Raw genomic sequence first — 144179 nt, forward strand, 5'->3', positions numbered from 1 at the left:
TTCAAAACTCTGCTTAAATCGCACAACCCAAATTTCAGATGCCATTAATTTGCCACCTAAAAATAGTTCTGACATGATAAATTGTGCGAAGCTTGCTGCTCAAAAGCACCTGATCCTATTTTGGTTGAAAAGCTTAATGCAATGCACTTGCAGTGCAATTTATCGCGCCAGAACCGCACTGGTTTTAGGTGCCATTAAAATGAATGACATCCAAATTTGGCGTTGTGCGATTTGTTGTTTTTAGGATGATTTTGATATTGCCTGGGGGTGAGTGCAGCATCAGTCATTGGATTGATTCTTTTATAATTTACTGCTCCTCAAAGGTAGCCAAATAAACTGGTCGGTATCTTTTAAATTGCAAGTCTAGGTCATGGGGAATCTTATTTTGCCAAATTTAGATTGTCTTAATTCTGGACTTACTTTGGCATACCATACAATAAATCCAGATATGCTTAATTAAGGCTCATTCACACCAGCCTCTGTTATACTGTGGCTATTGGTGTGTGCTCTAAAGGGAGCAGTGGCAATGGAAAGCGCATCCATCCCACTGTTCACCCATATTCAACTTTATCGGATGTCAAAGTGACATTTCAATTTGTTTTTATTCACTGCAGCGATTTACACTGCAGTGTCCTAGTTCACAAAGTGCTCTGCTAAGTGCTAAAAGTGCAGTATGTCCTGCACTTTTTTCAGCACACACCACTGCTTTTATGAATGCTATTTTGTGATCAGAGCTCTCTACCTCTTGCAGCCTGCTGATCGCCAAAGTGTTTAGAAAACTTTAGTCTGACACTAGAGAAAGTTGGCAGAATGACAGATAAAGAAGCCTATGTGGACACAGGAAGAAGCTGACAGGATGGCAAATCCAGCATTATTAACAGGTGTTGTGAAGGGGAGGAGTGGAGAGTGGTACACTGGAGGGGGATACTACAGAAGTAGTTACAGGATAAAAGCTGGTAATAGGTAGGAGCAGAGAAAGGGACGTTGTAGATGTGGATCTGATCACCAACTATATGGGTGTATCGCGTAAAGCTGCACTGGAGCCACCAAGTTTGCATACTGTTTGGACAAGCTGTTCATCACACCTTTTCAGTTAGGACAAGATATTAGATGCTAAAGTGCAAGTTTGTGGTTGATGAGGTGACTGAGCTTGCAGGCTTTGATAACTGCAAGCAACACAGGTATGATGTAACTTCACACCTGTGTTTGAGCTGAGTTTGTTTGGGAAAGGCAGCCCCAATCATTTGCATGGGCTGCTGTGACTGCATTTACTGCAGAAAAAGTTGCATGCATGTTTAATGCGTGGCCCACAAGGAAATCACATGGTCAGGTTGACTATGCTCTCTCCCTGAGGTTCCTGCAAGTGCACTGCGCTTTTACATGCTGAGGGTGCCATTCAGAACAAATGGCCGCTCTGCACATTTTCACTGCAGGTAGATGTGAACTGAATTTTGGGCACAATTTGAAACTTACGCTTTCAGGAGATGCGCATTTCTTGCAGTGCCTTTATTTCCTAATGGAACCCCAAACGCAGCTAAAAGACTGCCTAAAGCGGTCATGCAAAAAAGTGTGCCAAATAGAGAAGTGTGAATTGATTCTTATGTCCATGTCAGTAAAGTGTTTAAAGCCTAACTCCACTTTTGCTCACTTGGTACCGAGGAAGGAGGGGGCAGAAAGGTATCTTCTAGCACAGGGGTGGGGAACCTACGGCCCGGGGGCCGTATGTGGCCTTTAAAGTCATTTGGTCCGGCCCCCCGTGCAGCTGAGTCTGTCTCTCAGCTGATCTGTCATAACGGAGCCAATGCTTCCTGTATAGTTTTGGCTCCGTTCTGACAATCTGAGTGAATCACAGGCGGAGTAATATCAAATGCACTCTAGAAAATTCAAGAATGAGAACTGCGCTAAGCTTCTAAATATTAAGCAGCAACTTAAAATGTGACAAACACGTGAACAAAAAATATTAAAAGTAAGCTGCGACTGTTATATCACTGATACTCAATCAGTGAAAAAAACATTAATGATGTGAATAATATTGCAACGGTTGATAGTGAGTCCCAACACAACAAGAAAATGTGTTCTCAGACAAATTTAGGTATTTTAGTCCTTATACGTGACAAAAATGAAAAATTGTATATAAAAACTCTTTGAGATTTGTGATGTTAGCTGGTATTGAAGATGTTGCTACTCGCAAATGGTTTTCCAGGTTTGCATCGGTCAGTCTGGAGCGCAGTCGACTCTTTGTGGTGGTAAGTTTTGAAAGAACTGCTGGCTGGTACTGCTGTGTTTGCTGCTGGCAGGAAATGTTGGCTAGCACCAGCGTCGCACTGGAGGAAGAGGCAATGTTTCCTGTATTGGTCACAGGCAGAGTGCATTTGATATTAAAAGTAAGCTGCGCTAAGCTGTGACTGTTATATCACTGATACTCTGTGAAAAAAACATCATGTGAATAATATTACAACAGTTGATAGGATAGTGAGTCCCAACACAACAAGAAAATGTGTTCAGAAAAATTGAGGTATTTTAGTCCTTATACGTGACAAAAATGAAATTTTATTTATATATATATATATATATATATATATATATATATATATATATATATATATATATATATATATATATATATATATATATATATATATATATATATATCTTCACGGCAGTAATAGAAAGTCAATAAAAGTCCTTGTAAGATCCAGGACGATAACCACTCTTGACTTGAAAAAGGCCAGCCACTAGGTGTATAAACTGCTTACCAGATTCCCACAAATTTGAGGCCAAATTCCAGAATAGATCTCTCGAATCCGGAACAGGACAACCCTCTCAATAGGATGCTCCTCAAACGATAAGGAAATCAAGAACCATGTGCATGTAAAAAATAATACATCTCATAGCGTGATACTGCCTAAATATGCTCAAATAGTCAATGCTATAATACACCTTGAGTGCAATCCACTGAAAAAATAAATGAAGGTGCTCTAAAGAGAGAAGCCTCCACCAACAATCCAAGCTGCTTACCAGATGCAAAATAAATTAAGCCAAAAAGGTATAAAGGAATGACCGTCACCCTTAAGCCTGGTCTGTTTACCAGATGCACAGAGATTGGATGCAGATATAGATATCCCCAAGTATGGTCAGGAAAGGAACAACCTCCCATGTCCCACTAAACCAGCACTCAGAGGAGAAAACATTAGGGGTGAGTTAATTAAAAATGTGCATGTTCTATTTGGTCAAACATTTAAGTTGATGATTTTATAAATGGCCCTTGGCAGAAAAAATGTTCCCCACCCCTGTTCTAGCATGAGAAGCAAGTCTTCTGTAGCATGCCTCAATTTCTTTCCACCACTGAAGAGGATCACCACTACTGTCAATTACTAGTTCCTTCAAATAGAGATGGAAGTTCATCATCCAGGGTCATTATTGCAGATTCAGAAGAATCCTCTGCATGAGGCCCCAATAAAACTGAACATGGCATCTATTTGACCACAATGAAGTTTATCTTCTGTCCGTTGTCTTTTAGGACATTTTTTTTTTTTTTTTTCTTTGCTGCACCCTGTGGTGGGTGGCTGGCTGGCACCCGGCTGTGTGTGGGTGTATGGCTGTGTTACACTCCTGACTCCAGATGAGGTTGTCCAAGGTGAGGGAGGTGGCCTAAGAGGCAGAGGGTTAGGCCCAGTGCGTGTAGGCGTGACAAATGCAATGACTTCACGACCATATTGGTAATATCTACAAGTTCCGGGGGCGGATACCGATATATGGGGAAAAGTGAAAATCTGCCCTCCATTGGTTGATCCCTAGTACAGAGATCATCCAAACTGTTGCAGATTCCTGCCTTTTTGTTCTAAAGAAATCCTTTTTTTATTTTATTTATTTTTTTTTTCTCCTTGAGGAACAAGATCTATAGGCACTAAAAGCGCAACTCGTCTGTCCTGTCCAGGTTCAATCGCCCTATGCCGTGGCGGTGGCCTATTGTGATCACAAAAGGGCACCAACTATCTTGGCGGTCCGGGGGTTGTTTCTCTCACCTGGAGGTTTTTTTCATCTCCTGTGTGTCCAGTGGGGGACACCCAAAGTCAAATTGTTTGCTTCTTGCCTCGCCTAGATGGTTCAGAGGTTTTGTAGCCAGGTCTCGGGATCCTCAGGCTGACGCCACAGATGCACTGGTGGCACCTTGTGGTCAGTACTGACTGATTTATGCCTTCCATACTTTGAATCTCCTGCCGAGACTTTTATGCAGGCTAGGGGGGGGGGGGGGGGAAGGAATTCTGGTGGCCCCAGACTGGCCTCGCCTGTCTTGGTATGCAGATCTGGTAAGGTTGGTCGCCTGTGCTCCTTGGGAGACTTCCTCTCAGGGAAGATCTGCTGTCTCAATGCCTAATCTTTCATCCTGTTAGTCGCTGGCTTTAACGGTATGGCTGTTGAGAGATGGTGGTCTTTCTGCCTCTGTGATTCCTACGCTATTGAAGGCCAGGAAGTTGTCTTCCAGGAAAAATCTATCATTGTACGTGGAAATTGTACATTTCACATAGAAATAAGGTGGTACTTCGACATAATCAGTTGTTCGTTTCTGATTTTCATGTGAATGAAGACTTTGTATTGCCTTCACTTTGTCCTAAACCTCAGCATCCGAAGGAGCATGCTTGGCATTCTTTGGCTATGGTTCGGGCTAACAGGGTCTAGTTACAGACCACTGAGTCCTTTCAAAAATCGGACGCTCTTTTTGTCCTTTCTGATGGACCTTGTAAGGGTATGGCTGCGTCTGCTACGACCATTTCCAGATGCATCAGGCAGATAATGGTACAAACCCATTCACTAAAGGGTTAGGTTTTTCCTTTCCCAGTGAAGACTGACTCTACGAGAGCTCTGAGTGCCTCTTGGGCTTGTCGCCATCAGGCATCAGTGTTTTAAGTTTGCAAGGCAGCAACTTGGTCATCTGTGCATACGTTCACTAAATTCTACAAGGTAGATGTGTTGGTATCTGCTAATGCTTCTTTTGGCTGCAAAGTTTTTTTCAGGCTGCTGTTCCTTTTTGTTTCTCTTTGAAGGTTCCATTGTTTCCGGGTGAGCTCCAGTTGTTCCTGGTTGAGCTCGATTTTACCCTGTTGGCTACTTTGGCCATTGGGAAATTCAGTCTTTTTGTTTTGTCTTCTTCCCAACCCTCATATTTTTTGTTGCAGGGGATGCCAGAAATCTGATTTCTTAGGCAGACTTCTGGGAAAATGAGTGAGCCAATCACACAAGCAGGAAATATTTCTGGGGTGTGGGTCAGTAAACATTCTGTGTACAGAACTCCAGGTAGCCATATTGCATTGCATTTTCAGAAAATTACAGTGGCTGCAGATTAAAAAGGAAAGTTGATTTATTTTATTTTTTCCTTAACCACTTTACCACCGGAGGATTTTGCTGTCTTCCGTCCAGGCCACTTTTCGGCGCTGTGCGACTTCAACTGACAATTGCGCGGTCGAGCAACGCCATACCCAAACGAAATTTACGTCCTTTTTTTCCCACAAACAGAGCTTTCTTTTGGTGGTATTTGATCACCTGTGCGATTTTTACTTTTTGCGCTATAAACAAAAAGAGCGTTTATTTTGAAAAAATAACAATATTTAACATTTTTTTTATATGAAATTCCCCCCAAAAAAGATGTAAAAACCAATTTTTTAAAAAATTTTTGGCCAATTTGTTTTCTGCTACCTATGTTTGGTTAAAAAAAAAAAAAAATCGCAATAAGCGTATTTTGATTGGTTTGCGCAAAAGTTATTGCGTTTACTAACAATCAAAATACGCTTATTGCGATTTTTTTTTTTTTTTTTTTTTTTTTTTTTTTTTAACCAAACATAGGTAGCAGAAAACAAATTGGCCAAAAATTTTTTTAAAAAATTGGTTTTTACATCTTTTTTGGGGGGAATTTCATATAAAAAAAAAATGTTAAAAATATTGTTGTTTTTTCAAAATAAACGCATTTTTTTTGTTTATAGCGCAAAAAGTAAAAATCGCACAGGTGATCAAATACCACCAAAAGAAAGCTGTTTGTGGGAAAAGGACGTAAATTTAGTTTGGGTACGGCGTCGCACGACCGCGCAATTGTCAGTTAAAGTCGCACAGCGCCGAATCGCAAAAAGTGGCCTGGACGGAAGACGGCAAAATCCTCTGGTGGTTAACAAAGACCAATTTTTTGACAATTTATCCATTTTTTTTTTTTACAGCAGCTGCATATATAGTTCATTTTTAACCATTAATTTAAAACACACATTGCTTAATACACCCTTTATACCCACCGGTACCCTTTTTAACCTTGGCGCAGGGAATATACTTAGTATATATCCTTTCCACCTCTCAGAATATGCATTCAAGGCCTGAACTTGATTTCCACCTTCAAAGCAGTTCTGTTTGCTCAGTTTCATACCAGGCCTCTGCAAAAAATTATTGCCAAATGGGACAAGAATCCTCTCTCGACCAATCTGATCCTGTTGAGCCAGGGTGCGATGGGATCTTTGGTTTGGTTCCCCGGCGCTTCGACAAGTGAAGGACTTTCTCCCCCTATACTGGAGAGTGGTTACCACGGACACCAGCCTGTCTTGAGTGGGGAGTTGTTTTGCGCATGGATTTCGCTCAAGGTGTTTAGACTTGGGAGGAATCCAGTCTGTCGATCAATATCCTGGAGATTTGGATGATCGGGCTTCGCTTGTCTTAGTGGAAGGATCGTCTGCAGGGGGTCCGGTAAGGATTCAGTCGGCCAATGCACAGCTGTGGCGTATGTTAATCATGGGGGCACAAAGTGCCCTGGCAGAGAGAAGTTGCCAGCATTTTAAGGTAGGCAGAACATTATGTTCCAGTCCTCTCTGCTGTGCACATTCCAGGAGTGGTAAATTGGCAGGCGGACTACCTCAGTTGGCAGGCCCCAAGTCCTGGCGAATGGTCTCTTCATCCAGAAGTGTTTCAACAACGGTCTCCGGGTTGGGGACTCTCGATGTGGACCTGTTGGCCTCAACGTCTCAAACGGAAGGTTCAGAGGTTTGTGGCAAGATCTCCAGGGACCCTTGGCCACAGCCAACACTGGTGGCCCCTTGGTCAGTATTGTCTGATTTTACGCTTTGCTTCTGTGCAGAAGGGAGGCAGAAGGTATTCCAGTCATTCTGGTGGCCCTAGACTGGCCTCGTCAGTCTTGGTACACAGGCCTCGTAAGGCTGGTAGCTAATGTTCCTTGGCGACTCCCTCTCGGAGAACTTTGTCTGAAGGACCGATCTTCCATCCTGCTTTAGTCGCTGGCTTTAACAATCTGGCTATTGAAAGCCAGGTACTGAAGGATAGACGGTTGTTCGATTTGGTTTCTTGGAAGATTTATCATAGTCTGGAAGGCGTACATTTCTTGGTGCGAGTCTGGGGGGTGTTTCTCTGTCCGCTGAAGTTGTAGATAAATGTTTTGGCTCTGGGCACCATTGAGGGCCAGATTTCTGCTTTGGCAATTTTTTTTTTTTTTTCCAATGGTAAGGTCTCCCGATACCTCAGTGGGATCTCAATTTTGGTTTTGTTGGTTCTTCAAAGACCGCCTTTTGAAAATATCTGTACTTCCTCTGCTTACTCCACGGATGGTAGCTTTTTTGTTTGGTTATTTTACACGGAGTGTCGGAACTGGCTGCGTTGTCCTGTCGGGTCACCTTGCCTGGTGGTCCACAGGGACAAAGTGGTGCTACGTCCCTGTCAGCCTTTCCTTCCTAAGGTCGCCTTGAGTTTCCATGTGACGGAAGACATTGTGTTGCCTGCCTTGTGCCCCAAGCTGAAACATCCTAAAGAAGTTGCTTTACATTTCCTTGGATGTGGTTCAGGCAATAGGGGTGTACTTGGCGCCGACCTGAGGCGATTCGGAAATCGTGAGTCCTTGCGGAGGGATCTCTTAAGGAGCAGGCCACAATCTGCTGCGACCATTTCCAGATGGATCAGGCAGCCAGTGGTGCAGGCCTATTTCATTAAGGGTTGGGATCCTCTTTTCCTTAAGGTGCGTTCTACAAGTGTAGTATGCGTCAGTGGTTCAGGTGTGCAAGGCGGCCACATGGTTGTCTGTGCATACATTCACCAATTTTACAAGGTGGCTGTCCTAGCCTCTGAAGATGCTGCGTTCGGCCACAAGGTTCGTTCTTCGTTCTTCTATTGGCATGAGTTAATTGCTGACAGTGGAAAGTTTTTTTTTTTTTTTTTTTTTTTTTTTCTAGCTGATTGACAGCCTCACCTCTGTTCCTGTGTGAAGAGGATGTCCCTTCAATTGGCTGAGTTCTCCCTGAGCTCTGCAGAGGATAACTTCAGCTCTCCGCCCCCTCCTTCTTCCCCCCCCCCCCCCCCAAACATTAAGACCGCTTTATAAATTCTGTACTTTAAATGAATGTAGAGGAGACTACAGATGAATGGGTTGAACTTGTGTGGGAGGATTTGTTTAATCTGTATCACCTAAAGCCTGTCACTTCACTGGGTATATGCAAAGGTTGTTTACAACCACTTCAGTTATTAAACCCCGATTAAAAGGGGGAGTCTGTTCTTGCCTCAATTGCTACTAAGCAAAATTTAACGAATTTGGGATTCATGGATCTTTTGGTGCTCTTGGTGGACTGAATGAACAAAGTGGGATTCTAGCCATCCGCTCCTTAGAAGTAATGTTAATTTAACACAGTAACCTGTTCCCAGTATCCTTTAATTGGCTCCTGTCTAAATTGGCCCTAGTATTGGGAATTGGGGATCTTGGGTTGAAAACTCCTTGAAGGCAAGAACTGATGTGAAATTGTGAATGTATAATGTAAAGCGCTGTGTAAATTGACGCTGCTGAAGTAGCATCTGTAAATTAAAAAAAAATGCAGTTGTGTAAAAGTGTTCATCTTAGATTCCTAACTTGTAGATACAAACAATAGGTGTTGCATGCAAACAGTTGGTAGGTATTTGCAGTGGCGTAGCATGGGGGGTGCAGGGGGGGGCGGGCCGGCCGGCCGCACCGGGCGCAACATCTGGGGGGGCGCATCTGCAGTGTCTGTCTGTCTGACTCTGACATACACAGTTCACACACTCAGTTCACACACTGTCTGCGGCTGCCTCCATCTTTAGGCTGGGAGATGTCCAGTGCGCTATGGCTGAAAATGGTGGGGTGGGGATGGACTGTGCCTCACCCGTCCATTGGTGTAGGGTGGGGTGGCGTTGCAAGCCAAGCCCTGCCTATGCCGCCTCTCCTCACTGCTCAGTCAGTTTAGCAGCGAGTGAGTCAGCAGCCTGGCGCTGTCACAGTGGGTTTTTTTTTTAATCACCTGATTAGAGCCAGAGGCTCTAATAGGCTTCAAAAAAGGGTGGACCCGGGGCGCAGAGCAGTGCACCCCGAGCCCACCCATTGTGTGACAATAGCGAATAAAAAATTTGCTATTGTCACACGGATCCTCCTCCTGATTGGCCGAAAGGCAAACGCATGCCATTGGAGGAGGTGGGAGGACTCGAGACGTGGGAAACTGAGGAGAAGCCGCCGCTGCAGGTAAGTCTCTCTGCTTTGATGGGGGCACGATGATCTCTCTGCATTGATGGGGGCACGATGATCTCTCTGCATTGATGGGGGCACGATGATCTCTCTGCATTGAATGGGGGCACGCTGATCTCTCTGCATTGAATGGGGGCACGCTGATCTCTCTGCATTGAATGGGGGCACGCTGATCTCTCCATTGAATGGGGGCACGCTGGTCACTCTGCATTGATGGGGCACGATGATCTCTCTGCATTGAAGGGGGGTACGCTGGTCACTCTGCATTGAAAGGGTGCACGCTGGTCACTCTGCATTGATGGGGGGCACACTATACCTTGATTACTGAAGGCCCCTTTCACACTTTTGTGACCTCAAAGTCGGGTTAGGGGGCGCAAATTACTTGCCTTGCCCCAGGTGCTGACAACCCACGCTACGCCACTGGGTATTTGGTCTTGCTGTAATTGGGAGTCTTTGCCAACTTTTGTAATCATGGTAGTTATCGCTCAGCAAAATGTGGAAGTTGGCAATTTTAAATGGTAAGTGCCACCTGTCATGAATTTGGCTGTAAGATTTATTTTATCTTTTTATTAGTCCCCATTTTTCATGAGCTGAACTCAAAGATCTAAGACTTGTGTTCACAAATCTGGCTAAAACTGTTAGTGTGCACTTCTCCCTTTTCCGAGATGATCCATCCACCTTGCAGGTGTGGCATATCAAGATGTTAGACAGCATGATTATTTCACAGATGTGCCATAGGCTGGCCACAATAAAAGACCACTCTAAAATGTCCAGTTTGGCACACAGCACAATGTCAAATGTCGCAAGTTTTGAGGGAGTGCAATTGGCATGCTGACTGAAGGGGATTTCCTCCAGAGCTGTTGCCCGTGAGTTGAATGTTTTTCTACCATAAGCCATCTCCAAAGGCGTTTCAGAGAGTTTTGCAATACATCCAACTGGCCTCACAACCACAGACCATGTGTAACCACGCCAGCCCAGGACTTCAACATCCAGCATCGTCCCCTCCAAGATGTCTGAGACCAGCCACCTGGAATTTCTGCACAAACTGTCAGTAACCGTCTCGGAAGCTCATCTGCATGCACGTCCTCTAGGGCTGAAACAACTAATCGACAAAATCGATAATTACAATCGTTGTCACGATTGTCATTATCGATTAGTTGATCCTCAGATTAGTTGGGCTGCATTCCTGACTTTAGCTGCCTTTCGCCTCTGTGAAGCCGTCGGCTGCACTTGCTGTCTCTCACTGCTCGGGACATCCGTGACCTCCCCCTCCCTCCTCCTTTCCTCTCCGCCCATTTCCTGACCTCAGTGAGTCAGATCGAGGGAGAGAACTCAGAAGCAGCAGCACTTGAGTGCCGAGATTACAGTCCTACAGTCAGTGTCCTGTGACTCCTGTCCATGCAATGCAGCCCTGCCAAACAATAAAAAGCTTATCCAGATAAGAGTTAATATTCCTTATAATGTGCAATATTATAATAGAAAAATAAGTGATTAAAAACGTCCATATAGCACATATAGGGGGTCTTTCTATGCTCCCTTTTTCATATCTATGGCTGACATGGATGTTTTTATTCACTTATTTTTCTATTATAATATTGCACCTTATAAGGAATATTAACTCTTTTATCTAGATAAGTGTTTATTATATTTACAGTATATAGGAGCTTAATTAAAAAAAAAAAAAAAAAGTTTTGGTATAAGGCTCGGTTCACACTTCTGCGATGCGGGAATGCTGCGAATATGCAGCATGTTCCTGAATCGCATCCGCACATCTGGCAGTTCACACTGCCATATGCGATACGCAGGGAGTGTCAATTAAGAGTTAGACACCCCCAGTTTGATTGCATATCGCAGTGTGATCTGCAAGTATGCACAGAATCGGATCGCACAAGTGTGATCCGATTTTGATGCAGCCTCAAAAAATGCCTCATGTGCGTCTTTGGTGCGGATGCAGTGCGAATTCAGCCATACAAAGTGTATGGCTGAAATTCGCACCGCACATGAGATGGCATGTAATGAAGGAGCAGTGCGCTCCGAATTGCATGCGATCTCAGCAGCCGCACAAGTGTGAACCGGCACTCAAAGTACTGGGAGCATTATGTGCCCTGCAAATGTTACTTGATTTTATTCCCACACAATGCCCCATCACTGGTGTTGCCCGGGGGGGGGGTAAACAGCGCCCCATCACTGGTGTTGCCCGGTGGGGGTAAACAGCGCCCCATCACTGGTGTTGCCGGGGGGGGGGGGGGGGGGGGGGTAAACAGTGCCCCATCACTGGTGTTGCACGGGGGGGGGAGGTAAACGGTGCCCCATCACTGGTGTTGAAGAAAAAGGCACATTCAATAGCGTCTGGCACTTTGAAGAGGTGTTCTCTTCACAGATGAATCCTGGTTTTCACTGTACAGGGCAGATGGCAGACATGGCGTTGTGTGGGTGAGCGGTTTGCTGATGTCAACATTGTGGATCAAGTGGCCCATGGTGGCGGTGGGGTTATGGTACGGGCAGGCATATGTTATGGACAACGAACACGGGTGCATTTTATTGATGGCATTTTGAAAGCAGATAACCTGATGAGATCCTGAGGCTCATTGTTGTGCCATTCATCCATGACCATCGCCTCATGCTGCAAGGATCTGTACACAACTCCTGGAAGCTGAAAACCTCTCAGTTCTTGCATGGCCAGCATGCTCCAACGGATATGTCACCCATTGAGCATGTTTGGAATGCTCTGGATCGGCATATACAACAGCGTGTTCCAGGTCCTGCCAATATCCAGCAACTTCGCACAGCCATTGAAGAGGAGTGGACTAAAATTTAACAGGCCACAATCAACAACCTGATCCACTCTATGCGAAGGAGAAGCGTTGCACCGTGTGAGGCAAATGTTGGTCACACCAGATGCTAAATTGTTTTTGGACCCCCCCCCATACAGTAAAACTGCACATTTTAGAGTGGCCTTTATTGTGGCCAGCCTAAGGCACACCTGTGCAATAATCTTTGCTGTCTAATCAGCATCTTGAAATGCCACACCTGTGAGGTGGATGGATTATTTCAGGAAAAGTGCTCACTAATGCAGATTCGGTCCTCTTTCACATGGCGGCTCCGTGTTTTTTTTTTTTTTTTTTTTTTTGTCCTCCGCTCCGGCACTTTTCTTTTTATTTCACGGACACGGATGACACTTGTGTCATCCGCTCCGTATGTCCGCATATCATCCCATCCGTTTGCTATGATATACGGACATAATTATGTCTATGGGGATTGCGGATGACACCACTGACATCCAATTTTGCATCCGTTCTGTTTTTGGAACAGAACCCTATTTTTTTTTTTTTTTTTTTTTTTTTTTTTTTTTTTTTTTCTTCGGTTTAAAAAACGGAACGGATGCAAAATCGGATGTCAGCGGATGGTCATCCGCAATCCCATTGACATGCATTATGTCCGTATATCACCCACAAACGGATGGGGTGATATACAGACATAAGGAGCGGCTGTGTGAAAGAGGCCTTAGCTAGGTTTGTGAACAGTATTTGAGAAATGGGCCTTTTGTGTACGTAAAGTCTTTAGTGAGTTTAGTTCATGAAAAATGGGGGCAAAAACAAGTGCTGCTCCCCCCCCCCCCCCCATTCTCACTTTTCTTGCTCCTCTTTGCCCTTTTTACTCTTCCCATGTGGTTCATGTATCAACATTTTTTTACCTATGCTTTCTATACTTGTAACATTATATTGTGCTTATAATAAGCTTCACATCTTAGTCCGTTATGATATACAGTACTAGATTTTGATCCTTTCTAGATGTTTTCAAGGACGAATTTTATTTGCTATACCTATTTTTGAACTACATGGTATTCTATTACATTGTATCTGTAATTATCTTTACCATACTTTTTGTTACATTCTTATTGTTGCATCTAAACCTCCTTGTATAAGCGCCGGTTCACATTGCAGCGACGCTACTTCGCACCGCAACCTCCGAGGTCGCGGTGCGCGCAGCGCGCCGCGACCTCGGAGCGGCCGCCACGTACTTCATAACATTTAAGTCTATGGCGGTCGCCCCAAAGAAGCTCCGGACCTTTTTTCTAGGTCGGAGCGACTTGTGTCGCTCCTATTAGAACGGGTCCGCAGCTTCCCTATGAGAGGTGACCTGTGAGGCGACCAGGTCGCCTCACAGGTCGCCCTAGTGTGAACCGGCACGAACATGTTAAAACTCAAAACAAATTTTGACAAGGAAATATTCACAAACTGTCTTGTGTACAGAATTGCAGCCCTGGACAGGCACAAACCGCTTCTGGCAATCAGTTGTGTGACGTCACATATAGGCGGAACATACATGTGACATCAAGCACCTTATTTCCAGAAGTGGTTTATATGAAACCATGTTGGCTTTCCTGATGGGTGGCAAAACAGCTGAAGCCATTTTTGTTTTGTAATTCACTGTATTGGTGTGCAGTCCTATGGAACTTTTATGACTATATGCTCAGACTATACATAGTTAAATCTATACTGTAAATATTCTTAAAACTGTTAGTGAAACAGAAGTCTGTTTTTAACCTAAACCTTTTAATGTTATCTTTAAAGATGTCTGTACTAAATCTATTCCTCAAAATTGGACCCCCCGCCCTGCAAAAAGACCATTTATGTGTTGCGTACAAGCACACCTACCGATGTCCATTCTGTCTTGTGGCTCTGTGCAGCCGGTATCCCTGCTCCCATACCGCCATTTTGAGTTAGTCTGTCTCATGTGTTCGCAAGACTTTACAAATTTTAAAGAAAATTATAAATTCAGATATTCGTATACAAGCAGAAGATCCCCACTGTGTGATCCGGCTGATCACTTTTGGCAGAAGCGGTGCAGCCTTTTTTTTTTTTTTTTTTTACAGGACAGAGTGCCCTAGGGTGCAAGAAGCCCCTCCTCCAGGCAGCTGTGGTGGCCACACTGCTTTTGCCAGAAGCGATCAGCCAATCCGCCCCTGCTCCCCCCCCCCCCCCCCCCCACTCGCCCTCCACTAATTACAACTCTCTAAATGCCAGCAGTTGAGTAGAAATTTTAGGGCTGGCTGATTTATAGGTTTGATAAATATTGGATATTCTACTTTTACACTTTTACAAGTGTTTTTTCTCTAAAAAGGGAGATGTGGTGACGCCAAGATTTCTGACTTTTTTTTTTTTTTTTTCTCTTCCCTGTAGGGGCTTTATGAAGATGGAAACAGCAAGGTCTGCGGTTACAAACTTTGTAAGTTGCCTTACTTGCTTTCTGTGTAACAGAATATAAATGAAACCATTTTGTCAGGAAAACCTCCACCCTATGTATATTAGAAAATCTAATCACACAGGCCAGGATTCAGACTATTGAGCAAGGTCGCCTCAATTTTGCCGTAAGTGTGACCATTTGGAGGACGTGGGTATATTCCGCTGCTGTCAAAGTAAGCCAATGAGAAGAGTGGGTGAGGCCAAACCTCGACTCCGTGTTTGCGTACACGGAGCTTCCGTTGGGGGCACTGAACAGGTGGGAGGGGCCAGGAGCTTAAGAGGGACCTAAGTAGAATGATCCATGCTTCCCTTCTCAAAACCACTGCAGAGTAGGTAAGTCTAACATGTTATAGAGCAAAAAAATGCGACTTTACAATCTAGCTTCACTCATCTAAGGCTGTGGCCATCCCAAATATGTGCAACTGACCACCTGCGTCCTTTGTCCCAATTCCTACTTTACCCATACTTTCTCTTCATTCCTTAGCATATATTACTTGGCTCTGAGTGCTAATCATGCACCCTTCCTACTTTGGAATGGCTGGTTCAGGACCTATTTGTGATAACGCCCTCTGGTCTTATTCTAAAGGGCGTGATGCCCTTTTTGCTATTCTAACTTAACTGCCATTTTTTTGAAAAATTCATAAGGTCATAGTAACATTTTGAATTAACTGACTTGTGTAGTACAAACACTGAGGGTGATGCCCACTTCAACCTGTAAAAAGGTCACCTTTACCAATGTCTGCACTATGCTTTTGTTCCAAAATAGATTGTTCATGGCTGCCCAAACAATTATTTTCTGTCTCAATCTGTAGCTTTATGTGCAGAATAAATGCAAATGGGCATTGCTGTCATTTCTTAGGCTAAGTTAAGTGTGCAGTTGGGCAGTAAGTGTGTGGTTGGGCACCTTCCAAAAACCCAAGCCCTGTGTGTCCCTAGTTTTCTTTCACAATCGGTGTGTCTGACCCTAGCTAAGTGCAAAAACTACTGTTCCTGGTTCCATGCTGATCAGTTTTCTTTTAAAAGTGTAAAAATGTACAAGAGGGCATAAACGCCTAGCACATTACCAAAATACCCTTTATTGAAAGCGCATACCAGTTTTACTCCCAAAAGTAGGAATAAAATCAAGCTTGTCATGTACAATGCTCCAACTGGTGAGGCGGATGACTCTATGGCCACACGGAAAAGCTTGTGTTTCGGGTGACCCCCCCCCCCCCCCAAACAGCCACTATTTGAGTTCACACACTGAGGACACACCCCACCCAGCAAGCAGCTGGGCAGGCAGGGACCATCTTAACTCATCAGTGCCCCTTAACACCATCCACAAAAAAGCTGCTCGGTGTGTCAACTCTTAAATAGTGGCTCATGGTTTGGAGGGATTTAGCTCTGAAGGGGATCTGCACCCCCCCCCCCCCCAAAACGTCTAAGCTTTTTCAGTGTACCCATAGTCTCCTGCCTCCCCTGTTGGAGCGTTGTATGACGAGCTTGTATTCATTCCTACTTTTGTGAACACTGTTATGTGCTTTCAATAAATGGTGTTTTTGGTAATGTGCTAGGCGTTTACGCCCACTTGTGTATTTTTGCAGTGTTTGGAGGGACTGCCCAGTCTGAGCAGGGCCGCATCGCTGAAACCATTGCCTACCATTGTTCTGTTTGAGGAAGTGCTGCATGGTGGTGTTGGTTTTTTTTGGTGTCTATATAGACCAATCCCTCTTGCTTTGGGAGATATACATTTTTATTTTTTTTTTTTTTCCCCCCTTAACATTGTTGTTACATCTCAGGGACAATATGCAATTTCCTTCCTGAAGGGAAGAAATTATTTTTTCATCTCATTAGTGCTCACATTTTTGATGCAACGCAGGAAATTTGTTATTGATTGGACTGTGCGTTGCCTGTTTTTGTTGGCAAATGGGGACAAGCTAGGTAATACATGGGTGTAGAGTAACGGATCAGCCCTGACACTATAAACTGCAGCCACAAGGCAAGCAAATTACACTGAATATAAACCATTTTGTTTTTGCCCCTTTTTTTTTTTTTTTTTTTACACACAAGGCCTATTTTTCTCAAACATTCACTAATCTGTCAATCTGTTAAGCACTTCTCCTTTATCCGAGATAATCCATCCACCTTGCAGGTGTGGCATATCAAGATGCTGATTAGACAGCATGATTATTGCACAGGTGTGCCTTAGGCTGGCCACAATAAAAGGGCATTCTAAAATGTGCAGTTTATCACACACAGCACAATGCACCAGATGTTGCATGTTTTGGGGGAGCGTGCAATTGGCATGCTGACTGCAGGAATGTCCATGAATTGAATGTTTCTCTACCATAAGCCATCTCCAAAGACATTTCAGAAAGTTTGGCAGTACATCCAGCCGGCCTCACAACGGCAGACCATGTGTAACCACACCAGCCCAGGACCTCCACATCCATCATCTTCCCCTCCAAGATCGTCTGAGACCAGCAACCTGGACAGCTGCTGCAACAATCCATTTTGTATAACCACATTTCTGCACAAACTGTCAGGAACTGTCTCAGGGAAGCTCATCTGCATGCTCGTCCTCATCAGGGTCTCGACCTGACTGCAGTTCTGTCGTCGTAACCGACTTGAGTGGCTAAATGGCCACATTCGATGGCATGTATGGTGTTGTGTGGGTGAGCGGTTTGCTGAGGTCAACGTTTTTTAGGTAAGTGGCCCGCAGAGGTGGGGGTTATGGTACGGGCAGGCGTATGTTATGGACAACAAACATGGGTGCATTTTATTGATGGCATTTTGAATGATCCGAGATATCGTGATGAGATCCTGAGGCCCAATGTTGTGAAGTAATGGCACAACATCACCTCATGTTGCATCATAATGCAAAACCTCTTGTTGTAAATCTATACACAATTCCTGGAAGCTGAAAACATCCCAGTAATTGCATGGCCAGCATACTCGCTGGACATGTCCCCAATTGAGCATGTTTTGGATGCTCTGGATAGGTGTATTCCAGGTCCTGCCAATATCCAGCAACTTTGTACAGCCATTGAAGAGGCGTGTACCAACATTCCATAGGCCACAATCCACAACCTAAATCAACTCTATGCGAAGTAGATGTGCTGCACTGCGTGAGGCAAATGTTGGTCACACCAGATACTGACTGGTTTTCGGACCCCCCTATTCAATTCACTGGCAACAGCTCTGGAGGACATTCCTGCAGTCAACATGTTAATTGCACACTCCCTTAAAACTTGCGACATCTGTGGCATTGTGCTGTGTGATAAAACTGCAAAATTTAGAGTGGCCTTTTATTGTGGCCAGCCTAAGGGCTCTTTCACACGGGCGTTCCTTTTTTTTTTTTTGCCCGATCAGGTCTTTTTTTTTTTTTTTTTTTTTTTTTTGTAACGGACACGGATGACACTTGTGTCATCCGGTCCGTATGTCCGTTTTTTCATCCCATCCGTTTGCGGATGAAAAAATGACATAATGCATGTCTATGTAAATACGGATGTCTGCGGATGACACCACTGACATCCGTTTTTGCTTCAGTTCCGTTTTTTTGAAAGGAAGAAAAAATAGGGTTCTCCTCCGTTCAAAAAAACTGAACTGACAAAAAACGGATGTCAGAGGATGATCATCCGATGACATCCGTATTTACATAGAGATACATTATGTCCGTTTTTTCATCCGCAAACGGATGGGATGAAAAACGGACATACGGAACGCCCGTGTGAAAGAGCCCTTAGGCACACGTGCAATAATCATGCGGTCTAACCAGCATTTTGATATGCCACACCTGTGAGGTGGATGGATTATCTCGGTAAAGAAGTGATCACTAACACAGATTTAAACAGATTTGTGAACCATAGTTGAGAAATGGGCCTTTTGTTCATTGACAGCTTCATAGCTTCCTTGACCGTTGGGTTATGCTGCTGTTTCCTAGGAGTAGGACACTAGGCGGCAAAGGGTTAACAAGACTTCGACCATGCCCATGGGCAGTCCCAGGAGGTATTCTCCCACTTGCTGCTCTAGGACGCAAGTGTTTTTTTTTTTTTTCTACGATCAAGCTGTTCCTGTGAGAACTGCAATCAACTGCCGACTCACTATATATTCTAGATCCTTACGGTCCCTCCCAGTCTGGCCAGCAAGCACGTGCAGACTGTAGCTCTGCTAAGTCGGCCGAGACCTAGCCCCACTGGATGGGGGCTGGGCGGCGAACACCTCGCAAGGACGCACACGACCGACCGGGTTGTGGCCTGAGTCGCAGCGTACCCCTGGCCTGCAGCTCTCCCCCCCCCCCCCCCCCCCCCCCTCCAATACCAAGAAGGGTAGGTGTGGTGCCCACATGGTCTCCAGTGCTGGTGGTGAGGAGGGTGCATGGGGAGCTTTGACTGGTAGGGGCTGGCAGCAGAGTGTGGCGATTCTCACAGCACATAGCGCACTGTTTTGTCCAGGTGGGGGGTCCGTCCCTAGTAAGCCCACCCCCCCCGCTGACTGTTGTAATGGGCCTTGGTCTAGTGTGCCATGCTCCCGCCCCATGGCGCTGACCTTTTTATTGTAGCCTCGTTCTATTGCACTTGGCAGACATGTTCTAGAGACTTCCATAGAAGTCGAGGGGTGGCTTTTTTCATGTAGTCGTATGCAGCGACGGGGGCCTCTAGTGGTGACACGGCTGTTCTAATTGCTCAGAACTGCATGGAGCGGGCTGACTGACGCTGCTTGCTCTCACTGTGTGGTGAGTCACCGGGGGTGTATGTTGTAGTGGGGGTCTTCCTGCTGTAGCGTTAGCTGGGATCTGTAGTGCCATATTGAAAATGGTGACACGTTTTTTGCAAAAAAATTTTTTTTTTTTTTTTTTCTCCCCAGGTGTTTCAATAGAACCCTCAAGAGCATGTCACCAACGGACCCACTCAGGCTGCGGGACCCTCCCAATCCATGGCCGCCAGGGTAGATGTAGATTGACGGTGGTCCTACAGTCGCTGGTAGCAAAAGTGGTTTTAGCCCTTCCGAAAAGACAGGGAAAGAAGCACCCCCTGCCCTCGTCTGCCCCGTCTGTGCCCTCAGATTCTGAGAATGGAAGTGGCTGTCGCAGACACCAGCAACCCCACAGTTTTGCATCCACACAACTGGAGGGCTCTGATAGGGAGGAGGAGCCCTCTTCCTCTGCACAAGAAAAGGCGCTTGTGGAGGCACTGATATCAGTGCGAGAAACTCAAAAATGGAGGACGCTGCTGGTGCTGCGCCGGTACAGTTTAGTACCTGCAAACTGTTAAAGGCGCTTCAGTTTCTCTTTCCTGCCTATTTTGATGAGATTGTCACCAGTCAGTGGACTAACCCCCCTGCCCCTCCTGCGGGAACCGATGTACTTATACACCAGTCACGCACTGCCGGTGGGGCACTCCCGCCCCCACTCGGCAGCGGGGACTCTGTTGCACGGGGCAGGTGGCTCTGATTGCCGCCTTTGCTTCTTTCTGGATCTTTGGACCTCCCTCATTCAAGACAAATTGGGTTCACGAATTGATCCGCTCCGGCTACAAGATGGATTTTCAGACATCCGATCCAACTCGTCCCAACGGGTTGATTATCTGGGTCTGACTCTGTATTCGGTCTCTGCTTGGGTGTTTCTCCCGGAGGAGAAACTGAAAAAGCTGCAGCATGCGATTCAGCTTCTGTTGTCCAACCGCTGGTCACCTCTCAGGACTTTCACTCAAGTACTGAGGTTGGTTTCCACTTTCGAGGCGGTTCTGTTTGCTCAGTTTCACACAAGACCTCTGCAGAGGGAGATCCTGGCAAAAGGGGACAGGAATCCTGGATACCTGGACAATTTGATCATGTTGACCCGGGGCACGAGGGTTGCCTTGATGTGGTGGCTCTGCGCTTTGCTAGGGAAAATCTTTACTTTTTTTATACTGGACGGTGATCTCCACGGACACCAGTTTACCTGGGTGGGGAGGTATCCTGATCAGACATTTGGCCCAGGGGTTTTGAACTTGCGAGCAATCGGCACTGCCAATCAATATTCAGAAAATCCGGGCAATCAGACTTTGTCCCAGTGGACAGATCGTTTGCAAGGGTGTCGGTAAAGATTCAATCGGACAACGCCACGCTGTGGCATGTTAATCAAGAGGGCACAAGGAGCTGCCAAAGAAGTGGCTGGTATTCTGAGATGGGTAGAGCATGTTCCAGCCCTCTCTGCTGTGCACATCCCAGGGGTGGACTACCTCAGCCAGCATACTCTTGAGTTCGGGCAAATGGTCTCCCTTTCCATCCAGAGGCGTTACAACAATTGTGCCTCTGGTGGGGGACTCCCGATATGGAGCTACTGGCTTCTTGTCTCAATAGGAAGGTTCAGAGGTTTGTAGCATCTCGAAACCCCTTGGCAGACACACTAGGGTCAGTATCGTCTAATTTATACCTTCCCTCTGTTACAGCTCCTACGCAAGTTTGAGGCAGAGGGGATTCTGGTGATCCTGGTGGCTCTGGACTGGCCTCACCGATCTTTGTAGGTGGGGTTGGTAAGACTGCTCGCCGATGCTCCTTGGGGGCTCCCTCTCAGGGGAAGATCTGTTGTCTCAAGGTCCGCTCTTTCCTGCTTTAGTCGCTGGCTTTAATGGCCTTGCTTTTGAAAGCCAGGTACTTAAAGAGGAAGTAAACCCTCCTCAGGAAGTTGTACCTATAGGTAAGCCTATGATGAGGCTTACCTATAGGTACTGTAAATATCTCCTAAACATGTACCGTTTAGGAGATATTTACCTTTAATGCAGCCAGTGACGTCACTGGCGCATGCGCTCTGAAGGAACGGCTGATCGTGCCGTTCCTTCAGAGCCCCGTGCCGTGACCGTCGGCTCCCGCGCGCGTGTGACGTCACCCCGGCTCCGGCCAATCAGATGACCGGATGCCGCGATCCCGGAAGACGAGCGACATGTCATGTCGCCCGTCATACAGGTAAGAGAGCGGCACGGCGGGGGCTCGTTCTAAGGTAAGTATTTCATAATGAGCTAGTATGCGATGCATACTAGCTCATTATGTCTTTCTCTTGCAGGTTGTAAAAAAAAAAAAAAAATTTTTAAACAAGTTTACAACCTCTTTAAGGATAGACTGTCTGATAAGGTGATTCCTACTCCGTTAACCGCAAGAAAATGTACTTCCTGCAATATCTACCATCGGGTTTGGAAGGTGTATATTACTTGGGGTGATGAGGCTCGGGCGACCCTCCCCACACACCCCCGTGCCTTTCCGAGATCACGTCTGCTGGAATTTCTACAAGGGGGGTGTAGAAAAGCGCCTAGCTCTGGGCAGATTCTGCGGTAGCAGTTTTTTAACGCCAGTTAGCCTCGAATTCCTTGGTTCACACTTTTTTGGAAGGAGTTTGCCATATGGTCCCTCCTGTGAGGCCTCTGGTGCCCCCGTGGGGTCCTAATTTGGTTTTATCTGTTCTTCAAAAAGCTTTTTGAGAATATTCACGAGATTCCTTTGCCTCGCAAGAGGGTAGCTTTCTTGGTGGCCATTGCTTCAGCACGGAGGGTTTCTGAATTGGCTACATTGTCCTGTGGGTAACCTTATTTTGTGGTTCACAAGGACAAGGTGGTTCTTCGCCCTGGTCAGTCACTTCTTCCTGAAGGTTTTCTTGGGCTTCCATTTTAATGAGGGCATTGTGTGTGTTGCCTTTGCTGTGTCCTAAGCCAAAACATCCAAAAGAGATTGCCTTCCACTCCTTGGATGTTGTTCATGCCATCAGGGTGTACCTGGCGGCTACTGAAACACTCGTAAATTTGATTCCTTAGTACTTGCGGATGGACCCCGTAAGGGGCAGGCTGCAACTGATCCACGTGGAAATAGGCAGATGATGGTGAAGGCCTTTTCCATTAAGGGTAAGATCCCGCCTTTCCCTGTCAAGGTGCTTTCTACAAGGGCTCACCGCCCCTGGGACTGCCCATGGGTGTGGTCAGTCTTGTTAACCCCTTTTCCGCCTACTGTCCTACTTCTAGGAAGAGCAGCATAACCCAGCAGTCTATGAAGCTGTCTGTCAATGAACATCGGAGAAAAGGATTTTGTGGTAAGACAAATGTTTAGTGTCCATGGAAAGTAAATCTTTTGAGTTCAGCTCATGAAAAATGGGGGGCCAAAACAAAGTTTTATATAAAAAAAAAAAAAATTGTTCAGCGTAACTGTACAAATACCTAGTTAAAACTACAAAACATTTGAAAGTACAATGCATTTTCACTTCACTTTTGAGATCTGTTTAGCACACAACACTCTTTAAATGTTAAAGGAGATATTCTGATTCTTTGGTTTTGCTTCTGGTTTTGTACAACTGTAATGTTCTCAAGCTTTTTCATTCTTTAAACTGTAATGTTTACTAGTTTGGCAGGGTCCCTCTCGCATATACTCGCTTCAGTTTGACGCCGCAGACAGATGGAGATGCTAGCCAAGTGGAAATGAAACTAGCAGATGATGAAGAGTGTGGAGATACCATGGGAGAACCTGTAATAAAACCCAGAGAGGCAAACAATGGAAGCAGAAGCTTGTGTCTTAAAATTCTGGCAGCGGTTCTGTTGTTCTTCGTTGGTAAATACTAAAGCTTTTTTAAAGTATACCTAAACTCTATCTGGATTCTCCTATCCCTCATATTGATTAGTGGGTTCCAACTTGGTAACTGTATACCTGCACTTTAGCATTGGTTGCACCCCCCCCCCCCCCAATCCATGCTTGACCAGCTTTTTACTGGTACCAGTGGTCCATACTTATCTTATTGTCAGCATAGCTTCTACAAGGGGTGGAAGGTGAGGAAATTTGAGTGGCTGACAGAGCCCACCATCTAAGTTGGATATAGATAGTAAGTTATCAGGTAGCAGTAAACTGCCTGAACTTTTGTGAGTAGTATCTTAAGAGCCGCATATAGGAGAACCAGACTTTTTTTTTTTTTTTTTTTTTTTTTTTTTTTTGTTGTGCATTTGAACTGTTAAGCCTTATGGGATTCTGGTGACTTTGGTTTAAAAACCAGACTATATTGGCACACTGGAGGTGTGATAGAACTAGCATGGGACAGAAAACAGTCCAGTATATAGTCTGAGAAGTGCAGTCCACAAGGCTGGAACTAAAGTTCTTGGATGCGAGTCCTGATGCCAGATGGCTGCTGGTTCTGAAAAGAGCTATAGGAAATCTGCGGAGACATCAGGGGAGAAAGGGCAGCACCATCTAAATGCAGTAGACGAGTTATTGGAGAATATAAAACTGCAACTTGCATTATAAAATCAGCAAGCGCTGATGTCTTTTTATACGGTAAGTTGCTGTCTTGTGTTCTCCAATAGATCTTTTATCTGCTGCACTTGGATGGCGCTGCTCTTCTTACTCCCCTCTGGTGACTTGGGTTTGCCTCTGATTTTATCCATTTTCTTGTACTTTACAAAGCTGCAGAATGTTTAACTTTTTTACTATTGTCCTGCAGGTTTTCTGATTGGATACTTGAGCCATAGAGGACGTGTTTCAGCTGCACAGCAGACTACAGTAGATGGTACCAATGCGGAAGAGGCGGTAGAGGAAAATTATTCACACGACACCCCTACTGTCTTGTACTGGTCTGATCTGAAGCCGATGCTGGATAAAAGAATTGAACTCGTTAACTTTGAAACAAGCCTTGGGTATGTAACGATCAAAGTTGGCTTTAAACTAGTCTGTTTTATAACTTGCCTAGTGTCTCTTAAATGCAAGTGAACCTTTTTTAGGAAAATGCATATTTTTGCAGTTGCTGCATTTTTTTTTTTTTTCCTACAGCAGCCTGCAAAGCATTACACCAGTTATCACTGACTGCAATGCTTTGCAGGCTGCTGTAGGGGGGAAACCATTCTCTCTCTCAAATCCTGTGAATGAATTTATGCAGCTGTGTGGGTGGAGCTGTCGATTTTAAATGTGACAGTGGGAAAGAGGATCCCCCCCCCCCTTCCTACTGTAAACATGGGGAAAGGGGAGCTGGAATATGGTACACCCTAAATACAGGTGTACCACTTCCTGAAAGTGAACTAATTTTTTTAACTACTTGAGCTGCAGATAGTTTTACCCCCTTTATGGCCAGAGCATTTTGTTTTGTTTGCTATTCAGCACTGCACTACTTAACTGGTGGTTGCATGGTCATGCAACACTGTACACCCCACACAGCACCCACCCCCTCTATTGAGTTGGGTTGTTTTTCTTCTGACACTGCTTGCAACTAAATGGAATTGCTATAGCAGGAAGTGGGAGTATACCCCCCTGGGACTAACCACCCTCCCCCCCCCCCCTCCCCCCATTGGTGTGGTAAAGCTTTTTCCTGTCTAGTGTCCTACTGCTGTAGGGAGCAGCATAACCAATGGTCAAGATTCTGGAGCTGTGTCCATCAGTGTACATCCGAGAGATTTTTCAGTAAAAATCAATTTTTATAAACCAATTCTAATTTGTTATAAAAGATATCAAATAAAAAGCCACTGCTCACAGTAGAAATACTGTGGGTGGCACGCAGTTAAAAGTGAACTTCTCATAACCTATTTATAAGGTAACAATAGTGTTTCAGTATAGGTACCCTGTAGTTCTGGTTAAAACCGAAAGAGGCTCTGACATTTTAACGGTACGTGGCAGGGCTTGACTCAAGTGCTTGATCTCAAATTGATCTCTACTTGGGAGAATTCAAGACAATGTGCACAACCTGATCTTAGGATCCAGTGTGCTTTTTAGAGGCACAGTGTGTGGGGGGGGGGGGGGGGGGGATTTTAGGGGATTTTATGAAGAATAACACGGGTATTGCTTTTTTTTTTTTTTTTTAGTATTTTTACTGACTTTATAGGAGCAGCACTGATTTGGGAAATTAAGAGTCAGTACTTTTGTTGAAACATCCCCAATTACATGAAGACAGGGTTCAGAAATTCGAATACCTGTTTACGATCAGGTTAACTTACGGTTTGCCTACAGCTGAAGCAATGTGTCATAATTTTACAGCAGTCTGTATGGTTCAACTCGTGATGCTGGCTCTGTCAATGAAGAATCTTTGGCTGCAGTGATGGACCGCGAATTTACAAAAATTGGTTTGGACAAAGTGTGGAGTGATGAGCATTATGTCACCTTACAAGACAAAGGAGGGTAGGTTGTGTTGTGACTTGCATGGTAAGAGCATTAATGGTCATATACCTGCATGTGGCCAGACTGTCACATAGATAAAGTGCTCCAGTGTCTTTAGAATAAAATGTAATTTTCCGAATATAATTTCGGTGTGTGGTTTTTCAAATTCTTTTGATCTGTCCATAGTTTTGAGTTTTTGTTGTGATTTGAAATGCCTTATGGAAGCCCTGCCTTTGACCCATGCCTAATAAGGTAAACCTAACTTCATGTTTTAATTGGCTCTTTTGGACCATGCTGGTTCAAATTTTTTTCCTTAATGAACACCTAAGCCTGTCAGTGCTGTATGAAATGCATGTAGCCCCCAGATGCATAGAATGTACAGCGATGGGTACTGTTGGGTCTACTAAGTTTAACTTTTAATTAAAAAAAAAATGTCCAATTCACATGGTTTTGCATGTAAATTGTACATTTACTTTTTCCATGGAGCCTACAAAGCATGGTACTTGCAATCTGATTGTGGGTGCAATGTCGGGCTCCTGCAGACACTTCAGACAGCTGTTTGCCCATACCTTCATATGGGCAGACAGTTACTTGGTGACCTACGAGGGCATGGATTGGCACCCTGATAGTTCATTGAGAGCTACAAGATGCAGTCAGGACTTGTAGTTCATTCTGAAATTGCTGTGAATAAATAATACAGCTTTTGGGGGCGAAGTCCTGCTCATCCATGCGGTTTTTAAATTGTGACTGACACTTTAGGGGGTGGATGTGAGGCTGCTACATTAGTTGCACTGCATACTATTGTAACATTTTACTAAAGGTGAACTTATTTTTTAAGCATGCCCCAGCCAATACAGGACACTTGGCACTGTGATCTTCAATAATAAAGTTATTAACTAGTATTTGCTTATACTCGCTTACAAGTGCCCCGCTCACCTAGCTCCTTGCTGTAGTCTCTGGTCCTGGCAAATGTCGTCGTCTTTTTGGATGGAATTTTTTTTTTTTTTTTTTTTTTTTTTTACCCATGAGATCTACCATTAACTGCCAGACTGGACGCCAGGCTGAATAAACTAGATCCAGTGGTCACCCCAGTCTGGCCAGCGAGCCGCCACAACATATCCCACCTGGAAGGGGGCTGGCCTGCGTGTTAAATGCCTTGTAAGGTGGAATGCGACCGGGTCTCGGCCCAAGTCGCAGCGTTCCTCCTGGCTAACAGCACCCCCACCCCATTGGGTATGCAACCATGCACCTGGAATCCATTGATGGTTTGCATGATTCCGCCACATCTTTATCCATGCACAAAAAGGTGCTGGTGGAAGCACGGAGTGTATCTGTTGAGACCTTAAAGTTGGAGGATGCAACTGCGACGGAGGTGCAAGTTCCCTTTGGCAATCACCTTTGCCGCTCTGGATGGCTTGTATTTTCTTTCCCCGCCTTTTGACAGCATTGTCGCTAAAGAGTGGGGAAGACCAAAGCATCCCCTTGGGTACCTAAGTATGAAGAGTCCCTTCCGAAGTGAACTGTTCCGGTGGTGGACCATCCGGTTTCCCGCTTAAAGCCAACCATAATTCTGGTTGAAGAGTCCCCGGCCTTTAAGGATCCCGCTTACCGGAGGGCAGAGGCTGTGGCCTGCAAAATGTACACTCCGGCTGGTTCGGCACTGAGGCTGGTATTCACCATTGCCCTGGTGTCGCAAACGCTGACAGTGGGCTGACCTTTTATGCCGTGACCTGGAGGGAGAACAGCTCCCTGCTGCCTTTGCTGAGCTGGCGGACCAGCTGGTCCAGGAGCTGCATTTTATCTGCGATGCCTATTTGGATGTAGCTCCCCCTAGTGGCTCAGCTCTGTTTCAGTAGTGGTCATTCAGTGTGTCTTTTTTGGCTCAAATGCTGGTCTGCACACCAGACTTCTAAAAAGGTGTTGACTGATCTTCCCTTTTCAAGTAGATCGCCTGTTTGGAGCTGGATGACATTAAAGGTCTCACAGCGGGGAAGAGTACCTTTCTTTCGCGCAGGCTAAGGGCAAGGAACCTTGTAGACGTGGGCCCACCTTCTCAGCTGAAGTGTTTTTTTTTTTTTTTTTTTTTTTTTTTTTTTTTTTTTTTTTGGTCCATCGGTCGACTGACAAGTGCTCAAAGACTTTCAGGGCCTCCAAAAGAACCTGGTCTAGCAAGCTAAGAGCGGGCTTCTTCAGACCCAACAAGGCTCCTTCACCATGAAGGTGCCCCCTCACCCGTATCGGAGACCTTTCCGGATCCATGGACTTCCCTAGTAGGACAAGTGGGTCCACAAAGTCATTCGGTCCGGCTAAAAGACAGTTTCGCTCTTGTCCCCTGGCAAGGTTCTTTCTTTCCAACTTCTGCCCCAACCCGGACTGTGTACAGGGTCTGTTTGTGGCGGTAAAGGACCTGTTGCTTAAAGGGTGATTGTCTGGGCTCTGACTTTGGAATGTTTTCGGGGTTTTTACTCAAACCTGCTTACAGTTCCCAGGAAGGAAGGCAAGGTGTGGCCAATCCTGGACCTCAATGTGCTGAACTGCTTTGTGTGGGGTGCAGAAGTTCAGAATGGAGTCCTTTCGCGTCAGGGGTATTTCTTCACATCCTATCAACATCAAGGATGTCAATGACAAAACTCCATAAATTGCAGGCTGCAATTAATCTACTGCTGTCCAGCAGATGACCATTCTTGACTTTCATGCGGGTTCTGGGCCTGATGTCTACTTTTTTAACCGGATCTGTTGCCTGGGATAGTGGAGGAGGTATTTCAAAATTGCATTGATATTCATTTTTTTTTTTTTTCTGTGCTGCATGATGTAATTCAATATGATGAACTCTTGAGCGCAAAGATTTGACATATTTTTCTTTTTTGCAGTTACTGTTCCCGTGCTTATGTTTGTGCATGTTTTGCACACTGCTGCTTTTCCTGGAGATTGAGACGAGAGTCCCAGACCACTATTACTTTTTCTGTCTTCATCCATCTCCATTGCAATTTGAAAGAGACAAGGTTAAAAATGGCTTTCTGCTAGCACCCTGGCCTGTGGGTGGCTTGCTGGCACCCTGTTGTGGGTCGGTTGATGCCTGGCAGTGTGGGACCCTCTAGCTGACGCCACAGATGCCCTAGTGGCTCCCTAGAGTAGTCCTCGTCTGATATATACGCCTTTTCTCCTCAAGCTTCAGCCACGGCGACTCCTGCGCAGGATCAAGGCAGAAGGGATTCTAGTCATTCTAGTGGCTCCAGACTGGCCTCACTGGTCTTGGAACGCCGATCTGGTACGGCTTTTTCCTTGGAGAGTCCCTCTCAGGGAAGATATGCTTTCCCAAGGACCGATCTTCCATCCTGCTTTACTTTTGCTGGCTTTGACAGCCTGGCTGTTGAAAGCCAGGTGCAGAAAGATGGTGGTCGGATTTGGTGATTTCTAGGCTTTTAAAAGCTAGAAAATGTACCTCCAGGAAGATTTACCATCTTATTTGCCATCTTATTTGGAAGTCGTACATTGCGTGGTTAGTCTCTTGGGGTTCACCCTCGCTCCTTTTCGGTGACTCTGATCTTTCCTTTCCTCCAGCGAGGGGTCACGCATTGTTTGGCCTTGAGTACCAATCAAGGGCCAGGTCTCGGCCTTGGTCATTTTTTATTTTATTCCCCCCCCCCCCCCCCCCAACGTCCATTGGCCTTGCACTCCTTGGTGCATACTTTTCTTCAGGGAGTGAGACACTTGGCTCCCTCGGTGAGGTTTCCATTGCCACCATGGGACTTCCAATTTGATGCCAGTTCTTCAGAAACCTCCCTTTGAAAATATTCGGGAGATTCCACTGCTTACATTGTCCCAGAAGGTGGCCTTTTTGGTGGGTATTACTTTGGCGTGCAGGGTGTCTGAGCTGATGGCGCTGTCTTGCCGTGCACCTTATCTAGTTCACAGGGATAAGGTGGTTCTTCGACCATCTAATCGTTCCTGCCAAAGGTAGTTTCTTTTTCTTCTTTTTTTTTATCTGGATGAAGACATGGTGTTGCCTCCCCTGTGTCCTAAGGAAGTTGCTTTGCATTCCTGGATGTGGTTCGTGCAATCGGGATGTACCTGGCAGCTACGGAGTTTTTCCAAGTTGGACTCACTCAGGGATGGACTTCGCAAGGGGCTGGCTGCTTCTACTGTGCCTGATCATCTGGAAATGGTCAGACTGTGGTTCAGGCTTGTTCTATAAAGGGTTAGGTTGCTCCTTTCCCTGTCAGGGCGCATTCTACTCAGGCGCTTGGTGCCTCCTGGGCCTTCCATCCTAAGGCATCAGTGGTGCAAATGTGCAAAGCGGCCACTTGGTCGTCTGTATGTACACAGTCACAAAGTTTTATAAAAGTGGATGTGATGCTTCTTTTGGCCGCAAAGTTTTGCAGGCAGCTGTTTAAGATTGTCCCTGTGAGTGTTTGTTTTTTTTTTTTTTTTTTTTCCCCTCAGAATATTTTTTATTTTACTTCAATTTACTCGCTGGCTAGTGTCAGGGGATTTCTCCTGGTGATCTACAAGCCATGCCGGCTGTGGCTTTGCACTGGATAATCTAGATCCTTATGGTCCCACACACTGGCTGACATTGGAGTTTTCAGGCAGGAAAAAATAGAAAAGGCACTCTGAAGAGAAGCAGACCACCAAATGTAGGGGTAACGCGTTGCTCTGTGCAATCTAACCATGTTGTTGTGGGGAGGGTGTTTTTTTTTTTTTTTTTGTAAACTGTCTAACTAACTAGCTGAATGTTTTGTCTCTTGTGTTTTTTAAACAGATTGAACAAAGTACAGCTATTGTCGTCTGACAAACTAGAGGCTGACTTTGAGCTAACCTCATACGTGGCATACAGCCCTGCTGATTCTGTTACTGTAAGTTGATGCTCATAATAACTTTTCATTAATCTTTCTGTAGAACACATAAAATCGCAGTTTACAGGTAGAGATGAGGAAGACCTTGTAAAAACGCCCCTTCATGTGGGTGGATGTCGCTCTTAATTCCCAAATGATGCAAAGGTTTTACCTCCACCGCAAACTGTCAAGAGTACTAATAGCATTGCATTAAGGCATTGCAGTAGTTTTAGCAGTGTCTGGGTAATTGACTATAGCTGCCAGATTCTTGACTTCATTCTTCTGTTAAATTGTAAAAATAGAAAAATCTTCTGGGCAACAAATTTATAGTTATTGAAATGCTTACTGGACCAGCTGAAGATAAAGTAGTACTTAACTTTCCCAGCTACTTTCTACCCCCCCCCCCCCCCCCCCAAACACTAACAAAATTTGTTCACATTTTTAGTCTTTTTTGACTGCATTTCCTTGCATATGTGGATGTCATGCCAGTCATTATGATTTTAATGGAAGTTTTTTTTGCACAAGATTCTTGCTGTGGCTTAAGTATAGATCTAGGATCCTTCTGGATTGCTGCTTTTACCGCTGCTGAAGGGGAATGGTTAGTTTACTTGATCCTCACCTTCAGCACAAATTGGACTTTTCCTACAGCAACTTTTTTTTTTTTTTTTTTTTAATCCTTTTCTTGGAGTACATCACTGGACAGAGCAGCCATAATGATTCTTATCTGGGCTATACGCCACCTATAGGTGAATGGACACTTTCAAACACATACAACCTCTCCCATGCAGGAAGTACCTCAGTGTGTAGCAAGCAATAAACATCCCAGACAAGAGGGAGGGACCTCTGTGTCACGTGATGTACTCCAAGAAAATAATTTTAGTTAAGCTGTAGGAAAAATTCAATTTTCTTTATCTTGCATCACGGAACAGAGCAGTCATAATTACTATCTGGGACATCTATGCACTGCAATGCACTTGAGGGGAGGGGGGCACTAAATGCGAAAACCTCCACCAGACCGAAAAATCTACATGGCTGCCTGCAGCACACTGCAGCCAAATGTAGAATCCTCCCAGGTCCTAACATCCACCTGATAGAATCTAGTGAATGTATACTGAACAAAATTATAAACTCAACTCGCCCCATCTTTTCATGAGCTGAATTCTAAGATCAAAGACTTTTTCTAATGTATACAAGGCCTATTTCTCTCAAATATTTTACAAATCTGTCTAAATCTGTGTTGGTGAGCACTTCTCCTTTGTCGAGAATCCATCTACCGCACAGGTGTGGTATATCGCAATGCTGATTAGACAACATGATTATTGCACAGGTGTGCCTTAGGCCACTCAAAAGGCTGTTTATGTGGAACCCATAGGACCAAATTTAAATCCCAAGGACACAACGATGGCCCAACTGGCAAAAGCATATGTAGCACCCCTTGTATAAAGGCTTGTGCCAAGGAATGCGAAGCAATCTGTCTTTGAAAAAAAGACAGGCACTATTACCCTCCCTGGCGGTATGATTGTTACCGATTTTAGGTGCTGAAAGCGGTACAATTATTTTGCTAGTAATTAAGGACGAACAGCCCAGACCGACTATTTACATTTTTTTTTTTTTTTTTCAACTGTGCATTCTTCTTTATAACCTCTCGGGTATGAAAGTTTGAAACCCCAAATCATAAATAATATAACTATGAATAAGTTAGTGTGTGTGTACAGTAAAACTGCAGGAAAGGGCACTGGGGGGGGGGGGGGCAAACTAATGTCAATTTTATTTTGTAATGTAATCCAATAGGATTACAATATATCAGGGTGTTTTACTTTTCAAATTTGCCACTGGTTCTAACTCCCTGCGAGCGTCGCGTCGCAGGAGACTAAGTCGGGGCTCACAGCATTGGGCGGAAGATCCGGCTGCAGTGACACATCGTGGGAACCCGGGGAAAGGTAAGTAACCTACCAGGATCCAGCGATGCTCCCTGGCGGTACCCCAAATGTGGCTCAGGGTTACCGCTAATGGCACTGAAATTCCACCCCGAGCCACACTCGGGAATACCGCCAGGGAGGTTAAGGTCAAATTTCAGCCGTGTCAAAGGCAAGCTTCAGATCCACCCCTACTTGGCAGACGGCTAGAATTCTCCCAATGATATTTATGGCGATGCCACTCCTTGGCCTCAAGCCAAGAAATGTAAGACTTTCAGACTCTGGGGCATTTATTAAAGTGTTTCCTAGCATTTATCATGGTAGACTGTAGGATCAGATGTACCCTGCTCCCTCAAAATCCAGGCTTCAATAGCCAAATCGTCATATTTTAGAGATTGTAAAGCAGGGTGGAATATCAGACCCTGAGAGAGCAGGTCCAGATGCAGTGGGGGAACCCATGGCCTTCCCACCACCAACTTAAGAATTTTCATGCACCAAATCCTCCTGGGCCAAGCTGGAGCCACCAGGATTACTGGTTTCCCTTTTTCCTGAATCCTGCCCAGAAGTCGTGTCAGCAGCTGAACTATATATATATATATATATATATATATATATATATATATATATATATATATATTATTCTCTCAGGGAGTCATCAAGGCATCCACTCTGACTGCAAGCGGATCCCTGGTCCAGAACACAAATTTGTCCAACTCGTTGTTGAACCTGGATGTTAACAGATCTATGTCCAGGACCCCCCCAAGCATTTACAAATGAATGCAAAGATCTCAGAATGTAAGGACCATTCCCCTGGAAACATCTGCTGGGCACTGTCTGTCTGCCTGCCAGCTAGTTCTCTATTCCTGTAATGAAAACCACTGACAGGCCTCAAACAAATTTCTCAGGATAGAATGTGACCCACCTTCAAGGCTGACTGGCTCTTGGTGCCCCTCCCTGATGGTTATGGGCCACAGCCGTGGCATTGACAGATCGTACCCTGACAAGGCAACCCCGAAGTCTGGGAATCCAGTACCTTCATGCCTGACAAACCGCTCGGATTTCCAGGCTATTCATGGGGAAGCTCCTTTCTAACCAGGACCATTTCCCTTGGATAGTGGCTTCCTCCAGAACTGCTACCCAGCTGGAGAGACTGGCATCTGTAGTCACCACCTTCCAGACTATTGGAAGAGAGAATTTCCTGCTCCCCAAATTCCTGGCTTAGAGTAGAAGCCTACCATCTATGTAATCGTCCAGTAATCCTACCGCTGCTATCCCTTGAGACCTTAGAATGGCCAATACTGGAGCTAGGGTTTTTGTGAACACTCGTAAAGCTGTGACTAGCCTGAAGGGCAAGGCCACGAACTGAAAATTACGGTCTTCCACCGCAAAGTGCAAAAACCTTTGCTGGGCCCAAAAAATTGGCATGTGAAGGTATGCATCCTTGAGGTGCTAGAAATTCTCCTCCTTGCAGAGAGGCTATGATTGAGCAAATTGACTTTATTTGGAATGTGTGACGGTTAGGAACTGGTTCAGAGCTTTGAGAACTAGAATAGGTCTCATCTGTTTGGCTTGGACCATGAAAAGGTTTGAGTAAACCCCTGAATTTCTTGTCCGGAACTTCTGAAATCGCTGCTTGAGACCTCAGATGGTCCAGAGCCAGAAGGATCATCTTTTTCGAGGATCTGCAGGTATGTTTGACCTTACAAACCGAGGATGAGGAAATACCCGAAAATTATAGTTTGTACCCCTGTGAAACTGGAGATAACCCAGTTGTCATAAATTTTCACTAGGCCTCTGAGAACTGTAGCATACCGCACCCCCCAACCCGACTGAGTGGGGGCGTTCCTTCACAAGGTAGATTTAGAGCTAGGTTTGGTAGGCCTCTGGGCCCAGGGTTTCTTCTACCCTTGACCTAAAGGCTTTGCTCTAGATCCAGACGGCTGAGCACTGGGAATCGAGTGTTGGGACACTTAAACGTTTACTTCTCTATGTTTTTACTTCTCTAACTTGTAGAAGTGCAGTCCACCCCCCCCCCCCCCCATATCTTTTGGATAGATTTGTACAGATGTCACCAGGGGAATACTCCCCACGAAAGGGCTTGCTAGCAATTTTTTACATGGTAATTCTGCAGACCAACATTGAGCCACAGGATTCTGCACATATGAACTGTTAGAAGAGCAAACCATGACATTTCCTGTATGGAGTCCTTAAGAGCATCTACTACAAAACACAAAGCCCAATGTAAATCTGCTAAAATTTTAGTCCTCTCCCTGAGAAGGGATTCTCCTGGACACCTGTTATTGAATACGGTCTTTCAAAGACTGACAAAACTCCTATAGCTGCCCCTGCTGGTTTATATTGCAGAGCCTGCAATAGCAAAGGAAGCTTTTAAGTAAAACATTCCAGTTTCTTATCAGCTGGATCTTTAAAAACCTGGCCATTATCTACAGGACCAGTTACATTTTTGTTTGCAGAAGAAATGGCAGCATCCACTGTAGGCATACTCCAATTTGCTTGGAAATTTTTCCTCCATAGGTTTTCTTCTCTTTATTGTATCCATCAGGATCCTAATCAGCATGTACTGTGCTCTAAAAGCTGATGTAAGGGAAAAGCCTGCGCATTGAAGAGGGCTAAATGAGGAGACTTCAGAAATCCTAAGGGAGGTAATTTAAATCCAGACTGGACCACTTCAGTGATTTCTGGGATTGAGGCTGAGAATGGCTTCTCAGACCCTGACTCCCCAGAAGTGGAATCCTCTGCTTGGCCTTCTAAGCCATTTACCACTACTTCACATCCTCTGTCCAATCCTGAACTAAAAAGGGGGGGAGATGGAGACTCAGGTGAGGGGGGATCTATCACATTTCCTCCCTCCTTGTGACACTGAAGCAATCATGCCAGCAGTTTTCCACTCGAGGCTGGCTAAAGATTATTCTATATCGTCCTTCGTAATGTAGGCTGAGACCAATGCACTAGATGTGGCTATTATGCCTGACAACCATAATGGTGCAGATTGGCCAGTCTCCTCTGGCCTTTTAGGGAGGTAACTACTTGAGGACCGCCCGCCGCAGTTATACTGCTGCAGTCAGCCCCTCCTGCGCGATCCCACGTAGGTATAAGTCGGTCGCGCGCCTGTAGCTAGTGGGCGAGCACGCACCGCTGGTGGTGCGCTTCTGCCCCCACTCGGTAGCGGGGACTTGGATGCACTGGGCAGGCGGCACCCGCTGAGAGAGAACGGTCAGCTGTTGTAAACACAGCTGACCGTTCTTCTCTCTGGAATGATCAGAGTGCCTGTGATCTTTCTATGTAGGCACACGAATCTCTGTGATTTCACAAGCCATGCCCCCCACAGTTGGAATCGCTCTCCTAGGCTCACATTTAACCCCTTGATAAACCACAGTATTCACCCCTTCCCTGCCAGTGTAATTAAAGTAACAGTGCATATTTGTAGCACTGATTACTGTAGTAATGTCACTGGTCCCCCCCCCCCCCCCCAAAAGTGTCAAATGTCAGGGGTCCGATCTGTCCGCTGCAGTGTCAGTCCCACTAAAAATCGCAGATTGCTGCCATTACTAGTAAACAATAAAAATGACAAACCTTTCCAGTAATTGGTAGAAGTGATAACTTATGCGCAAACCAATCAAAATATGCCTATTGCGTGGTTTTTTTTTTTTCTTTTAACTTGCACCCCCCCACCCCCCCAAAATATGTAGCAGAAAACAACTTGGCCTAAAAAAAAAAAAAAAAAATGTAAACCATTTTAAAAAAAATAAATATTTTTGGAAGAAAATTTTTCTCTTGCGTCCTCCGACAGTCGCCGCCTCTTCATATTCGTCACATATGGGGGAATTAGACTTTGCTCCGAAGGAGTAGCTAGGCAACAGAATATGTTAACATTAAAGCTTTTAACACATCCCACCCTCAAGGGGTGGTCCCCTCAGTCAATACCCTCCTACTTCCTGCAACCATATCTCAGTTTTAATGTCTAGCTTGTCAGGAGTGGCTGGCTCTCTCTGTGCTGGGGCTTTGTGCCCCAGACTCTTTCTTCTTTTTTGATTTTTTGTTTGAGTTTTCTCTCTACCTTTACTTAGCTGTTCTTTTTGTCAGCGTTAGTTAGTTCTTCGGATGAAGAGGATCATGCGGGCTGGGTCTCGGGCTGATCCCCCCCCTGGTCGCAGGTCGTGGGTCAGTGGCTTCCCAGCCTGCCATCGAGCGTTCAGCCAGGTAACGCTCCTGGTACAGTGAACGACCCATCCCTGTTCGGTGCAGGGATGATTGGTGAGGTGGCTACCTCACTGGACGCTGTGCGGTTTCTTAACCCCCATTCTGTGCGTCTTGTATGAGACTCTCCCTGCCTCATGTGCAGCGGCTTGTTCGCCTGTGCGGGTCCCCCACGCCATTGTGAGGTAAGTGTATCTATGTGGGGACCTGTCTGTCTGGGGGGGGTGTCAGTCTGGGACTGTGTAACCTGCCTCTATTCACACTGTTTGTCTCCCTATCTCTCGGCTGCATGCTGTGGGCTGCAAGGGGGGGGGGGGGGGGCTGTGTGACACTGTGTCAGCCTTGTCAGTGTGTGCAGCTGTGAGGCATGTTTTGTGGCATGTTTGGGCACTATACAGCGATCGCTGCGGCGATCTCACATGTTGTTTTTTATACATGGATGACGTGTGTTTTTACTGTACTGTGGAGCGGCGGTTTCGGCGCCATTTTGCCTGCACTCGCTCCGGCCGCATGTTCTACATGCATGGCGGCAATTTTCTTGTAGCCTCTATAGGCTTTCATAGAGCGCCCTGGCAGCATCACTTCCTCTTCTCCAGGAACACCGATCGAGGCAGCAGCAGCGGCGAGGGTCTCCTCAGGTTATATCCTTCCTATCCATTGCCTGTGTCGGTTTTATTGTCCCTGTGGGGGTCTCATTGTGCTTGTGTGTGGTGCGGTGGGCTGCGCTCGCCGCGCTTGTTAAAGGGGCAGTTAACCCTTTTTTATCCGGCATTTGTTATAGGGGCAATGGATTCTCAGGAGGGCAAATTTCCTACCGCCTTGGTGGAAAGCCAGGGGACCGCTGTTTCCCCCCCAGGGGGGGGATTTAGCCTCTATTGTGGCTGGCCTTGCTGCTCAGGTGCAGATGCTGGTGGCTGCTCAATCTACTAAAAGACCCAGAGTTGCTCTTTCCTCTGATTCTGAGGGTGAAGGTGATGGGGATGTTATGGCGGGGGCTTCCTTATCGGGGTCCCGCTCCTACCTGGATCTAGTGGGGTCTGAGGTGGAGGCTGAAGTTGAAGGGGTTGATAATTCTCCCCCTGGCTCGCCTGAAGAGCTTGCAATCATGGATGAATTGATTGCTTCCATAAAGCAGACGCTGCGTTTGCAGGATGAGGTGTGGCCCCCCCGCTGCCTTGGCGGCTTATGGGACGCAAAGGAAACGCAGGACGCCGCAGGTTTTTCCCTGCAATGATTATTTTCAGCGCGCTGTTAAGGAACAATGGCGCAATCTGCGCAAACCTTTTGCTGTACCTAGTAGGTTCAAGCTGCGTTATCCTTTCTCGCCTTCCACTGATGAAAGGTGGTGTGTGCCACCCCCAGTGGATCACACAATTGCGGTTTTAAACAAATCCACTGCGATTCCTGCAGAGGATTCCCCTGTGTTCCGTGATGCCACGGATAGGAGATTGGAGTCTCTTGCCCGTCATACTTATTCTGTTACGGGTTCTATGCTTAAGGCTCGGTTTGCTTCTCTCATGGCGGCCCAGGCGATCGCAAGTTGGACGCAGATGCTTAGGCGCGTCCTTGTGGCCGATTCGGCCTCGCCGGCGACCCTGGACATGGTGGATCAAATCCACCAGGGTGTCATGTATCTGTGTGATGCGGACTTGGACCTACTTCCGTTGGCTGCACGTGTGCACAGCGTGGCGGTGTTGTCTCGCCGCCTGGTTTGGTTGAAATGTTGGTCGGTGGACCAGTCTTCACGTAAGACCTTAGCCAATCTGCCTTATGATGGGTCTCGCCTTTTTGGGGAGTCCTTGGATGTGTTTAAGGGGATCACCGGAGGTAAGAGCACTCTCTTGCCCCATTTCCCCAAGGCTAAGGGGGCTTCTGGGAAGAAGCATGCTAATTTTCGGCCCCCTCAGGGGTCCTTTCGTGCCTTTCGGTCGCACTACAAGGGCAAACCGTTCAAAGGTCAAGGCTCTCAGAAGAAGCCCTGGTCTGGTAAACAGAAGTCCGGTCAATCCGGATCCGCAGCCCATAACAGTGCGGCCTGAAGGGGCGCCCTCACCCAGTTTTGGGGTGGGGGGACGCTTGCTCGGTTTTCTTCGGCCCTGGCTGACCCGCGTGCGGGACAGATGGGTTCAGGAGATCGTTCGATCTGGTTACAAGATCGAGTTTCTCTCTCGGCCGGAGAGCAGATTTTTTCCCTCAATCTTCAACTGTCTCCAGACCGTTTACGGGACCTGCACCTGGCGGTGCGGGACCTGAGGGCTCAGGGAGTGGTAGTTCCGGTGCCTCATCGGGACAGATTTCGGGGGTTTTATTCCAATCTGTTCACCGTGCCCAGAAAGGAGGGCAAGGTTCGTCCAATTCTGGACTTGAAGGCTCTGAACCGCTCTGTGCGGGTTCGCAAGTTCCGCATGGAATCCCTGCGGTCGGTGGTGGCTGCCTTGGTTCCGGGGGAATTCATGGCCTCCATCGATTTGAAGGATGCGTATCTTCACATCCCAATTTTCGAGGGTCACCAGAGGTACCTTCGATTTGCCATTGCGGAGGATCACTACCAGTTCGTGGCGTTGCCTTTTGGTCTCGGCTCCGCGGGTCTTCACCAAGGTGCGTGCACCGGTTCTGGCATTGTTGAGGGCCCAGGGCATTTCTGTCCTGGGGTATCTGGACGACATTCTGGTTCGGTCTGCGACCAGCCAGGGTCTGGAGAAGGACCTGTCTGTCACGATGCAAACTCTGCAGGAGTTTGGTTGGACGATAAATTTTCCAAAGTCGACACTGAGTCCGTCGGTTCGTCTTCCCTACCTGGGAATGATTCTGGACTCGGTGCAGGTGAAGGTCTTCCTGCCGGAAGACAAACTCGGAACTCTTCAGGAGGAAGTCGGGTCCCTCGGACGTTCCGCACTCGTCTCTGCGGATGTGCATGCGATGTCTGGGATTGATGGTCTCGGCCTTCTAGGCGATTCCCTTCGCCCAGTTTCACACGCGGGGTCTCCAAGCGGAGATCCTGTCCATGTGGGACGGGCGACCTCAATCTCTGGATCTTCAAATCTCGTTGAGTCATTGCACCAGAAGAGACCTTCTGTGGTGGCTCCAGTACCCGATGGTGTCCGGGGGCAAGTCGTTTCGTCCTATCTCGTGGACGGTAATCACCACGGATGCCAGCCTGTCGGGCTGGGGTGGTGTTCTGGGCGTTCTGTCCGCCCAGGGGACTTGGTCGGTCGGAGGGGGGGTCCTCCCTTCCGATCAACATTCTGGAATTGCGTGCGATAAATCTGTCTTCATCGCTGGACGGACCGGCTGCAGGGCTGCCCGGTTCGGGTGCAGACGGACAATGCCACGGCGGTGGCCTACATCAACCACCAAGGGGGCACCAGGAGTGCCCGAGCGGCTCGAAGTGGCCGACATTCTGTCTTGGGCCGAGACTCATGTCCCGGTGATAACGGCGGTTCACATTCCGGGGGTGGAGAACTGGCAGGCGGACTATCTGAGTCGCCAGACCCTGGATCAGGGGGAATGGTCTCTCCACCCGGCTGTCTTCCAGACGTTGTGCGCGAAGTGGGGTCTTCCAGATGTGGACCTGTTCGCGTCTCGTCTCAACAACAAGGTTCGTGGCAAGGACGCGCGACCCTCGGGCAGACGCGTCGGACGCGTTAGTGGCCCCGTGGCATCAGTACAGGCTGATGTACGCGTTTCCACCGATTCAGTTGCTGTCCAGGTTCCTTCGCAGGTTACACTTGGAACGCAGCACGGTGATTCTTGTGGCACCGGACTGGCCTCGCCGATCCTGGTACGCAGACCTCGTGAATCTGGCGGTCGACGCCCCGTGGCGTCTGCCTCTTCGAGACGATCTCCTGTCTCAAGGACCGATATTCCATCCTGCTTTCCAGTCGCTGGCTTTGACGGCCTGGCTGTTGAGACCGAGGTCCTGAAGGAGAAGGGTCTCTCCCCGGAGGTCGTTCATACCTTGATCAACGCGAGGAAGTCTTCCTCGGAAGGTTTATTACCGTACTTGGAAGGCCTATTTTGCCTGGTGTGAGTCCAGGGGGTTTTCACCCCGCACGTACTCGGTTTCCCGAGTGCTGTCCTTCCTTCAAATGGGTGTCGATCAGCGTTTGGCGCTGGCTACGATAAAGGGTCAGGTGTCTGCGCTGGCCGTTCTGTTTCAACGTCCCGTGGCTTCCAACTCCTTGGTTGGCACTTTTGTTCAGGGAGTGCGGCATCTGGTTCCTCCTAGGAGGGATCCTCTGCCCCCTTGGGACTTGAATCTCGTTCTATCTGTGTTACAACGTGCTCCTTTTGAACAGATCAGGGAGATCTCGTTGTCTATGTTGTCCAAAAAGGTCGCCTTTTTGGTTGCAATCACTTCGGCTCGCAGAGTGTCGGAGCTGGCGGCTTTGTCCTGCAAGTCTCCGTATCTGGTTGTTCATTTGGATAAGGTGGTCTTGCGACCTAATCCTTTTCTTCCGAAGCGAGTTTCGGAATTCCATCTTAATGAGGATATTGTTTTGCCTTCGCTGTGCGCGAAGCCTAAACATCCAAAGGAGGTGCGATTGCATTCTTTGGATGTTGTTCGGGCGATAAGGGTTTACCTTAAATCGACTGAGTCTTTTAGAAAGACGGACTCCTTGTTTGTTCTTCCAGAGGGTCCTCGGAAGGGCATGGCGGCGTCGGCCTCTACCATCGCCAAATGGATCAGGCAGACCATTGAACAGGCCTATGCCTTGCAGGGGAAAGTTCCCCCTGTGCCTGTGAAGGCGCACTCTACTAGGCGCACTCTACTAGATCTCTGAGTACGTCTTGGGCCTGTCGTCATGGGGCTTCTGTAGCCCAGGTGTGTAAGGCGGCGACTTGGTCGACCGTGCACACTTTCACAAAATTCTACAAAGTAGATGTTCAGGCATCGGCGGATGCTTCCTTTGGCCGCAAGGTTCTTAGTGCGGCGGTTCCCTAGGGTCCCTTGTGGGGACCACTGGCTGTTGGGATAAGTTTTTTTTATCCCTTGGTTATTTGTTTTTTCCTGGGTTGTTGCTCCTGTTGAGCACCTGTTTTTTTTTCCTGTTGCCCAGCTGGGTTCCTTCCTTTGGTAAGGTTCCTTTCTTTGATGCGGAGACTGCGTTGCCTTTCGGCGCGGATGCGTTTCCCACCCCTCATGTTTGCACTGCTTTGGGACGTCCCCATATGTGACGAATATGAAGAGGCGGCGACTGTCGGAGGACGTAAGAGAAAACGGAATTTTTGTAAAATCTTACCTGTAAAATTCCTTTCTCTGAGTCCTCCGACAGTCGCCGCTCCGCCCCTCTTTTGGGGTTTGGTTGTATACTCTACTGCTATTCCACTAAAACTGAGATATGGTTGCAGGAAGTAGGAGGGTATTGACTGAGGGGACCACCCCTTGAGGGTGGGATGTGTTAAAAGCTTTAATGTTAACATATTCTGTTGCCTAGCTACTCCTTCGGAGCAAAGTCTAATACCCCCATATGTGACGAATATGAAGAGGCGGCGACTGTCAGAGGACTCGGAGAAAGGAATTTTACAGGTAAGATTTTACAAAAATTCCGTTTTCTTTTTCCAGAATTGTCGCTTTTTTTTTTTTTTTTTTTTTTTCTTTACAAGCGCAAAAAAAAAATTTGCAGAGGTAATCAAATACCACCAAAAAGCTCTACTTGGGGGGGAAAAAAGGACATAGATTGGGTACAGCTTGGTACGACTGCGCAATTGCCTGTTAACCACTTTAGCCCCAAGGATTTGGCTGCTCAATGACCAGGCCCCTTTTTTTCAACTTGGCGCTGCGTGACTTTAACGGACAATTGCATGGTCATGCAATACTGTACCCAAACTAAAATTTTCGTCCCTTCCCACAAACGGCTTTCTTTTGGTGGTATTTGATCACCTCTGCGTTTTTTTTTTTTTTTTTTTTGCGATATTTATTAATAAAAGAGCGAACGTTTTGAGAAATTTCAACTTTGTCTTTTGAAAAATATCCAATATACTCTTTCTCAATTTAGGTCATATTTTGGCCAAAATGTATTTAGTTACATGTCTTAGACAAAAAAAATCTCGACCGTATTTTTATTGGTTTGCGCAAAAGTTATAGCGTCTACAAACTGATGTAAATACTGGAATTTATGCATCTTTTACTTTCTGACTGCCTATCTCATTTCATGAAGTGCTAAAATGCCAGGGCAGTGCAACCCCCCCCCCCAATTTCCACTATTTGGAAAGTAGACATCCCAAGGAATGTCCTGAGGCATGTTGAGCTCATTGAATATTTTTTATTTTTTTTTTGTCACAGGTTTTTTTGTCATTTTTCAAAGTTGTCACTGAAATGATATATTGCTCACGCATGCCATGGGTATATCTGTAATTACACCCCAAAATATTCTGCTGCTTCTCCTGAGTACAGGGAGCCTAGCTGTATATAGGACCCCAAAAACAAATCACCACCTTTAGAATTTCAAAGGGCTTACGTTTTTCATTGCATTTTAGGAGGCCCAGAAATTTCATAATGGCACAAACCCCCCCCCCCCCCAAATGACCCCTTTTGCAAATTACACTCTAAGCTATTTAATGAGAGGCGTGGTGATTCCATGGAATATTTTATATTTTGCCACAAGTTTCAGGAAAATTATTTTTTTTTTACACAAAGTTGTCACTCAATGATATATATTGCTCACACATGCCATGGGTATATGTGAAATGACACCCCAAAATACATTCTGCTGCTTCTCTTGAGTATGGGGATGCCCCATGCGAGACTTTTTGCAGTCTAGCCGAGTACAGGACCCCGAAAACAATCACCACCTTCAGGCTTTCCAAGGGCGTAAATTGTTTATTTCACTCTTTGCTACCTATCAGTTTCGGAGGCCATGAAGTGCCAAGACAGCACAACCCTCCAATGACCCTTTTTCGGAAAGTACACCCTAAGCTATTTGCAGATCTCACTTTTTGTCACAAAGTTTTGGAAATGGGGAGAATGCGTTTTTTCCTTTCATTCATTTTCCAAAGTAAATGAGCTGCAAAATACTCACCATGCCTCTCAGCAAATGGCTTGGGAGTGTCTACTTTGCAAAATGGGGTCATTTGGGGGAGTTTTGTGCTATCTTGAAGTTTCAGGGCCTCTGTGACAGGTAGTGCGGAGGTAAAATGCACAATTTACGCCATTAGAAAACCTGATGGTGGGGATTGGTTTTCGGGGTCCCGTACACAGCTAGGCTTCCAAAAAGTCTCACGTGGTATCCCTGTACTCAGGAGAAGCAGCAGAATGTATTTTGGGGTGTCATTTCACATATACCCATGGCATGCGTGAGTAAAATATAATTTAGTGACAAAAAACAATTGTCACCTTCCCGAAACGTAGGGCTCTTTCACAGACTGGACCGTTCAGATCCGCCTGTCGTGTGTGTTTTTTGTTTTTTTTTGCGTATCTAACAGTCCCCCCCCCCCCCCCCCCCATTCATCCCTATGGGGCATCGGATGTCAGCAGAGACATGTCCGCTGACATCCGATCCGTCAAATCTGGACGGATAGAAACCCTATTTTCCATCTGACAGCTGGGTCTCCGCACGGAGAACAGCTGTCATCCTCCTGCTCAGCGGGGACTCAGCGGATTGATCTCCCCGCTGAGAAAAACGGAGTCTGTCCAGAAGGGGTGGACGGGCTGTGTGAAAGGGGCTTTAGGGCAAAATTTTACTCCATGGACTCTTATGTGCAAACGTGAGAAAATCTGCACAATTATCAATTCAATAAATAAAGTGACACGATTCAAAGATAGTTGAAAAGTGCTAAATTTAACAACTGTGTAAACCATATATGATGTACAGCTGCTATACAAAAAAACCTCCTCTCTAAAAGGTAAATGGATGTATAAAAAGTAAATAAGAAACAATATGTCCTTAATGGGAGGTGAATCCCAATCACTGGATGCCAATTGCTGGGCTGTAAATGTCTCAGGCTCAGCACCAATGGGGGGACATGAAAACCTTTTCAAGAGATCCAAATGTTCACTGCAATACAAGCCTTTATTCAAATGTAAAAAGTATATCCCTACTGACGAAGTCGTGACGTGCAAGCGCATGACGCCACGCTTATAGGGGGCGGAGATTCCAATGGACGCGCAGCGTTCCTACAGCACTGCTCCTCACCTTGTATTGCCTGTACGGTCTGCACAAGCCTGATTGTGCTATAATATGGGAGTGATATACTTTTTACATTTGAATAAAGGGTTGTATTGCAATGAGCACTTGGATCTCTTGCAGTTTTTTTCATGTCCCCCGTTGGTGCTGAGCCTGAGACCTTTACAGCTCATCAATTGGCATCCAGTGATCCGGATTCACCTCCATTAAGGACATTGTTTCTCATTTACTTATTTGAGGTGAGAGGCCATCTTGTAGCTAAATGGTGGTGGTGTTTTTGAGCACATTGTGAATTGATACACCTATCAAGCACTTTATTCCTAAGTTTACACTTGGGACTTTCCTGGATTAGACTTGAGTGTGTATACAGTACAGACCAAAAGTTTGGACACCTTCTCATTCAAAGAGTTATCTTTATTTTCATGACTATGAAAATTGTAGAGTCACACTTCAAGAGGTAGTCACCTGAAATGGTTTTCACTTCACAGGTGTGCCCTCTCAGGTTTAATAGTGTGATTTCTTGCCTTATAAATGGGGCTGGGACCATCAGTTGTGTTGTGCAGAAGTCAGGTGGATACACAGCTGATAGTCCTACTGAATAGACTGTTAGAATTTGTATTATGGCAAGAAAAAAGCAGCGAAGTACAGGAAAACGAGTGGCCATCATTACTTTAAGAAATGAAGGTCAGTCCGAAAAATTGGGAAAACTTTGAAAGTGTCCCCAAGTGCAGTCACAAAAACCATCAAGCGCTACAAAGAAACTGGCTCACATGCGGACCGCCCCAGGAAAGGAAGACCAAGAGTCACCTCTGCTGCAGAGGATAAGTTCATCCGAGTTACCAGCCTCAGAAATCGCAGGTTAACAGCAGCTCAGATTAGAGACCAGGTCAATGGCACACGGGAGTTCAAGCAGCAGACACATTTCTAGAACCAACTGTTAAGAGGAGACTGTGTGACTCAGGCATTCATGGTAGAATATCTGCTAGGAAACCACTGCTAAAAGGCAACAAGTAGAAAATTGTTCGGCCTAAAGAACGCAAGGAATGGACATTAGACCAGTGGAAATCTGTGCTTTGGTCTGATGAGTCCAAATTTGAAATCTTTGGTTCCAACCACCGTGTCTTTGTGCGATGCAGAAAAGGTGAACAGATGGACTCTACATGCCTGGTTCCCACTGTGAAGCATGGAGGAGGAGGTGTGATGGTGTGGGGGTGCTTTGCTGGTGACACTGTTGGGGATTTATTCAAAATTGAAGGCATACTGAACCAGCATGGCTACCACAGCATCTTGCAGCGGCATGCTATTCCATCCGGTTTGGGTTTTGTTGGACCATCATTTATTTTTCAACAGGACAATGACCCCAAACACACCTCCAGACTTTGTAAGGGCTATTTGATGGATCTGTTGGAAGACCATTTCAGGTGACTACCTCTTGAAGTGACTTGAAGTGAATAGTCATGAAAATAAAGAAAAATCTTTGCATGAGAAGGTGTGTCCAAACTTTTGGTCTTTAGTGTGTGTGTAGTGTGTGTGTATGTATGTATATATAGTATCGAATATTATATTTTACACTTGTGGACTGTGTATGTATATATAATGAAGGGAGCCCTGATAAATAAAGCTGCAACTAAATCCAATTACCCTGTAGGATAAATGTTTACAAATTGATAAATATATAGTGGGCTAAATTATAAAACCGAACATATAAATAGGTGTAAAAACCAAATAACTGAAATAGATTGGGATCTTGAACATAAACAGTCCATAAAAAGGTTCATGAAAGTCCTAAAGTGCAAATAATAGCATCCGTGCTTTAAATGAAGGATCCCACTTCACAACGAGTGAACTCTACTATATAAGGTGCTTGATTTGGAAAGTGCAGGTGTTCCCCTTACCAGACGGGTGAAAATAAGGTGCAATAAACTCTCCACAAAAACATAAGTGCAGTGATGAAGATAGACAAGCTCTGCCCACCTCGTGAACAGTCAAGAGTATATATCCTCTTATCAGATTGAGGTATAGATATAAAATAACCACTGGATATCCTTTCAACTATCAGCTGTGTGTATAAAGGATGTTCCCCCAATTTTGGCCTCCTGTTGTCCCGTGGAGGTAAACCTTCGCCCCGGTATCCACAGGTATTCCCAAAATGAAAAAGGGGGGACTAATAGTGCATTATCCTTTTTTACTTTTATTCCGAAAAGACAAGATTACACTTACATTTGTGATGAAACAAAACGCTTCGCTGGAACCCTGTTGATCCGTGGCCGCCTGCAGTGCGGTCTGCAGATTGGTTAGTGACGGCGCGCCTCCTCTCTGATGCGTTTCCTTCGAGCGGACTTCTACCGAGATGGGAGGGATGCCTGCACCGTCACTTCCGCCTTTAAATACACATTTGTTAGACCCAGTTCTTCCGGTGTCCGCAATGAAAAACCAGAAGTGGTCTCCTCTGTAAATCGCTATAAAACATTTACTTACTTTGGGGAATATTTTCAAAATATAAAACCAGTTAAAATCAATTATTATACGGTGTTTCTGATGTAAACATATTAGTTCAATCTTGCAGCACCATACAAAGGTATATATGTAAAATACAGGGTCACTTCCTGCTGACACCGGAAGAAATGTTTCCCTAGTTTCTTCCCACCATGTCACTAATTAAGAAACGGTGAATGGAACTGCAGTTCTGAATAATAAACTTCAATAATATAATATATATATATATATATATATATATATATATATATATATATATATATATATATATATATATATATATATATAATGCACATCTCATAAAAACACATTAAAAATACTGTATATTAAATCTTGAAATATTATCCAGAACATATTGATAAAAGATTAAAATAACATATGAACTATAAAATTGACATGACTTAACAGAAGTTTAATTAAAATCCCATAGGGGAACCCTTTAGTTAATAAATTAAGAGTTTATATGATAACGTATTAAATAACCGGAAAAATTATAAAACGTATATAGTTAAGAGATGATCAACTATTTATGTGGGCGTTGATATCCAACTCGACATTATGCCCCAACGGATGGTAGCTCTTAAGCTCGTAGATCCAGAAGGTTTCCCTTCTGGAAATTTGTTCTTTTTAAGGTTGCTACCTCTCCAATGTGGTACATATTTTTCTATTATCACTTGGAGATTTTTGTTTTTCTTTGACGGCAAGTGTTGGGACAGGTTGTGTCCTGTAAATCCCTTTGCAATATTTGCAAAATGCTCTCCTATTCTTATACAACCAGTATGTATGGTCCTACCTACGTATTGTTGCCCACAGCTGCACTGTAGGAGGTATACCACACCTTTGGTATGGCATGAAATGTTTAATTTCATAACTTTTGCCTATGACTGCGGAAGAGAATTTGTTTTTAATGGTGTTGGGAGTCCCTACAGTTCCTGCAAGGAATGGAGGGTTTCTCAATGGGATTGGGTGCTACAAGATGTTTTAGATTGGGAGCTTTTTTTATATATCATTTTAGGTCCATTGGGAAGCAATGACCCCAAGACCTTGTCCCCCCTGTAGTCAGTGGCGTATTTAGGTTTTGTGCTGCCCTAGGCCTGACTAAACTTGTGCACCCCCTAATTTAAATATGACCCACCCCTTCCTGTAAAGGCCACACCCATTCATGTTTATGACCCGCCCTGTCATCTGTAAACCACAGACCACAACCACAGTCTAATAGTGCAGCCTCATAAAATTCAGCCTCATCAGTGCCCATCAGTGCAGCCTCCTCAGTGCAGCCTCATTAGTGCCCATCAGTGCAGTTTATCAGTACCCACCATTGCCGCCTCATCAGTGGCCATCAAAGCAGCATATTAGTGCCCATCAGTACAGCCTATTAGCGCCCATCAGTGCAGCATATGAGTGCCTGGTGCCCATCAGGCAGAGGAGAGAAGGTGGAGCATTTGGCTGCAGTGCAACACTTATTAGCATTGGCATTGGCAGCCATCGGGCCAGTTGTATTAAGTGTGGTCGGCGGTCTATCCGAATGTCCTCACCGGCCGGAATTATCGTACTGGTAGGTAGCATTGTGACTGCTTTATGGGGGTACCAGACTGATTTTCCTCCTGGACCCTGCCCTCCGGCCCAATTCACCACATAAGACCGGCACTATACAAAAAGTGTAGCGCAAGTCGGCGGGACCCTTTTCGTGCCGGGAATGGCTGTTTAGTATTAAGCGGGTTCTTTTTCTCTTTGTATGCCACCAGTTTGCCTTGTTTCATTGGCCTTACATCTCCGATGTCTTTATCCAAAGTTTGGGGATTATACCCCTTCTCTACAAACCTTTGTTTTAAAACAAGGGCTTGTTTCTCAAAATCAGAATCCTCTGTGCAGTTTCTTCGGATCCTTCGAAACTGCCCCTTCAGAATGGATCTCAGCCAAGTTGGGTGGTGGCAACTATCTAGGGCAATGAAGCCATTTCTGTCGGTGGGTTTAAAATAGGTCATCGTGGAAAAACCACATCCTTTCCTGGAGATGACCAAATCCAAAAAATTGACAGAAGAGGAGCTGTACACGTATGTAAATCTTATGCCCCATCCATTGCAATTCAAGTCACAGCATCTGGAAGGGGAAGTGGGGCAGGAGCGCCTCCTGGATACAGGTAGCCTCCGATCTCTTCCTGGAATTCTAGAAAGGATCCAGTTCGTCCTGATGCTTTTGTATAGCACAAAGGCGTTCAGCATAGCTAATTGGAATAAACAGACACTTTTATTTGTACCAGCGTCTGGCTTTACAGGCAGCCAAGTACGGTGCCAAAAGCTGGTCGTTGGGTCCACCCCTCCCATATTAAGGCTATAGTCGTGGACACAGGCTTCTCCATAACACCAGTTGCCGTAGTAATTTGGACCGTGTTGTGTGCATGAAGGGAGGACAGAACGAAAACATTCCGTGTATCCCTCCACTTCAATGCAAGCAATCTGTGTTTTTCAAGCAGGCTCACTCCCCCCGACTAAGACAGGAATTTACAAAGCCGTTGGCGGAAGCCCCAGGGATTAGGTCGCACAGTGCCACATGCACCAATTTGAAATTCAAGCAAGTGACCAAGTGTCACACTTGTATAAAAATTGTCCACGTACAAATGGTACCCCTTTCCGAATAAGGGTGACACCAAGTCCCAAACAATCTTGCTGCTGCTCCCTTTGTAGTCTGGGCAGTTGGGGGGGCTCCACAGTGATATCTTTACCCTCGTAAACTAACTGTATAGCCTGTGGCCCTGTCACACAGCTTATACAGCTTGACCCCCGTATCTGGCACGCTTGCGGGGAGATACGGTTTCATAGCAAGGCAGCCAGTAAACTTAATCAGGGACTCGTCAACGCAGACAACTTGTTTGACTGATTTGAAGTGTTAACTAGGGGCCGAATTTTGTGAAGCCAGTCATATTCAGGGTCTCCCCGAGGACGACAGATTTCATTGTCATTAAAGTGCATGAACCGCAGAATTTGCTCGTATCTCGCCCTGGACATGGGCAGAGAACACGCGCATATGGTGAATTGGGTTAGTGGACCAATATAACCAACTCGCTCTTTTTGGTTATGCCCATGTTGAAGGAAAGGCCCAGAAAGGTTTTCAACTCAGAAACCATTATAGGTTTCCAGCCAAATTATCTGGAAAGGGGCAAATTTGCATTGGCAGCGATTAATTGACCAGTGTATAAATTTGATTGGTCCACAATAGATCTGAAAAGATCTGCTGTGAAAAACGGCTCAAACTTCAGAGGAGTAAAATTGGCTGTTTCCATGTGGATTCCAGGTTGGGCAGTGAATTGGGGGGGTACGGGGGGCTTAGTATCAGTAGGCTGCCAATCAGGATATGCCAGCGCATCAGGGAGGGCACTATGGGGTCTACGGGCCTGTCTTCGAATACGCGGTGGCTGCGGGCCACTACTTGTGCTAGCCACCGCACCAACTTCAACTGCACTTATGGGACTCGCCATGTCACCAAGTGATACTGCAGTACTGGTGGTTCTAGGTCCAGGGTGTACTAGGCCGCTGGTGCTTGGCAGATCACCAGAAGGCTGAGCGGCACTAGTACGGACACTGCCCCATACGAGCACGCTGCGATCTCTGCACCTCAGCAACTCCAGAATGGGGTCGGGTATGCCTGGTTATAACGGGAAGCCCATCTCTTGTCAGAGCTGTCTGTCAGGGAGCCACTGCTCTCTTCAGGTTCGTATACTGACCCTGATTCTGCCAGTGAGTCTTCCCCCATCTCTCTCATCTGACATGGTCAGTATACTGTAGGCCTCTTTACTAGTGTACCTCCGTTTGGTTATTTTGGCAACTAAATTAACATGTACACTAGTGTGACTCACAGGTAAAGCACCTGGTTGTCAAGGACTATTTCAACTGCTACCAAAACAAAATGCTAGCAGGGATCAGGCCTGACTGTGTGTTTTTTGGAAGTGACCGTAATCTATTGATTACTACACTTGCCGGGGTGGGTATGGGCGGAGGGGCTAAACGCAGGTGCAGGCAGGATCAGTGCTGATCGTGCAAACACAGTGTTTTAAGAACCCTAAACTATTGGACGCTAGTATAGTTCTGATCAAATAATCTGTTCAAACACTATACTAGTAATGGAGGTGTGTGGTAATCAAGGGGTTAACTAATATTTCTAACTATGCGCCGGGGATCTGCGCTATCCTAGACTGACGCTAAAACTGTCACCTGTGACCCTAATAGTGATCAGAAAAACTGTACACTAGAAGTGACACTGTGACAGGGCAATGATGGGGTTAACTGGGGGGGATCAGGGGTTTTATCTTTATTGGGGGGGGGGGGGGTGGCGGGGACCCTAAACCTACTTGGGACAGAAATTTACTTGCGCTAACCAAAGTCACAATCACAGGATCAGTTATACAGAAAAACACTATTACCTGCATATAGTGTGCAATGTGACTGGGGGGGGATCAGGGGCTGAAATCTTTATTGGGAGGGGGGGGGGGCTGGTGGCGGGTATCCTTGCCCTAAAAGGAACGGCCGCAAGCGCTAAACCAGGTCACAAGTCGCACTAATACAGGTGTATATAGGAAACTGCTATATACTGTATACAGTGTTGTGACAGGGGGGGTTATCAAGGGGTTAAATCTTTATTGGGGGGGTGGCGGGGACCCTAAACCTACTTGGGACAATCGCATTTGCTACTGCTAACTCAAGTCACAATCACACTAATACAAAAATACAGTAAACCACTATATTACCTGTATATTAGCGTGCAATGTGACAGGGAGAAGGGGTTAACTGGGGGGGGATCAGGGGGGTTAAATCTTTATTGGGGGGGTATCCTAAGCCTAAAAGGAATGGCAGCAAGTGCTAAACCGGGTCACAAGTCACACTAACGCAGGTATATAGGAAAATGCTGTATAGTGTTGACAGGGGGTGTAGGGGTTAACTGGGGGGGGGGTGATCGGGGGTTAAATATGCCTATCAATGTGTGTGGGTGCTTGGTGCAGTACTCAGTTTAGATCCTCTCGCTGAAACCAAAAAGGATTTTGGTAGGAGAGTGGGTCTTTTCTGTGCCTGTTTACATTACACAGGCACACCGTATCTGATTGGGCAAGACTGATCCACAGGTCCAGGACAATATGATCGGTTCTGAACCCAATCAGACCATCGGGGGGGCCGGGAGCGCGTCCCCAGAGCGGCGCGAGCGACGTAGGTCTACGTCTCTTTGCCTTAAGCAGCTGAGTGCCGCAGTAAATGTACGGTGGGCGGGGCGGAAGTGTTTAAAGTAACGCAGTGCCGCATCGCAAAAAATGGCCAGAAGTGGTTAACCGAGGATGCACAGCTAGGATCTTCCAATCCTGACTGCAGCATACTTGTTCCCTTCCCACTCCTTATCCAGGAGGGCATTGATCCAGACAAGAAAACTTGAGGTACTTTAGTTTACTCAAAGCTTGTGCCAAGCTGTAACAGCTTATCACACACAGCAGTTATCCCAAAATAACAATGTCCGTGCCTGTTAACATCCACCCACAGTGATTCATGCATGCAGCTGCTTTCCCATCCATCTTCTGACCGAAGCTCACGCCACTGGGAACACTCCTTAAATGCTGTGTCGTCTCTGCCCCTTACTGCGCATGTGCGGCGTGCTACATGCATGCCAACGTGTCTCGTGCACATTTGTACATGTAAATAGGCTGAACTTGTGCACGATCTACCGCCGCGTGGATGGCTACTGAAGCTGCTCCCTGAACCTATAGCCAGAGGGTAAGTGGATGCGTGGGCAGGATGTACAAAGTGCTGCTGCCTGCCAAGCAGCAGGGGGTTGAGAGCAGAAAAATGTAAGGCATCCATGGTACGCATGCCACAGCTGAATACACAACTGCCTCTAGTGGAGACCTAAAACGTGGCAAGGTAAACTAAAAGGTAACAGTGCATCAAAGTGAACTTGCTGTTCCCGCCACAGGGTTCTGCCTATAAATGGAATCCAATGTTCACCCATCACGGTAGGTTCTATCACTTGTCGACCTAGGACCAGGTCCCCCTAATTTTATGGGGCCACTCCCTTGGACCTGTAGGGCACTCTGCCAGAACTCCTTTTGAATCCATCTTACCAAGGGTCTGGATCCCAAGGTCACATTACAGGCTATACCTCTTCCCTTTACCGAGGCTCGAGTACCATCCTTGGCCTTCCACTTTAGATGGATCTGATTACCAATCCCCTTGGATCCAGAGATCTTAACCGGGATTGTAGCATCATTTCTCTTGCGTCCTCCGACAGTCGCCACCACCTCAAAGTCATCACTATTGGGTATTGACTTCCGCTCCACAGGAGTAGATAGGCATAAGACTTGGTCAAAAGAACAAATGCATTTAGCATAGACACACCCATGGGGGCTGTCCCACTGGTCAATACCCCCCTACAGTGATCCCTCCCAACTCAGTTTGTTTCTGCCTAGCGTCAGGAGTAGTTAGGTGTTCCCTGTGCTGGGGCTACAGTCTCAGCCTTTCTAATCTTCTTCTTTTTTTTTTTTTCTTTTGAAAATGTCAGTTTTTTTTCTTTTTATTTACTAGCTGTTTATTTTGTCAGCTTAAGTTTTTAGTCGGATCTTCGGATGAAGACGGATTCTTGCGGAGCTGGGATTCGGACTGACCGCCCTGGTTCTCCAGGGCAGAGGGTCAGAGGGACTCCCAGCCTGCCATCGAGCGTTCAGCCATGTGTTCGTCCTGGCATTATGAACGACCCATCCCTGCTCGCTGCATGGATGCAGCCTGTGAGGTGGCTACCTCACTGGACACATCTGCGGTGCTGCAGTGTCCTGTCCTTGGCTAATGGCATTCCCTGTCAGATGAGGACAGTGGCTTTCCGTTCATGGAGGTACCCCACGCCGTTTGGTACAGGTAAGTACTTTCTGTGTGGGGCCTCTGTCTGGGGTGGCAGTCCTGTGTTGCTGTGTATTCCCCATGTCTGTGCCTGTGTGGGGCTTCCTGATGCGATCCCTGTGGGGGTCTCCTTGTTACATGTGGTTTTTGGGGGCCCCTTCCCCTGGGTCACTGCAGTGTTTTGGGGGTGCAGACTGTGTGTGGCGGCTGCAGCGGGTAAAAACCACGCGGTCCGCCATTTTAGGTATGGGCAAGTATGTCTGGCTTCACTGTGGGCTTAATTACATGCTGTTTTGGCGCCATCTTGCGTGTGGCAGAACGATCGTTCCGAGCACATGTTCGGCCATCTTGCCGAAGCCTTCCATTCAGTTCTATGGGCAGCCATTTTCCCTGGGTCTTGCAGCTTATAGTTCAGCCTCTGATGACCTCACTTCCTTTTCCTCTGAAGCAGCGATCAATGTGGTAACACTCTGTTGGGACTCTGCAGACTGTCTCTTCCATAGCTCCTTGTTTTTGTCCTTCCTGGCTCTCAGTTTTGTCTCCTTTTTGGGGGTCTTTGTTCATTGTGCATATAGTGGTGGGCTGCGCACTCCGCAACAATCTTAAAGGGCCAGTACCTCTTGTACTTTACTGTAACTTGGGCAATGGAATCTCAGGACAGCAAATTCCCTCCAGCTCTGGCGGGGGACCCCAGTCCTGCTGTACCCCCTGTTATACCTGATTTGGCCGCCGTAGTGGCGTCTTTAGTGTCCAAAATGGAGGTGCTGATGGCTGAACGTGCTGCTAGGAAAAGGCCTAGATTATCTTTCTCCTGATTCAGATGGTGATGTGGCTGCTGTTAGCGGGCGTGCCCTTTTCAGGGTCTCGCTCATCCCTGGACCCTCCGGGGGCTGAGGTGGAGGGGGTTGATGATTCTCCCCCGGGGTCGCCTGAATGCGCAACTATGGATGAGTTGATCTCTTCTGTGAAGGAGACTCTACATTTGGAGGATGAGCCCACTCCTCCAGGCATTGTCATCGTTTTGGTACACGTAGGACCCGCAAGTTGGCGCAGGTTTTTCCCTGCCCCGCTGAATTTCATTACACCTGTGAATATACTGTGGCGCACTTTAAAAGGTCCATTCGCGGTACCTAGTGGGTTTAAACTGCTTTATCCCTTTGCGCTGGTGTGTGCCCCCCACAGGTGGATCACACTGTGGCAGTCTTAAACAAGGCTACTCTGATTCCCACTGAGGACACCCCGGTGTTCCGGGATCCCACAGACAGGAGGTTGGAGTCTCTTGCCCTCCATGCCTACATGGTATTTTCTCATCCGTCCTGGTGGCTCAGGCGGTGGCGGATTGGACTAAGGTGCTTAGACGCAACCTCGCGTCTGATTCTGCCACGCTGGCTATGGTGGATCAAATTCACCAAGGAGTCATGTATTTGTGCGATGCGGCCTTGAATGAGGCCTCTCTGGCCGCACGCCTGTTGAGTGTCGCGGTGCTCAACTGTCAACTGATCTGGCTGAAGAGCTGGTCGGCTGACCGGACATCACGGAAGACAGTTGCTGATTTTCCTTATGCAGGTTCTCGCCTTTTTGGCGAGACGGATACCTTAGTAAAGGGCATCACGGGGGGCAAGAGCACGATGCTGCCCCAGAACCCGAAAAACAAGTACTTTCGTGGCAAGCGGGGTTCCGCCTCTCGACCCAATCAAGGGTCCTTTCGTGCCTTTAGGAATCAAACCAAGGGCAAGCCCTTCAAGGGCCAAGGTAGCCAGAGTCCCTGGGCGGGCAAGCAGAAGTCCGGCAATGCCGGTGCGGCGGGTCAATCCGCCTCTGCCTGAAGGGGCGCCCTCACCCATTTCAGATGTGGGGGGACTTTGCGCGGTTTCCTCCAACCTTGGCTGCTACGAATTCCGGACAGGTGGGTTCAGGAAATCATTCGACCAGGGTACAAGATCGAATTCCTTTCCCGGCCGCGGATAGATTTTTATTTTTATTTTCCCTCAAATCTTCATTTAACCCCAGGGCGCCTGCATCAAGCTGTGCAGGACCTCCTTGCTCAGGGGGGTGATTGTCCCGGTGCCTCATCAGGACAGGTTTCGGGGGTTTTATTCCAATCTGTTCACTGTGCCCAGAAAGGAGGGCAAGGTGTGTCCTATTCTGGACCTGAAAGCGCTGAACCACTTCGTGCGCGTTCGGAAGTTCCGTATGGAATCTCTCCGCTCGGTGGTGGCCTCCCTGAGCCTGGGGGAATTCCTGGCCTCTATAGACCTGAAGGATGCGTACCTACACCCCCATTTTTGAGGGTCACCAGAGGTACCTTCGTTTCGCTATTGCGGAGGACCACTATCAGTTTGTGGCGTTACCTTTGGTAAAGACCCTTGGAGCCGAAGTGAGACCAAAGTGCTGGCGCCTGTTCTGGGCCTGCTAAGGGCACAGGGCATTGCGGTCTTGGGGGATCTGGACGATCTCCTCTTAAGATCGATTATCAGCCAGAACCTACTGCGCGATCTGTCCACCAGGGTACAGACGCTCCATGAGTTCGGATGGACCATCAACATACAGAAGTTGTCCTCGTCTCCTTCGGTTCGTCTTCCCTATCTGGGAATGATCCTGGACTCTGCTCAGGCAAAGGTGTTCTTGCCGGAGGACAAGCTCCGGACTTTACAGGATGAGATCAGGTCCCTCAGGGGACAAACCATCCTCGTCACTCAGGACCTGCATGCAGTCCCTAAGGTTGATGGTATTGGCCTTTGAGGCGATACCCTTCGCTCAGTTTCACACAAGGCCTCTTCAAGCGGAGATCCTTGCCAGGTGGGACAGGCTACCTCAGTCCTTGGATCTGAGTGTCTTTGAGTCACCCGACCAGAATGGATCTTCCGTGGTGGCTCCAGTCCCCAGCTGTGTCAGAAGGGAAATCCTTCCATCCGTTACTGTGGACAGTGATTGCCACGGATGCCAGCCTGTCGACCAGGGCACTTGGTCGGGGGAGGAATCCTCCCTTCCGATCAACATTTTGGAATTAAGAGCGATCAAACTCTGTCTCTTCCAGTGGTCGGACCGACTTCGGGGCCGTCCTGTTCGGGTACAGACGGACAATGCTACCGCGGTGGCTTACATCAACCCCCAAGGGGGCACCAGGAGTCTTGGGCCGAGATTCATGTCCCGGCGATTTCAGCAGTTCACATTCCGGGTGTGGAGAATTGGCAGGCCGACTTTCTCAGCCGCCTGGACCAGGGCGAATGGTCCCTGCACACGGAGGTCTTCCAAATGCTGTGTGCGAAGTGGGGATCCCCGGACGTGGATCTGTTCGCGTCCCGGCCAAACCACAAGGTGGGAAGGTTTGTGGCAAGAACGCGCGATCCTCTGGCAGACTCCTCGGATGCGTTGGTGGCCCCTTGGCATCAGTATCGTCTGATGTATGCCTTTCCTCCGATTCAGTTGTTGTCCAGGTTCCTTCGCAGGTTAGCCTCGGAACCGCACTTGGTGATTCTGGTAGCGCCGGACTGGCCGCGCCGGTCCTGGTAGCCGACGTTGTTCACCTGGCATTGGCCCCTCCTTGGCAGCTGCCAATGCGGGAAGATTTACTGTCTCAGGGTCCGATCTTCCATCCTGCTTTAGTCGCTGGCTTTAATGGCCTGGCTGTTGAGACCCAGGTCCAGAGACAGGGGTCTCTCTTGAGAGGTCATTCCTACTCTAATCAAGGCAGGAAATCCTCGTCTGGTAAAATTTATAACTGTACCTGGAAAGCTTATTTCGCCTGGTGTGAGTCCAGGGGGTTCTCCCCTCGCTTGTACTCGGTGTCGAGTGTTGGCTTTTTTCCAGACTGGTGTGGACCAGCGCTTGGCGCTGGCCACGATAAAGGGCCAGGTGTCTGCACTGGCTATTCTTTTCCAACGCCCTGTGGCGTCTCATTCCTGATTCGCAACTTTATTCAAGGTGTGCGACATTTGGCCCCTCCCCGGAGGGAGCCTTTACCTCCATGGGACTTGAACTTAGTTCTGTCCGCGTTACAGCGTTCTCCCTTTGAAAACATCCGGGAGATATCGTTACCTCTGCTGTCTAAGGTTGCCTTTTTAGTGGCGATCACTTCGGCTCACAGGGTGTCGGAGCTGGCAGCGTTGTCTTGCCGCTCTGCTTACTTTGTGATTCACAAGGATAAGGTGGTCTCTGAGTTCCACCTTAATGAGGACATTGTTTTGCCTTCGCTCTGTGCGAAGCCGAAGCATCCTCAGGAGGTTGCATTGCACTCCTTGGATGTTGTCCGGACGATCAGGGTTAACCTGTCGTCCACTGAATCCTTTCGGAAATCGGATTCCCTCTTTGTCCTTCCTGAGGGACTTCAGAAGGGTATGGCTGTGTCGGCAGCGACCATTGCCAAATGGATCAGACCATTGAACAGGCCTATGCTTTGAAGGAACGGGTTCCACCCTTCCCTGTTAGGGCGCACTCTACCAGATCTTTGAGTACGTCCTGGGCTTACTGGCACCGAGCCTCGGTGGCCCAGGTGTGCAAGGCTGCGACTTGGTCGTCGGTGCACACCTTTTCCAAATTCTATAAGGTGGATGTTCTGGCATCAGCTGATAGAAATGCTGATGCGGCAGTGCCATAGGGGACCCTTGTTTTTTTTGTGTCCCTGGCTGTTGGGGTGTTTATCCCCTGGATATTTTCCTGGGTTTTTGCTCCTGTTGAGCCTTTTCTATTGCCCAGAAGGTTCTATTACTGTGCGTGTAAGGTTCCTTTCTCTGATGTGGGTACTGCGTTGCCTTTTCTACGGTGCCTTTTCTACGGTTGCGTCTCCCACCCCTCATGTCTACACTGCTTTGGACATCCCAATAGTGATGACTTATGAGGGGCGGCGACTGTCGGGGGACGTAAGAAAATAGAATTTTTGTAAAGTCTTACCTGTAAAATTCCTTTCTCTGAGTCCTCCGACAGTGGCCGCCCCCGCCCCTCTTTTGGGTTTTTTTCTTGTACGCCTACTGCGATTCTACCAAACTGAGTTGGGAGGGATCACTGTATTGACCAGTGGGACAGCCCCCATGGGTGTGTCTATGCTAAATGCTTTTGTTCTTTTGACTAAGTCTTATGCCTAGCTACTCCTGCGGAGCGGAAGTCAATACCCAATAGTGATGACTTGGAGGTGGCGGCGACTGTCGGAGGACTCAAAGGAATATTACAGGTAAGATTTTACAAAAATTCTGTTTTTTAAAGATGAAAAAAAATATGGAGAGCTTCGACACTGGCCAAAAAACAAAGGTACTTCCTGTATGGGAGGCAGGCCCGGACTGGGACAAAAAATAGGCCCGAACATTTTAGTCTGGTCAGCTTTTTTTTTTTTTTTTTTAAACCAAATGACAGCTACCAGTTTCTCAATGTCTTTTAGTTCTATTTAGCCTGCTACAGTCACTGATTGCTAGAGGTTACTGCACATTTTTATCACTAACCCATTGGTGGCTGGGGAGGGGAGAGGTGTTATCAGTGGCAGTACTGGGGGGGGGGGGTGAATTGAGTGGCAGTTTTGAGGGAGGGGGTATGAATTAAGTGGCAGTGCTGGGGAGGGGGGTGTGAATTGAGGGTGTGTGTGAATTGAGTGGCAGTGCTGGGGGATGGAGTCAGTGGCAGTGCTGGGGGGGTGTAATGAATGTCGGGGGGGATTGGATGTGATCAGTGTGGAGGGAGGATGGAATAAGTGGCAGTGTGTGGGTAATGGGATGAGTGACAGTACGAGAGGAGGGTGAGATGACTGGTATTGCTGGTGGGTTGTTGGGATGAGTGGCAGTGCTGGAGGGATGGAATTAGTGGCAGTGTTGGGGGGGGGGGGGGGGAGTGGAATTAATGGCCATGCTGGGGGGGTTGGATGGGATCAGTGGCAGTGCAGGGGGGGGGGGTTGGATGAGTGACAATACGTGGAAGGTGGAATCAGTGGCTGTGCGGGGGGACGAGATGACTGGCAGTGCTTGGGGGAATTGAATGGGATCAGTGGCAGTGCTTGGGGAGTGGGATGAGTGGCAGCGTGGAGGGAGGGAATGGGAAGAGTGGCAGCATGAAGGGAGGGGATGGTAAAAGTGGCAATGTAGAGGGGCGATATAGGAGAAGTGGCAGGGTGTAGGGAGGGGAGGGGAGGCAGTGTGGACTGGAGGCAGGCAGCATGGAGGGAGGAAAGGGGAGTAGTGTCAGTAGGGAGGGAGGGGAGGAGTGGCAGCATGGAGGGGATGGGATGAGTGGCAGTGCAGGTGGTGGGTGGCATCAGTGGCCATGCTGGATGGAGGGATGGGATAAGTGACAGTGTTGGGGGGGTCAGTGGCAGTGCTGGAGGGATCAGATCAGTGGCAGTGCTGGGGGGGGGGGGTCGGATCAGTGACAGAGCTGGGGGGGGTTAATTGGATCAGGGATAGGGCTGGGGGGGGGATTGGATCAGGGATAGGGCTGGGGGGGGGATTGGATCAGGGATAGGGCTGGGGGGGGGATTGGATCAGGGACAGGGCTGGGGGGGGGGTTTTGGATCAGAGACAGGGCTGGGGGGGGGGGGTGTTTGGATCAGGGACAGGGCTGGGGTAGGGGGGGGGTGTTTGGATCAGGGACAGGGCTGGGGTAGGGGGGATTGGATGAGGGATAGGGCTGGGGGGGGGATTCGATCAGTGACAGGGCTGGGGTAGGGGGATCGGATCAGTGACAGGGCTGGGGGGGGTCGGATCAGTGACAGGGCTGGCGGGGGAGGGATCAGTGGCATTGCTGTGGGGTGGGGGTTAGTGGCAGTGCTGAGGGGGGGTCAGTGGCAGACTGGCAGTGCTGAGGGGGGGGGGGGTCAGTGGCAGTGCTGAGGGGTGGTCAGTAGCAGTGCTGTGGGGAGGGGTCAGTGGCACTTCACTTACCTTGCAGGGCAGGCCTTTAGTGGTGCGGCGCCAGTGCTGCAGAGTGCAGAGACAGTGTTCCTTCCGGCTTCCCGACATCAAACAGAACTCAGTCCCCTCTAGCTCCACCCCCTTCAGTCACGTCACCTGACCCCTTGTTTCTAAAAGCACGGTCCACCCCTCCTGAGCTGCCTAGAGAAGGCTGGATGGCTGCGGAGCCGGCCGCAGTGAGCGACGCTGGGCTCCGCATCAGCCCGGCTGCTCAGTGGGGAGTGGGGACTGCCGGAGACATGGCCGGCCAGAAGAGTATGCGGCCGCGGCCCTCTCCACGGAATCGGCCGCGGAGAGACAAGCGAGCAGCTGCCTCGGGACTCGGAGGGAGTCGGGACGGTCACGGAAGTGACATGCGCTGTTCGGCCCACCGGGCATACCGGTCTGTCCTATGGCCAGTCTGGGCCTGATGGGAGGGGTTTTATAGAGGGGGGACTTCCTGTCTTTTTTTTTTTTTTTTTTTTTTTTTTTTTTTTGGTTGCAAGTGTCCATCTATTGGTGGCATATAACCCAGATAGTAATTATGGCTGATCTGTGTCCCTTGATGTACGATAAAGAAATAACATTTTTCATTCTGGCTGTCTAATGTAGTATCTTGATCACTTCAAATGTTTCCCCTAAGGGCTTATGTGCCTTTTTGCTACCAAGAGAGTTGAGTGTTTGTTACAATGTTTTCAAAGGGTTTCTTTAAAAGTCTTTTAACATCTGTCATTTTTAATTAAATCAGTGTCTTTAAAAAAAAATTTTCTTTTTAGGGTAGCCTGGTATACGGTCATTATGGTCTTCCACAGGACTTTGACAAACTGCGTTCAAATAACATTAACATGACTGGTGTATTGGTTCTTTTGCGCTCAGGAAAAATTAGCTTCCCTGAAAAGGTAATTTCATCTGTAGCCTATTATATCCATTATGTATCTGATACTTTGTCAATCCTTGATGGGTAATCCCCCCCCCCCCCTTTTTTTTTTTCTTTCCCTTTTTTAGGTTAGAAATGCTGAACTTGCTCAAGCTTCTGGTGTCTTGATATATCCTGACCCTTCTGATTTCACCTTTCCTCCTAATGCTAACCAAGAAATTGAGTCTCCTTTTGGGCATGTAAGTTGTTGTTAATAAAGATTATTAAAGAGCTTGTCGCAAAACTAATTTTGGTGTTTCATAAAGGTACTGTAGGGAGTAGCATGCAATGCTGACGGAGAGTTTCTTGGCCTACAAGCCGCCATTCCTTTTCTTATGCCAAACAATAGTATAACTCTTATGTACATTGTCCTGCAGTCCAGTTTCTCAATACCTTCAAGCTATCTACTACCTCCTTCCCCTTTCTTATTTACCTTTTTATATTCCTTATCCAGTGCAAGGCTATCGTCAGTGTCAGCATTTTAAACGTGTGCACACTTTAGCTGTCCATGGGGTTTTTTTTTTTTTTTTGTAGAAGTGATTAAATGAACGTGCTGCCATCCTATCCTCTTCTTGCTGGCATAGATTATCGGTCATTCCCTGTCTTGTTTAGCTAGGTAAGAAGCTGATCAAATATGACTTGATTGGCCTTATTGGTCACAGACCCATGGGTGACATTAGGGGGTCAAAGCAATAATGTTAAGTGGGGAAGAGTCCACCAAATGTGTATGTATATATATGTGTGTGTGTGTGTGTGTGTGTGTGTGTGTGTATATATATATATATATATATATATATATATATATATATATATATATATATATATATATATATATATATATATATATATATATATATATATATATATAATATGTGTGTGTATATATAATATAAAATCTTTATCTATATCTCTCTTAGCGCCTCCACGTACATGCACATAAATGTAAATACAGGGGACTGGTGTACCTCTCATTGTGCCATGTGTATGCATTATGGGTATCATTTTGCATGCTGGAATATTGGCAGTATGTGAAGGCCATAACACCAATAACTAAACGCAAAAAAAAAAAAAAAAAATTGTTACCTTTTTTTTATACAATATTCACCACAACCTCCACTGCCTGTCTCCCTACTTCCCGGTAAGCCTCTGCATTGGCATTACTTTTTACCATGTTCTCATAAAACTTTCAAAAACATCCTCTTAATGCTGTTCTCCTTAGGATGAGCAAAGTCCAACTCAAAGGGCATTTGCTAGTCACTGGTCCAGTACTGTTCATTGTGTATCAAGGATGAAATTCCTGCATTATTTAAAGCTACATTTGCTAGAGCAGGGGTCACTTCGTCCCTGGGCAAAAAATATATGCAGTACAGCACTGCAAAATATGAGGAAACGTGAGTATGGGCAAACTACCTGTTGAACCTACCAAAAATGCACTTTTGTCCCCTGATTGCAATAGAATGTGAGTGCTGCACTGAAAAGAGCACCACCTCATTAGACAATGTCGATGAGTGAAAATGTAGTTGACTATTAACTTTATAAACTTTATTTTCCTTTATCCCAAAGGCTCATTTTGGCACTGGAGATCCTTACACACCTGGCTTTCCATCATTTAACCATACTCAGTTCCCTCCATCAAAATCCTCAGGACTGCCAGGAATTCCAGTTCAGACACTTTCTAGCACGGATGGAAAGAATCTGCTTGGGTATGATTTTTTTTTTTTTTTTTTTTTTTTGGAATGTGCAGTAGGTCGAAATGTGTTTGTTTTAACCACTTTACCACCGGAGGATTTTCCTGCTAAAAGACCAGGGGTTATTTTGCGATTTTTTTACTGCGTGACTTTAACGGACAATCGCGCGGTCGTGCGACGCTGTACCTAAACGAATTTCACGTCCTTTTTTTCCCACAAACAGAGCTTTCTTTTGGTGGTATTTGATCACCTGTGCGATTTTTTGATCACGCGCTATAAACAAAAAAAGAGCGTAATTTTTTGCAAAAACAACAATATTTTTCACTTTTTTTTATATGAAATTCCCCCAAAAAAAAATGTAAAAATCAAAATTTTTCAAAATTTTCGGCCAATTTGTTTTATGCTACCTATGTTTGGTAAAAAAAATCGCAAAAAGCGTATTTTGATTGGTTTGCGCAAAAGTTATCGCGTTTACTAACAAAGGGAAAGATTTTTGTCATTTTTGGTGTTTTTTTTTTTTAACGAGTAATGGCGGCGATCTGCGATTTTTTTTTTTTTTGCGGTACTGCGACATTGCGGCGGACAGATCGGACCCTTGACTGACATTTTTGACACTTTTGGGGGTACCAGTGACATTACTGCAGTAATCAGTGCTATATATGCACTGTTACTGCAAAAATGACACTGGCAGGGAAGGGGTTAACAGTATTGGACAGGGAGGGGTTAAGTGTGTCCTAGGGGCGTGATTCTAACTGTGTAGGGACAGGTCTACTAGTGTAAAAACAAAGATCAACAGTTCTACATAGTAGAACTGTTTGATCTTCACTTTTACACAGGGAGAACTGACAGGTGGCTTGTTTACACAAGCCGCTCTGTCTTTCTCCCGCTGTAGCGGCGATCGTAGTGTGACCGGCGGACATCGGGTCCGCCAGTCACACTCCCGCACTCCTCCGTGAACGAGCCTCGGCGGGCGCGCGCCTCGGCGGGCGCGCGCCCGCCCGCTATTGGCTCTGGAAGGAGTGACAGGCGAGCGACGTAGACCTACGTCACTCTGCCTGGCCGGGGCCGACTGCCGCAGTAAATATACTGTGCGCAGTCGGCAAGCGGTTAAAGCAAATATGCAATGAAGTATACCTGTACAAATCTGTGGTGCTTTCTAGGACCTGTTATGTGAGGTTCATGATGCAATCTGTTTCAGTGTTGTATCCAGCACAGCAACAACTGTCCGTTTTTGTTTTCCACTGGGAAACACTGTTCTGTTGCGATTTGCTTTTCTTAACCTGCCCTAGGAGGCAATAGTCTCCCACTGACACTAACATTGGGGCACTCTTCCTTCCACTGACCAGTCTAGCCCTCTTAGAATCTGAAGTATAGCTAGCTTTGTTTGGATAGCAAGCTAGCTTTGTTTAGAAAGTTTGAAGGACTGTGTGTGTGGGGGGGGGGGCTATATAGAGGGAGATCCCCCTCCAAATAAAGTTTTTTACTTTTTTTTTTTTTTTTTTTTTTTTTCACAATCTCCAGAAAACTGGACACTAAGGGTTGCCCAATAGATTGGAAAGTTGGCTGCAAGCTTAAAGCCCAGTATACTGTTAAACTTAAAGTGGACAATGTTTTGGCTGAAAAGAAAATTCTCAACGTGTTTGGTGTTATCAAAGGCTTTGAAGATCCAGGTAATTTCCCTGTGTTGTATACTTTTCAGTTTTTTTGGTGTAATTGGCTTAAACCAGTCCAAAAAAGCCTTATTATCTCTACAGATCGTTATGTTGTGGTTGGTGCTCAGAGAGATTCCTGGAGCACTGGTGCTGCTAAAGCGGTCGTAGGGTCATCGGTTCTTTTGGAAGTTGCCCGTGTGATAACGCAGATGGTTAAAGAAGGTATGTATATGTGTACATTTTGCCTTTGGTTGCAAGGTCATTCCAAACTAAAAGTAATCTTGGTCACCTGGCTTTTTAACTAAGTAATCTTGCTATTTCTGACCCCTCTGAAGTGTGCCTGGCTTGGTTTCTACTCAATTTGTGTTTTCTGTCTGTCCTATTACATCTTAGAACTATATGTAAATCCCTTGAATTTGAGCATACAGAACTGGGCAACCTAAGGAACCATTGGGTGGCTTAGCGTGTTACCCCATGTTTGTGGTTTGTTTTTTTTGTATTTTGTTTTAGTATTTGATTCTTTTTCACACAGAAGTAATGCCTGATGTGCCAGTCTGTTTTGTTTTTTTTTTCCTCTTCCTTCCTTGGTGTAAACTGAATCGGATCTGCACTTGCGACGGGCTGAATAATCTAGATCCAGGGGGTCACTCCTTAGGATGGTTCCCTCAGGCCACCCTCTTGCCAAGTCCCTAATTCCCCCCCCCCCCCCCCCCCCAATACATGGGGTGGGGTACGCTGCTGGCAACCAGGGGTGGGGCGGCTTTGTACCTGGTGGGGGCTTCTGCTAGGGACCCCCATCCTGAAAATCTGTCCTGAGGCCTGGTCTCCAAATTCTGGGTCCCTGTATGCCTCGTGGTGCTGCCATTTTTGTAGCCCAGGGGTCCTCAAACTATGGCCCTCTAGTTGTTCAGGAGCTACAATTCCCATAATGCTTAGTCATGTTTGTGAATGTCAGTTTTGCAATGCCTCATGGGATGTGTAGTTCTGCAACAGCCATAGTTTGAGGATCCCTGTTGTAGCCTATGTATTCCTATACATGGTGGCCATGTTTGTGTAGTCTGGCCATTTTTTTGTGGTTTGCAATTGCAAATAGCAGCGGCCATGACAGTGGAGCCCTATGGGTGGCTATTTCGGCAGTGGGAGCCTCTTTATCCCCTGGTGCTGACTCCTGGAACATTTAACTTCCTTATCGCCGCACGTGTATTGCAGATTTTCCTGGTTGTTGCAGAGTCTTTCTTCCGCAAGCTACCAAGGGCAAAGAACCTCTTAGACGTGGACCTTCCTTGGCTCATAAGTGTGCAGGGGGTTTCTTTTTTTCTCGTCCCTCAGGGTTGACTGACGAGGGCTGGCGGATCCAAAGGAACCTGGTCTGGCAAGCCAAGAGCGGGCTTCTCCAGACCCGCAGACAAGGCACCTGTATGAAGGTGCGCCCTTACCTGAATCAAGGGGGGGGGGTGTCTTTGCTTGTTTCAGAACCTGTGGACTTCCCTGGTACAAGACAAGTGGGTCCTCAAAGTAATTTGGTCCGGCTACAAGATCGAGTTTCGCTCTTGTCCTCCAGCAAGATTTTTCCTTCCAGCCTGCGCCTGTCCCCAGACCAGTTACAGGTTCTGTTTGGGGTGGTACAAGACCTGATCCTTCAAGGGGTGATTGTCCTGATTCCAACTTCGGAACATTTTCAGGGTTTTTACTCAAACCTGTTCAGTCCCCAGGAAAGAGGCAGAGCATATCCAATCCTGGACCTCAAGACACTACTGCTTTGTGCGGGTACAGAAGTTCAGAATGGAAGTCCATTCACACAGTGGTGGCATCCCTGCATCGGTGGGATTTCCTTGCCTCTAGATATCAAGGATGCTATCTTCACATTCCAATATGTGCCAGTCACCAACGTTTTCTTCGCTTTGCTGTGGGAGAGGAGCATTATCAGTTTGTGGCTTTACCCTTCGGTCTCGTCTCCGCTCCTCAGGTCTTAACAAAAATGTTGGCTTTGGTGCTCGCCTTACTACGCCAACAGGGATTGCAGTACTGGGTTACTTGGATGATCTTCTCCTGCAAGTGAAGTCTCCCTCTGCTATGGTGAACCTGCAGATCCCAAAACCAACTCTGTGGGAGTTTGGCTGGATTCCTGTGTGTGTGTGTGTGTGTGTGTGTGTGTGTGTGTGTGTGTGTGTGAAGTCTGCCCTGGTTCCGTCAGTAATTTGCAAATCCACAATTATGACCCTACCAAATGGAGATACTTTCAAGCCGAAACACTTCACAAATTGCAAGACCAAAGGAATAGTGTACCTGATATGTGAATGTGGTTCTTTTTACGTCGGGAAAACCCGAAAAGAATTTGCCAAAAGGGTTAACAAAGCATGTGGATTGGCAATTACTATGTACCCCTTGGAAGACATATAGCTTATGACCAGAACTACAAAATGCCTAAAGTAACATTTATGGCCCTTAACCGAATCCATATCCTTACGAGAGGGGATTGGAACAAGACCCTATTACAAATTGAAATGCGGTGGATCAGATTACTAAAAGCAACATTACCACCAGGCTTAAATGAAGCCGAAAGCTTCCCCCCTTTTCTTGAAGGTTTTGCCTCAGGTAAAACTGACTGACACAACTACCAAATATAATTGGATCCATTCACCAAAACTGGAATCCATTCACCCAAATCCTTGAATGGGCTACTCTGTAATCCCCAATTCACAAAAAAATCATCTTTCACAAGATCTGATGACCCAATGCCTATCAAATGATAAACGATACATTTAAAACTTCCTCCCCAAAACAATCCTTCTCCTCCCACATCTATAATTGTCTAACAGCGAGACACCCCGAAAAGAATATACGGTTCCATCCAAAATAGATTATCTTATATTCCCAGTTACAAAGAACTAAATATTAAATGTACCATCTATGTCCAACCCAGACTATCCTCTCTCCTTCTACCAGCAAACCTACCCAGACAGTTGTCACCTCCCTCCCTCCTATCCAACTGCTGTTAATACATGAAAATATGTTTTTTGTATACACACACATACATGATTTCTGTATAAAAATGATTAGTATAAAAATGATTAATATTTTTTAAATACTAGTATATTCTTTATGGAATTTATGTAAAGTCTACACTATGTGATGATCACCCCTCTGGTCCCCCTATAATCGCACCCGGCACGTAAAACCCCGATACTTGGAGACCCCTGGAAGGGGAGTCGGAGGATGTAGCGAGTACCATCCTTAAACTCCTTTTTGCCCCGTCTCTTAACTCCACCGTACGTGCCAGTGGCCAGTATGTCACAGCCATACGGCATCCGGGATGCGCACTACGCCCTTTCGGTGCCTGCACACAAGGGATTTGCCGTGTCATGTGGTATCGCGCAGCGCGACACTGCGCATGCGCAAACCACTATATAAGGCCGGGGAATAGCTCAGGAAATCACTTCTCTCTGCATGAGGGACGAGATACATCCTGAGGAACGATTCTAACCGGACACCTACCCTGCTGCATTACCTGGTAAAAGTGAGTGTAAACTACTTGGACCACTCCAACCACCATCACGGGAGCTGTTAATTCCTTCTCACCAATACCTTCCTTTGTCTGTTTTTTTTTTTTTTTTTTTGATTTAATAAATACTATCCACCATGAACATATGCAATGTTCTCTATTCAACTTATCTGACTTTTTATTCAACTTTAGTTCAATCTGTACTTATCCATCTACCTATTTTTTTCTAGTCACAATCTTACCTGCCAGATGAGAATCAAAACATAGGATTCCACTAGCACAGCTAATCTATAAGAATTGGCTTGTAAGTAATAATTGGGCTTTTCTCCATATACTTACCGTATATAACCTAAAAAATCTTCTGAACGAACCTTAAACTTACCCATATACATTTGTAGAAGTGGCAATAATTCCTGATGAGATTCAGGAACCAGAGGGAGCAAGCCGTCGCACATGGATCAGACAAAAGAAAGATGTATGTAATAACACATTGCACCAATTCTGTTTTTTGGATTGCACATGTGTTTTAAACTAACAAACCACTGTTTTAGACATGGTGACCAATCCTTGACCAAGGCACTAATACTATGTAGCTGAAACGCTTAGGATAATTTTTGGATATTTCTTCTGAACAAGTTCCAAGCCCGAATTATGCGCATGGAACAACAGATAAATGTTCCCAAAAGTCACCATTTTCACCTTGTCACTTACCCTCTTAACTTCATCACTTCACTGATGGGCCTTTAACCCATCCACCACAAACTTGTCTATTAAACTTTTCAAAATAAATTGTTGGCATTTTTACATATGATACACTATCTTATTATTATTGCCCTTAAAATCCCATTTCCTTTGGTTTGAGGCACCAAAACCCTAACGGACTAGATGAGCCTGACTCTGCACTTGGACTTGGCCGTAGCCAAAAGTGCTCCTTCCTCTGGACAAATTGCAGAAATTTCAGACTGCAATTTGCCTCCTGTCCAACAAGTAGTCATCCCTCCTGACTTGCATGTGGGTGCTGGGCCTGAGCCTGATGGTATCTTTTTTTTTTTTTTTTTTTTTTTTTTTTTTTTTTTTTGTTTGCATAGTATAGTGGCTTCGCTCTCCGGCGCTTCAGCTGGGAAAATCCTTCCTTTCCCTTGTATAGGACAGTGGTCACCACGGATGCCAGCCTGTCCAGCTGGGGAGGTGTCCTTGGCAAGCATTCTGCTCATTGGATCTGGACGCTGGAAGAGTCCAGACTCCCAATCAATGTCCTGGAACTCTGAGCAATCAGACTGTCTGGTTCATTGAACAGATCATCTTCAGGCATGCCCAGTGCGTATTCAATTGGACAATGCCACAGCTGTGGCTTATGTCAATCACCAAGGGGGCACCAGAAGTGTCCTGGTAGCTCTGGAGGTAACTGGCCTTCTAAGGTGGGCAGAACTGTTCGTTCCAGCCCTCTCCGCCGTGCACATTCCCAGGGTGGAAAATTTGGCATGGGGATTACCTCAGTCGGCAGGTGTTGGACCAAGGGGAGTGGTCCCTTCATACGGAAGGGTTTCATCAGCTGCGTCTCCGGTGGGGCACCCCTGAGTTGGAGCTGTTGGCGTCTTGGCCCAACAGGTGCAGAGGTTTGTGGCTTGGTCAAGGGATCCACTGGCAGACGCCACAGATGCGCTGGTGGCACCGTGGGGGTCAGTATCGTCTGATCTCCTCCTTCGCTCAAGCTTCCTCCCAGACTCTGATGTAGGATAGAGGCAGAAGGGATTCCGTTCATCTTGGTGGCTCTGGACTGGCCTTGATCTAGTGCGGCTTGTCGCCGACGTTACTTGGAAACTTCCTCTCGGGGAGGATCTGCTGTCCCAAGGACCGATCTTCATCCTGCTTTAGTCGCTGGCTTTGATGGCTTGGCTGTTGAAAGCCAGGTGCTAAAAGATAGGTTTGTCTGAGCCGGTGATTCCTACATTGCTTAAAGATGGGAAATCATGTTCTAGGAAGATCTACCATCTTATGTGGAAGACTTACATTGCGTGATGGGAGCCTCCTAAGGTTCCTTCTCGGTGGCTCAGATCCTAACCTTCCTTCAACAGAGGGTTGAAAAGAAATTCGCTTTGAGTACCATCAAGGGCCAGGTATCTGCCATGGCGGTCTTTTTCCAGCGACCTTTGGCCACACACTCCCTGATGCATGCCTTTCTTCAGGGTGACCGACATTTGGTTCCTCCAGTGCGGGCTCCGTTGCTGCCTTGGGATCTTAATTTGGTGCTTTCAGCTCTACAGAAGCCTCCCTTTGAAAATACTGGGGATTCCCCTGCTTACGCTGTCCCAGAAGGTGGCCTTTTTGGTGGCTATTACCTCTGAACAGGGTGTCTAAACTAGCGGTGTTATCCTGTTGTTGTTTTTTTTTTTTTTCGGGATTCTCAAGGATAAGGTGGTGCTTCGCCCTTATCCGTCATTCCTTCCTGAGGTGATCTGACTTTCATTTGAATGAAGACCTTGTGGTACCTTCGCGGTGTGCCAGACTAAACATCTGAAGGAAATTGCCTTGCATGCCTCAGATGTGGTCCGGGCAATTGGTGTACTGACTTTTTCAGAAAGTCAATCTTTGTCCTCGGACCTCACAAAGGGGTTGTCTGCTTCCTCTGCAACCATTTCCAGATGTGGCCTTGTTGGCATCTGCGGATACTGCTTTTGGCCGCAAGGTTTTGCAGGCTGCTGTTGAGGACCTAAACCTCTAGGGTTTTTTTTTTTCTCCCCTTGGACTCCAGTTTTTGTTGAGCCTGTTGCCTGGTTAGCTACTGTTAAACGCCTTCAATGCTTTGTGGTTTCCCACCCTTCAGGACACTAGCAGTGTTCAGGGCTAGACCCAAATACTTCAAGCAAGGTGCTTGAGTGCTGATTTCATGCAAAATGTTTGAGCTCAGAACTATTTTTTTTTTTTTTTGATCTGCTAATCTTTGCATTGACACCGGAAGGTTGAAGGTGAGAAATGGAGGATCGGACTGAGTAAAATAAGGCTGTAACCCCTGTGTAAGTGTCTATAAAGTTTAACTGATGTTCAGTCCCCCACCCTTTTGAGGGTTTACTAACATGCAGAATTCTAATCGTCTGAGTGAATCTGAAGATGTTGCTCCTGAAAGACCATGCGGCACTAGCCCTTTAGAAACCAGTTCTGCAGTCTCCACAGTCCTCTGTGAACTTTTAGGAGACCCCATGATGAGATGAGCTCCAGCAGCAATATAGAGAAGAATGGACAAAAGGCTCTTTAATAGGTTAGCTTTTTCCATGAATTATTGCATTGTGAAGTGTCTGTCGCTGCACAGACCGATACAAAAATGTTTTTTTCTCGATCGTTCATTTATGGACGCAGTGTTTCTGCAGTTGTGCCTTCATTGGGGGTACTCCAGATGTGGACCTGTTGGCGTCACATCTACAGGATAGTACTGTGGTTTGTGGCCCGCTACCGGGACCTTCTGGCGGGTGCAATGGTGGCACCATGGTTTCGGTCATGGGCAAGAACATTCGCTAGGTTCAACTTGAATGATGCTGTGGAGTTTAGCATGGTCACCTGCACACGGCTGCCACCGGCATTGTCGTGTGTGCGTGCTCACGGATGGGCCAAGGTCAGTCTCGGCTGTGGTCTGCCTTTCCTCTTCCCAAAGCGCTGCCAAGAATTTTTCGCAGCATCGAGGCGGAAGGGATTCTGGTCTTTCTCTTGGCTCCGGACGGGTCTCGCTGAGCTTGGTACACCGGCCTGGTCAGGCTGGCCGCAGACGCTCCTTGGAGAATTCCTCTCAGGGAGGAGTTATTGTCTGCAGGGCCCATCTCCCGTCCGACTTCGCGGTTGCTGAATTTGCTGACTTGGCTGTTGAATGCCAGGTGCTGAAGGATGGGGGTTTGGCTGCTTCAGTGATTTCCACCCTGCTTGAAACATGGGAAGCGACTTCTAGGGTGACTTTTTTGTTCATTATTCAAGACAGTCGTATATTGCATGGGCTCCTCCTCGCTCTTACTCGGTGGCCTGGATCTTTGCTTCCTTCAAGTTGGCCTTGAGTACTGTCAAGGGTCGGGTTTCGGTTTTGGCAAATTTCTTCCGAAAGCCGTTGGCCGCCTGTGCCCCGGTGCATGACTTCTTCCAGGGGGTGCGACACTTGGTGCTTCTGGTGCGACCTCCGTCACCAACTGGGGATTTTGATTTGGTGCCTACCTTGATTTGGTGCTTATCTTATTACTGAAGGTGGCCTTCTTGGTTGCTGTCACTCTGCATGCAGTGGTCGGCATTGGCGACATTGTCCTGCCCTCCCTATGTTGATCATGGGGCCAAGTACTTCGTCTGGATCCGTCCTTCCTTCCGAAGGTGGTTTCTGGTTTTCACTTGCATGGGGCCATTGTATTCCCATCTTGTGTCCTGTGCCCTCACATCCTAAGGAATGTGCATTGCTTACTGTTAAGATTAAAAGTGCGGGCCCTCAAGGTGTACTTGGCGACGACGGAGTCCTTCGTGAGTCAGGCTCTCTCTGTACTTACGGATGACCCGTGAACGGGACTGCCTGCGTCTGCTGCGTCTATTCCCGGATAGATCGGACAGACGGTGGTGCAGGTTTATTCAATTAAGGGTTGGGTCCTACCTTTCCCTGTTTCGGCGCATTTTACTCGGGCGCCTAGTGCTTCCTGGGCTTTTCGCCTTGTGGGCATCCTGTGCTCCAGGTTGCAAGTCGGCTATCTGGTAGTCTGTTCATACCTTTACCACGTTTTTATAAGGTGGAAAACGTGGTAAGTGCTGGCATCTGCAGATGCCTCCTTTTCAGCTGCAAGTTTTTTTTTTTTTTTTTGCTGGCTGCTGTTTGGAGAGCTTTTGGCCTTCCTTGAGGGTGTTTACTGTTTTCAGGTGGGCCTCATCTTTTGTGCTGATGAGTCCTCTGTTGCCTGGTCTGCTATGTTTGGCCTTGGGGACTTGCTCTTTTCTGCTGTTCCCACCCCTCATTTTTATGGCACTGCTTTGGGACGTCCCTACTGATATGTATCAGAACTGCGTCTGTCAATCAACGATGGAGAACTGGATTTTGACTTGCCGTAAAATCCTTTTCTCAAGCTCATTGACGGGCGCAGTACCCGCCCCTCTATTTTGAGTTGGGTTGGTGTTACTTTTCTGACACTGCTTTGATACAAAACTGGCATCCTATGCAGGAAGAGGGTGTACCCTCCGGGCCTGCCCATAGGCGTAGCCAGAACTTTTCTGCCTATTGTCCTGTTGTAGGTGGCTGTATTACCCTACTGATATGAATCGGAGAACTGCGTCTGTCAATGAACTTAAGAGAAAAGGATTTTACGGTAAGTCAAACATTTTTATTTTTTTTTTTGTCCCATTCACACTGCAGCCCAGGGCTGTACTGTTGCATTTTATTGCTGTACAACACAATGAAGTATACTTTTGTACACTAAAAAGGAGCTGTGTGATGAACTGAAATGCACACCACAATGCCCCCACTGCGGTTGGTAATGGTACAGCTGACACCCCTTTAAGCAGGACCAAAAAATGTAGTAGTCTTGCTCTCCTCCTGTTTGCTGGAAAACTTTATTTTTTATATATTTTTTTTTCTCCCCTTCCTAGATCAGTATAAACCTAGACGGAGCATTGTTTTTGCAAGCTGGAGTGCTGGTGATTTTGGAGCTGTTGGTGCTACTGAGTGGCTAGAGGTAAGACTGGGCAACTAAGATTTTCTTTAGTCTTTTCCATTTGGACCTAAATAAAGCATGTGTAGGGCATGTCAACGTGATCAATGTGATCAATAACGGTCAAACCACCATGTCAAACTTGCTTTAATCAAGTTTGAAATTGTTCTACCAGCCTTGGGCACCCATGGAGGATACTCTAACTTAAGTCGAACATATAGCAAAGCTCCATTACTTTAAGTCCCTGTTGGGTGCAACTCCCACAGGGCTTGTCTTACCTGATGCCCAGAAGCATACAAGGGAGAGATGGAAGTGCACACCAAAAGCTGCTCAATTGCACTTGTGATGGAAAGTCTTCAGCTCCACCCCCCCAAACACATGTTAGTGGCGTTGAAGCACTTTAGAGGCTCTACCCCTTTTGCAGACGCTATAGTCAATCAATGGACCGCTCCACCGAAGGTGGACTATCCTGGTCTCCAGACTTAACAAATCTACGGTGGTCTTTAACCACTTTACCACTGGAGGATTTTTCTGCTTTATGTCCAGACCACTTTTTGCAACTTGGCACTGCGTGACTTTAACTGACAATTGCGCGGTCATGCAACGCCATACCCAAACGAAATTTACGTCCTTTTTTTTTTTTTTTTTTTTTTTTGTACGATATTAATAAAGCGAAAATTTTGTTAATTGACATTTTCTACTTGACAGTTAAAAAATGTCCAATATATTTAATTTTTGTCATATTTAGGCCAAAATGTATTTGGCTACATGTCTTTGACAAAAAAATCCTCAATGAACGTATTAACCGCTTCAAGACCGGGAGATTTTACCCCATTCCTGACCAGGCTATATCTTGCGATTCGGCACTGCGTCACTTTAACGGACAATTGCGCAGTCGTGCGACGCTGTACCTTAATTAAATTTGTCCCTTTCCCCCCAAATAGAGCTTTCTTTTGGTGGTATTTGATCACCTGTGCGACTTTATTTTATTTATTTTTTTTTAAAGCGACAATTTTGAAGAAAAACAATATTTTATACATTCTGATATATAACCTTCCCAAAAAAAAAATGTAAAAATCAATTTTTAACATTTCAGGCCAATTGTTTTCTGCTACATATTTTTGGTAAAAAACGCAGTGGGCGCATTTTGATTGGTTTGCACAAAAGTTCGTTTACTAACTACGGGAAAGATATTTGTCGTGTTTTTTTTTTTTTGCATGACTGCGGCGGACAGATCGACCTCTGACATTTTTGAAACTTTTGGGGGTACCAGTGACATTACTACAGTAATCACTGCTATAAATATGCACTGTTACTGTAATAATGACACTGGCAGGGAAGGGGTTAACTTTATTGGTGATCAAGGGGTTAATGTATGCCTCATGCTTACTGACGTGTGTGGGGGGAGGGGATTGTATGACAGACACAGATCGCAGGTTGAATCCTGTAATCTGTGACTGTCAGAGGAGATCCGCCTGCTTTGTTTACACAAGTGGTTAAAGACCACGTTGATAGGATTGAGACTGTCCCGCCACTTGCATGTTCAATACTTAGATTGGTCTTTGCCATCACTCTGGTGTCCCAGACCATAATGGAATGGTGCAAAGTTACTAAAAAGTGATTTGGAAGCAGAACCCCCTCCCCTCCCATCAGGCCTTGCAGAGCTAACGGACCAAATGGTCCAAGCCTTGCTGTTTTATTTGATGCGTCTTTAGATGCGGCTAGAATTTCTGCCGTAGGGGTGTCCATGAGACGCATGGTGTTAAAAGCTGGTCTGCGGACCAGGCTTCTAAAAAGGCTGTCAGATCTCCCCGTTACAGGGGACCGCCTATTTGGTTCTTCGTTGGATGATCTTATTAAAGGGCTTACTAAAGGGCTTACAGGTGGTAAGAGCACTCTTCTTCCTCAGTCTCAGTCTCTGCCTCAGATGGGGCCCTTATTTTTCAGCACACAGGAGAAGGGATCAAAGCCATTTAGATCATCTGGGGGTTCCAAGAAGATGTGGTTGAGTAAGTCGAGAGCAGGCCCCTCCAGATCTGCAGACATCTTTTTGTTTCTTTCCGGAACCATGGACCTCCTTGATTCCGAACGAACTGATCCGATCGGGTTAAAAGTTTGAATTCAGGTCTAGACAGTCTTCCCGTCCAATATACGTTTTATCTTCAGATCGATTAAGGGATCTACGAGAGGCGGTACAAAATCTGCTGTCGCAAGGGGTGATTGTGCCAGTTTCCTCCCGGTAATGCTTTCAGGGGTTTTATCAAAACCTGTTCCCAGGAAAGAAGGCAAAGAGTGTCCAATACTGGACCGCAAGGCTTTAAACCACTTTGCGGGTACAGAAATTACAAAGGAAGTCCATTTGCATTGTAGTGGCGTCCCTACACCAAAGGGACTTATGGCCTCCATCGATATCAAGAACGCATATTTACACATCCCTATTTACGCTGGACACCAGCGTTTTTTTTCTTCGCTGTAGGAGAGGAGCATTATCAATTTGTGGTGTTGCGTTTTTTTGATTTCTCCTCTGCTCCCAGGGGGGTCTTCACCAAGGTGTTGGCTCTGGTATTTTCACATTCTTGCGACAGTGTGGGATTGCGATACTGGGGTACCTGGACAATCTCCTCTTAAGAGCAGACTCCCATGCAATCACTGTACAGACTCTGGAAGATGGGACCAGAGCAGATTTTTTCTTAAATTGATGTTGCAACCGAACTCTTGCAAACTGGATTATCTGGGACTGACTCTGGACTCGGCCTCAGCCAGGGTGTTTCTCCCTCTGGAAAAGCTACAGAAGTTGCAGAGGGCAATTTGCTTGCTGTTATCCAGCAATCTGTCCCCTCTGCCGACTTGCATGCGAGTGCAAGGCCTGATGGTGTCTACATTGGAGGCAAAAATTCTTATCAAGTGGAACAAGGATCCAAAATCTTTGGACAATCTGATTTGGCTGAGTCAAAACACAAGTGTTCTACTGTAATGGCTCTGTTCCTTGGCTCTACATCAGGGCAAGTCCTTCCTTCCCTTGTCTTGGACTGTGGTAACCACGAATGCCACCCTGTCCAGTTGGGGTGTAGTATTCTGGAACTCTGAATTTGAACCGGACAGCAAAGCTTTATCACTCAGACAATGCCACGGTAGTGGCTTACGGCAATCAAGGGGGCACCAAGAGTGTTCTGGGGGCCCGTGGGGTGGCCAAGATCCTAAAATGGGCAGAAGTGTTTTCTTCCACAAGCTAACAAGGGTAAGGTCCTTTCGTCAGTCGAGGTTCTTCCCTTTCAACTCATCGACCGTCCCTGAGGGTTCTTCCCTCAGGGACGGTTGATGTGGCAAAGTCCTTCCAGATTTCCGCGTGTGGTTCCAAAAGACCCTGGTCTGAAGATGAGATTGTGTGGGTTTTTTTTTCTAGCTTTTATGCTACTAGGGTCTTCACAATGGTGTTGGCTCCGGTCCTGGCGCTTGTTGCAGCAGCAGGGCGTATCGGTCCAGGGTTCCTGGCTGATCTGCTTCTCCGTGTGGAGTACCCTACGGTGCTGACAAACAAATTTGGCAGTCACCACAAGAACTCTGGAGGAGTTAGATGGGTTCTGTACCTTCAGAAGTCATCCCTGGTCCCTTCCATGGGACTGGACTATCTGGGGGAAAAAACTCTTGGAACTTCAGACTGCGGTACAACTGTTACTGTCCTGCACATGGTCGTCCCTTCGGACCTGTATACGAGTTTTGGGACTGATGGTGCCGTCTTTCGAGACGGTCCCTTTTGCTCAATCCCTCTCAGGGATTCCCCAGAATGCGATCCTTCTTGAATGGGACTGGAATCCAAACTCTCTGGACTTTCAGGGCCGGCTGAGCTGGCTGACCAGGGAGTCTTGAGCTGGAATTCTTCCTCCACTTTTTCCTGAACATTTTCCTGAACAGTTTTCACCGCGGATGCAAGTCTGTCCGGGTGTTGAGTCCTCGGCAGGTTCTCTGCTTTGGGAGTACAGTCCCTGGAGGATCCAGGTTACCGATCAATGTCCTGGGCCTGAGAGTGATCCGGCTTTGCCTGGTTCGCTGGATTGGGCAGCTGCCCGTTGCATGTTCAAGTCAACTACGCCACAACCGTGGCTTATGTCATTCACCAGGTGTCACCAAGGTTTTCCTTGTGGCCTTGGCAGTGTCAATTCTTCATTGGGCAGTGCGCCTTGTTCCAGCTCTTCTGCTGTTCTTTCCAGGTGTGGTAACCTTGGCGGGCGGATTGCCTTAAGCCCCATACACACGTACCGATTGTCGGCCGTAAATATTCAGGCCGACGACCGATCGGCCGATTGTAGGCTTGTTTAGTATTTTGCTGCCGACAGCGCATTTTCGGCCAAACAATCTGTCGTGCAAGCATTAAAATTTTTGTTGGCCAACACCAGAACGGCCGATTGTTCGCCAGTCAGTACAGAATTCGGCTGACAGACAGCAGATTAGCAAGACTGGGCATGCTCAGAAAAGAAAAAAGAAAAGAAAAAAGACAAGGAAAGTTAACCATCACATGACATCACTTCTGCAGTCGGCTGTTGTTGGCCGACAAAATTAGTGTGCAGTCTTTTGCAGTTTTCAACAGACACGACAGCCCTGGACAAAAGACGGCCGATTGTTCGGTTGACAATCGGTACGTGTGTACGAGGCTTTAGTCAACAGGCCTTGGATGCAGGGGAATGGTCTATTCATCCGGAGGTGTTTCTGCAGTTGTGCCTTTCGTTTGGGGCACACCAGGTGTGGACTCGTTGGCTTTGCATCTACAGAATAGTGCTGTGGTTTCTGGCCTGTTCCCGGGACCCTTTGGTGGGTACAATGGTGGCACCATGGGTTCTGTCAAGGCAAGGACATTCGCTGAGTTTAGCATGGTCACTTGCGCACGGCTGCCGCATGGTGGTGTGTGTGTGTGTGTGTGTGTGTGTGTGCGCTCGTGGATGGGCCAAGGTCAGTCTCAGCTGCGGTCTGCCTTTCCTCCTCCCAAGTTGCTGCCAAGAATTTTTTCGCAGGATCGAGGAGAAAGGGATTCCGGTCTTTCTCATGGCTCTGGATGGGCCTCGCCGAGCTTGGTATGCCGCCTGGTAAGACTAGCCGCAGACACTCCTTGGAGAATTCCTCTCTGGGATGAGTTATGGTCTGCAGGGCCCATCTCCTGACTGACTTTACGGTCACTGACTTTGCCGACTTGGCTGTAGAATGCTGGGTGCTGAAAGACAAGGGTTTGGCTGCTTCAGGGATTCCCACCCTGCTTGAAGCATGGGAAGCGACTTCTAGGGGGATTTTTCTCTTTATCATACGAGACAGTTGTATGTTGCGTGGGCTCCCCCTCGCTCTTACTCGGTGGTCCGGGTCTTGGCTTCCTTAAACGGGGAGTTGATCACAAGTTGGCATTAAGTACTGTCAAGGGTCAGGTTTCGGCTTTGGCAAACTTCTTCCAAAGGCCGTTGGCCGCCTGTGCCCTGGTGCGGGACTTCTTCCAGGGGGTGAGACACTTGGTACTTCCGGTGCGACCTCCGCTGGGGGTCTTGCTGGGGTGCAGCTTTGGTGCAGTCTGTTCTTTTAGACCCTCTGTTTGTGAGTATTCGAGGGTATCCTCCGCCTACCTTATTACAGAAGGTGGCCTTCTTGGTTGCTGTCAATCTGCGCGCAAGTGTTGGCAATGGTGACATTGTCCTGTCATTTGCTCTATATGTGGATCGTGGGGCTTGAAGGTAGATCGTAGAGAAGTGGTACTTCATCCGGATCCATCCTTCCTCCGAAGGTGTTTTTTTGGTGTTCACTTGCACGGGGTCATTGTATTCCCATCTTTTGTCCTGTGCCCTCACATCCTAAGGAACGTGCATTGCTTACTCTGTTCAGAGTGCGGGCCCTCAAGGTGTACTGAGTCTTTTCGTAAGTCAGGCTTCGCTCTCTGTACTTAAGATCGCCCCTGAACGGGACTGCCTGCGTCTATTCCCGGATGGATCGGACAGACGGTGCAGGTTTATTCAATCAAGGGTTGGGTCCTACCGTTCCCTGTTTCGGCACATTCTACTCGGGCGCCTAGTGCTTCCTGGGCTTTTTGCCTTGTAGGCATCTGTGCTCCAGGTTGCAAGACGGCTACCTGGTTGTCCACACCTTTACCAAATTGGATGGTGGATGTGCTGGCATCTGCAGATGCCGCTTTTCGGCCGCAAGATTTTTTTTGCTGGCTGCTGCTGCTTGGAGGACTTTTTGCACTTCCTTGAGGGTGTTTACTGTTTTCAGGTGGGCCTCATCTTTTTTGCTGAGTCCTATGTTGCCTTGTCGGATATGTTTGGCCTTGGGCTTGTTCTTTTCTGCTGTTCCTACCCCTCATTTTATGGCACTGCTTTGGGACGTCCCTAATGATATGGATCAGAGAGAAACTGTCAATGAACGATGAAGAGAACTGGATATTTGACTTGCCGTAAAATCCTTTTCTCTTGTTCATTGATGGATGCAGTACCAGCCTCTCTATTTTGAGATGTTACTTTTCTGACACTGCTTTGATACAAAACTGACATCCTATGCAGGAAGAGAGGGTGTGCCCTCCGGGACTGCCCATAGGCGTAGCCTTTTTTTTTTCTGCCTAGTGTCCTACTCCTGTAGGGGGCAGTATTACCCTACTGATATGAATCGGAGAAACTCCATCTGTCAATTTAAGAGAATAGGATTTTACGGTAAGTCAAAAAATCCATTTTTTTTTTTTTCGTTCATTGATAGTTCTTTGTATTCATAACCATTGGTTTATACTGCCCCCTACAGGAGTGGACTCCAAATTGTTTAAGCACCTGTTGCCTGGTTGGCTTGGGAATTTTGTTGCCACTCCCATGTTTAACACTGCTTTGGGACGTCCCATGGTTATGACTATCAGGAGCTGTGTCCGTCAATGAACGAAACAGAAAATGGGGATTTTCGACTTACTGTAAAAATCCATTTATCTGATGATCATTGACGGACATAGCACCCACCCCTCTGAAGTTATTCTCCTGACACTGCTTGTAACAAAACTGAGTGGCTATAGCAGAGAGTAAGAATACCTCCTGGGATTGCCCATGGGTGTAGCCAGAACTATTTTCTGCCTAGTGGCCTACTCCTGTAGGGGGCAGTATAACCCAATGGTTATGAATACCAGGAGCTGTCCAATGAACATCAAAGGACATAAATGTTTGTGTACGAGGTTGCAACACGGTGCAATCGTCAATGTGTCGCAGTGCCGTATTGCAAATATGAAATAGATTGGTTGAGCGCAGCCATTATATATTACTATATAATTTATTACACTTGGTGTTAGGTGCAAATAACAAAAGTTAAACTCAAATGTATGTTCATAAACATATGCCAGGTGCAATCAAATAAGTTAATCCAAGCTAATTGCCAGGTGCACGTATGAACAAATACACAATTGATACTATGTGCAATGATTAAAAAATTATAAATCTCAAAATGATATAAAGATGTACATATAATATAAAAATACCAGGTGCAGTGAATATAGTTATGAATATTAAAAAAAATCCTGAGGTGCAATAAAGTATTACAACCAGATGATGGTGAATAAGACCATAGAAACAAGAGTAAATTAGTCCAATAACACCTTCCTAGAATTATGTAGAGTCTCCGATAGATCTTGTTGCTGCACTTCTTAATGTTTCCAGCACCTCCACCAAAACACAGGACCACCTGGTGTGCACAGAAATACTTAACAGAATGAACTGACCCCTTGTTATAGGGGGTCGGTGCAGGCTGTGATTCACAAATTGTAGACAGGATAATAGCGGGCGAGAGCCAGTTCATTCTCCAATAGGTAACTCCAAACAGTTCACACCATCCACCTTACAGTGTCTTCAAAACCAGGGGGTTGGCCTGTCTCCCCTCTCACTCACTAGGATCTATCAGACTCTACATCTAGGACGGTGTTGTTGGACTCATTTACTCTTGTATTTATGGTCTTATTCACCATCATCTGATTGTCCTACGTTATTGCAATTTGCACTTAATTTATTTGCACCTCAGGATTTTATCTATTGATACTTTGATTGCATATTCATAACTATTAATTCACTGCACCTGGTATTTTTACATTATATGTACATATTTATATTTTGAGATTTATAATTTTTTAATCATTGCACATAGTATCAATTGTATTTGTTCCTATGTGCACCTGGCAATTAGCTTGGAATAACTTATTTTCTCTGTCGCTCATTGACAGACGCAGGACTGATATCTTGATATCCATAGGGTTATACTGCCCCCTACAGGAGTAGAACACTAGGCAGGAAAAGTTCTGGCCACACCTATGGGCAGTCCCAGGGGGTATATCCTCTCTCCCTGCTATAGGATGTCAGTTTTTTTTCTGCCTAGTCAGGAGTAAGGACCTAAGTTCCTTGCTGGGATCTCTGGTCCTGGCAAGTTTTTTTAGATCTTTTTTTTTTTTTAGTTAGCCTTTTTCTCCAGTTGTTCCTGTGAGATATTCAAGCAATTATGCCGGATCTGGGCTAGGGCTGCTGAATATAATCGCCGAATCGATGCATCGCGATGCGACCCTTCGCGATTCTGCATCGATTCGGGGGTGGTTGAATAATCGATTACCTAATGATGTCACTTCCGGGGGCGGGGACAGAAGTGACATGGCGGCGCTGGCCGGGCCTGTGGGGATATGGAGCTCCTCCTCGCGCGAGAGGGGGATAGCGAAGCTATCAGTGCTCTCTCTGGCCCTGGGATACACACGGCACCCCCACTTAGCACGCTGCTGCCCGACCGCCCGCTCTGACCGCCCGAAGTCGCGGCCTTCCCAGCTCGGTACACTTCTGGTACCGGTGCGGTTCTCGGCAGACAGCCTGAGTTGACCGCAGGGGAGCGAGGAGGCCCTGCTTTCCGCCTGTAACGTGCACTGAACTAGTCCGAGCTCCAAATTCCCGACATGAGGCTCATCACCCAGGACCTGTCCGAGCCCTACTCCATACACCTATCGCTACTTCATCCACAACTGGCTGCAGCTCTGCTTCCTGGTAAGTCGGGGCACTACAGGGCCCAGCATTCCTCCTTACCAGGGCCTGTTATACTACAACTAGGGGGACTACAGAGCCCAGCATTCCTCCTTACCAGGGCCCTACGGTACTACAACTAGCATCAGGTAACTCTTCTTCTAACCTGATGTGGCCTGCTCTAAAGGGGATCTATGAGGGGACCTGCTCTACTAAGGGGGATCTATGGGGGGACCTGCTCTACTAAGGGGGATCTCTGGGGATGCTGGCCTGCTCTAAAGGGGGATCTATGGCGACCCTGCACTAAAGGATCTATTCCATAGATCCTCCTTTAGAGCAGGGTCCCCATAGATCCTCCTTTAGAGCAGGGTCCCCATAGATCCTCCTTTAGAGCAGGGTCCCCATAGATCCGCCTTTAGAGCAGGGTCCCCATAGATCCTCCTTTAGAGCAGGGTCCCCATAGATCCTCCTTTAGAGCAGGGTCCCCATAGATCCGCCTTTAGAGCAGGGTCCCCATAGATCCGCCTTTAGAGCAGGGTCCCCATAGATCCGCCTTTAGAGCAGGGTCCCCATAGATCCGCCTTTAGAGCAGGGTCACCATAGTTCCCCATTTAGAAAAGGGTCCCCATAGTAATCGTGATGCATCGCAGAATCGAATCTTATCGAATCGCGACCCTAATAATCGTAATCGCATAGAATCGTGAGGTAAGTGAAGATGCACAGCCCTAATCTGGGCGACGGGCTGGATGCTGAGATCCAGTGGTCACCCCAGCCGGCCTATGAGCGCGTGCAGGCCCAGCTCTGCGCTGGGTTGGCCGCGACATAGTCCCGCTGGACGGGGACTGGCCCGCAGGTTAAAAGTCCTGCCGAGTCGCATACGACCGGTCGACGGCCGAGTCGCAGCGTCTCCTTTGGCCGACACCCCCCACTGGGCGACGAGGGGTTTTGTCTGGAGTGGCGCCCGCTCTGTTCCGGTATGGCGAGTAAATGCTCCCCCCCCCCCTTCTCCTCATGGCTGACTCTGGGGGTGGGCCCACACTAATCTGGGTTCCCCTGTGGTGTCCCTCTCCCCCCCCCCCTACAGGGGGGGTGTTTGTGTGTGGGGTGGCTAGCCGTTCATGCAAGCCGCTAAGGGGGTGGGGGGGGGGGGGTCCCGACAGTGTGGACGGCTGTTGTGCGGGGGCTTCCTCCCTGGCTTCCCAGGGCCTACCTGCCGATCGATCGTCTATTAGGGATGTGGGGACCCCCCTTCCCACCGCAGCGCGCGGGCCCGCCATTTTCTTGAAGTCCCTCGTGTGGCTCATGGGGGCGGCCATCCTGGTACACCCAGCTCGTTTTGTTTGCTTGGCAGCTGTGGGAGTTACTGAGGGCGTGTGAGGGGGCGGAGCCCCTCCCTAGACCCGGGAAGATCACTCCACAGGACTTCTTGTCATGTAGACAATGCTGAGAGCAGTCCTTTTGAACTCTGCATCGTGTGTTGAGCCTTTTGGGTCTCTCCTCTCTCCTCTCTCTTCTCTCCTCTCTCTCTCAGAGACCCTGGTCTGGTAAGCAACAATACGGTCCTTCCAGACCTGAGGTTAAAACCGCTTCAGCCTGAAGGTGCGCCCCCACCCATATCAGGGGTGGGGGGGCATCTTCGCCGGTTACCGGACCCGTGGCTCTCCAGGATTCAAGACAAATGGGTTCACGAGGTCATACGGTCGGCATACAAGATCGAGTTTCGATCGCTTCCACCGGTGCGGTTCTTCCCTTCCAATATGCGACTGTCCCCGGATCGCCTAACGGCTCTGTTGGGGGGCAGTGCAGGACTTGTTGCAACAAGGAGTGAAGTCCATGCGCACAGTGGTGGCCTCCATGCATCGGGGGATTTTCTGGCGTCCATAGACATCAAGGATGCCTATCTTCACGTTCCCATTTACGCAGGACACCAGCGGTTTCTGCGCTTTGCTGTGGGAGAAGACCACTATCAATTTGGGGCATTACCCTTTGGTCTCGCCTCTGCTCCCCGGCTTTTCAAAAAGGTTTTGGCCCCAGTTCCGGCGCTGTTGCGGCAGCGGGGCATATTGGTTCTGGGCTACCTGTGCGGAGTCGCCGCAGGCTCAGTTTCATACGCGGACTCTCCAAAAGGAGATTCTTCTCAAATGGGACCGGAATCCCGATTCCTTGGACCATCTCATCCAGCTGAGCGAGCGGACCAGGGAATCTCTGGTTTTGGTGACTTCGGTCTCCGATGCTCAGTCAGGGGAAGTCCTCTTCCGATCTATTGGACGATTGTCACCACGGATGCCAGTCTATCCGGGTGGGGAGGTATTCTCGGCAGGCTATCTGCTCAGGGGCTCTGGTCCCTGGAAGAATCCAGGTTACCGATAAATGTGTTGGAACTGAGAGCGATCAGGTTTTGCCTGGTTCACTGGACCGAGCATCTTCGGGGCTGCCCGGTTCGGATTCAGTTGGACAATGCCACGGCCGTGGCTTATGTCAATCACCAAAGGGGCACCAAGAGTGTTCTGGCGGCTGTGGAAGTGGCCGGCATTCTTCGTTGAGCGAACGGTTTGTTCCGGCTCTTTCCGCAGTTCACATTCCGGGCGTGGCGCTTGTTGCTCCGTGGGGGCAGTGCCAGCTGCTGTATGCCTTACCTCCTCTCAAGTTGCTGCCGAAACTTCTTCGCAGGATAGAGGTGGAGGGAATTCCAGTCATCCTTGTGGCTCCGGACTGGGCTTGTCGGGCCTGGTATGCCGACTTGGTCAGACTGGTTGCGGACGCTCCTTGGATACTTCCTCTCAGGGACCGATCTTCCTTCCTGCTTTACGATCGCTGGCTTTGACGGCTTGGCTGTTGAGAGCCAGGTGCTGAAGGACAGGGCTTTGTCTGTTTCAGTTATTCCTACTCCGATTTAAAGCGACTTCCAGAAAGATCCATCATCGCACATGGAAGTCTTGTATCGCGTGGTGTGAGTCCCTCGGGGTTCCTCCACGTTCTTACTCGGTGGCTCGGATATTGGCCTTCTTGCAACGGGGGGTTGAGCAGAAGCTGGCCTTGAGCACTATTAAGGGTCAGGTTTCAGCATTGGCGATCTTCTTCCAGAGGCCACTGGCTACTCATTCTTTGGTGTGGAATTTCATCCAGGGGGTGCGGCACCTGGCTCCTCCGGTGTGCGCGCCCTTGCCGCCCTGGGATCTTAATTTGGTGTTATCGGTTCTCCAGAAACCTCCCTTTGAAGGGGGGCCTTTTTGGTGGCTATCACTTCTGCACGCAGGGTGTCGGAACTGGCTGCGTTGTCCTGTCCCCCCTATCTGGTGGTTCATAGGGATAAGGTGGTTCTTCGTCCGAATCCATCCTTCCTTCCTAAGGTGGTTTCCGACTTTCACTTGAAAGAGGATATTGTTACCTTCCCTGTGTCCTAAGCCCAGTCATCCTCGGGAGTTTGCGTTACACTCCTTGGATGTGGTTCGGGCGATTAGGATGTACTTGGCTACTACTGACTCTTTTCGCAAGGCTGATTCACTTTTTGTGATCACGGATGGCCCTAGAAAGGGGTTGCCTGCGTCTGCCGTGACTATCTCCAGATGGATCAGACAGACGGTGGTGCAGGCTTATTCTATTAAGGGTCGGGTTCCTCCGTTCCCTGTTAAGGCGCACTCTACTCGGACTCTTAGTGCTTCCTGGGCCTTCCGCCATCAGGCGTCGGTGCTTCAGGTTTGCAAGGCGGCTACCTGGTCGTCGGTGCATACCTTTACAAAATTTTATAAGGTTGATGTGCTGGCATCGGCGGATGCCTCTTTTGGCCGCAAGGTTTTGCAGGCTGCTGTTTGAGGGGACCTTTGGTCTACCTCGGGGGTTTTGTTTTTTCAGGTGCGTCTCCTCTTCTTGTTTCGATGAGTCCTCTGTTCTGGTTGGCTTTTTTTTGGCCTTCTGGATTGGATTTTATTTCTGTTATCCCACCCCTCATTTATGGCACTGCTTTGGGACATCCCTACGGATATAAAGATATCAGTCCTGCGTCTGTCAATGAGCGACAGAGAAAACTGGATTTTTGACTTACCGTAAAATCCTTTTCTCTTAAGCTCATTGACAGACGCTGTACCCGCACTCTATTTTGAGTTGGGTTGGTATGAGTCTCTGACACTGCTTTGTTACATAACTGACATCCTATAGCAGGGAGAGAGAGGATATACCCCCTGGGACTGCCCATAGGTGTGGCCAGAACTTTTTTCCTGCCTAGTGTCCTACTCCTGTAGGGGGCAGTATAACCCTACAGATACCAAGATATCAGTCCTGCGTCTGTCAATGAGCTTAAGAGAAAAGGATTTTACGGTAAGTCAAAAATCCAGTTATTTGATTGCACCTGGCATGGTTATGCACACTCATTTGAGTAACTTTTTGGTATTTGCACCTAACACCAAGTGTAATTGGTTGAGCACAGCCATTATATATCGCTATATAATTTCACTTTTCACTTTTCACGTTTACGTTGCGGCTCCCTATCAGGATTAATCTCCTTACACTTTTATACTTTTTACATACTTTTTGAATTTATCCATTTATATTCACTTACCTTTGTTCCACTGTGTGGGTACTGTTGGTGCTGAACACCAATACCCTCCTTTTCGTATTGCAAATATGGCCTGGTCATGAAGCCTGGTCACGAATACGGAGATCAGCTTTAAGCCCATGAGTGAAATGCATCGGGGTGTTCAGGAGGTGGTTCTGAAGCTTTCCTGTCGTGCTTTGAATGTGTTCTTCCATATCTTCCTTGTATGCCACTGATGGAGGATAGGGTTTATTTTTTTTTGACCTTACCTTTGACTGCAGTTGGTGCCTCCATTGGGTAGATATTGGGGGACTGGGGTTGTGAGCATGTTGACTGACTGTTTTGGATTTAACCTAGTCACCACAACTAAATGCTTTCCTTTATAGGGATACCTTTCAACTCTGCATCTGAAAACTATATCTTATATTAGCCTGGATGGTGCTATTCAAGGTATGATCTTATCTGTTTTAAGTTAATGGAAAACAAATGCTGCCTGACCTGCTTTGAATAGAGTGGGCAATACAATATATAAGTAAAGTTTACACACTAGTTAAGCTATGTAGAATGAAGATGGTATAGTGGGGGTTCTTCCAATGCTTCACTCTTTCCCTAAGGCGTAACCTGCTTGGCCCAGTTTAGTTACAATCTCATCTTTTTCTGTGGGGTGTAAAAAGGTTTGTGTGGTTCACTCCTATTTTGCTTCATGTTCAATAGCCTTTTAAAGTGACTGCCTTTAAAATGTGGCAAATAGTACTTGCCTGCTTCACTGCCTATCTTGCTGAACTAAGCTGCATTGAAGCTTGCTGAAAGTTTCCCCTTGAGTGTTAGATGCTTGGTTCCTTCTCCTGGTTCCTATGTCAGTGTGTTCTGCAGGGGCCAGCGGATGGAACCATAGAGCAGTGGGGGGCCGCTGGCATCAGATCCTTTTGATTTCTGTAGCACGGGTTGTATAGATAAATTAACTACTCTTTGCTTAGCTTATTTTCAGTAGTAACAGTCTCTTTTTTAAAAGGGCAATTGGGTTTAAGAACTTAAATGGGTTTGTGTTCTCACATTGCTAAGGTTTTGGTTCCTTCCCATTAGGTGCTGGACCACTTCAAGTGTCTGGCAGCCCTCTTATGTATGCTATGATCCAAAGAACATTAAAGGAGGTAAGGATTTCGTTTCTAGAACGTATTAGTGAGCCAAATGTGAGTGTTAAGCGCCATGCAGCTGGTAATTCTGGGTTGTTTCCATGCAGGTGCTTGACCCCATTTCTAATGGAGATGCAAAACTTTCTGACACAGGAAAATCCGGGATTTTCATGTAAGAAACAGACACAGGCCTTTTTTTGCATAATGTTTTTCTTAATTTCTGCATAGTGTTATAATTTTTTTAATTATCTGTAATAAGCTTTAGATACTAATCTAAAATACTGTGTTTTTTGGGTGTCTAAATAGTTTTTTTTTTTTTTTCCCCCTTTTCTAATAGACAACCTTTATCAATTGCTGATTCGGCTTACCCCTTTCTTGCTTACTCCGGAGTTCCTTCGTTATCTTTCAGCTTCGCTAAGGTAACAAAAAAATGAAATGCTCTCCCAACTTTCTTGCTAGTTTGCGGTTTGTCTCTAAAATTTCTGTTATGGCAACATTAAATTTTTTTTTTTTACTTGAAATGTGACTTTAGTAAACTACTGGATATTGACAGGAAACTCCTCCACAAGAACACTTTTTAAAACTTGTGTCGTTAGATCTTGAGGTCTGCTCCAATGTCTTAGGATTGTCTTGGTCAGCTCAAGAATACACCTTGCAGTTCACACAATGCAAAGTGAGCACCATTTAGCTGGTGGTGTCTGTATAGCATTGTTGAATTGAGACTGGGGAGTAGATGTCAGACTTTTTTTTTTTTTTTTTTTTTAAGAAACCCACTGTCTATTGGTTTATTTACATTCTGTCACCACAAGAGACCCACTACTTGTGTTGTGTACGCCTGGTATAATTTGTTTGTTCTGATAACTTCACTGTATCTTTGAAGTTGCATCAAAGGAGTAAAGTTTTTTTTTTTTTTTTTTTTTTTTTCTTTGGCCTAAGCTGTCAGGCTAGATTCACTTTAGAGGTGCATTAATGCATGCATGGAGTTGCACATCATGGTAACATGCATTTCAGTAATGCAGTGCATTCATTTTGACTCGGATGTTGACATGTGGTGCAGGTTTTAACACTGGATGGTTGGATATCTGTATTCCTGGGCGCAAAGAATGGTGGTCTACTTGTACAAAAGTTTCTGTGCATTGCAAGTACATCACTCTGGCCTTACACATTAGAACATATCATCACACACATTGGGTAGAGTAGAATGGAAAGTTACAAAACTGCAAACCCTAAAGTCATCTAGTGCAGTGGTTCTCAAATCCGGTCCTCGGGACCCACCAACAGGCCAGGTTTGCAAGATAACTAAATTACATCACAGGTGATCTCATTTGCTTCTCAGTGATTGCAGTATTCTAGTCTGCATCCCAATTATGTACACAAGTGGTGTCTGCTTTTTTATTGAATTCCTAATAAATGCTGATTTCTTTCTCTTCTGTGGGACACAGGATTTTCACCTTCAGGTTACATTGCACCTAAGGACAATTGTACACTGGCAAATACCTGTAGGCCAGCCTAGGAGAACCCCTTTCTACTAACGTGTGTGTGTGTGTGTGTGTGTGTGTGTGTGTGTTTTTGTTTTCCCTAGTGTTCAAGTAAGGGGGTAAATACAAAACTGGGATGAAGCAGCACACCTTTGGACAGCAGCATTGTCTGTCCAGGGCAGTTATGGCCAACCTTGGCACCCCAGATGTTTTGGAACTACATTTCCCATGATCAACTATTGCAAAGTGCAGGAGCATCATGGGAAATGTAGTTCCGAAACATCTGGGGTGCCAAGGTTTGCCATCACTGGTCTAGGGGGAGGGGAGTGTTGGATATACTAGTTGATTTGAATAGACTAGCAAGTTAAAGTCCAGGTATCCCTATAAGCTGTGCAACAAACAGATGTTCTCTTGTGTTCATTGATTAGCACACTAGGCAGAAAAAAACCACAGCACTGCCTATTGGCAGTCCAAACTGGTAGTCAACACTTCTTTTTTTTTTTTTTTTAAACTATGAAGCTCTTCAATAAACAGCCTGGTTTTGCGACAGGCTGGATAATCTAGATCCAGTAGTGGCCCGAGCCTGTCGCAAAAGGGAGCGCATTCATACCTTTGCTATGTGCTGGGTCTGCTTGGACTGTCCGACCCTGGGGCAGCCCACGAGTGTTCCCAAAGGATGCATGTGACAGTGAATCTCGCTGCTCACATTGCCCCGCTGGGCAAGACAGCACCCCAATTCCAGCGGAGAGGTGTTCTGTTACAGGTAGGTACACTTCTGCATAATTTGGGAAGTAGCATGGTAGGCCCTCCTTTCCCCTCTCCTCCCATGAGTGACCTGAAACAGTGTGCATACCTCATGTCTGCCCCATTCTCCTCCTGGGTCATCTGTACTCCCTCAGGTGGGGACTTGTGTATTGGGCAACTCTGCCCAGGCTGTGGTAGGGCCTCCTGTTTGGGTGGTTCCCGGCCTCAGGCGGAGGAGGCCTGCCATTTACTGGTTATCTTGGAGCTCTTGGCGGGGGGACAGCGTTAACTCATGTTGCCTATGAGTCCAGTCGCTGCCCTGCTTGTGGTTTCTGGTGTCCCGTGACCCTCTCCCATTTGCAGTTCAGGTGCATTTGCCATGTGTCCTGGGTTACTGCTATGTAGTTCCATTGGGGAACCCCATTGGTCATATTAGAATTGGGCTTCAGATCGGTTGGGTGCCCTTTAGCCATTTTGTGTGAGTGGGTCTAGAAATAGTGGGAGCTTGAGACGCAGCCAATTCTGTTTTTTGTGAAGGCTCTAATGCAGTGGGGCCTCATGCTGCCACCATTGGGTGGATAAGTGGTGAGTTAGTTGCTCCCCTTCCTCTTTCCCCTGTAGCCTAGACTGTGTGGGGTGCTTTGGGGAGCTTGCCAGTGCATACCTCCTGGAGTGGCCTTTTGTTTGGCTAGGCTGTCCTGCAATTTAGGGGTCAGTTTACTGGAACAGTGGCGATCGGCTGACATCTTTAATTGGGGCATTTGCCAGCTCTATCCCTGGGGCCACTTCTTTCAAGCTTGGAAGCTCCATGGGCTGTGGAGGAGGGGGGAAGTTGCAGTTGGCTGTTCTCTTGTGCTGCCCTTGGGATTCTTTGTTGCATGTTCCTTCTGTTTGCCTACCCCTCAATGAGGCATGGCTTTAGAACGTCCCCTACAGTCAAGAGCTGCGTTTGTCAATGTAAGGACAGATTGGTTTATGTAAAAAAAAAAAACTTGAATGTATAAAAAAAAAAAAATTGTAACCACCCCGGTCAGTGGTAAAGGGTTTCTTATCCCTCTAATTGGAACATCTGCAAAAGCTTTTTCTTTGGAAAAACATGCTAGATCACCGAGTGAAAATGGGAACACCTAAAATGTGACAGCTGCATTAGTTTTGTTTAGAATTGGTAATCGGCCATAAAATGCTTGCTTTTGTGTTTAATACACTTTTTTAAAAACGGATTCTCTACATTGATAGAAGTGTGATAGGGTAATTGGCGCTGCCAATAATTAAAAAATGTGTGTGTGTGTGTGTATATATATATATATATATATATATATATATATATATATATATATATATATATATATATATATTACAGGGGAATGGTATATCTAACAAATGCAAAGACGATGTATAAAAATGTGATAACGATGGTGTAAATAAAGGTCCTTATATCTACCCAATGGTTTCAATGTAATGTCACAGTATGTATTCTAATCAACAAAGGATATATTTATATCATTAATAAATAATTAATCATAAACCAGTAAGATTAAACAACATAAATAAATAAATTGTGTGCAGTGCCAGCAAGCAATAAATATATTTCAACCGGTGGAAAATAAGTGAATCTAAAAGTAAATAAATAATTGTCGTGACTGGTGTAATAAATAATTTAAACACTAGGTGGCAGTATTGATAAAAAATGTAAAGTGTGGATATCCAAGTAAAAAACAGTTGTAAAGTGATAAAATGTGCCAAGTGGTATGTTAATATCAGAAGAAAACGGTCAATATTAAAAAAGTGAGATAATGGATATCCAAGTGAAAAATCAATTTATAAATAAATACTGAAAATTAAATATCGTGCCAAGTGAAAGTAAAATAGTTTGGAATCTATGAAAACACTTATAGAAATTCCAAGAATAAATATACACAGATAATTAAATAGTCCATAATAAAAGTGAAAGAAGTCCACAAATATTGATCAGTATAATGATCTTCCAAAATGGTGCAATGATAATATGCTATAAAGTGCCAAAGAAGGTTTTCATGGATGGAGGGGGTGCTTCCCAGTGATGGATCAGGTTGTGGGTGTCGGGTGAGGGAATTTCCGTGCTCCCCTTCCTATATAGCCCGCACTCACCAGAGAGCGGCACCCCTACAGGGGTAACCCGCGTTGGATTAATGGGGTATTCCCCGAAAAACTGCGGTGAGCCTCTCCACTCCTGGGATCAAATGCACTTCCTCCTTCCAGTAATAGGATAATTAGGCAAGCGATGTAGTATGGGATCTTGGGCAGCACTCCAGAGTATTATCAATGATGTCTGAGATTATATGGATAGAAAACACTAATATAGTGATGTACTGCAAAATGTGTCTGTTTATTAAACATATATAACATGAAGTACTCACATTTAAAATAACGATACAGTGTCCGTAAGCAGGTAGGGACCGCGAACCCCTCGTATAGCGGTACTTCCGGACGCCGCTGCTCCTGATGACGTCAGCTTGATGACGAAACGCGTAGAGCGTAGGCACGTCAGTTCCGCCCTTTGAAACGCATATCCGGTTGCTGATACGCACGGCGTCCGTGTTTGTTTGTTTTGCTCTCCATTGTCCTCGTAAGCAGTGAGGTAAACTGAAGGGGAAAGACTTTCGGTTTCCCTCAGACTCCCAATAGAGGTATTTCACAAAGAGTACAAAGGTTCTATTTGGTCTTCTGCTTGGTGGTAATGTTTTTTTTTTTTTTTCCTCTCTATAGGATAATAAGCCTTATGCATATCTTGGAACCAGAAAAGATACACTTGAGAATTTTCAAAAGCTCGTTAATGTTGACAGCATGTGCAGAGCTGTTGCAAATCTTGCCACCCAAGTTATTCTGCGTCTAACACATGATCACAAGCTGCCGCTGGACTTTGTTAAGTACAAAGAGGAATTGCTTAAAATTGCCATTGATCTACAAGCCAAAAGTACCGATATAAATGTAAGTAACTCCACATCTGTTTCTTTTTATTGTGTGTGTGTGTGTGTGTGTGTGTGTGTGTGTGTGTGTGTGTTTTTTTTTTTTTTTTTTCTCCATGCTGCATGTTCAGTAAGTTTTCAGATTTGGCGCCGGTTCACACTTGCAATGCACAAGCCCTGCAAATCCGCTGCGGGTTCCCACATTGCACCCGACTCGCAGGTAGTTAATGCCATATGCGAATCGCTGGGGGTGTCAATACAAGGTTAACACCCAAAGATCAGTTCAAATTATTGCAGTGCGAACTGTCAGTTTGGACATAAATCGAATCGCATAGGTGTGAACACCCATGTGATCTGATTCTGGTGCGGTCCAAGAAAGGTCTTGTGCGACTTGGGTCCGAATGCAATGCGATTCATCCATACAATCTGGCTGAATTTGCAACGCACAGACATTGCATGTGATTTGCAGAGCAGTGCGCTGCGAATCACATGCATTGTCTGACATTGCATATGTGTGAACCGTCACTAAGCTTAACATGTCAAATCTCCTTTACATCTACCGACAACTATATAGTGCATGTCTACAAACTGATTTGGTTTGATTAGGTGAAGTAGAGAATATTAAAAAAAAAAATTATATATATATATATATATATATACACACACACACACACACACACACATATACACAGGGCTTTTTTTCTCAGAAAATAGGTGCTGGAACTCACCCTCCCCAGCCAACTCCCCGCCCAACCACGCCCACAACCCCACGCTTTCCTCAGAGGTGAAAATTACACAGTTGCCAAATAGTGGGTGTGATTGAGGCTTAGAATTGCGTATAGCAGAAGGCGCAAGGTTCAGAAAAGAGAAACACACAGTACAGGACTCAGGAGTATAGGGTGTAGTAGCCATATACATGTACAGTACATAACATTAAAAAGTACAGTATGTATCACACAGCACAGCATCAAGACTATGATCAGGAGCATGTAATGTGCACTGTACATACATAATCTAAGTGTGTATGACACACACTCCTAACCACTACCCCCGTATACTCTGCTATACATTATATAATACTGACCCCTGTTCTCTTTATACATTTTCTCTTTTACATACTTCTGACCACTGCACTGTCAGTTGTGCTGTACCTTACATACTCCTGACTGCTCAACTCTGTATGCTGTGATGTATATTGCCTGCTCCAGGGGCCATTAATATAACATATGACTGTAAGAGGTATGTAATGTATAGCACAGCATACAGTTATGACTAGGTAATATACAAGGTACTGTATTTTACTAAACCATCACTGTTGCACGCTGCTATACATGACATTCTCTTGGTTACTGAACTCTGTATACTTTGCAACAAAGTTCCCTTGTCCTCTCCAAGCAAAAATCCCACTTCCCTCAAGTATCCCCACTCCTCAAAGTAACCATCAATTACTCTGCAAACCTCTTTGCTTTCCTCTCCCTCCACCCCCAGCTCAACTCTGCACTTTTTCCACAGTTCACCTTAGCACCCCCCTCCACAACTCACCTCTGAACCCACATTTAGAGCTTATCTTCACAGCTTTCACCTCTGTACTATCTGCACACCCCCTTCCCTGCTATCACCCCTGCACAAGTCCCCCTTTCTCAACTCTCCCCTTTGCACAAATCCCCCTCCACAGCTCTTTTACAAATCCCCCTCCCCCCAAAGCTCTCACCTTTTCACAGTTTCCCCCCTTCCCCCAGCTCTCACCTTTTCACAAGTCCTCCCCTCCCCCCAGCCCTCACCTGGTATTCACAGATTGTCCTCCTCTGTCACTTCTTCAGGAATGCAGCCATCTTCACAACTCTGTTATGTGCCCGAGCTTTTTTTTTTTCATTACAGTGATGTTCCTGCAACGCGGCCTATCAGGAATGCAGCATGGAGCAGGGGAGGAGTTTCACAGCACTTCACTGAGCTCCGTACTGTACATAGTTGTAACAGGCAGGAGATGAAGAAAGAAGCCGCCTCCCGAAGCCCCTCCTCCGTGCTGCATTCCTGATAGGCAGAGCTGCAGGAACATCACTGTCAAGACCAGGAACAACCAGCTTCATGTGCCTGCAGTGCCGACACTCGCACACAGAAAGTGGTGGAGGAAGTGAGTCCTCCATCAGCTTCTGTGTTTAGTGACAAGCGGGAGAGGACAGGGCAGCCAGAGGTGGCGGAACTGCGTTCGGGCAGAAAAAAAAAAAGCTATAATATATATATATATATGTATAAAAAGAGATGTAGTAGCGCCAAACACTATAGGCAAATAAAATCATCCAAAAAAGTCCAAATAAAGTCCATAAGGGAAAAAAGATGAGATCCCAAATCCAAATTGTGCAGGTAAGGAAAGCTAGCACCCAATCGTGATGTGTACTCATATGCGCTTACCAGAAATCAATATATTCAGAGCGATGTATGAATCCAAAAGAAGCAAGATGGACCACCAAAATGTCTCAGGGATTCCAACTCAAAATGAGTGCGTGTGGAGAGAGAGGGGCGGGCGCGGCCATTTTGCGATGACTCTGACAGATGTCAATTTACGCGGACCCCGCCCCCTCCGTGTGGTCACCTGACCCTGCGCGCCATTTTTTGTTTACCTCAGTTTAAGCACATAACATGCTTACCTACGACAAGTGCCATCTGGAGAGATTCACTGGGTAGCCCTCCCTAAGCTGAGTATTTCAACGAACGGCTGAGCAGCACCAGGCAGACCGCATAGTAAACACTTCCAATGCTCTATTTATGTGAACAGATCTTGGCTGGTCTGGACTTTCAATGCACATTGTGAGAAGCTGACAGTACTGGAGCTGGGATCAACTTGCAGCAAGCCCAGGCGATATCTCCTATATCAGGCTATCTATACCCTACTGGTGTCAGCATATCAGATCATTTTGAGTTGGAATCCCTGAGACATTTTGGTGGTCCATCTTGCTTCTTTTGGATTCATACATCGCTCTGAATATATTGATTTCTGGTAAGCGCATATGAGTACACATCACGATTGGGTGCTAGCTTTCCTTACCTGCACAATTTGGATTTGGGATCTCATCTTTTTTCCCTTGTGGACTTTATTTGGACTTTTTTGGATGATTTTATTTGCCTATAGTGTTTGGCGCTACTGCATCTCTTTTTATGCCTATCAAAGTTTTATCTACTTTTTAGTTGGCTGCCTACACTTCTTGATTCACATTTATGTGTATTTTTATATATTTATGTGATTATTTTGATATATTTGTGAGTCCAATTGTCTGAGCGCAGATATCCCACCCCTTTTTTATATATATATATATATATATATATGTGTGTATGTATATATATATATATATATATATATATATAATATAATTTTCCAGTTAAGTGACCGCTGTTCCAAATTGCATTGAGGGACTGGAGGGTAGAGACTCCTAGTCCTTGAGGGTATGGCAGTAGCAGCTTGAACAGATTCCAGTGTGAAATGCAGAGACAAATACTGTGAGGAGCTGGGGCATAGAAACTGCAATGCGTTGATCTTTCCAGTGAAGCGCTTATGGGGAGGGGTGTGTCAACAGAAGTCTGACAACTGAAGTACGGGTAGACAGTGTTCTTGTTTGCATTCTACTTGGGAACAAACACTGGGATGCATGTGCTTCTGCCCTGCCGTGGATAGTTTAAATTGGGAAAGCCGGAGGACTGGTAGGATCACCATGTATTCACATTAAGGAAGCCATGCAAAGAACAGGTTAAATGTTAATTCAAATACATGGCAACACACAACGCACTAAAAATAGAAATTGTTGGAGTAATATACTAAGGTTTGGTACACCTTCCAATTGGCCATTGTGGCTATATCCGTTGGTCAGACTGTTGCTAACTGGACAAATGAACAGGATTATATTTTTTTGAGGACCCTTTTCTGCTAGAACATGTGCAGCTCATGCCCTGGGCACTGGTGTTCTGTGATACCCTGGTGCAGATGTGCTCACCCTTTTGAAGAGGGAGGACCACTTAAGTGGTTTGGTAACTGTCAAGTCCACAATGAAATGGTTTAGAATTTCAAGTTTTTTTTATTTTCGGTAGCCTAATGAAGTTTAACAATCCAATGTTTTCCATGGGACCAATCCCAGTTGGCTGTTCACCGTTTAACCACCCCAACACCGGACATTTTCTCCCCCTTTGAACACTATGAATGACCGTTCCTCAGTCATGCAACACTGAATAAATGCAAATGTTTTTTTTTTTTTCTCTAAATAAAACGCAAGACCAGTACAGCATCCTCATATAACTGATGTGGTGGTGATCAGGTACATAACTGATGAAGATTTGTGGTGTGTGGGTTTTTTTATTGCTTAACCACTAGACGCCCGCTCACCGTCAAATGACCGCGGAGCAGTGCGGCTCTCGTTCTGGGACGACGTTGTATGATCGCACCCTGGAACGGCCATTCTCGCTGGGGCACGGAGTGCAGTGATCGTGGCAGCACCATGTTCCTAGGACACGGCGCGACCCCGATCTTGGTCAAGAGCCAATGGCTTGGCTCTTTACCCATGTGATTGGCTGTGTCGTTTACTGGCTCTCCTCGCCTCACACTGTCAGTGTGTGGTGAGGAGAGCCGATCAGCGGCTCCTCAAAGGGGATCTAGGACAGGTAATCGGGGCACTGATGACAGTAAAGTGAAAAAAACAGTGCCCACAATCAGTGCCCATTGTGCAGCCTATCAGTGCCGCCTCACCTGCACACATCAGTGAAGGAGAAAAATTACTTTCAAACTTTAATAATTTTTTTTTATTCAAAATTTTCTCTCCTTTTCTTACAAAAAAATCAAACTCGGCGGTGATTAAATGACACCAAAAGAGCTGCATTTGTGTGAATTTCATATGGGTACAGTGTAGCATGACCACACAACTGTCATTCAAAGTGTGACAGCGCTGAAAGCTGAAAATTGGCCTGGGCAGGAAGGGGGTGAAAGGGCTCTGTATTGAAGTGGTTAAAACAGTGATAATTGTTCTATCCAGTGTGTACTATTTTGAAGCTGTGATTGGCCACAACTATCACATGTTAGATGCACTGTGATTGGCCTGGTCTGTACGGTGTGATTACTATAACCAATCAGTTTGACACAATAGTACACAATGAATGGCTATGACTAAAAGCCATTGTGTACAGCTGTCATTTAATCTGCTCTGTCAGGGATTACATGGTACTGGCAGTGACCCAGTACACTGATCTGTTGTCTGCTCTGTCCAGCTTTTTTTTTTTTTTTTGTTTAAATATATATAATCGACCAAACTGCAGATATAGGCCTTGCGCATGCAGATGCTTTCAGGCATCGATGTGCATTTCTGTGACCAGGAGAGACACCTCTCCATACAGCCAACATAGTAATGAATATTTTGAGAAAAAATACATTATTTTTTTTTTCCTTGCAGGGACTGGGTCTCACCTTGGATTGGATAAATTCAGCTTCAGGTGACTTTGGAAGGGCAGCTACCACGCTAAAGGATACGTTTGCTGGATCCAGTCCTGACAACAGGCCTTTCCTTCGCTCTCTCAATGACCGTGTTATGAAGGTGGATATTTTTTTTTGTACATCCCGTCTTTGCAAAAAAATACAAAGTGTACACGTACAAACATGCTTAACCACTTAAGCCCCGGAGGATTTGGCTGCTAAACGACCAGGGGGTATTTTGCGATTCGGCACTGCGTGACTTTAACAGACAATTGCGCGGTCGTGCGATGCTGTACCTAAACAAATTTGACGTCCTTTTTTTTCCCACAAACAGAGCTTTCTTTTGGTGGTATTTGATCACCTGTGCGCTTTTTACTTTTTGCGCTATAAACAAAGAGCGTAAATTTTGCAAAAATAACAATATTTTTCACATTTTTTTTTTATATGAAATTCCCCCCAAAAAAAATGTAAAAATCAAAATTTTTTAACATTTTCGGCCAATTTGTTTTATGCTACATATGTTTGGTAAAAAAAAATCGCAAAAAGCGTATTTTTATTGGTTTGCGCAAAAGTTATCGCGTTTACTAACAAAGGGAAAGATTTTTGTCATTTAACGCGTAATGGCGGCGATCTGCGATTTTTTTTTTTTTTTTTTTTTTTTTTTTTTTGGTATTGGGACGGACAGATCGGACCCTTGACTGACACTTTTGGGGTTACCAGTGACATTTCTACAGTAATCAGTGCTATAAATATGCACTGTTACTGTAAAAATACACTGGTAGCGAAGGGGTTAACTTAATTTGAGAGGGAGGGGCTGTGTGTGTCCCTAGGGGCGTGATTCTTATTGTGATTGGCTGTGACTTGAGGTGTAAGGACACTGATCAACGGTTCTACATAGTAGAACCGTGTGATCAGTGTTTTTACACCGAGGAGAATGACCGGTGGCTTGTTTACACAAGCTGCCTGACTTTCTCCCTCTCCCCCGACGATCGCCGAGTGACCGGCGGACATCGGGTCCGCCGGTCACACGTGCGGGGGGGGTCCGTGACCACGCGGGAGCGCGCCCGCTCCCCAGACCCTCCCAGGCTAGTGACGTTAATTAACGACACTTTGCCTGTGAGGGGCTGACCGCCGCAGTAAATCTACTTGCGGCAGTCGGCAAGTGGTTAAAGGAGGTTTAAGCTGGAGTGAGTGCTTGCTATGCCATAGTTTTTCACATATCTATAGGTTTCACTCCTGTTGTTTCCAACCATGTTACTTCCAAAAAAACATGCAGCCACCACATCTTCTTGATAAGCTACAATATGTTACGTTTTTGGTTTTAACACTGGTAAAAAAAACTTAAGCCTTTACAACTTTAAGGGCTGGTTTACACCAGTTGAATCCAGCTGAGCTCAGCACAGTGATGTGATGTGCTGAGCTTGGCAGGTCACACGGTTTATTTTATTAAGTTTGCCTTTAACAAAAAAATGCACATCTTGCAGGTATAAAAAAAATGTGCATTTATTTTTTATTTTTTTTAGTCTGTAAGGCAAGGGACTCACGATCAGAAGATCCTGAGTGCAATGCCTGGATTCTGCAGACACTTGGTAAGTGGTCTGCCCCTACCTCGTATAGGCAGACAGTTAGTTACTGAATGGCAAGAAGAATCCATGGATTACAAGAGCACTCACCGGCGCTTTCCCAGTTTTTCGAGAACTGCAAACTGTCAGCCACAATGGCTGGCATTACTTTAGGCACCCATTCACCAGAAAGTGAGTGCCTATGATAAAAATCTGTGACTGACAACTTTTTATTTATTTTTTTCCCTTTTTAAAAAAAAATAAAAATATTTGCCTGCTCTGTGCTTGAGACCATCCAAAAAGTTTGCAGCTGATTCATCATTTCTAATCGTAAGAGGATAAAGAATCGGTATTACAGCCAGACAACTGGCATTCTCAGATGTCAGCAGTGGAAGCTTATCTTACAGGATACCTTTTTTTTGTTGTAATGACCAGTGTAGTGTACTTTGGCTTCAAATGGAAACCTAAAATGTAGTAATCCTTTTTTCTTCTCTTCAGGTTGAGCATTCTCTGCTGTCTCCCTATGTTTCTCCAAAAGACAATCCATTTCGGCATATACTGTACGGCTATGGTAATCACACGGTTGAAGCCCTCAAGAAACACCTAAGTCTGCTAAAGAATGAAGCACTGTTTGACAAAGATATCTTTAAAAACCAATTGGCTCTTTATACTTGGACTGTCCAGGGGGCTGCAAATGCACTTGCTGGAGAGATTTGGGAGATATATAATGAGTTTTAAGGTGTATTATGTAAACGTTATCAATGGGCATAACGAACATATGCGACTTCTATTTGCATTGCACAGTAAGCACCTCCCATCTGTTTCCTGTAGAGCACCCGTGGAGCCCTACCTTAGGGATGTGCTATAGTTTGGAAATGAAAAACCGTGCCTGTGGTTATGGACTCTGGCCAGCCCCTTTTCCAGCCCCTCCTATCCCATCTCCTCCCATTCCAAAGTCTGTGTTGGTTAGTAAAATTTGCCAATGGTAAACTGAAGAAGGTGGGTGATGGCCTTAATGGGTGCTGCTCATTATTTGTAGATCTAAAAGTAGCCCAGGTTTAGGCCTCACGTATACTCTACAGTAGAGCAGATGTGCAGTCATTTGGGGAGAGGTTTTCTGTGTATGTGGTAGCCTCATATGTATCATGTCCATAGGATTGTTTTTACTTAAGCACTTAACGATTATAGCTTCCCACAAGAGGTTGTGGCAGGCCCTTTACCAATTTGACACTTCTCTGCCTTATTTTTGGAAACCCTGTACTATGAGGAAGGAGTCAATATCAATTGTGGCAGTTGACCTCCACAGGGGTTTGCCTTTCTCTAGTGGCAGTTGACCTCCACAGGGGTTTACCTTTCTCTAGTACATCAAGTGGTTTGCATAGTCTGTCTTTTTCTTGTGAAATGTGCTGCTAGAACAGATCTGTTTTTGCTCAGAAAGTGAACGTCCCAATGTGGGATATTTTTGTAGGTAGCTTATATCTAGCTCTTGTATTCACCACCATAAGTCTTTCTACTTGAGCCAATATCTCTCTAATTGTGTTGCAGATGCATTGTTCCTTTTTGAATTTGCACAAAATGGCAGAGGCCTTGCACATCCTACCTTCCGCTTACAATACAATATTTCAGTAATGTAAAGCTGAAGTCTTTTTAGAAAATTTGAGCTGCTATGTGAGGCTTTTGCCCTACTGTATTTCATAAGGAACTAGTGTAAGACTGTCTAGTTTTCAGTGTGCTCAGTTTGCAGCCTTTGTATTTAGACCCATCTTGGGCAAATGTTTCATATAATTCAGAAGTGGAAAGCAATCAAGCCTGGGGTGTAGTAGTCTAAGTGAGTAAACAGATTTATTCTTTCTAAACAAAAAAAAAAGCACCATATATAAAACACGCACTGAAGCAGATATATGCAAACTGGAATAAGGGTTTTCCATATTCAAAAAAAAAATTATTTTTTTTTTTTCCTTTTTGGTCTTGTATTGGCTAGAAAGACTAAGAAGCAGATTTGTTTTGTTCAACTGCTTCACTTTTCCTCTGGGCTTTTTGCTGCATAATTTGTTACCCCTCCCTCACCCTCATTTTATGAAAGCCATTTATCAAGCTTTTTTCTGTACAAAATGGGTCATGTTTGGCAAAACCTTTGCAGCCATTGCTTCATATGCCAAAAGTAACATTTTAGTTTTCCACTCAGGTTACAAAAAGGAAAAAGTAGATCTCACTGCATTATTCCTAATACCATCCATTTGTATGTGTTGTGAACATTTTTAGTAGCTGCTAGTGAAGGGAAAACCCTGTCTCTGTAACAGACCAGTGTTTGAGTCTTCACAAATTGGTACAATTGAGTCATTGCTTCACAACAGTTCTATCCACTTGCTATATCTGGAATAGAAATGGTTTTGATATCAATATTGCCCAATCCTGCAGTGCAGGATCACTTGTTTAATGTTGATTGGATGAAAGCTAGCAGGATTCCTTTCGCACTGAATAATGGCACACTTATTTATTTATGAGTGACAGGGATCACTATAAATAGTATTAATTTTTGTTATTCTGGTAATTATCGGAAGCAGTGCCTTCCATAATTGACGGTTATACTGTCGGATTTTTTTACTTATGAAAATATAAAAGCAGCATCTGCTTAACTTGAACGTGCTACTGGAACTTCTGCTGTCCACACAACGGGTGCAAACAACTTCAATAGTCTGATTAGAGCTACAGAGAACAGATTGCATGTTTAATTTTGATAACACCATCTATTGTGAGTAAAAGTGCATACACACTTGTCTGCCTTTCAAAATAGCTGAGATCTATCTTGCACAGTTGCTGAAGGGTGTTAGGATACATAAGTACTACTGATTTGTGCATTGGTCTTTGAATTGCAATGCACAGCCGGCCTACTGTATCTCGTAAAGTGCTAGTACTGAGTTTGTTGGATTGTAAGCTATATTACGTTGTAGGCTTTATATGCCTTAAAGCAGAATTTCCAGTAAATTTTATACTGTATCTTTAAATAGTTGACATTATCGGGAGCAGTGTCTTCCATAATGGATTGTGAAAAATTTGGTAGTTTTTGCCTACCACTGTGTTATATCGGGGGCAGTGTTCCCTCATATGTTACACTACAGGTGTATTTAATTATCGGGAACAGTGTTTCCCATAATTGATTTTTAGGATAAATGCTTTTTTTTTTTTTTTTTCTCTGCTTGTCTGCCCTGAATTGCTGTTATGAAATCCTTCATCCATGCTGCAATGGGAGTTTAGAGGTTCTCCATTAAAAACAGGTTGGTCAAAAAAATGCAGCTGGTCGTATTGGTCTTGCAAATCCCTCCATTTTCAAAGTTGCGTAGAGCAGCCCAGATTAGGGTTGGAAGCAGCTAGGGCACAGAACTATGGTCTTGCATCTAATCGTGCCATTTTTGCTTTTCTTTGGACACTTTCTCAAATAGTAGTTTTTGAGGTTTGATATTGGTATGCCATATTTTCATTTGTATGTGTTCACTGGAGCAACTAAATGCCCTTTTTTAAAAGCACCTCAATACATTTTGCATATGTGCATTAGTAAATGCTCATGGTTATAGGGCATTTTGAGCTTGCTTGGGAACTAGTTTGCCTACTCTGAACAGCATGAGAGACCAAGAATCTTTACTGTGTAGTTTGAAAGCAGTCTTGTAAAAAAATCTCACCCACTGAGGGGGTCACCTCTGTTTAATGTAGAACTTCTTTAATGTAATGGAGATTTGAAATACCTTGGGTGTAACTTCCTAGACATCCAACTGAAACTAGGATTGCCCTTGTAAAGCAGCATGAAATATGTAGATTTATTATAGTTACAAATCATAATCATGCAAGCACTTAACCTTTTTATAGAAACTTTCCCCTGCATACAAGCACTTACTGTTGTCCTTTAGTCAGCGCTTTACAACCCTCAAATCACATTGTACGCTTAAACTAGAATTCTCCAAGTATAGATTTTATGAAAACTAGTGACGTTCTTCTGACATCTAAACCTTTGTTTTGTGACCGATTTGTAGCTTTTTACGGCAGATCTTAGTTGACTAAATGTATGTTGGAGGCAAACTAGTCAATTATCTGATATTTTGCTGATGGAGAAAATTGCAATGCCTATATTGGTGCAAGTCTTTAAAGATGTGTTTAATGTAGTTGAAGGGAGCTTGTCAGGATAGAAATATGCTGCCGCTGAAGACTTGTAGGTCTTTCTACACTAAAGTTACAGGTAAAAGGTCCTTTTCCCAAGCAAACATTAATATCCTAATATAAAATATAAAGGCATATAAACTTCACATGCAGTTATCTTTCTCCCTACCTGGTCTGCATTTTCATTTAATGGCATCCCGTTTTTTTGCCCATATTTCACTTGGCCCTGGCACAGAGAATATTGGTTCTAATGGAATGTGGCACTCGTAGGTCAGACTCCTACTTGGTAGTGAGAATGTGGAGTTTGCAAATATAGATTTGATGAACATGATAAAAATTCTACCTTCAGTTAATCATTTATTCAAGCATGATTCAGGGACTTGAATGACCGCACTGTTTTACCTTGTAAAAATTTGTGGATCAAGAATGTATTGGATTTGTGTTCTGGTGTCCTGTAATCCTCCGGAACCATTGACACCATCGGCCATTTTTTTAACATTTAAAAATAAAGGTCCTGTCTATTAGCACACATCAGATGCAGATCTCATTTATAAGCCATAACATATAAAAGCTTCCTATTCGTTGCAATTGAATTTGCAGCCATAAAACACTCCGTGTGCCTTCAATAGAAAGTTTCCCTTATTGTTGCATTTGAATTCACAGCTTAATGGACGATATCCTTGGAACTTAAACCTTTTTTCAAAACAAGTCTGCAATGGCAACTTAGTTCTATATTGACAGTTTCCTTTCAAACCGATGTTGGTTTTACAAACTAGAGGTAACTACTATAATAGCTTTTATTGCTTGTTTTTTTTTTTTTTTTTTGGGGTGTTCTCCCCCCCCCCCCACATTATCATACCATTGTTTGGGCCCATGTTGATAGGCCCAATTTGTGGGAGGGGGTGTACTTTGGAATTCTGACATTTCTGTAAATCCTCAGTTACTGATAAAGCTTCTCCCTTTTCTCAGTATATTCGGGTGGAGTTTTTGGGGCATTTCATGTTACAAACCCTATGTTGCATCTTGAGAGGCCACAGTGGACCTTCACCATGTGTGAAAGGCGTTTCTGTACAGACTTGTCTCTAAACTTTATTCATTGCTGATACAGGCCATGTGGTGATGTCTGAGTTACTGTATTGTGCTATAGCATTTCTTTCTACTTGTCTAATCTTTTCATTGCCTCTTGTTTATGCTGCATCATTGTTCAATAAATGGCTTAAACAAAATGTTTTGTGTTTTATTCAGGTTTTATTTTATGATTTAAACAATGTTTTAATGACTTGGTTAACCACTTTAGCCCCAGAGGATTTGGCTGCTCAAAGACCAGGCCCTATTTTGTGATTCAGCACTGCGTGACTTTAACAGACAAATTGCACGGTCGTGCAACGCTGTACCCAAATTAAATTGACATCCTTTTTTCCCCCCCACAAACAGAGCTTTCTTTTGGTGGTATTTGATCACCTGTGCGATTATTTATTTAATTTTTTTTTTTTCTCACTCCCCCCCCCCCCCACTATAAACAAAGCGACAATTTTGAAAAAATAACTTTTTTTCTCTGTCGCTCATTGACAGACGTAGTCCTCTTTGATTCTCATCAATAGGGTTATGCTGCCTCCACAGGAGTAGGACTAGGCAGAAAGAAAAACGTTCTGGCTCCACCCTAGGGGCAGTCCCAGAGGGTATATCCTCTCTCTGCTACAGGATGTCAGTTTTTTTCTGTCTAGTCAGGAGTAAGGACCTAAGTTCCTTGCTGGGATCTTTTTGGTCCTGGCAAGATTTTTTAGAAAAAATATTTTTTTAGGTAGTTTCTCCAGTTTTTTTTTTTTTTTTTTTTTTTTTTTTTTTTCCTGTGAGATCTTCAAGCAAATTACGCCGGATCTGGGCGACGGGCTGGATGTTGAGATCCAGTGGTCACCCCAGCCGGCCTACGAGCGCGCGCAGACCATAGCATCACGCTTGGTCGGCCGCGACACATTCAAGTAAGTATGCGGGACCGGGCGACGGGCTGGATGTTGAGATCCAGTGGTCACCCCGGTTCGGCCTACGAGCGCGTGCAGACCATAGCTCCGCGCTGGGTCGGCCGCGACAGTCCCATTGGAGGGACTGACCTTGCGAGTTAAACGTCTCGCTTGGACGCCAGGAACCAGAGAGTCAAGGCGTCCGGATTGGTCGACAGCCCCCCACTTCTGTGGAGAGGGTATTGTGAAGAGAGGGTGCCTGTCAGTCCGGTATGGTGAGTAAATGTTTCCCTTTCCTCTCTGTGAGGCGTTTTGGGATACGGGCCCCTCTATACATGGTCGGATTCTTTCTGACACTAAAGTCCCCCTTGTAACCTATGTTAAGTTCACACATCCTCAGTGATAATGTGCTCGGTGGGCAGTGGACTTGGTTTGGGAGCTAACATTCTAAACCAGCAGGCTTGGTTTGTAACTGACTTCAGTACTATAGCATACATAGGAGATATAGCCTACCTTGACTGTAGTGGATCGTCAGACTCCCGCAGGCCGACAAGCCGCCATTAGCTTGGAGCATGCAGGCTGCTGTGCTGAGAACGCTACATCGGCAGTCCGCCGCCATTTTGCTGTAGACCAGGTACACAAGCGTCCGCAGGTCACGCCGGCCGCCATTTTTTTGGAGCCTATTGTCTCCTGCATGGGGGCGGCCATGTTTGAGGTGCCCAGCTAACCTCGAGGAGCAGCTGGGAACGCCGGAAGGCGTACACAGGGGGCGGAGCCACTTCCTTCTACCCGGGAAAACTAGCACAGGACTTCCCAGTCTGCACAAGACAAACACTGACTACAGTTGATAGGAAACTTCTCTGCATCGGGTGGTGAGCCTTTGGGGTCCCTCTCTCTCTCTCTATGGGGGTCAAGAAGCAGGTACACTAGGGGGCGCTATTGCGCTAGTGGGATACAAAAAAAAAAAAAAATTTTATTTAAAAAAAAAAAAAAAAGTTTTTTTCTGGCAAGTGTCCTGGATTACATGGACCCTGCCACACATGTATCTCCACCTGATCCCCTCGAGGGGGCTGCAGGATCCTCCAGCACCCCGCTTACTATTGAGTCATTTTCAGCAGTTATGGAGACCTTTGTATCCCGGGTGGAAGTGGCTTGTCAGGAACAGGGCGCAAGGAAGTGACCCCCGCCTACCCCCATTTTATCTGAAACTTCGGATTCAGAGTCTGAGCCTATTCCTGCAGTTGCAGGTACCTCATCTGGGATTTGTGTCTCGGGTACTGTCTCTTCAGACAGTGAGGAGGATGTTTCGGCATCAGCCAAAGCCCGAGAGGAAGCGTTGGTAAACGCACTAATTGTATCTGTCCAAGAAACCTTAAGATTACAGGTTACACCGTCGGAAGTAGCTGAGACTGAAATTCCCTTTGGTACAAAAAAACGCATCAAAGTGGCGAAAGTATTTCCATTGCCCAAATGTTTCGGTAATCCGATCAAGGAAGAATGGAGTCAGCCAAAACGCACTCCTGCTATTTCCAAGCGCATTATTAGGCGTTATCCGTTTGAGGAAGCCCTCCTTAAGAAATGGACAGTACCACCGTTGGTGGATTCACCAATTTCTAGATTAAATAAAGCTACGGTCATTCCATTGGAAAACACTCCGTCTTTTAAGGATCCGGTGGATCGCAAGATAGAAGCTATGTCTCGCGCCATGTTTTCCTTGATTAGATCAGCTTTCAGGCCAATAATTGCTATTGGGCTGGTTTCGCAGACTGTAACTGAATGGACCAAGTGGTTACGCCGGGACTTAGAAGATGTCCCTCAGGCGGTATCAGATTTGTTGGAACAGATGATACAAGGGTTACAGTTTGTTTGTGACGCGGCGTTAGACGCCACTCCATTATTGGCGCGAGCATCAGTTTCAGCAGTGGTCCTCAGGCATACACTGTGGCTAAAATGTTGGTCAGCTGACCAAGGTTCCAAAAGAGCATTTGCTAATCTTCTTTTTCTAGGAGAGAGTCTATTCGGAGCCAACTTAGATGAGATCATCAAGGATCTCACTGGGGGAAAGAGCACTTTTTTACCACAAAGTACTAAGGGTAAAGGACCTCGTCAAAGACGGGGGCCCTTCTTTCTCCGCTCATAAAATTTTTTCGTCCACGGGTGAGAAAACAAAGTCCTCCAAAGCTCCTTCGGGAGGTTTCAGGGGACGCTGGTCGGGCAAGCAAAAGTCCGATTCTTCCAGACCTGAAGATAAGACTACTAAAGCCTGAAGGTGCGCCCCCACCCATAACTGGGGTGGGGGGACGTCTTCGCCGGTTTCCAGATCCATGGCTTTCCAGAATCTCGGACAAATAGTTCGCGAGGTCATACGGTCAGGTTACAAGATTTATGTCAATCTCTCCCAGTGCGATTCCTCCTTTCCAATATTCGACTATCCCCGGATCGCTTAAGAGCTTACGGGGGGCAGTCACGGATTTAATGCAACAAGGAGTGGTGGTCCACGTTCCTTGGACAGAGCATTTCAAGGGTTCTATTCAAACCTTTTCACAATACCCAGAAAAGAGGGCAAAGTGCGTCCAATTCTGGACTTAAGAGCACTTAATCTTTTTTGTCAGGGTACAAAAATTCAAGATGGAGTCCATTCGCACAGTAGCGTCCTCCCGGCATCAGGGGGATTTTCTGGTGTCCATAGACATCTAGGATGCCTATCTTCACATATTTATGCAGGACATCAGCGTTTCCTGCGTTTTTCCGTAGAAAGAGTATTATCAGTTTGTGGCGTTACTCTTTGGTCTCGCCTCGACTCTCCGGGTCTTCGCAAAGGTGATGGCCCCAGTCTTGACGTTGTTACGACAACGAGACATATCGATTCTAGGTCACCTAGACGATCTTCTGCTCCGTGCGGCTCTATTACTAAACTTAGAGATCACCATGACCTCTTTTACAAGAGTTCGGGTGGCTGGTGAACCTGCAGAAGTCATCTTTGGTTCCCACCAAGAGACTGGAATATTTGGGTCTAATTTTAGACACATCCAGGCTTGCATGAGGGTCCTGGGTTTTGATGGTGGCTTCCTTTGAAGCAGTACCATTTGTCCAGTCCCATATCCGAATCCTTCAAGGAGAGATTCTTCTCAAGTGTAACCGGAATCCAGATTCCAGGACTATCGGATCCGGCTGAGCAAGCGGACCAGGGAGTTCCTGGTCTGGTGGCTTCGGTCTCCGATGCTTAGCCAGGGGAGGTCATTCCTACCAATATTTGGACGCTTATCACCACTGATGCCAGTCTATCCGGGTGAGGAGAAATTCTCGACTCGGGGGGGCTTGGGTCCCTGGAAAAGTCCAGGTTACCGATAAATGTATTGAAACTGAGAGCGATCAGACTTTGTCTGACTCACTGGACCGAGCAGCTCCAGGGCAGCCCGGTTCGGATCCAGTCGGACAATGCCACAGCAGTAGCTTATGTCAATCATCAAAGGGGCACCAGGAGTGTCCTGGCGGCCATAGAAGTGACCAGCATTCTTCGTTGGGCGGAACGATTGTTCCAGCTCTCTGCGGTATTCATTCCGGGGGTGAATTGGCAGGCAGATTATCTCAGCCGTCAGATTCTGGAGCTAGGGGAATGATCTCTTCATCCAGGGATATTCCACCAACTGTGCCTCCGTTGGGGCACCCCGAATGGGAGCTGTTGGCATCTCGGCTCAACAGGAAAGTGCGGAGGTTTGTGGCTCGCTCCCACGATCCTCTAGCAGACATGCTGATCGCCTCGGGGGGGGGGGGCAGTATCAGCTACTGTATGCCTTCCCTCCTCTCAAGTTACTGCCGAAGCTTCTTCGCAGGATAGAGGTGGAGGGAATCCCAGTTATCCTGGTAGATCAGGAGTGGCCTAGTCGGGTCTAGTACGCCGACCTGGTCAGGCTGGTCGCAGACGTTCCTTGGCGACTTCCTCTTAGGGAGGATCTGCTTTCGCAGGGACCGATCTTCCATCCTGCTTTACGATCGCTGGCTTTAACGGCCTGGCTATTGAGACCCAGGTGCTGAAGGACACGGGTTTGTCAGCTTCAGTTATTCCTACTCTAGTTAAAGCAAGGAAAGCGACTTCCAGAAAGATTTATTATCGCACATGGAAGTCTTGTATTGCGTGGTGTGAATCCCTTGGGTTCCCTCCACGTTCTTATTCGGTGGCCCGAATATTGGTTTTTTCTGCAACAGGGAGTTGAGCAGAAGCTGGCCTGGAGTGTTATCAAGGGTCTGTTTTCAGCATTAGCTATCTTCTTTCAGAAGTTTTTGGCTAATCATTCCTTGGTGCGGAATTTCATCCAGGGGGTGCGACACCTGGCTCCGCCAATGCGCACGCCGTTACCATCCTGGGATCTTAATTTGGTGCTGTCGGTTCTTCAGACACCTCCCTTTGAAAATATCAGGGAGATTCCCTTGCTTACTTTATCCCAGAAGGTGGCCTTCTTGGTGGCTATCACTTCTGCACGCAGGGTGTCAGAACTGGCTGCATTATCCTGTTGTTCCCCAGATCTGGTGGTTCATAGGGATAAGGTTGTTCTTCATCCGAATCCATCCTTCCTTCCTAAGGTGGTTTCAAAGTTTCATTTGAATGAGGACATTGTATTGTCTTTCCTATGTCCTAAGCCCTATCATCCTCGAGAATTGCGTTGCATTCCTTGGATGTAGTTCGGGCGATCAGGATATATTTGAATACTACGGATTCATTTTTGTAAGACGGATTCACTGTGATCACGGATGGCCCTAAGAAGGGGTTGCCTGTTTCTGCCGCGACCATCTTTAGATGGATCAGACAGACGGTGGTATAGGCTTATTCTATCTAAGGGTCGGGATCCCCCGTTCCCTGTTAAGGCGCATTCTACTCGGGCGCTTAGTTTCCTGGACCTTCCGCCATCAGGCGTCAGTGGTTCAGGTTTTCAAGGCGACTACCTAGTCGTCGGTTCATACCTTTACAAGATTGTATAAGGTTTATGTGAGGGCATCGTCGGATGCCTCTTCTGGCCGCAAGGTTCCTGCAGGCCGCTGTTTGAGGAGACTGTTGGTCTACCTCGAGGGTTTGTTGGGTAGGTCTCATCTGTTTGCTCGATGAGTCCTTTGATACTTCTGGTTGGCTCCGGTTGGGCCTTCTAGATTGGATTTTGATTTCTGTCAATCCCACCCCTCATTTGTGGCACTGCTTTGGGACGTCCCTATTGCTGAGAATCAAAGAGGACTACGTCTGTCAATGAGCGACAGAAAATTGGATTTTTGTAAGATCTTACCTTAAAATCCTTTTCTCTTAGCTCATTGACAGACTTAGTACCCGCCCCTCTATCATTGGGTTGGGTTAAATTCTCTGACACTGCTTTGTGACATAACTGACATCCTGTAGCAGAGAAGATATACCCTCTGGAACTGCCCCTAGGGTGGAGCCAGAACGTTTTTCTTTCTGCCTAGTCCTACTCCTGTGGAGGCAGCATAACCCTATTGATGAGAATCAAAGAGGACTACGTCTGTCAATGATCTAAGGGAAAAGGATTTTACGGTAAGATCTTACAAAAATCCAATTTTTTTTTTTGGAACAGCAAGAACTGAGATAAATACAGCCCCCCCCCCCCCCCCTCACCTCAAGCCTTCACATGGACATCGGAAGGACTGACCTCACTCACAATTACTTCATGTAAGTTTTTTTTTTTTTAATATTGTTTGCCAATTAAATACTGCAGTCTTCACTCAGAGGCACCTGGTTTTTTCTGTTTTTGTTTCATGTTTGGAGATTGCTTCCTCTCCCCAATAGGCTGGCCCTGATGGACTGTTTACTGTTTTTTTTTTCAAAAACTTTTATGATGGCCCCATTGGCTCTAATGGACTAACTTTTATTTTAGTGCGATTAGCTTTGCACCACTTTGCAATTTTCTTTAACCTAAAAATACGTAAGGGGTTCTTCACTGAGCAGTAAGGATGTGGAATTCTCTTCCACAAGCAGTTGTATCAGCAGGGAGCATCGATAGTTTCAAAAAAAATATTAGATGAGCACCTTTAAAGACCACAACATACAGGGGTATTCAATGTATATTTAACAGCGCACACACACACACACACACACCATAGGTTGAACTGGATGGAATGATGTCTTTTTTTCAACCTCACAAACTATGCAACTATGTACATCAGTGGGATTCCTGGCCTCCATAGACATCAAGATGCCTACTTTCACATCCCGTTATGTTCAGGACACCAACGGGTTCTCCGTTTTTGCCGTAGGGTAGGATCTCGATTGGTTTGTGGCATTACCCCTTGGTCTCGCTTCTGCTACTTGGGTCTTCACAAAGGTGTTGGCTCCGGTCCTGGCGCTGTTGCGGCATCGGATGTATCGGTCCTGGTTTCCTGGCTGCTCTGCTTCTCTGTGTGGAGTCCCCTGCGGTGCTGACAACGGATTTGGGAGTCACCATGAGAACTCTGGAGGAGTTCAGGTGGGTTCTGAACCTTCAGAAGTTATCCCTGATCTCTTCCATGAGACTGAGGATGAATCCAAAGTCATGCCCAGATAGTCCAGTCAGGGTGTTTTCTCCCTCCGGGAAAACACTCTTGGGACCTCAGACTACGGTTCAACTGTTACTGTCCAGCACATGGTCATCCCTTCGGACCGGTCTGTGATTTTCTGGGGCTGTTGGTGTCGTCTTTCAAGACGGTCCTTTTCGCTCAATCTCTCTCAAGGATCCCCCAGAAGGCAATCCTTCTCGAATGGGACTAGAAGCCTAACTCTCTGGACTTTTGGATCCGGGTGACCAGGGAGTCTTTATCTGAGAATCCTTCCTCCCCTTTTTACTGTACAATTGTCACCTCGGATGCAAGCTTGTATGGGTGGGGAGGAGTCCTCGGCAGGTTCTCTGCTTCGGGAGTATGGTCCCTGGAGGATCCGGGTTACCGATCGATTTCCTGAAGCTAAGAGCGTTCTGGCTTTGCCTAGTTCACTGGATCGGGCAGCTGTACAATGCACATTCCATCAACTATACCACAACCGTGGCTTATGTCATTCACCATGGGGGCACCTAGGGTGTCCTTGCGGCCTTGGAAGTGACAGACATTCTTCGTTAGGCAGAGCGCCTTGTTCCAGCTCTCTCCGCTGTTCCCTTTCCAGGTGTGAAATATTGGCAGTCGGATTGCCTCAGTCAACAGGCCTTGGATGCAGGGGAATGGTCTCTTCATCCGGAGGTGTTCCAGCGGTTGTGCCTTCATTGGGGCACTTCAGATATGGACCTGCTGGCGTTGCATCTACTGGATAGTGCAGAGGTTTGTGGCTTGCTCCTGGGACCCTCTGGCAGGTGCAATGGTGGCACCATGGGTTCTGTCATAGGCAAGAACATTCACTAAGTTCAATGTGCATGATGCTGAGAAGTTTAGCCATGGTCACCTGCGCAAGGCTGACGCCGGCATGGTCGTGTTAGTGATCACGGATGGGCCAAGGTCAGTATCAGCTGCTGTCTGCCTTTCCTCCCCCTCAAGTTGCTGCCAAGAATTCTTCGCAGGATCGAGACGGAAGGGATTCCGGTCATTCTTGTGGCTCCGGACTGGCCTCGCCGAGCTTGGTACCCTGACCTGGTCAGGCTAGCCGCAAACGCTCCTTGGAGACCTCCTCTCCAGGAGGATTTATTGTCTCCAGGGCCAATCTTGCATCTGGCTTTACGGTCGTTGGCTTTGCCTGCTTGATTGTTGAAAGCCAGGTGCTGAAGGACCGGGGATTGTCTGCTTCAGTGATTCCCACCCTGGTTGAAGCGTGGGAAGCGTCTTCTAGGATGATTTTTTTTCATCATACGAGAGAGTCATATATTGCGTGGTGTGAGTCTCTTTGGGCTCCCCCTCGCTCTTACTAGGTGGCCCGGATCTTGGCTTCCTTCAACGGGAGTTGATTAAAAGTTGGCCTCGAATACTGTCAAGGGTCAGGTTTCAGCTTTTTGGCAACTTTCTTCCAAAGGCGGTTGGCCACCCGTTTGACTTGTTCCAGGGGGTGCGACACTTGGTACTTCCAGTGTGCCTGCCATCACCAACTGGGGACCTTGATTTGGTGCAGTCGCTTCTTCAAGAACCTCCTTTTGCTAGTATTCGAGGGTATCCCCTGCCTACCATGGCCACCTTCTGTAATTTCTTGGTTGCTGCTGTCACTCTGCGTGCAGGGTGTCTGCACTGGGGACATTGTCCTGTCGCTCTCCCTATATGTTGGTTCATGGAGACAAGTGGTACTTCGTCCGGATCGGTCCTTCCCTCTGAAGGTGGTTTTCTAGTGTTCACTTGAACGAGGACATTGTATTACCATCTTGTGTCCTAAGCCCTCACATCCTAAGGAATGTACATTGCATACTCTGGATAGAGTTCGGGCACTCCAGGTGTACTTGGCTACTACTGAGTCTTTTTTGTAAGTCAGGCTCGCTCTCTGTACATATGGAGGGCCCATGAACAGGACTGCCTGCGCCTGCTGCGACTATTTCCTGATGGATTGGACAGAGGGTGGTGCAGGCTTATTCAATTAATGGTCAGGTCATACTTTTTTTTTTTTTTTTTTTTTTTTCCTGTTTTGGCCCATTCTACTCTGGCGCCCAGTGCTTCCTGGGCTTTTTGCCTGGCAGGGATCTGTGCTCCAGGTTGCAAGATGGCTACCTGGTAGTTTGTTCACACCTTTACCAAATTTTATAAGGTAGATTTTCTTGCATCTGCAGGTGCCTCTTTTGGCCGCAAAGTTTTGCTGGCTGCTGTCTGCAGGGCTTTTGGCCTTACTTGAGGGTGTTTACTGTTTGTTTCAGATGGGCCTCATCTTTTGTTCTGCTGAGTCCTATGTTGCCTGGTTGGCTGTTTAGTCTTGGGGATGTGTTCTTTTCTGCTGTTCCCACCCCTCATTTTATGGCACTGTTTGGGATGTGTGCCTACTGATATGGATCAGAACTGCGTCCGTCAATGATCGAGAAGAGAAGATTTTTTTACGGTAAGTCAAAAATCCAGTTTACTCTAAGTTCATTGACGGACGTAGTACCCCCCCCCCCCCCTCTATTTTGAGTTGGGTTGGTGTTTACTTTGACACTGCTTTGATACAAAACTGACATCCTATGCAGGAAGAGAGGGTGTACCCTACGTGACTGCCCATAGGCGTAGCCAGAACTTTTTCTGCCTAGTGTCCTACTCCTGTAAGAAGGGGCAGTATAACCCTACTGATATGGATTAGAGAACTGCATCCGTCAATGAACTTGAGAAAAGGATTTTCTCTATCGCTCATTGACAGACGTAGTCCTCGGTGATTCAACACCCTCGGGTTATGCTGCCCTCTACAGGAGTAGGACTAGACGGGAAAGAAAACGTTCTGGCCACACCCTAGGGGTAGTCCCAGAGGGTATATCCTCTCACTTCCTGCTCTAGCAAATCAGTTTTTTTCTGTCTAGTTAGGAGTAAGGACCTAGATACCTTGCTGGCATCTTCGGTCCTGGCAGGATTTTTTTTCTTAGAAAAGATTTTTTAGACAGCTTTTTTCTCCAGTGTTCCTGTGAGATCTTCAAGCAAGAAAGCTGAACTGGGCGACGGGCTGGATGTTGAGATCCAGTGGTCACCCCAGTTCAGCCTACGAGCGCGTGCAAGCCATAGCTCTGCGCTGGGTCGGCCGCGACATAGTCCCACTGGACGGGGACTGACCCTGCGAGTTAAACGTCTCGCTGAAACGCCAAAGACCATGAGTCACGGCGTCCGTATTGGTCAACAGCCCTCCTACCTCGGTGGAGAGGGGTACTGTCAGGAGTTGGCGCCCGCCTGGTTCCGGTATGGTGAGTAGTATGTTCCCCCTTTCCCCCTGACGGGTCTTGTGGTGAACGCGGGCCCCTCTCTATAATGGTAAGGATGGGTTCCCCTCTATCCTATAACATGTCACAGATCCCCCTAATTGAGTGTGATTTTTGTGTACAAGAAGCCAGGAGGCTTGGTTTGGGAGCTGACAATCTAATTGTAAAGATGTGAAAATGATTGTAGTCAGTGGCAGTACTAGAACTTTACTGTGATAGTATAAGGTATCCTACCTGTCAGTAGCCACAGGGCAATGTCTATACATGTATACTGCACCCCAGATCATTCCTCCAGCTAGCAGATGCCTCCCGACGGCCACGGACCGCATACGGCCCGCCAGGGTCCGGTACCGCTGACCACCATGAGGTCTCTCTCTCTCTCTCTCTCTCTCTCTCTCTCTCCCTCTCTCTCTCTCTCTGTCCCTCTCTCTCTCTCTCTGTCCCTCTCTCTCTCTCTGTCCCTCTCTCTCTCTCTGTCCCTCTCTCTCTCTGTCCCTCTCTCTCTCTCTCTGTCCCTCTCTCTCTCTGTCCCTCTCTCTGTCCCTCTCTCTCTCTCTCTGTCTCTCTCTGTCCCTCTCTCTCTCTCCGTCCCTCTCTCTCTCTGTCCCTCTCTCTCTCTCTGTCCCTCTCTCTCTCTCTCTCTCTCTCTCTCTCTCTCTCTGTCCCTCTGTCTCTCTCTCTCTCTCTCTCTCTCTCTCTGTCCCTCTCTCTCTCTCTCTCTCTCTCTCTCTGTCCCTCTCTCTCTCTCTCTCTCTCTCTCTCTCTCTCTCTGTCCCTCTCTGTCCCTCCTAGGGGGCTGTTGTCTCAGGTAATATCTCCTCAGCAGTGAGGAGCACGTTTCTGCCTCCGCCATAGCACAAGAGTGGTGGATGCACTAGTTGTGTCCGTCCAGGAAACCTTTAGTCTTGAGGTTACACCGGCAGAGGTAGCTGAGACTGAGATTCCTTTTTTGGTACTTGTTAGCCTACCAAAAGGGCGAAGGATTTTCCTTTACCCAAATGGGGTCGTTTTGAAACGAACTCCTGTTATTTCCAAAACGCATGGCTAGGTGCTATCCGTTTGAGGAATTCCTCTTTATAGGATAGACTGTACCACCTGCTGTCTTGCCACAGACTGTTAGGATAGAAGGACCTCGCAACTAACGAGGACCTTCCTTTTCTGCTCATAAGAGTTGTTCGTTCCGCGAGGGCGGGCGATAAGGGGAAACCCTCCAAAGCCCCTTTAGAGGGGTTTCAAAGGGCGCTGGTCGGCTAAACAAAGAGTCCGGCTCAGCCAAGCCTGAAGAATATAGCCTGATGCGCCCCTACCCATCTCTGGGGTAGGGGGGTTGTCTTCACCAGTTTCTGGAGGACACAGGATCGAGTTTCGATCACTTCCACCGGTGCGATTCTTCCCTTCTAACATTGAACGGTTTCAGGGGTTCTATTCGAACCTATTCACAATGCCCAGGAAAGAGGGCAAGGTGCGTCTAAATCTGGACTTGGGAAGAGATGGAGTCCATCCGTACAGTAGTGGCCTCCCTGCATCAGGGGGATTTCCTGGCGTCCATAGACATTTAGGAGGCCTATCTTTATATCCCCATCGCAGGACATCAGCGTTTTTTCGCTTTCCCAAAGATCATCCCTGGTTCCCACCAGGAGACTGAACTATCTGGGCCTAAGGTTGGATACATCCTGGGCAAGAGTTTCTCCTTGCGGAGAAACTCCAGAAGGTTCAGTCAACGATTCGGATGTTGCTGTCCGTCAATTGGCTGGGACTGATGGTGACCTTCTTAGAGGCAGTACCGTATACCCAGTCTCATACCCGAATTCTCCTGAAGGAGATTCTTTTTTAATGGAATCAGAATTCCGATTCCCTGGACAATCGGATTCGGTTGAGCGAGCGGACCAGGAAGTCTCCGATGCTCAACCAGGGGAAGTCATTTCTTCCGATAGTATCCAGATTACCAATAGGGTATCGGAACTGAGAGCGATCAGATTTTGTCCGATTTACTGGATCGAGCAGCTCTAGAGCAGCCCGATTCGGATCCAATCGCATATGGCCTCTTCATCCAGAGGTTTTTCACTAGCTGTCCCTTCATTGGGACATCCCGGATGTGGATTTGTTGGCACCTTGGCTCAACAGGAAGGTGCGGAGGTTTGTAGCTCGCACCGCGATCCTCTAGCGGACGCAGCAGAAACGCTAATCGTCCCATGGGGGCAGTATCAGCTACGGCATGCCTTCCATCCTCTCAAGTTACTTCTTCGCAGGATAGAGGTGGAGGGAATTCCAGTTATTCTGGAAATTCTGGACTGACCTCGACGAGCCTGGTACGCCGACTTGGTGAGGCTAGTCGCGGACGCTCCTTGGAGACTTCCTCTCAGGGAGGATTTGCGGTCTCAGGGACCGATCTTCCATCTTGCTTTACAGTCGCTGGCTTAATGGCCTGGCCATTGAGACCCAGGTACTGAAGGACAAGGGAGTGTCAGCTTCAGTTATTCCTACTTCCAGTTAAAGCAAGGAAAGCGACTTCCAGCACATGGAAGTCTTATATTGCGTGGTGTGAATCTCTTGGATTTCCCCCACATACCTATTCGGTGATCCGAATCTTGGTCTGTCTGCAACAAGGGGTTGAGCAGAAACTATCCTTGAGCACGATTAAGGGTCAGGTTTTCGGCGTTAGCAATCTTCTTTTTAGAAACCTTTTGGCTAATCATTCCTTGGTGCGGAATTTCATCCAGGGGGTGCGACAGCTGGCTCCGCCAGTGCGCGCACCCTTACCGCCTGGGATCTTAATTTAGGCTCCATTCACACCTGGGCGTTTTCAGCTCCAAAAACGCTCAAAAGAAACGCTTCCAAAACGCCCAACAAGTAAAACCCCATTCATTTAAATGGCCCCTGTTCACATCTGAGCGTTTTGCAAAATGCCTGTAGCTAAAAAAAGTACATGAGCTTCTTTTTGGGCTGATTACCAGCGTTTTTGATAGATGTCAATGAAAAACGCCTGAAAAAATCGCGGTAAAAAACGCTACGCTCAAGTGTGAATGCAGCCTTAGTGTGGTCGGTTCTTCAGAAACTTCTCTTTGAAGATATCAGGGAGATTCCCTTGCTTACATTATCCCAGAAGGTGGCCTTCTTGGTGCCCATTACTTCTGTACGCAGGGTGTCAGAACTGGCCGCATTATCCTGTCGTTCCCCAGATCTGGTGGTTCATAGGGATAAGGTGGTTCTTCTTCCGAATCCATCCTTCCTTCCTAAAGTGGTTTTCGTAAGACGGACTCACTTTTGTGATCACGGATAGCCCTTGAAGGGGATTGCCTGTGTCTGCCGCGACCATATCTAGATGGATCAGTCAGACGGTGGTACAGGCTTATTCTATTAAGGGTCGGAATCCTCCGTCTCCTGTTAGGGTGCACTTCACTCGAGCGCTCAGTACTTCCTGGGCCTATCGCCATCAGGCGTCAGTGGTCTAGGTATGTAAGGCGACCACCTGGTCGTCGGTACATACCTTTACAAAATTTTATAAGATTGATGTGATGGCATCGGCGGATGCCTCATTTGGCCGCAAGGTTTTGCAGGCCGCAATTTGAGGAGACCGGTGGTCTACCTCGAGGGTTTTTTTCTGTTGAAAAATTTCTGTTGAGTCTCATCACTGAGGATGAGCATGGTAAACTCTAGTTGGCACCGGTTGGGCCTTCTAGATTGGATTTGATTTCCATTTTTCCCACCCCTCATTTGTGGTACTGCTTTGGGACGTCCCGAGGGTGTTGAATCACCGAGGAGTACGTCTGTATTTTCTCTGTCGCTCATTGACAGACGTAGTCTTCTTGATTCACAAGAACTGGGTTATGTTGTCTCCGCAGGAGTAGGACTAGGCAGAAAAGAAAAAACGTTCTGGCTCCACCCTAGGGGCAGTCCCAGAGGGTATATCCTCCCTCTGCTACAAGGCATCAGTTTTTTTCTGTCTTGTCAGGAGTAAGGACCTAAGTTCCTTGCTGGGATCTCTGGTCCTGGCAAGATTTTTTTTTTTTTTAGAAAAAATATATTTTAGGTAGTTTTTCTCCAGTGTTTTTTCCTGTGAGATCTTCAAGCAAATACGCCGGACTGGGCGACACTAGTGGTCACCCCAGCCGGCCTACGAGCGCGCGCAGACCATTGCATTGCGCTTGGTCGGCCGCGACACATTCAAGTAAGTATGCGGGGCCGGGCGACGGGCTGGATGTTGAGATCCAGTGGTCACCCCGGTTTCTGCCTACGAGCGCGTGCAGACCAGAGCTCCGCGCTGGGTCGGCCGCGACGGAGTCCCATTGGAGGGACTGACCTTGCGAGTTAAGTCTCGCTTGGACGCCAGGAACCAGAGAGTCGAGGCGTCCGGAGTGGTCCACAACCCCCCACCCCGGTGGAGAGGGTATTGTGAAGAGAGGGTGCCTGTCGGTTAGGTATGGTGAGTAAACGTTCCCTTTTTTCCTCGTTATGAGGCAGTATGAATTATGGGCCCCTCCATACATGGTCAGTATCTGTCTGACACTAAAAGTTCCCCTTGTAAATACAGCATGTGTTTGGTGGGAAGTGGACTTGGTATAATCCTACCTTAATTGTAGTGTACCTCCTGCAGATCGATAAACCGCCATTTAGCAGAGATGCAGGTGGATGTGCTGGGAAAAACGATTTCGGCAGTCCGCCGCCATTTTGCCGTAGACCGGGTGCATGAATGTCCTCAGGTCACGCCGGCCGCCATGTTTTTGGAGTCGAATGTCTCCTGTATGGGGGCGGCCATGTTTGATGAGCCCAGCTACCTCGTGGAGAGCTGGGAACGCCGGAAGGCGTACACAGGGGGCGGAGCCACGTCCTTCTACCCGGGAAAACGAACACAGCTCTTTCCAGTCTGTAAAAGACAGACGCTGACTGCAGTTGGTTGGAAACTTCTCTGCATCGGGTGGTGAGCCTTGAGGGTCCCTCTCTCTCTCTGTGGGGATCGAGAAGCAGGTACTCTGAGGGGCGCTATTGCGCTAGGGAGATACACATAAAAAAAAAAAAGAGGTATTTTTTATTTAAAAAAAAAAAAGTTGTTTTTTCTGGCAGAGGCAATCATTGTCAGCTATTATGGAAACTTTTGTGTCCCGGGTGGAAGTGGCTTGTCAGGGACAGGGCGCAAGAAAGCGACCCCCGCCTAACCCCTTATTATCTGAAACTTCGGATTCAGAATCTGAGCCTATTTCTGCAGTTGCAGGTACTTCATCTGGGATTGGTGTCTCGGGTACTGTCTCTTCAGACAGTGAGGAGGATGTTTCGGCATCAGCCATAGCCCGAGAGGAAGCGTTGGTAAACGCACTCATTGTATCTGTTCAAGAAACCTTAAGATTACAGGGTATTCCGTCGGAAATAGCTGAAACTGAAATCCCCTTTGGGACTAAAAAACGCATCAAAGTAGCGAAGGTTTTTCCATTGCCCAAATGTTTTGGCAATCCAATCAAAGAAGAATGGAGTCTGCCAAAACGCACTTCTATTTCTAAAAGCATTAACAGGCGTTATCTGTTTGAGGAAACCCTCATTAAGAAATGGACAGAACAACCCGTGGTGGATTCACCAATTGCTAGATTGAATAAAGCCACGGTTATTCCTTTAGAAGACGCTCCGTCTTTTAAAGATCCAGTGGATTGCAAGATAGTAGCTATGTCTCGCACCATGTTTTCCTTGATTGGATCAGCTTTCAGACCAATAATTGCTATTGGACTGGTTTCGCAGACTGTAACTGAATGGACCAAGTGGTTACGCCGGGACTTAGAAGAAGTCCCTCAGGCGGTATCAGATTTGTTGGAACAAATGATACAGGGGTTACAGTTTGTGTGTGATGCGGCGTTAGACGCCACTCCATTATTGGCGTGAGCATCAGTTTCAGCAGTGGTTCTCAGGCGTACACTGTGGCTAAAAGGTTGGTTAGCCGACCAAGGTTCCAAAAAAGCATTGGCTAATATCCCCTTTTTAGGAGAGCGTCTATTTGGAGCCAACTTAGATGAGATCATTAAGGATCTCACGGGAGGAAAGAGCACCTTTTTACCGCAAAATGTTAAAGGTAAAGGACCTCGTCAAAGACGAGGGCCTTCTTTCTCTGCTCACAAAAAGTTTTTTCGTCCCGCGGGTGAAAAAATTAAGTCCTCCAAAGCTCCTTCAGGAGGCTTCAGGGGACGTTGGTCGGGCAAGCAAAAGCCCGCCCCCTCCAGACCTGAAGATAAATCGTCCAAAGCCTGAAGGTGCGCCCCTACCCATAACTGGGGTGGGGGGACGTCTTCGCCGGTTCCCGGATCCATGGCTTTCCAGAATCCCGGACAAGTGGGTTTGCGAAGTCATAAGGTCAGGGTACAAGATCGAGTTTCGATCTCTCCCACTGGCGCGATTCTTCCCTTCCAATATCTGACTATCCCCGGATCGTCTAGAAGATCTGCGGAGAGCAGTCACGGATTTACTACAAGGAGTGGTAGTCCACGTTCCTTGGACAGAACGTTTTCAGGGGTTTTATTCAAACCTATTTACAATACCCAGGAAAGAGGGCAAAGTGCGTCCAATTCTGGACTTAAGGGCACTCAATTCCTTTCTCAACAAGAAAATTCAAGATGGAATCCATTCGCACAGTAGCAGCCTTCCTGCATCCAGGGGATGTCCTAGCGTCCATAGACATCAAGGACGCCTATCTTCACATTCCCATTTTCGCAGGACATCAGCGGTTTCTACGCTTTTCCGTAGAAGAGAACCACTATCAGTTTGTGGCGTTACCTTTCGGTCTCGCCACGGCTCCTCGGGTCTTCACGAAGGTGTTGGTCCCAATGTTGGCACTACTGCGCCAAAGAGGCATATCGATTCTAGGTTACCTAGACGATCTCCTGCTTCATGCAGAGTCTCCTCAGACCCTGCTACAAAACATAGAAATTACTATAATTTCTTTACAGGAATTCGGGTGGCTGGTGAACCAGCAAAAGTCATTTCTGGTTCCCACCCAGAGGCTCGAATATCTGGGTCTAATTCTAGACACAGTCAGGACAAGAGTTTTTCTTCCGGTAGGGAAACTCCGGAAGATTCAATCAGCAGTCCAGTTGTTACTATCCAACAGCTGGTCTTCCCTTCGGACTTGCATGAGGGTTCTGGGGTTGATGGTGGCTTCCTTCGAAGCAGTCCCATTTGCCCAGTCCCATACCCGAATTCTTCAGCAAGAGATTCTTCTCAGATGGAATCGGAATCCGGAATCCCTGGACAATCGGATCCGATTGAGCAAACAGACCAGAGAGTCTCTGGTCTGGTGGCTTCGGTCTCCGATGCTCAGCCAGGGAAAGTCATTTCTGCCAATATATTGGACGATAGTGACCACGGATGCCAGTCTGTCCGGATGGGGAGGAATTCTCGGTCAGTTATCTGTCCAGGGACTTTGGTCCCCGGAAGAATCCAGGTTGCCGATAAATGTATTGGAACTGAGAGCGATCAGACTTTGTCTGATTCACTGGACCGAGCAGCTCCAGGGCAGCCCGGTTAGGATCCAGTCGGACAACGCCACGGCCGTGGCTTATGTCAATCACCAGGGGGGCACCAAGAGTGTCCGAGCGGCCAAGGAAGTGGCTTGCATTCTTCGCTGGGCGGAACGATTTGTTCCAGCGATCTCTGCAGTGTTCATTCCGGGGGTGGAAAATTGGCAGGCAGATTTTCTCAGCCGTCAGACTCTGGATCAGGGGGAATGGTCCCTCCATCCAGAAGTCTTCCACCAGTTGTGCCTACGTTGGGGCACCCCGGATGTGGATCTGTTGGCATCACCATTCAACAGGAAAGTACAGAGATTCGTGGCTTGCTCCCGCGATCCTCTAGCAGAGACCGCAGACGCACTGATCGCCCCGTGGGGGCAATACCAGCTAATGTATGCCTTCCCTCCTCTCGGGTTACTGCCAAGACTTCTTCGCAGGATAGAGGAGGAAGGAATTCCAGTAATCCTGGTAGCTCCGGACTGGCCTCGCCGAGCGTGGTACGCCGACTTGGTCAGACTGGTGGCGGACGTCCCGTGGAGACTTCCTCTCAGGGAGGACCTACTGTCTCAGGGACCGATCTTCCATCCTGCTTTACGATCGCTGGCTTTAACGGCCTGGCTATTGAGACCCAGGTGCTGAAGGACAAGGGATTGTCAGCTTCAGTTATTCCTACTCTAGTTAAAGCAAGGAAAGCGACTTCCAGAAAGATTTATCATCGCACATGGAAGTTCTACATTGCATGGTGTGAACCTCTGGGGTTCCGTCCACGGTCTTATTCGGTTAGTCGAATATTAGCTTTTCTGCAACAAGGGGTTGAGCAGAAACTGGCCTTGAGTACTATCAAGGGTCAGGTCTCAGCATTAGCTATCTTCTTTCAGAAGCCTTTGGCTACTCATTCCTTGGTGCGGAATTTCATCCAGGGGGTGCGACATCTGGCTCCGCCAGTGCGTGCGCCGTTGCCACCCTGGGATCTTAATTTAGTATTGTCGGTTCTTCAGAAACCTCCCTTTGAAGATATTAGGGAGATTCCTCTACCTACGTTGTCCCAGAAGGTGGCCTTCTTGGTGGCTATCACTTCTGCACGCAGGGTGTCAGAACTGGCCGCATTATCTTGTCGTTCCCCATATCTGGTGGTTCATAGAGATAAGGTGGTTCTTCGTCCGAATCCATCCTTCCTACCAAAAGTGGTTTCAGAATTTCATCTGAATGAAGAAATTGTATTACCTTCCCTGTGTCCTAAGCCCAGTCATCCTCGGGAGTTTGCTTTGCACTCCTTGGATGTGGTCCGGGCGATCAGGGTATACTTGAAAACGACAGACTCATTTCGCAAGACGGATTCACTTTTTGTGGTCCCGGATGGACCCAAAAAGGGGTTGCCTGCATCTGCCGCGACTATTTCCAAATGGATCAGACAGACGGTGGTACAGGCTTATTTGATTAAGGGTCAGGAGCCCCCGTTCCCTGTTAAGGCGCACTCCACTCGGGCACTTAGTGCGTCATGGGCCTTTCGCCATCAAGCGTCAGTGGTCCAGGTGTGCAAGGCGGCTACCTGGTAGTCGGTGCATACCTTTACAAAACATTATAAAGTTGATGTAATGGCATCGTCTGATGCCTCGTTTGGCCGCAAGGTTTTGCAGGCCGCCATTTGAGGAGACCAGTGGTCTAGCTCGAGGGTTTTTTTCCGTTGAAATTTTTATTTGAGTCTCATTCTTTGTTTATAATGAGCCTTTAAAACTTCTAGTTTGGCACCGGTTGGGCCTTCTAGATTGGATTTTGATTTCTGTCAATCCCACCCCTCATTTGTGGCACTGCTTCTGGATGTCCCAGTTCTTGTGAATCAAGAAGACTACGTCTGTCAATGAGCGACAGAGAAAATCGGATTTTTGTAAGATCTTACCGTAAAATCCTTTTCTCTTAGCTCATTGACAGACGTAGTACCCGCCCCTCTATCATTGAGTTGGGTTGGGTTAAATTCTCTGTTGCTGCTTTGTGACAGAACTGATGCCTTGTAGCAGAGAGAGGGAGGATATACCCTCTGGGACTGCCCCTAGGGTGGAGCCAGAACGTTTTTTTCTTTTCTGCCTAGTCCTACTCCTGCGGAGACAACATAACCCAGTTCTTGTGAATCAAGAAGACTACGTCTGTCAATGAGCTAAGAGAAAAGGATTTTACGGTAAGATCTTACAAAAATCCGATTTTTGTAAAATCTTACCGTAAAATCCTTTTCTCTTAGCTCATTGACAGACGTAGTACCCGCCCCTCTGTTTTTAAGTTGGGTTGGGTTCAATTCTCTAAACACTGCTTTGTGACATAACTGATTTGCTAGAGCAGGAAGTGAGAGGATATACCCTCTGGGACTGCCCCTAGGGTGTGGCCAGAACGTTTTCTTTCCTGTCTAGTCCTACTCCTGTAGAGGGCAGCATAACCCGAGGGTGTTGTATCACTGAGGACTACGTCTGTCAATGAGCTAAGAGAAAAGGATTTTACAGTAAGATTTTACAAAAATCCGTTTTTATGGTAAGTCAAAAATCCAGTTATCGTACTACACCATGAGCCTTTTCTTTTTATTTAAACTCCCTCTCTGTATTTGATATCATCAGATCTCCATGCTTTCCAAGATCATGAGCTCCATGGATACATACCTTATTGCTGTCCTATAACTTAGACAGCATTGGGCTCTGGTGAGTTTGAAATTTACCTAATACGGTGGAGGCTATTGGGCTCTGGTGAGCTTGAAATGTACCTAATACGGTGGAGGCTATAGCTGCACGTGTGACCATAATGTCTTATAACTGCACTGGGACACTTTAAACTAGTATCTGAATGAGCTTTCATCAAACTTTTTTGAGCTTTCATCAAACTTTTTTTCAGCTGTTTAAGTGTATTTTATATCCCATTATTGGGATACTATACAGTGCCTTGCGAAAGTATTCGGCCCCTTGTACTTTGTGACCTTTTGCCACATTTCAGGCTTCAAACATAAAGATATAAAACTAATTTTTTTGTGAAGAATCAACAAGTGGGACACAATCGTGAAGTGGATATTTCAAACTTTAACAAACTGAAAAATTGGGCGTGCAAAATTATTCAGCCCTTTTACTTTCAGTGCAGCAAACTCTCTCCAGAAGTTCAGTCAGGATCTCTGAATGATCCAATGTTGACCTAAATGACTAATTATGATAAAAATAATCCAACTGTGTAATCAAGTCTCCGTATAAATGCACCTGCACTGTGATAGTCTCAGAGGTCCGTTTAAAGCACAGAGAGCATCATGAAGAACAAGGAACACACCAGGCAGGTCCGAGAAACTGTTGTGGAGAAGTTTAAAGCCGGATTTGGATACAAAAAGATTTCCCAAGCTTTAAACATCCCAAGGAGCACTGTTCAAGCGATAATATTGAAATGGAAGGAGTTTCAGACCACTGCAAATCTACGAAGACCTGGCCGTCCCTCTAAACTTTCAGCTCATACAAGGAGAAGACTGATCAGAGATGCAGCCAAGAGGCCCATCATCACTCTGGATGAACTGCAGAGATCTACAGCTGAGGTGGGAAACTCTGTCCATAGGACAACAATCAGTCGTATACTGCACAAATCTGGACTTTATGGAAGAGTGGCAAGAAGAAAGCCATTTCTTAAAGATATCCATAAAAAGTGTCGTTTAAAGTTTGCCACAAGCCACCTGGGAGACGCACCAAACATGTGGAAGAAGGTGCTCTGGTCAGATGAAACCAAAATCAAACTTTTTGGCAACAATGCAAAACGTTATGTTTGGCGTAAAAGCAACACAGCTCATCACCCTGAAAACACCATCCCCACTGTCAAACATGGTGGTGGCAGCATCATGGTTTGGGCCTGCTTTTCTTCAGCAGGGACAGGGAAGATGGTTAAAATTGATGGGAAGATGGATGGAGCCAAATACAGGACCATTCTGGAAGAAAACCTGATGGAGTCTGCAAAAGACCTGAGACTGGGACGGAGATTTGTCTTCCAACAAGACAATGATCCAAAACAAAGCAAAATCTACACTGGAATGGTTCACAAACATATCCAGGTGTTAGAATGGCCAAGTCAAAGTCCAGACCTGAATCCAATCGAGAATCTGTGAAAAGAACTGAAAACTGCTGTTCACAAACGCTCTCCAGCCAACCTCACTGAGCTCGAGCTGTTTTGCAAGGAGGAATGGGCAAACATTTCAGTCTCTCGATGTGCAAAACTGATAGAGACATACCCCAAGCGACTTACAGCCGTAATCGCAGCAAAAGGTGGCGCTACAAAGTATTAACTTAAGGGGGCTGAATAATTTTGCACTCCCAATTTTTCAGTTTTTTATTTGTTATATCCAATAAATTACGTTCCACTGCATGATTGTGTCCCACTTGTTGATTTTTCTCAAAGTACAGTTTTATATCTTTGAAGCCTGAAATGTGGCAAAAGGTCACAAAGTTCAAGGGGGCCAAATACTTTCGCAAGGCACTGTATATATTGTGCACTTTAATGTTTTGTACTTTTTGTCTTTTTGAGCGCTGCAATATTTGTGTTCCTGAAGTTTCACTACTTGAGTGGCTGATGTAGATACATGGCTGTGTATGGGCCATTTCCTTTCAATGTACTGAAGTTTAGTTTTTTTTTTTTTTCTCACAGATATGGCTGTAGCTGGTTGGCCACTGTATGACTGGTTGTTCTGGGCTTTTTTTTTTTGCAGCATGTGTGGAAGTGGGGCCTTAAAGAGGTCTACATGTGTTTAGCCTACTGTTGGCTTTCTAGCATATTCAAATTGATTCCTGGCTGCTGTAGACAGGACTGTGTTGCCACAATGCAGAGTTTAGGAGATATTTACTCTTTGGCAGCTGGTTACATCACTCGCACATGTGCTCTGAAGGAACAGAGAATACCTGTGCTGTTCCTTCAGAGCGCTGTGCCGTGGGTGTGATGTCATTGTGGCTCGCCCATTCAAGCTGCCAGGGCCTGTGGAGATGGAAGCCCTGTCAGCGGTGATGGCACACTGCTGGATGGCTTTGTTCTAAAGCAGGAAAAAGCTTTACCATGCCTATGGGGCAGTCCCAGGGAGTTTACTCACACGTCCTGCTATAGGCATTCAATTTTTTTCTGCCTAGTCAGGACCTAATTCTTTACTGGGATTTCTGGTCCTAGCATTTTTGTCTTTTTCTTTTTAACTTCTGTTCCTGTGAAAACTACAAAGGAAAAATTCAAACAATCAACTGCTGCACTGGGCGATGGACTGGCTATTCTATATCCTTATGGTTTTCCCAGTCCAGCCATCGAGTGCGACCCAACCTTCGCTCCGCGCTAGGTCAGCCATGAGACCGCCTCGCTGGACGGGGGCTGGCCAGCGGGTTAAAACTCCTCGCGAGGACGCATAGATCTGGTCACGACCTGAGTTTCAGCGTGCCTGTGCCCTGCAGCATCCCCATTCCGATGGTAAGGTGGTCTCTCTGGAGTGGTGGCCATCCGGTTTCCTTGGTGTGGTAAGTACTGTCCCCTCTGGGGCCTGGGCCTGGACGATCGATCCGGGGGGAGAAGGAGAGTCACCTGTCACTTCCAGGGCCCCCCTTCCTGTTGATCCGCCATTTTCTTGTAGCCCATGTGCTGAGCAAGATCGGCACATGGGCTACAAGAAAATGGGGTACACCCAACGGTCATTTTGCAGTGGATTCCTACTGGCAGCCATGTTCTTGGAGTCTCTAGAGGTGTATTTTTGGTGGTGGAGCTCCATGCCCTAGTGCTTATACTCAAGGTTTTTTCTGCTGATCGAGATTGCAGCAGACATGTGCTGTACAGACATTCCAGCCCTTCCTGGTGCATCTCTGGTGTGGGTGGTATCTCTCTGCTGGGGGTCTTCAGTGCATTCTGCCTGACCTTTTGGGGGTGCTATAGCATGGTGGGACGTTCTAAAAAAAAAAAAAAAAACTCTGCAGAACTTTCTTCCTCACCTTGAACCCCTCCGGATGCCAGCTAGCCATAGATGCGCTGTCGGCAGTCTTGAAATCCTTTGTGTCCTGGGTGGAGGTGCCAAAAACGCCCCCCACCTACCCCTGCCTCATCTGATGTATTAGATTCTGAATCTGATTCAGCAGATGTGGGTCTCCCAGCTGCGTCTACTACCTCGCGCCCTGCCTCCTCTGATAGTGAGGATGACACCTCTCCCTCCGCCACCGTGCAAGAAAATGCGCTTGTGGAAGCACTGGTTGTTTCCGTGCATGGGACCCTAAAAAGGGAGGATGCAGCTACATCTGAGGCGCAGGTTATGTTTGGCACTCACAAGCCATCCAGAGCGGCAAAGGTTTTACCCCTTCCCGTGTATTTTGACAACATGGTCAAAAAAATAGGACCACCCAAAGTGTCCCACTGGGTTGCCTAAGCGGATTGCTAGATGCTACCCCTTTGAGGAGTCCTTAATTAAAAAGTGGATCGCCACCTACAGTGGACCCTCCGGTCTCCAGACTGAATAAAGCTACCATGGCCCGCAATATGTACTCCTTGGAGGGATCTGCACTAAGACCAGTGTTTTACTATTGCCGTGTGTCACAAACCTTGACTTAATGTTACTATGCCGTGACCTGGAGGGGGTACACCCCCCCCCCCCGCTGTGGAGCTGACGGACCAGTTGCTGCAGGGGCTGCAATTTTTGTCTTTGATATTGGCCTGACTGGTGGTCCTCCGGCATATGCTTAGACTAAAATGCTGGTCTGTGGATCAGACCTTAAAGAATGCCTTGACGATCGCCTGTTTGGGGCTACCCTTGATGACATCATCAAAGGTCTTACAGGGGGTAAGAGTACCTTTCTCCCACAGGCTAACAAGGGTAAGGACGTTCATTGTAGATGGGGGAGGTCCCCCTCTTTTTCAGCACACAAACCGTTTTTTCATGCCTCAGTGACAAGTGATAAAGGATCAAAATCCTTCAAGGCCTCCTTGGGTGGCTCAAAGCAACCCTGGTCTGACAAACAGAAATCTGGTTTCTCAAGAGCTGTGAATAAGACCTATTCGGCCCAAAAGTGCACCCTCACCGGTATCTGGGGGGGGGGCGGACTTTTTTTTTTGCTGGTTCCTGGCCCTGTGGATATCCCGTATACAAGACAAGTGGGTTCATGAGGTGCTATGGTCCGGTTAAAAGATCGAGTTTTGACCTGTCCTGCCAGTAAGGTTTTCCCTTCCAATGTATGACCCCGGTCCCCGGATCGCTTACAGGCTCTTTGGGGCAGTACAGCACCTGTTGGAACCGGAACTATTACTCCCTGTGTCTTCAGAACGGTTTCAGGGCTTTTACTCAAACCTTTTTACGGTCCCCAGGAAGAATGGCAAGGTGTGTCCAATTCTGGACCTAAAGTCGCTGAATTACTTTGTTTGAGTTCAGAAATTCGAGATGGAATCCATTCGCATGGTGGTGGCTTTCCTACATTGGGGATTTCCTGGCCTCCATAGACATCAAAGATGCCTACCTTCCTGCTTTGCAGGAACACAGGATTAATGCCCTCCATACTGACACAATGATGATCTGCCTGGTTTACATAGGCAGACTGCCATTCTTCTGTACTAAAGGATCAGCGGGTGCTGGTGGACATCGGGTCCACGCCAATCGGCGAGTTCACTGCGCCAGCCAATAATGCAGATAGTTCTATGTGGCAAAGAAGCCATATCTGAACTTGATCCAGAAATGCTGACGACTTCTTCTCTGGGACTCAACTCATTTAAAATGGTCTGTAGCAAAGTGGAAAACTTCTGCGGTCAGGTAAATCTAAATTTGTCATTCTTTTTGGCAATCATGGGCACCGCCTCCTCCAGACTAAAGAGGAGAGAGACCTTACAGCTTGTTATAAGTGCTCAGTGCAAAAGCCTGCATCTCTGATGGTATGGGTTGTATTAATGTGTATGAAATGAACACAATCAATACTGAAAGATAGAGCCAGGGTTTTGAGCAGCCTATGCTCCCATCCAGACAATGTCTTTTTCAGAAAGAGCCTGGCATATTTCAGCAGGACAATGCGAAACTGCACACTGCATCTATGGCAGCAGCATGGCTTTATAGTAGAAAAGTCCCAGCTGCTTAACTGTATGTCTGATTATTTGCCATGCTTGTAATACAATCAAACATAAATTACAAAAAATATTCTAGCAAATATAATCCAGAAAGTAAGTAAAGAGTGCTCAATCATAACATATAGGGGGAAATCAAATCCGAAAAGCCCACATAGTATGAAATTCTATACAAAGGGAAATACAGTGCCTTGCGAAAGTATTCGGCCCCCTTGAACTTTGCAACCTTTTGCCACATTTCTGGCTTCAAACATAAAGATATAAAACTGTAATTGTTTGTGAAGAATCAACAAGTGGGACACAATCATGAAGTGGAACGAAATTTATTGGATATTTCAACCTTTGTTAAAAAACTGAAAAATTGGGCGTGCAAAATTATTCAGCCCCCTTAAGTTAATACTTTGTAGCGCCACCTTTTGCTGCGATTACAGCTGTAAGTCGCTCGGGGTATTTCTCTATCAGTTTTGCACATCGAGAGACTGAAATTTTTGCCCATTCCTCCTTGCAAAACAGCTCGAGCTCAGTGAGGTTGGATGGAGAGCGTTTGTGAACAGCACTTTTCAGTTCTTTCCACAGATTCTCGATTGGATTCAGGTCTGGACTTTGACTTGGCCATTCTAACACCTGGATATGTTTATTTGTGAACCATTCCAGTGTAGATTTTGCTTTGTTTTGGATCATTGTCTTATTGGAAGACAAATCTCTGTCCCAGTCTCAGGTCTTTTGCAGACTCCATCAGGTTTTCTTCCAGAATGGTCATGTATTTGGCTCCATCCATCTTCCCATCAATTTTAACCATCTTCCCTGTCCCTGCTGAAGAAAAGCAGGCCCAAACCATGATTCTGCCACCACCATGTTTGACAGTGGGGATGGTGTGTTCAGGGTGATGAGCTGTGTTGCTTTTACGCCAAACATAACGTTTTGCATTGTTGCCAAAAAGTTTGGTTTCATCTGAGCAGAGCACCTTCTTCCACATGTTTGGTGTGTCTCCCAGGTGGCTTGTGCCAAACTATATAGGACACTTTTTTATGGATATCTTTAAGAAATGGCTTTCTTCTTGCCACTCTTCCATAAAGGCCAGATTTGTGCAGTATACGACTGATTGTTGTCCTATGGACAGAGTCTCCCACCTCAGCTGTAGATCTCTGCAGTTCATCCAGAGTGATGATGGGCCTCTTGGCTGCATCTCTGATCAGTCTTCTCCTTGTATGAGCTGAAAGTTTAGAGGGACGGCCAGGTCTTCGTAGATTTGTAGTGGTCTGATACTCCTTCCATTTCAATATTATCGCTTGAACAGTGCTCCTTGGGATGTTTAAAGCTTGAGAAATCTTTTTGTATTCAAATCCGGCTTTAAACTTCTCCACAACAGTATCTCGGACCTGTCCGGTGTGTTCCTTGTTCTTCATGATGCTCTCTGTGCTTTAAACGGACCTCTGCGACTATCACAGTACAGGTGCATTTATACGGAGACTTGATTACACACAGGTGGATTCTATTTATCATCATTTGTCATTTAGGTCAACATTGGATCATTAAGAGATCCTCACTGAACTTCTGGAGAGAGAGTTTGCTGCACTGAAAGTAAAGGGGATGAATAATTTTGCACGCCCAATTTTTCAGTTTTTTTATTTGTTAAAGTTTGAAATATCCAATAAATTTCTTTCCACTTCTTCATGATTGTGTCCCACTTGTTGATTCTTCACAAAAAAATTAGTTTTATATCTTTTATGTTTGAAGCCTGAAATGTGGCAAAAGGTTGCAAAGTTCAAGGGGGCTGAATACTTCTGCAAGGCACTGTACTAGTCACAAGGTAAGTCATAAAAAAAAAAAAACCTGTGAATAAAAGAATACCAGTGCCAGGATCCGATCCAACCAACTCATGGCTTTGGCCTGCCTGCAGTCCAGACTTTTCACCAATGGAAAATATTTGGTTCTTCCTGAAACGAAAATACGACAGCAAAAGACCCAGGACTGTTGATCAGTTAGAACCCTATATCAGGCACGAATGGGGACAACAGTCCTCTCCCAAAACTCCAGCAACTGGTCTCCTCAGTTCCCAGATATTTACAGAGTGTTGGTAAAAGAAGAGAGGATTCCACACTGTGGCAAACATGTCCCTGTCCCAGTTTTTTTGAGAGGTGACACTTGAATCAATTTCAAAATCACATTTTCTAAGTTTTTAAACATATGATTTCTTTTATTTTCTATTGTGAATAAAATATGGGTTCATGAAATTTGCAAATCATTGTATTCTGTTTTTCCTGGAGAAAAAAAATATGTAATGTGTATATAGTTTCTCTCTCCCCCAAATATACATAATATTAACCTCTTCAGCCCTGGAAGGTTTACTCCACTTCATGACAAAGCCATTTTTCAGAAATATGGTACTGCGCTTTTTTAACTGACAATTGCACGGTTGTGCGACGCTGCACCTAAATAAATATTTTTGGTTCCCCCCCCTTAAACAGAGCTTTCTTTTGGTGATATTTGATTACCTCCTGCAGATTTTATTTTTTGTGCTATAAACATGAATAGGATGACCATTTTGGGAAAAAAAAAAAAAATAATAATTTTTAATTTATGCTATAACACCCAATAAAAAAATGTAAAAAATCAAGTTCTTCATCAATTTGGGCCTATATGTATTCTGCTACATGTTTTTGGTTAAAAACAAAATCCCAATAAGCGTATATTGATTGGTATGCGCACAAGTTATAACATTTACAAACTATAGGATATGTTTTTTTTTTTTTTTCTTCTTCTTGTTTTTACTAGTAATGGCGGCAATCAGCGATATTTTTCTAAATTTTTTTTATTAGTTTTTTTTTAAAGCGGGTTGCCGCGGACAGATTGGACACTAAGTGACATTCTTTGGGGACCAGAGACGCCAATACTGTGATTAGTTCTAAAAAAAACGCACGGTCACTGTACTAATGACACTGGCAGGGAAGGGGGTTAACATCAGGGGCAGTCAAAGGGTTAAATGTGCGCAGTCGGAAAGTGGTTAACATGCAACATGGTGCCAAGCAGACACCATTCCAAAATGGCCCCCTTCCTGATAGGGCTACCTTCCCCTGCAGCAGTAAGGATTTGATATTGGCAAGGTTGTGAGAGGATCTGCCCGCACAGCTGTATCAATTATGCACAGAGATCTGCAAACAAACTAGTCCCATCTTCCACCTAGGCAGCGATGGAGCACAACTACGGTGATCTCCCTCTCCCCCCCCACACTTTTAGTTCTTTGACACTTCAGAAGTCTTCAGCTCCCCAATTGAAAGTCAACACCTCTTTTACAGACAGAGCTGGAGAAAAAAAAAAATTCTGCAAGAGCCTGGTATGACATTGTAATCCACTGATCATGGTTGTAATGCTTTGCAGGCTCGACTACAAAAATTAAAGGATAAGTCCAATCAAAATCTAATGCTAAACCTGCTCTTTGTCACATTCACATTTGTCAGACTATTCTATTGAACCCTGTAAAGCAAACATCGTTGATAAAGGGACAAAGGGTGTAGTCTCCTGGCCAGGTTGTAAACCACAGAGGCACTTTGAAAGGTCTTTGTCTGGGTAGTCATTTACTTTTGAAGTGTGAACAGTTCGCTATGGCACAATCCTAGGCGTAGGCACAGTCCCTTTGTCTCAAAAGTAAGACATCTTGGGTTTCACCAAAGCCCCCCCCCCCCCAATGGAGCTTTTAAAAGAAAAATAATAAAGAGTTATTGTAAAAAAAAAATACATTGTAAAGAAGTAATAATAAAAATGAACTACTGAACACTCCTCCTACTGCCACCAACCTCTGCTCTACTGACATTGTCAATTGACACACACACACACACGAGTTTGGGGTGCTCACCCTAATGCAATAGGCTGCGTACACCTATGGACACAATCCTAATTCCAGCATAACATAAATATATTGAATTAAAGGGTTTGTGTTTGCTGGCTGGAATGCAAGGCAAAGTACAGAATGGGCAACAGCAGTAATTTACCACACTGACACAATATGGATGAAAAAGCAACATAAAATACATTGATATTGTAAAGACATCCTGTCAGCTTAGGAAAATAAGGGCAACTAACATTAAACATACAAGTTGACTCCTTTAACCCCTTCCATACCGCGCCATAATAAAATGACGGCGGCAGGAATGCTTTCTCGATCCGGGCGGCCCTCATATGATGTCCGCCCATTCTAGCTGCTAGTGCGCACCCCGATCAGGGATGAGGCTTGTCCCTCGGACAATAGAAATTGGCTGTTTACCACGTGATCGGCTGTGTCAATCACAGCCAATCACATGAGCGGCTCAAGCGCGAGCCGTTCGTTCTCTCTGCAATGCGCGCCCTTGGGGGCGCGCAGAGCAGCGATCGGGGACGAGGCTCGTCCCTCGGACAGAGCCAATCCCCGATCTTGGTAAAGAGCCAATGAAATTGGCTTTTTACCACGTGACCGGCTGTGTCCAATCACAGCCGGTCACAAATGTCAACAAAGATGAGGGTAACTCACTGTTACCAGGCTTTTCTCCTCACACACCGATCCAGTGTGAGGAGATCTGCAAACAGTGAGTTACCACAGTACTGTTACTATTACTGTGCCCTGATTGCCCCCACCAAATAAACAGGACCTGTCATCAGAGTACTGTCACCTGCCCATCTGAGTACCTGTCACCTGCCCATTAGGGTACCCGAGTACCTGTCACCTACCCATCAGAATACCCGAGTAACTTCCACCTACCCATCAGAGTACCCGAGTACCTTCCAACTGCTCATCAGAGTACCTGACGCCTGAAGTACCCGAGTACTTGCCGCCTGCTCATCAGTACCCATCACTACTCATCAGTACCTATCAGTACTGATCATCAGTACCTATCAGTACTACTCATCAGTACCTATCACCTGCCTGTCACCTGCTTATCCGAGTACCTGTTACCTGCCTATTGGAGTACCTGCCACCTGCTCATCAGTACTAGAGTACCTGTCACCTGCCCAGCAAAGTACCCGAGTACCTGTCACCCTTCATACAGCCACCATGTCCAAGTCCAAAAAGGTTTTCACTGCCGAAGAGGCCTGTCAATTATTATCCCTGACGGAAGAGAGCAGCTCACTTTCCAATGCAGAAACCCTTTCTGAATCTGGTTCAGAATTTGAGCCCTTTGAAGGCTTTATATCCGGTACTGAATCAGAGGAGGAAGAGGTTCGGCCTAAAAGACGCCACACTAAAAACCAGGCAGACACAAGCAGTGCCAATGGCGCTGGACCCCAGGAGGAAATGCCCAGTACAAGCACTGGGATTTCACACCAGCTCCAAAGAAGCAGAGCCCAAATGCAGCTTCCTGATGCCTTGGCAAACCCATTGTGGCTGCCTTCTAGCTCTGGGTCAGCTACAATCCCCCCCTTCACAGCACAGCCAGGTTTGCAGGTCAACACCCAAAATTTTGTTCTGATTGATTTTTTAAATTTATTTTTCCCTATGGAGTTCCTTCAAAACATCGTGGACCAAACAAATATTTTTGCCCAACAGTTCATAGAGAACAACCCCACCTCATATCATGCCCGTCCTTTTTAATGGAGACCCCTAACAGTAGAAGAGTTCAAAGTGTTTTTGGGCCTTACAATCAATATGGGGGTTACAAAAAAAAAACGAGCTGCATTCTTATTGGTCCACCAAACCCATCCACCATATGCCACTTTATTCAGCAGTCATGCCCAGGTCCCGCTATGATATTATAATGCGCTTCCTGCATTTTAATGATAATTCCCAGTGCCCTCCCCGAGATGATCCCAATTTTGATAAACTCTACAAAATTCGCCCCCTAATTGATTACTTTTCTGGACGGTCCCCCAAAGTTTATGTCCCTGACCAAAAGATCGCTGTGGACGAATCACTGGTCCATTTCACAGGCCGGCTGGGATTTAAGCAGTACATTCCCAGCAAGAGGGCTAAGTACGGCTTAAAACTTAAGCTCTGCGAAAGCCAAACTGGAAATGTGTACGCCTTTCGCGTGTACGAAGGCAGAGACTCCCAGCTCCAGCCCCCTGCGTGCCCAACGTACATGGGAGTAAGTGGGAAGATTGTCTGAGACCTAGCCTTCCCACTGTTGCAAAAGGGGTACCATATTTATATGGACAACTATTATACCAGTTTGCCCCTTTTCCGCCACCTGTACCTGAAGAAAACCTTGGCCTGCAGTACAGTAAGAAAAAAACGGAAGGGCTTACCGCAGAGTCTTGTCACCACTCCATTACAAATCGGGGAATCCGCAAGCCTAAGGAACGAGGAAGTAATGGCTTTGAAGTGGAGGGATAGTAAGGACATTTACCTCATGTCCACCATCCACGACAACACCTCGGTGGAAATCCGAAGACGACGTGGTCCCGAAGTACATGGGGGGGGGGGGATTTAAACGATCAAATGCTGTAGCCCTATCTCCCGACACGAAAGGCCCTCTTTTGGTACAAAAAAGTTGCAGTGTACTTTTTCCATTTGGCCATGTACAACGCATATTTTACCTATAAAAAGTCCACAGTAACACCAATCCCCTTCCTCCAGTTTATTGAAGATATTGCCACTGCCCTGATTTACCAGCAAGGATCCCCCCAGAAATCATTCGTTCTGATTGTGTCAGCAGACTTCATGAGCGCCATTTCCCTTTCCATATCCCACCATCAGAAACCGGAAGAAGACGCCAAAAAAAGTGTCGGGTGTGTAGCAAAAGAGGATTTAGGCAAGACACCAGTTTTCATTGTACCGATTGTCCCTCCCAACCTGGCCTATGCATTGGAGAATGGTTCAAAATCTATCACACTGCCCTAATCTTTTAGCCCATATTTCAATCAGACTGCCAATTTCCCTTTTTCAATTTTTGTGCTGAATATTTTCCTGCTGCCTAAACCAATCTCCCTTGTGAACCGACCCTGGCCTGTATATTGACTATGTCTCTGCCTGCCGTCTGCATTGTTTATCCGCCATGTTTCTGCCTTTCAAGTGATCTGACCCTGGACTGTTTATCGATTTATGCCTTAGCCTACCGTCTATTTCTGCCTTTTACCTGCACTGACCTCAGCCTGTTACGACCATGTTTTTTGCCTTCCACTTAGACGGATCCTTCGCCCTGCTACTGTAGTAGTGGGATTTAAAATGACACAGGGGTCTCACTTTTGTGAGGGGATTCAGAATATAGTGTTCTGATATGAGAAAAACAGTTTTTGGTTTTCTCTGGGTTTGTAAACTCGGAACAGGGTCTGGAGGCTTCAAAGCGATTCGGGTGGGAGAAGCCTCTACCCCTGTCCCCATTCTTTCCCAACCGAGGCCCTAAGCTTGATGGTCCTGCCTGCTGCCTGGACCAATACTTTGGCTGTGCTGATCATATTCCTGCCTGCACTGACCCAGGACTTTTTATAGAACATGTGCCTGTTGCCTGGACCAATACTTGGGCTGTACTGACCATATCTCTGCCTGCTGCCTGTACTAATTATGGACAGTATTCCTGCCTGCTGCATGGACAATCCTTTTTCTGCTGCTGACCTGCCTGCTACCTGGACCAATGCTTTGGCTGTGCTGAAGATATCTCTGCCTGTACTGACTATGGACAGTATTCCTGCCTGCTGCCTGGACAATCCTTTCACTGTCGCTGTCTACGTTCCTGCCTGCTGCCTGGACCACTGCACTGCTAAAACCTCAGCAGAATGTATTTTGGTATGTATTATGCTATGTGTTAGGGGCCTTCAACAATGTGATAGGTTGTCAGGAATTTATGTGTGTGATTTATGTCCCTAGCCACTTGCCAACCGGCCAATGTATATATACGTCCTCCCTTTAAACCTAAATACCGGTGTTATGGCAGCAGATAGCTGCCATAACCCTGGTATTTTTTTAAACGGTGGATGGTTGGCTTTCCGATAAGGGTGGTACCAGCGGCGGACTCGCCGCGAGATCACCCTTCCGGGATGGCGGAAGAGGTGCCCCAACTCCCGCCGCGTCCCGGTCATTTTCCCCGCTTACCGGACCCGCCGGCAGCGGGGAAAACGATCCAGTCCCGGATCCTCATGGATCAAGATTGCCCTCACTCGACTCTATGGTCTTGGAGGACCGGAGCTACGGCAAACGTCGTAGCAACCAGTTTAAAGGTCCCTTTTTTTTTTTTTCATTTTATTTTATTTCATTCCTTGTAATAGAAATAAAAATGATCAAATTTTTTTTTTTTAAACGGTGTAAAAATAATAAATAAAATAAATAGTAAAAAAAAATTAAAGCGCCCTGTCCTCGTTAGCTCGCGCGCAGAAGCGAACGCATACGGAAACCCCGCCCACATATGTAAACGTTGTTCAAACCACACATGTGAGGTAACGCCGTGATCGTTAGAGCAATCATTTGAGCCCTAGACCTCCTCTGTAACTCTAAGATGGCAGCCTGTGGAAATTTTTAAAATGTCGCCTATGGGGATTTTTAAGTACCAAAGTTTGTCGCCATTCCGTGAGCGTGTGCAATTTTGAAGCATGACATGTTGGGTATCTATTTACTCGGCATAACATTATCTTTCACATTATGGAAAAAAATTGGGCTAACTTTACTGGTTTCTTATTTTTTAATTAAAAAGAGTGAATTAAAAAAAAATTGCGTTTGGAAGACCGCTGCGCAAATACGGTGTGATAAAAAATATTGCAATAATCTCCATTGTATTCTCTAGGGTCTCTGCTAAAAAAATATATATAATGTTTGGCGGTTCTAAGTAGTTTTCTAGCAAAAACAACTGATTTTAGCTTGTAAACACCAAATGTCAAAAATAGGCCTAGGCAAGTGGCTAGGATGCATGATGTGGAGTCTCTTTATGTGGCCAGGCTGTGTAAAAGTCTCACACATGTGGTATTGCCATACTCAGGAGGAGTAGCAGAATGTATTTTGGGGTGTCATTTTTGCTATGTACATGCTATGTGTTAGAAATATCCTTTAAATTGACAACTTTGTGTAAAAAAAAAAGGTTTTAATTTTTTTCCAACTATTTCCAAAAACTTGTGGAAAAAAATGACACGTTCAAAAGACCCATAATGCCTCATAGAATATACGTTGGAGTGTTTGCTTTCCAAAATGGGGTCATGTTGTGGGCGTTTCCATTGTCTTGGTGCTCTAGGGCCTTCAGAAGTGTGATAGGTAGTCCGAAAATGATGTGTGTAATTATGCTCCTAGAACGCCTGAAGGTGCTACTTGAATGTGGAGTCTCTTTATGTGGTCAGGCTGTGTAAAAGTTTTCAAACGACCCATAATGCCTCATAGAATATATGTTGGAGTGTTTGCTTTCCAAAATGGGGTCATTTTCCATTGTATTGGTGGTCTAGGGCCTTGAAAAGTGTGATAGGTAGTAAGAAAGTTTTATGTGTATTTATGCTCCTAGAATGCCTGAAGGTGTTACTTGGATGTGGAGTCTCTTTTTGTGGCCAGGCTGTGTAAAAGTCTCGCCATACTCAGAAGTAGCAGAATGTATTTTTGGGTGTCATATTTGCTGTGTACATGCTATGTGTTAGAAATAGCTTATAAATTGACAACTTTGTGGGAAAAAAAGAAAAAAAAATGTTTTTCTTCATTTTCCCAAGAATTGTGGGAAAAAATTATGACTTCAAAAAACCCACCATGCCTCTTAATAAATACCTTGGACTGTCTACTTTACAAAAAGGGGTCATTTGGGGGGTATTTGTACTTTCCTGACAGACTCCATGGCAGCATACGTTCGGGTAGGCCCCGCCTCCTCTCCTACCCTATAGGACCCCACTCCCATAAATCTTTGCTCCTTTTCAGCATCCATGTTCCTTTTTTGTCCTCCTCAGGTTGCACATACCTGTGTGTTTCCTATCCTTCGTTTGGACGTTTTTCGGATTGTGGATTTGGTTCAACATGGTCCTGCCTCCGATAAGCCCTTGCTATTAGCCATTAGAAACTATTGTTTCTCCCTGGTGCTAGTGTGTTTTCCTGTACCTTGTGCCTCATATTTGCTGCAGAGGGGGTTGGGTGTCCTTCCTGTCCGGCTTTCGGCACTTCCTGTGTCACGATCGCCGGTGTTGTGATGTTCTGCGCATGCGCGGCTAGGTCCGAAAGCGAGGCTTGGTTAGCGCATGCGCAGTACCGTACTCAGAGGCCATTTTGCGCATGCGCAGTTGCCGTGTTTGGCGATGACGTCATTTTGGCGCTAAATTTAAACGGGAAATTGCCTCTGCAAACTGGGAATGTAATTTCTGTAGGCAGCAGGCTTTCCCGGCGTCCGGATTCCTATACTAACAGGTTAGTGTTTGATTTTTTGCTTCCCCCCCCCCCCTCCTTGGCAGCTTAAGCACAAATACCTATGTCTGTCTCCTTCTGTCTCCAGCGAATCGCTTCAGCCAGTATGGAGTCATCACCGCCCCTAAGTGATCAGCCCGCTCATGGCAGGTATTTTAGTGGGGTAACTTTTGCTGGGAGGTATCACGGATCTTATGTTTCCCGTGCTATCTTCTTATCATTGTGTTTTTAGTTCTTCCAGATGCGATCCGCAGCATAATGCCCGCAAGGAAGATCATCATTCCAAGTCGCAGCACCGGCATTCCTCGTCCAGATCGAGGCGCAAATCCCCTTCCAGCTCTAGGCACCTTGGTGAAGAGAGGTTATCCCCTTCCAAAGGCCACGGTCGCTCGGGTCAACCCCGTAAAAATAAATGCTGGGGGTGTGGTCAGCGGGTCCCAGACGGAAAGTCTCTCTGCGACCGTTGCTATACTCAAGCCGCAGGGGAAAGACAGAACTCAGATCAGCATCTGGAGTCAGTGGTAAAACGAGTTTTGAAGGACTCTTCAAAAGATTTGGGAATCTCTCACCAAAATATAACTTGTGCACAGCCACGTTCTCCAGATTTGAAATCGCAAGGCCAGGATTTTCTGGATTCTTCCCAACCAAGTCGTCCTTCCCTCCTTCTATCGGACAGTGGTTCTGATTCGGATGATCCCTGTACAGGCTTTAACTTTGGGCTAGTTCCCCCTTTGGTGAAGGCTGTAAGGGAAGCCCTTGAGTGGGAGGAGTCAACAATTCCCCCTCCAAAACAGAAAAAGTTTTTTAAACAATTGAATAAAGAACGTCTCAATTTTCCATTCCTAGGAGAACTAGGGGAAATAATCACTGAGGAGTGGGGCAAGGTGGAGAGGAAAAATTCTATGTTTTCCAAAATGGCAAAACTATATCCCTTCAAACCAGAAGAGATTAAACATCTTGAATCTCCTCCACTCGTTGATGCTGCAGTGATGAGACTCGTAAAGCATGTGACTCTCCCTCTGGAGGATACAGCCTCCTTTAAGGATCCATTGGAAAGGAGAATTGACTCTGA

At 46.3% G+C, this 144179-nt stretch overlaps 1 protein-coding gene across 1 annotated transcript; it reads left to right on the forward strand.

Moving 5' to 3' along the window:
- The first annotated feature begins 14670 nt into the window (after positions 1–14670).
- Positions 14671–102320, forward strand: TFRC (transferrin receptor). Its single transcript, XM_082252577.1, has 18 exons — positions 14671–14734; positions 23094–23298; positions 24179–24371; positions 25699–25839; positions 30581–30674; positions 61921–62043; positions 62150–62260; positions 63624–63763; positions 65270–65418; positions 65503–65622; positions 74498–74583; positions 88464–88527; positions 89161–89228; positions 89318–89382; positions 89548–89629; positions 94178–94399; positions 99804–99944; positions 101884–102320. The coding sequence occupies exons 1-18, from the start codon at positions 14696–14698 to the stop codon at positions 102121–102123; spliced, it is 2283 nt and encodes a 760-aa protein (XP_082108703.1). The 5' UTR covers positions 14671–14695; the 3' UTR covers positions 102124–102320.
- Positions 102321–144179: the final 41859 nt, after the last annotated feature.

Source organism: Pelophylax lessonae, assembly GCF_965119305.1.
Source record: "Pelophylax lessonae genome assembly, chromosome: 3".
In the NCBI taxonomy this organism is placed as follows: Eukaryota; Metazoa; Chordata; class Amphibia; order Anura; family Ranidae; genus Pelophylax; species Pelophylax lessonae.

Excerpts from the sequence above, each read along its gene's own strand:
- TFRC (XM_082252577.1), top strand. The coding sequence starts at position 14,696 with ATGAAGATGGAAACAGCAAGGTCTGCGGTTACAAACTTT. Across the intron at positions 65,419-65,502 it reads CAAAGGCTTTGAAGATCCAG|ATCGTTATGTTGTGGTTGGT; the intron begins GTAATTTCCCTG and ends TTATCTCTACAG. Across the intron at positions 88,528-89,160 it reads CCTGGATGGTGCTATTCAAG|GTGCTGGACCACTTCAAGTG; the intron begins GTATGATCTTAT and ends CCTTCCCATTAG.